This window comes from Ranitomeya imitator, chromosome 2 (assembly GCF_032444005.1).
Source record: "Ranitomeya imitator isolate aRanImi1 chromosome 2, aRanImi1.pri, whole genome shotgun sequence".
Classification (NCBI taxonomy): domain Eukaryota; kingdom Metazoa; phylum Chordata; class Amphibia; order Anura; family Dendrobatidae; genus Ranitomeya; species Ranitomeya imitator.
Window position 1 is genome coordinate 37,490,872 of NC_091283.1, and position 144,179 is coordinate 37,635,050.

The 144,179-nt window shown below is 47.2% G+C and overlaps 2 protein-coding genes across 3 annotated transcripts; both read left to right on the forward strand.

Annotated features, from left to right (window-relative positions):
• Positions 1-17,641: 17,641 nt before the first annotated feature.
• On the forward strand, positions 17,642-61,640 carry LOC138661657 (lymphocyte antigen 6D-like). Of its 2 annotated transcripts, none has more exons than XM_069746493.1 (4): positions 17,642-17,761; positions 26,875-26,959; positions 30,424-30,443; positions 32,536-32,782. In XM_069746493.1, exons 1-4 carry the CDS (start codon positions 17,704-17,706, stop codon positions 32,730-32,732), a joined length of 360 nt encoding a protein of 119 aa, XP_069602594.1. In that variant the 5' UTR covers positions 17,642-17,703; the 3' UTR covers positions 32,733-32,782. The 2 variants fall into 2 exon arrangements, 1 of the variants encoding a protein (XP_069602594.1); XR_011317956.1 differs by lacking the exons at positions 17,642-17,761; positions 26,875-26,959; positions 32,536-32,782 and adding exons at positions 54,022-54,388; positions 57,952-58,083; positions 58,922-61,640 and having other exon boundaries at positions 30,432-30,443.
• Positions 61,641-78,508: 16,868 nt separating this feature from the next.
• On the forward strand, positions 78,509-115,408 carry ABHD16A (abhydrolase domain containing 16A, phospholipase). Its single transcript, XM_069746495.1, has 20 exons — positions 78,509-78,890; positions 80,521-80,577; positions 80,700-80,766; positions 81,511-81,597; positions 81,784-81,869; positions 82,000-82,070; positions 82,393-82,518; positions 82,593-82,707; positions 82,787-82,888; positions 91,931-91,994; positions 92,530-92,579; positions 92,953-93,076; positions 93,171-93,275; positions 93,371-93,434; positions 94,756-94,812; positions 94,895-94,957; positions 95,288-95,364; positions 95,762-95,860; positions 114,510-114,556; positions 114,708-115,408. Exons 1-20 carry the CDS (start codon positions 78,726-78,728, stop codon positions 114,789-114,791), a joined length of 1,710 nt encoding a protein of 569 aa, XP_069602596.1. The 5' UTR covers positions 78,509-78,725; the 3' UTR covers positions 114,792-115,408.
• Positions 115,409-144,179: the final 28,771 nt, after the last annotated feature.

The following is a 144,179-nucleotide window of genomic DNA, read 5'->3' on the forward strand; positions in this document are numbered from 1 at the left end:
ATGTCATGGTGTAGTAATGTGAGGAGGAGATAACACTGCTGTGTGCACTGTGCTGTGTATACATGTCATGGTGTAGTGAGGAGGAGATGACACTGCTGTGTGCACTGTGCTGTGTATACATGTCATGGTGTAGTAGTGTGAGGAGGAGATGACACTGCTGTGTGCACTGTGCTGTGTATACATGTCATGGTGTAGTAGTGTGAGGAGGAGATGACACTACTGTGTGCACTGTGCTGTGTATACATGTCATGGTGTAGTAGTGTGAGGAGGAGATGACACTGCTGTGTGCACTGTGCTGTGTATACATGTCATGGTGTAGTACAGTAAGGAGGAGATGACACTGCTGTGTGCATTGTGCTGTGTATACATGTCATGGTGTAGTAGTGTGAGGAGGAGATGACACTACTGTGTGCACTGTGCTGTGTATACATGTCATGGTATAGTAGAGTAAGGAGGAGATGACACTGCTGTGTGCATTGTGCTGTGTATACATGTCATGGTGTAGTAGAGTAAGGAGGAGATGACACTGATGTGTGCATTGTGCTGTGTATACATGTCATGGTGTTGTAGTGTGAGGAGGAGATGACACTGCTGTGTGCACTGTGCTGTGTATACATCATAGTGAAGTAGTGTAAGAAGGAGATGACACTGCTGTGTGCACTGCTGTGTATATATGTCATGGTGTAGTAATGTGAGGAGGAGATGACACTGCTGTGTGCACTGTGCTGTGTATATATGTCATGGTATAGTAGTGTAAGGAGGAGATGACACTGCTGTGTGCACTGTGCTGTATATATATGTCATGGTGTAGTAATGTGAGGAGGAGATGACACTGCTGTGTGCACTGTGCTGCGTATACATGTCATGGTGTAGTAGTGTGAGGAGGAGCTGACACTGCTGTGTGCACTGTGCTGTGTATACATGTCATGGTGTAGTAGTGTGAAGAGGAGATGACACTGCTGTGTGCACTGTGCTGTGTATACATGTCATGGTGTAGTAGTGTGAGGAGGAGATGACACTGCTGTGTACACAGTGCTGTGTATACAGGTCATGGTGTAGTAGTGTGAGGAGGAGATGACGCTGCTGTGTGCACTGTGCTGTGTATACAGGTCATGGTGTAGTGGTGTGAGGAGATGACACTGCTGTGTGCACTGTGCTGCGTATACATGTCATGGTGTAGTAGTGTGAGGAGGAGTTGACACTGCTGTGTGTACTATGCTATATTTACATGTCATGGTGTAGTAGTGTGAGGAGGAGCTGACACTGCTGTGTGCACTGTGCTGTGTATACATGTCATGGTGTAGTAGTGTGAAGAGGAGATGACACTGCTGTGTGCACTGTGCTGCGTATACATGTCATGGTGTAGTACAGTAAGGAGGAGATGACACTGCTGTGTGCATTGTGCTGTGTATACATGTCATGGTGTAGTACAGTAAGGAGGAGATGACACTGCTGTGTGCATTGTGCTGTGTATACATGTCATGGTGTAGTAGTGTGAGGAGGAGATGACACTACTGTGTGCACTGTGCTGTGTATACATGTCATGGTATAGTAGAGTAAGGAGGAGATGACACTGCTGTGTGCATTGTGCTGTGTATACATGTCATGGTGTAGTAGAGTAAGGAGGAGATGACACTGATGTGTGCATTGTGCTGTGTATACATGTCATGGTGTTGTAGTGTGAGGAGGAGATGACACTGCTGTGTGCACTGTGCTGTGTATACATCATAGTGAAGTAGTGTAAGAAGGAGATGACACTGCTGTGTGCACTGCTGTGTATATATGTCATGGTGTACTAATGTGAGGAGGAGATGACACTGCTGTGTGCACTGTGCTGTGTATATATGTCATGGTATAGTAGTGTGAGGAGGAGATGACACTGCTGTGTGCACTGTGCTGTATATATATGTCATGGTGTAGTAATGTGAGGAGGAGATGACACTGCTGTGTGCACTGTGCTGCGTATACATGTCATGGTGTAGTAGTGTGAGGAGGAGCTGACACTGCTGTGTGCACTGTGCTGTGTATACATGTCATGGTGTAGTAGTGTGAAGAGGAGATGACACTGCTGTGTGCACTGTGCTGCGTATACATGTCATGGTGTAGTAGTGTGAGGAGGAGATGACACTGCTGTGTGCACAGTGCTGTGTATACAGGTCATGGTGTAGTAGTGTGAGGAGGAGATGACGCTGCTGTGTGCACTGTGCTGCGTATACATGTCATGGTGTAGTAGTGTGAGGAGGAGATGACACTGCTGTGTGTACTATGCTATATTTACATGTCATGGTGTAGTAGTGTGAGGAGGAGATGACACTGCTGTGTGTACTATGCTATATTTACATGTCATGGTGTAGTAGTGTGAGGAGGAGCTGACACTGCTGTGTGCACTGTCCTGTGTATACATGTCATGGTGTAGTAGTGTGAAGAGGAGATGACACTGCTGTGTGCACTGTGCTGCGTATACATGTCATGGTGTAGTAGTGTAAGGAGATGACACTGCTGTGTGCACTGTGCTGTGTATTACATGTCATGGTGTAGTAGAGTAAGGAGGAGATGACACTGATGTGTGCACTGTGCTGCGTATACATGTCATGGTGTAGTAGTGTGAGGAGGAGATGACCCTGCTGTGTGCACTGTGCTGTGTATACATGTCATGGTGTAGTAGTGTAAGGAGGAGATGACACTGCTGTGTGCACTGTGCTGTGTAAACATGTCATGTTGTAGTAGTGTGAGGAGGAGATGACACTGCTGTGTGCATTGTGCTTTGTCATGCCCCCCTGGCTTATTTGCCACCCTGTTTAAAAAATGTACACACTTTCTGCATTTTTTATGCAATAGTGCAACACAGCTATTATAAGTGGTGTCTCTAAATTCAGCAGTAATGTCACCTGTTAATACTACTGCAGTCTTAGAATTTTTCACCACATGAATGGAATCAGTTGTTGTCTCCAGCGACTCATATAATAATCAAGAGCTTTTTTGTTGCATCTAGTGAGCTTGAAACAAAACACCACAAATCAAACTGCAGAAAATATACTATATAAAGTGAAGTATTCCAGAAGCCAACTACTGTTTCTTCTTCCTGTTTCTCTCTTTCCACTTCTCTTTATTTCCTCTTTTCTTTATTTCTTTTGTCTTTCAACAAAAACCTGGACTGGCCAGGGGTTTTGGACCATGATGTTTTTTGTATGTTAGTTAGTTGTATGCTAGTTGTCCAAAACAGTAAGAGAAGAGATCACTTTCTTGTATGAAGCAAGAAAATTATATAAAAAGATAGAAAGGCAGTGAATGTTCCGAGAGATACAGTTACAATCAGAATTTGCAATACGCTACTTGGACATGGCAGAAAGAGGAAGATGTCACCGGCTGTCACCAGATTCTTGAGGAGACCTGTTGTTCAAAAACTGGAAGAGACTTGCACCAAAATTTGGTGGCAGCAGGTGCTGAGATTTCAGTTTGAACATTGAGGTGCACATTAAATGCTGAAGGTCTCCATGACCAAACTCCAAGATGTCACCTCTACTGATCCAAAAGCACAAGAAGAGTCACCTCCAATATTCTCAAAACGATAAAATTAACCACAGAAGTTTTGGGATTCTGTTCTTCAGAGATAGTAAATAAAACTGGAGCATTTTAAATCTATAGATCAGTGATATGTCAGGAGGAAGAATAATGAAGCATATGCTGAAAAGAAAACCCTGCCTACAGTGAAGTATGGTGTTAGCTTGGTGATGCCTACAGTAAAGCATGGTGGTAGCCTGGCGGTGCCTACAGTGAAGCATAGTGGTGGTTCGGTGATGGTGATGCCTATGGTAAAGCATGGTGGTGCCTGCAGTGAAGCATGGTGGTGGCTTGGTGATGGTAATGCCTATGGTATAGCATGGTGGTATCTTGGTGATGCCTACAGTAAAGCATGGAGAGTGATCAGTGCTGCTTTGGGACAGATTAATTTTCTTTGGCCCTGGAAATCTGTAGCATATGGAAGACAAGATAAAAATCAATCAAGTATAAGGAAATTGTCATACCTTCTGCGAAGTAGCTGAAGCTTTGGCGTCAATGGACCCTCCAACAGGACAATATAGTAACATAGTAACATAGTAACATAGTTAGTAAGGCCGAAAAAAGACATTTGTCCATCCAGTTCAGCCTATATTCCATCATAATAAATCCCCAGATCTACGTCCTTCTACAGAACCTAATAATTGTATGATACAATATTGTTCTGCTCCAGGAAGACATCCAGGCCTCTCTTGAACCCCTCGACTGAGTTCGCCATCACCACCTCCTCAGGCAAGCAATTCCAGATTCTCACTGCCCTAACAGTAAAGAATCCTCTTCTATGTTGGTGGAAAAACCTTCTCTCCTCCAGACGCAAAGAATGCCCCCTTGTGCCCGTCACCTTCCTTGGTATAAACAGATCCTCAGCGAGATATTTGTATTGTCCCCTTATATACTTATACATGGTTATTAGATCGCCCCTCAGTCGTCTTTTTTCTAGACTAAATAATCCTAATTTCACTAATCTATCTGGGTATTGTAGTTCTCCCATCCCCTTTATTAATTTTGTTGCCCTCCTTTGTACTCTCTCTAGTTCCATTATATCCTTCCTGAGCACCGGTGCCCAAAACTGGACACAGTACTCCATGTGCGGTCTAACTAGGGATTTGTACAGAGGCAGTATAATGCTCTCATCATGTGTATCCAGACCTCTTTTAATGCACCCCATGATCCTGTTCCAGGTAGTAATCTCAAGCATACCTCGTAGTCCATCAAGGCTTGATTATAGAACAAGACATGTATGATTCTGGAGCGGCCATCAGTCGCCTGACGTGAATCCCATAGATAATCTTTAATGGGATTTGAAGAAGGAGATTGCAGCGAGAATATTAGTGAACTGGAGGCCATTGCCCTTGAGGAATGAGCAAAAGATTCCTTTGCTCTGCAGCAAAAAGCTGGTGTTTGGCTACCCATCATGTCTGCGGCAGGTCATAACAGCCAGAGGTGCTCTACTATTATAGATGCTTGTCAGGAAAGAGGTAAATGAATCTGAAATTGCAGTTTATGTAGAATTTGGGGAGATCACTCGTTTTATTAGTTGTGTTATTTACATTGTTCTTGTCTGGTGGATTTATTACCAACAGCAGAAAGTTTGTACAATTTGGATCATTTTAATTGCAACAGTGAATATTGCCCACAAAGTACAGTATATGACTGCACAACAGCCGCCAACAGGCGTTGCACAGTCTCACTCCTGGTGAATATTTTATGGAATTGTGATTATATTTCTGGGATTTTCTCTTCCTTTTTAGTGACATCGCTGCAGTGCTACGCGTGTACGGATCTTAGCTGTAACAACAACCCATATAAAATGCCCTGTCCTGCAGGACATAGATGCTTATCAGTGTCCTTTACCTATGGTGAGTACATGTAACAACAGCCACTTGTCATATTTTATATTCCATATACCAGCTGTTTTATATTCCGTAATACCTTCATATTGCAATATGTAATAAAGTTACCAATCTTCTATGCTGAGCTTCATAGGAGCACCAAGATGGCACAGTAAAGACCTTCAGTAGGCTCACGACTACTGTGTACTGTGGCTCAGGAGCTCGCGCCTCTGTGTATGGTGCGGGCTCAGCTCCTGAGCCAGCCCCGTACATCCACATACGACGTCACTTGTCAGGAAGGGCATAAAGGGGTTGTCCCAAGTTTGCTGAACACTGGGCTTTTGGCCACAGGGACTACCATCAATGTTAAGATCCGGGAAATGGATGCCATGTTGCAATGGAGTAGTGGCCCGCACGTGAGTCATCCCTCCATTCATTGTCTATGGGACTATTGTTGATACCACTAACGCTGTTCTTTTCTATCTCTGAAGGTTCCATAGACAATGAATGCACAAATTCAGAGACATCATTCTCACCTCTTACATGACGTTGCTCCTCTATTGAGCATCTGGGTTGGTGCGACGTCTTCTTTTGGGAGACGCGCACACAATGTCGTGCCAGCACGGGTAATCAAAAGAGGAGCGACATGAGGTAAGAGGTGATTGGCAGCGCTCCCGTCCACTGGACATGGAATACTGACCTGGGAGCTTTGTCTATGCAATAGGCTTGCAGCTGTGTATATAAAAAATACACAGCACCAACCGTGGTCCTGATGGACGGTCTTACGGAAAGGAAATATCTCCCATAAATCTCATAAATCAGCATCTCACAATATGTTATTCTCTCTGTTGCAGATAATACTCACTTTGCAATAAAAAGTTGCTCTCCGCCGGCAATGTGCAGTTTGCCACCTTCTTCTGTACCATCGGGAGTTTCTTATAAACAGAGATGCTGTGATACGGATCTGTGCAATTCTGCCATCACTAACAAGATGTCCCTCGTCTCTGCCGGCGTCCTGGTCCTGATGTCTCTATATGTTTCCGGGTGTTGATCTGGTTCCTATCAGACCGATTGATCAAATAAAGCAAATTCTGTTTGGTATATTTTTGTACATATGGTGTCAAAATCTCCTCACTCCAGTCTCACAAGCCCACCAGGGCTCACAATCTGATTCCCGTCTAGTAGATATCGATGTAACCCATTTCTACAGAAAGCCGACTGTATGTGGATGTTGGCCTGGATGGCTTTAAACTAAAAATGAGAAAATCTGCCAAAATGTAAATTAAAACTCACACATTAGGACACAAACTCAATATATGGCGTAAATATACATCCTGGTGCAGGTAGGTGTCAATAAGAACGCTGATAGAGGGGTATTTCCATCTCCAAGATCCTATTTCAATATGTAGTAGGTGTAATAATAATAATATTAGCAAATATGTCCAATTAGAAATGAGGTATAGTTCTTCAGATTCGCTATGTCACTTACCACATGTGCGGGGCATTGCAGTAGCTTAGGTACCATGGTTACGACCACTCATATAGTGACAGTTGTTAGTGATCATAACCATGGATACCTAGGCTACTGCAATGCCCTGCACATGGGGTAAATGACTAAATCGCTAAAGTTTGCCCCCTATATGGTCCGTTTCCTGGTACTATTTCTTTTAAAAAATGGTACCGTTAGCCTGTATTACAGTACTAAAATGTCACAAAGCACTTGGGAACGCTGTCATTCATTTCAGTATTTAGTGGTTGTGGTGGATTAAAGTGAACCTGTCACCCCCCTCAGGCGTTTGTAAATAAGAGCCACCCTTGTGCAGCAGTAATGCTGCATTCTGACAAGGTGGCTCTTTTAGTTCAGGTCCCTGGCACTGCTGAAATAATAGTATCACGAGAAGCTTTGAAGAGAAAGGGAAAAAGGCACAAAAATTAATTTCCAATAAAATTGCAGACTGTACGTTCAATACATTTTTAGACATATTGTGTACATTTTTGGCTAAAAAAAAATTTTCTTGTTCATCTCTCTTGTACGTAATTTTACGCGCGCTTTGTGCAAAATCCATATGTGATTATTTTTTTAAATCAGTGCATAAGAAAACATACGAAGAATCAGTCATTGTATTTGTTTCAAACAATTTTATTGGATTTTCAATTGTAATAGGGTAATTATGAGGGGTGGGTAGGGGAGGGGGGGGGGGAAGGAAAGGGGAATGATGAGGGAAGGTAAGGGAAAAAATAACATTAACATTAACAGTCAGTATAATGTGCATCGGGTATCAAACATTTTGTTGACCTCAAAAAATCATGCAAACATTTAGAGAATCATTTGGTGTACATCTTGTAAATGAACATAATAACGTGTGAGAGTGTGAAACTTTTATTAACCTATGTCATTCTTTATAAAGTTGAAGTAGTTATGTTAATTGCTCTTGAGGTTCAAGCAGTCAGAGGGGGGAAAGACTTATCCCATTTGGACCATTTTTTTGTGAATTTGGTGAGTTGATTGTTTGCTATAGCAAACTGGAGCTCATGGGCTCTATGTTGAGTAAGTATTAACCTTATTTCACTTAATGATGGGGTATGTTGACTCTTCCAATGGTAGGCTATACTATTTTTTACTACTATGCAGATATGGATTATGATGAGTTTCACAGCATGGTCTATTTGTTCAAGTTCCAACGAGAGTAGGGCTGTCTGAGGCGAAAGGGTGAAAGGTGCATTAAGAAGTTTACTGAATATTTCTTTAGAGATCTGAGTCCAGAGGGAATTTATAGTTGGGCAATTCCAGAAGACATGAAGCATGTCTCCATTTTGTCCGCAACCTCTCCAGCATAGGGGGGAGTTAGTGGATCCTATATGAGCTAGCCTGTTTGGTGTGAAATACCAGCGTGACATGACCTTAAAATTAGTCTCCTGTAGGGACATAGATATGGTGGACTGGTAAGAGATAGAAATGGCCTCCTCCCAGTCCTCAGTACTAAATGTAGAGTTTAGGTCCTTTTCCCATTTTTTGATTGGAGGGCTTTTGGAGAAGTTATGATCATAATTAAAACAGTTGTAGATAAATCTGTGGCTCCAAAAAATGCGGTGACCAACATTACTCAGTATCTTAATCGAATCTTCAGAAAATTTGGTTTTTTTATCCAGGAATGTTTTGATGTTCTTTTTAAGAATCAAATAGTCCATGAAAAAAGAAGAGTGGATACTAAATTTGCTTTTTAATGTTTGGAAGTCTAAGAATTTTTGTCCAGTGAAAACATTTCCTATTTTAACTACCTTTGAGTTGGGCCATATGCTAGGTAAGGTCTCGTTGATTATGGAGTATGTGAGGGACAAAGGGACTTCTTTGATGATGTCTACATGGTTTGAGCCTCTTTTTGGTTGTGATATTTTGTACCATGCTTTAGCCACCGCTTGAAATACGGGATGGGCAACGGAGTTAGGTGGGTTGTCACATAAGGCCTTATAAATGATTAATTTAGGGTGAGAATTGTTGTTTATTGCGGTTTCCAGGTCAAACCATACTGGGGGATCTGTGTCCCTGAGCCAGTGCATGCTTTGTTTTAATAATAAGGAGTCATAATGGGCCTTGATATTAGGGATATTAATCCCTCCGTTGAGTCTCCTTTTAAAGAGGGTTTGTGTGGCTGTTCTCGGTCTTTTATAGTTCCACAGTCATTGTATTTGAATACATTTTCATGAACCCAAATTTTGCATACCTGTGTTATCACTGCTATAGGGTGCAATCACTGTAGGATAGTTGGAAGTTGCATCAAAGTTGCATCTAGGAACAACTTCTATACATTTTTAGCACTGAGACATAAGCAATTGTTATTGCCAGTTTGTTAAAGTTTTTACCATTTGTATTTGGCAAAAATAGTGCAGCCTGTAGTAATATCCGTGACATAAAAAGTAGCAGAAGAGACTAATGGACTCTATTATAGGTCTAAGTGATCAAAAGTGGCTTAGCTGTCAGCACAATTGCAATCACAATTATCCAGCCCCTTTTGCAGATTCGATACATTAGCAAAATTTACAAATTTTCTGCTGTTTCCAATAAAGTAATCAAAGAAGAACAAAGTGAAGAGCAAAATACAACTAATACAAGTGGTTTATCCAAATTCACCACAAAATGCAGCTAATACCGACAACTGAAGTCTCAAAATTATTCTCCCCCTTCATGACAAGCGTCTTTTGCACGTAGAAGAGCCCCTCTAGCTATTATGACCTGCTGCTAATGTGGTGCATAGCCAAACACCAGCTTCTGGCAGCGTTACAGAAGAATCTTAACTCATTCCACATGGCCAATGGTCTCCAAGTCAATAATATTCTTGGGTTTGGGTGTTATAACCGCCTTCCTCAAATCCAACAAAAACATTTTATTGGGTTCATGTCAATAGATGGTCGGCAAATCTAAAAATTTTCAAGATTTCTTCTGAAGTTAAGCCTTAGTAGACTATGGTGTGTGCTTGGGGTCAAGCCTTTGTTGAAAAGTCTAAAGTATCCCAAGATTGAACTTCCTCATAGAAGTCAAGACGATTTCTCCTAGGATTTCCTGATACTTGATTAAATTTATCTTTCCCACCACTCGCTGCAGGTCTCCAGTTCTAGAGGACTCAAACCAGCTCCAGCGTATCACAGAACCATCACCATGCTTCATTGTAGACATCGCCACCACTATACTTAATTTTAGGCATCACCAATCACCACTTAAATTCATTGCATGCATCACCGAGCGCCCACCATGCTCCAATGTTGGAATCACTAAGGCACTACAGTTCTTCATTGTAGGCATCACCAAGTCAACACCATGCACCAACTGTAGGCATCATCAATCCAATACCATGCTTCTCTGTAGACCTCACTGAGCCGCCACCATGCTTCACCATAGTCAGAGGGTTCTGATGAGCGTATCATTCATTCTTCCTTCTGAAGACATACCGTAGATCCGTAAGCCTGAACAATTCCACTTTAGTTTCATCATTCTGCCTAGACCAGGTACTGTAATGGAGTCAATATTCTTTTATCTTTGACCTTGTGAACTATGGCCCGCCTCTATCTCTAGGATCACTCAAGCCTTTTGCTATTTTTTTAGTATCCTTTTCTTTGCTTGTTCAACACAATGGTCTTTTTTCTAATGACTATATTTTAACCCCTTCACACCGAAGCCTGTTTTCACCTTCCTGACCGGGCCATTTTTTTAAAATTCTGACCACTGTCACTTTATGAGGTCATAACTCTGAAACGCTTCAACGGATCCTGGTGATTCTGAGAATGTTTTCTCATGACATATTGTACTTTTTGATAGTGGTAAAATTTCTTCGATATGACTTGTGTTTATTTGTGAAAAAAATGGAAATTTGGCAAAAATGTTGAAAATTTATTTATTTAAAATTTTGCAATTTTTAAACTTTTAGTTTTTATGCCCTTAAATTAGAGAGTCATAGCATACACAATAGTTAATAAATAACATTAGCCACATGTCTGCTTTACATTAGCACAATTTTGGAAACATCATTTTTTTTGTTAGGAAGTTATAAGAGAAAAAGGTTGACTAGCGATTTCTCATTTTTACAACAAAATTTGCAAAACCATTATTTTTAGGGACCACCTCACACTTGAAGTGACTTTGAGGGGCCTATATGACAGAAAATGCCCAAAAGTGACATCATTCTAAAAACTGTACCACTCAAGGTACTCAAAACCACATTCAAGAAGTTTATAAGTTTATTAACCTATTAACCCTTCAGGTGCTTCACAGGAATTTTTGTAATGTTTAAAAAAATTGAACATTTAACTTTTTTTCACAAAATTTTTACTTCAGATCCAATTTGTTTTATTTTACCAAGGGTAACAGGAGAACTTGGACCACAAAAGTCGTTGTACAATTTGTCCTGAGTACGCCAATACCCCATATGTGGGGGTAAACCACTGTTTGGGCACATGGCAGAACTCAGAGGGAAAGGAGCACCATTTGACTTTTCAATGCAAAATTTGCTGGAATTGAGATCGAACACCATGTCGCGTTTGGAGAGCCTCTGATATGCCTAAACAGTGGAAACTCCCCACATGTGACACCATTTTGGAAAGTAGACCCCCTAAGGAACTAATCTAGATTTGTAGTGAGCACTTTGAACCCCCCAAGTGCTTCACAGAAGTTTATAATGTAGAGCCATAAAAAAAAATCATATTGTTTTCACAAAAATGATCTTTTTGCCCCAAATTTTTTATTTTCCCAAGGGTAACAGGAGAAATTGTCCTGAGTACGCTGATATTCGATATGTGGGGGTAAACCACTGTTTGGGCGCATGGCAGAGCTTGGAAGGGAAGGAATGCCATTTGACTTTTCAATGCAAAACTGTCTGGAATTGAGATCGGACACCATGTCGCGTTTGGAGAGCCCCTGATGAGCCTAAACATTGAAACCCCCCACAAGTGACACAATTTTGGAAAGTAGATCCCCTATTGAACTTATCTAGATGTGTGGTGAGCACTTTGAACCCCCAATTATTTTACTAAAGTTTAGAATGTAGAGCCGTGAAAATTAAAAAAACATTTTTTTCCACAAAATGATATTTTAGCCCCCAAATTTTTATTTTCCCAAGGGTAACAGGAGAAATTGGACCTCAAAAGTTGTTGTCCAATTTGTCCTGAGTACACTGATACCCCATATGTGGGGGGAACCACCGTTTGGGTGCACGGCAGAGCTCGGAAGGAAAGGAGCACCATTTTACTTTTTCAACGCAGAATTGGCTGGAATTGAGATCAGGCGGCATGTCACGTTTGGAGAGCCCCTGACGTGCCTAAACAGTGGAAATCCCCCAATTCTAACTCCAACCCTAACCCCAATGCACCCATAAACCTAATCCCAACCATAACTCTAACCACACCCCTAACCCGAACACACCCTTAACCCTAATCCAAACCCTAACCATAACCCTGACCACTCCTCTAACCCAACACACCCCTAACCCTAATACTAGCCCTAATCTCAACCCTAACCATAACCCTAACCACACCTCGAAGCCTGACACACCCCTAACCCTAATCCCAACCCTAACCCCAACCGTAAACATAATCCAAACCCTAACTTTAGCCCCAACCCTAACCCTAACTTTAGCACCAACCCTAACCTTAGCCCCAGCCCTAACCCTAACTTTAGCCCCAACCCTAACCCTAACTTTAGTCCCAACCCTAACTTTAGCCCTAACCCAAACTGTAGCCCCAACCCTAACTGTAGCCCCAACCTTAACTCCAATGGGAAAATGGAAATAAATACATTTTTTTATTTTTATTATTTTTCTCTAACTAAGGGGGTGATGAAGGGGGGTTTGATTTACTATTTATAGTGGGTTTTTATAGCGGGTTTTTGTGTTTGGCAGCTGTCACACACTGAAAGATGCTTTTTATTGCAAAAAATAGTTTTTTGCATCACATTTTGAGAGCTATAATTTATCCATATTTTGGCCCACAGAGTCATGTGAGGTCTTGTTTTTTGCGGAACGAGTTGCCGTTTTTATTGGTACCATTTTCGGGCACATGACATTTCTTGACCGCTTTTTATTCCGGAGGAGGCAGAATGAACAAAAAACAGCAATTCCTGAATTTCTTTTAGGGGGGCGTTTATACTGTTCCGCGTGTGGTAAAATTGATAAGTTTTATTCTTCGGGTCAGTATGCTTACAGCGATACCTCATTTATATCATTTTTTTATGTTTTGACGCTTTTACACAATAAAAACTATTTTATGTAAAAAATAATTGTTTTTTGCATCGCTTTATTCTGAGAGCTAGTACACAAAAAAAAAAAAAAAAAAAAAGGTAGCGGGCACCACAGCTATAAATAAATGAGGGATCAACCATATGCATATAGAACAGTACATTCAAAGAAAGCCAAGAAAAAGGGATATGCATAACACTGGGATCAACCATCAAAATAAACAGCAACTTTATTAATACAAGGCATATCAAAACAAGACATACATTTAAAAACATTTCAAAAAACCCAAAGAACAGCATATGGCCAGTAAGCCACATGCTACCCCCCAGACAGATGGAAATAAATGGCAATAAGCACCACACAAAGTCTAATATCAAATACAGAACAATGCACATATATACAATTTCAGATATGCAAACTCAACCACTACCTGCTACACTCTATGGGCTTAAATTACAGCTTTTGTGCAACCTTATCAGCGCTTACAAAATGTGTATTGCACTGCCCAGGAGCCTGGGACTAGGATAACCCCATTCTAAATCAGGGAATACCACACAGAGGCAACCGTACACTTACGCTTTATTCTGAGAGCTATAACTTTTTTATTTTCAGGGGGACCATATCACAGGTGTGCAGTGGGGCCATGTCGCAGGTGTGCAGGGGGCCATATCACAGGTGTGCAGGGGGACCATATAACAGGTGTGCAATGGGGCCATATCGCAGGTGTGCAGGGGGGCCATATAACAGGTGTGCAAGGGGACCATATAACAGGTGTGCAAGGGGACCATATAACAGGTGTGCAATGGGGCCATATCGCAGGTGTGCAGGGGGGCCATATAACAGGTGTGCAAGGGGGCCATATAACAGGTGTGTGGATCGCCACCAAGGACTAGGGGACCTTGGTACGGGTCATTCGGTTCTCAAGGGGGATGTCACGTGGCTGACCCAGTCCGTGGCCCTCGGGAGGGCCCTATTAAAGGGAAAATTCTTTAAAGGGGAAATGTTCGTGACGTCACCTGTGGTATTCGGTCAGGGTGACCGACGCTGCTTTAAGGGGTCCAGGGCACCAGATCACAGGGTAGGCAGAGTCCGGCCGGTTTGAAGGCAAATCCAGAGTCCCCTTATCCAGGTGGAAATCAGTAGCCTTCCTCTAGTGCCGTGGTATTGTAGTACCTTATTGCTGAGCCTCTCATAAGGTCCTCACAACTATTGTAGATGTTCTAGATGTTATGTCTCTCTCTGTTCCCCTGATGGATAGGACAACCCGTATGACCTGAGGCTTTTTACAGGGACTCTATCATGCCTCGGCCTCTCGTGGGTGCCACCTTGCCTCCTGGGTATGGGGCAGATCAGTAACGTGAAATTAGCTGTACTGACGGTCTCTGGAGCAAGGCATAAAGTACTGTTGCTCCCTCAGTGTTCCGGCTACCGGATCCTGCGCCTCAGAAGGAGGCAGCCTGTGCAGGGCAGAACTCCTTCTGGTATCCACTCCTTTTGCTATGACTTCGTTTCTCACTCTCTACAATACAGTTCTCTGTTCATATCCTCTCTTAGGAACTGCCGCACGATGGGCAGGCACAGCTCCATGACCTTCTGTCTAGGCCTCTGACAGGATTCCACCCCTGTCAGGGACCAACTACCTGAGCCGAAGCTCAGCCAGCAACTGCCTAACTTCCTCTCCAGGCCAGCAGTTTTACCTAATTGTGAAGAGTTCCCTAATAAATAGGAGCATAGCTCCCCCTGGTGGATTGGAATATGAAATGTGTTGTATGTTTGTGATACCTGGTAAAGAGATCTCCTTTATTGCCTCCAAACGTAACATCACTCCCCCCTAGAGGAGAATGATATTACTGCAACGACCAGGACCCTGGGGCGCTGCATGTGCAGGGGGCCATATCGCAGGTGTGCAGGGGGCATATAACAGGTGTGCAGGGGGCCATATTGCAGGTGTGCAGGGGGACCATATAACAGGTGTGCAGTGGGACCATATAACAGATGTGCAGGGGCATATAACAGGCGTGCAGGGGGCATATAACAGGTGTGCAGGGGGCCATATTGCAGGTTTGCGTGGGGCCATACAGCAGGTGTGCAGGGGGCCATATAGCAACATCACATGGCACAATATCCAACAGGTCAGTGACTGCAATGTGCCAACTAGTGACATGGCAGCAGCCTTCACTGGTGGCTCCTGGGATGCAGGTTGTATGGAGACAGATAAATAGGTGATGGAGAAAGATACAGAGTAGAGAGAATAATATATAGAGTTGATATAAAAGACGACAGACTGGAGAGATGAACTCTCAGCAATGAGCTCATAGAAGCTGGTACCTACCCGGCCTCTCCTCCGCTCACCGGCCGGCTACTGGCAGGTCAGCTGGTGTGCAGGCAGTGCCGGCGGGCAGATACTCCGCTCCCGAGTGCGGCTCTCTGCACGCTTCCAACCGTCTTCATTGCCCTGGCGAGAGGGGAGAGGGGGGGGGGCCACTCACGCTGTCTGAGATACAGCTTGCTCAGACTACGCAGTGACCGTCCGCCGGACTGTGTGATGTCAGGTGGATCAGAGCGCTGAGGCTGGAGACACTGGTAAAAGGGCAGGAGGATCATGAACAGTGCCTGTGGGCAGACACTTCGCTCCCGAGTGCGGCTCTCTGCACGTTTCCAACCGTCTTTATGATCCTCCTGCCCTTTTCTCTGTGTCTCCAGCCTCAGCGTTCTCCTCCTCCACCTGACATCACACAGTCCGGCGGACGGTCACCGAGTAGTCTGAGCATGCTGTATCCCAGATAGCATGAGTGGGCCCCCCCCCCCCCCCCGTCTCGCCAGGGCCCCGGCATTTGCCCGGGTGCGCCGGGTGCTGACGCCGGCCCTGCCGGGAAGCCACTTCATTTCAGGACCCGAAAGGAGCCCCGTGGCCATTTTGGATCCGGGAAGTCCATGGAGAATACCGGAACAACGCGATCGCATCGAGTTGTTCCGGTGGGAGAGCGCAGGAAGCCCCCATCCCTGGACGATGCTCCTCTATGTCGCAGTCACTACTGACAGCGGCATCAGAGGGGTTAAATGCTCACGATCGTCGCTAGTGCCGATCGTGGGCATTGCTGTGGGGTGTCAGCTGTCACATATAGCTGACACCCACAAGCGATCGCCGCGGTGCTCACCGTAAGACTGGCCGATCGTGCCGCCGTACTAGTACTGCAGTTTGTGGGATCTCAGTTCCCGCAGAGAAGTACTAGTATGGCGCATGTCGGGAAGAGGTTAAAGTTACTTTTCAGAATAATCTGTCCTGTGTGTATATGAGAAATAACACTATTTTGAGATATTATATCAGTTATATTCTGCATCTTCACCAGTTTCCCTTCTTCAGTCGTAATTGTTTATCTGGCACTTGACTCTAAGCTGGTGGGAGGAAACTAGCTGCTATGATGTCTCCTATACAAGCACAACAAGCAGACGTATTCTTGCAATTCATCCTTTAGCACACAGACAGACAAGAAAACACCATGGAGACTGTTATTCAGCAAAATTCAGTGTAAATGTGAATCCACCTCTAGGTTGAGCTCGTTGGATAGCTCAGTTCTAAGATTGCATTAGTCATTAAAAGTAATAATTAGTGTTACATTTGGAGAAACCAGAAAAATATATTTAACACAAAAATCTGCTTCAAAGATGACCTTTCATGAGATTGTTGAAAAGTTTAAATTCTAATTTATGCTAAGACTAACAGGGTGTTAGGAGAGATTTGTCTCTGTGGGCGTGTACTTTTTCTCTTGTATGATGTTGACCAATCATAAGCAAGAGGAATAATATAGAGGGAATAAAGGAACACACCCCTAGGGAAGCAGACTCAGCTTTCTGTGTGTGAGGCCAGTAATGACACACCACCCTGCTCGCCTGTGTAGTCTCAGCATCTACAGTGTAGAAAAGAGCAGAACAGAGCTTTGTGTCATTAAAAACACTTCTTGCTGATTTCATATCACAGCGTTTAGCGTGGGGGAGGGAGAGCACAGCAGAGCGGACAGTGCCCTGAGATGAAAGTCACAAGTGTTTTTGTTTTAAACTTCAAAGCTTTGCACTTCTCTATACATTAGTTGCAGAGATCATGGAGGACAGCAGGGCGGTGTGTTATTGCATGCCTCACAGAGTAAGTTGGGTCTAGACTTTTCTGGGGGGTGTTCTTTTTTACCCCTGCATGATGCCTTCTGCTTATGATTGGTCAAAGTCACGCAGGAGAAAATAAGTACACTCTCCCAAAGAAGAATCTGCGCTAATGCTCCTAGTCTTGAAGACATCTTATTCAGTTCTGCAGCCACTATTCCACGATTTGGCCAGATTAGCATGCTAAAACTGGTGAATGGTCCTTATCATCAAAGACTGGTTTCTGATGACACAAGTCTTATGTAGCGGAGGCTAATATTTTATCATTACTGCCATTATTGAACCTTGCCTTTTATTAGGTGTACATTCTTTTTCCACCTCCTACACAGGTGATGCTGCAATAGCTAAGATTAACAAACCTATAAAAACAGTGCAGAGCAAGGTCGTAACTTAGCGGAAGCAGAAGGAGAAGCAGAATCCAGACCATCCTGAGCACGATGGAGGCTAAACACCTTCTATACCTTACTATCCTCATCTTATCCAGCTCTCAGACTGGTAAGTAAGGTTAGGTATACAGGTAAATACGACCGTATGTCTCTACCTAACTGCATAGGGTATGGCTGTCAAAGTGTGAGGAGGAAATGACACTGCTGTGTGCACTGTGCTGCGTATACATGTCATGGTGTAGTAGTGTAAGGAGGAGATGACACTGCTGTGTGCACTGTGCTGTGTATACATGTCATGGTGTAGTAGTGTGAGGAGGAGATGACACTGCTGTGTGCACTGTGCTGTGTATACATGTCATGGTGTAGTAGTGTAAGGAGGAGATGACACTGCTGTGTGCACTGTGCTGTGTATACATGTCATGGTGTAGTAGTGTGAGGAGGAGATGACACTGCTGTGTGCACTGTGCTGTGTATACATGTCATGGTGTAGTAGTGTAAGGAGGAGATGACACTGCTGTGTGCACTGTGCTGTGTATACATGTCATGGTGTAGTAGTGTGAGGAGGAGATGACACTGCTGTGTGCACTGTGCTGTGTATACATGTCATGGTGTAGTAGTGTAAGGAGGAGATGACACTGCTGTGTGCACTGTGCTGTGTATACATGTCATGGTGTAGTAGTGTAAGGAGGAGATGACACTGCTGTGTGCACTGTGCTGTGTATACATGTCATGGTGTAGTAGTGTGAGGAGGAGATGACACTGCTGTGTGCACTGTGCTGTGTATACATGTCATGGTGTAGTAGTGTAAGGAGGAGATGACACTGCTGTGTGCACTGTGCTGTGTATACATGTCATGGTGTAGTAGTGTGAGGAGGAGATGACACTGCTGTGTGCACTGTGCTGTGTATACATGTCATGGTGTAGTAGTGTGAGGAGGAGATGACACTGCTGTGTGCACTGTGCTGTGTATACATGTCATAGTGAAGTAGTGTGAGGAGGAGATGACACTGCTGTGTGCACTGTGCTATGTATACATGTCATGGTGTAGTAGTGTGAGGAGGAGATGACACTGCTGTGTGCACTGTGCTGTATATATGTCATGGTGTAGTAGTGTAAGGAGGAGATGACACTGCTGTGTGCACTGTGCTGCGTATACATGTCATGGTGTAATAGTGTAAGGAGGAGATGACACTGCTGTGTGCACTGTGCTGCGTATACATGTCATGGTGTAGCAGTGTAAGGAGGAGATGACACTGCTGTGTGCACTGTGCTGCATATACATGTCATGGTGTAGTAGTGTGAGGAGGAGATGACACTGCTGTGTGCACTGTGCTGTGTATACATTTCATGGTGTAGTAGTGTGAGGAGATGATACTGCTGTGTGTACTGTGCTGTGTATACATATCATGGTGTTGTAGTGTGAGGAGGAGATGACACTGCTGTGTGCACTGTGCTGTGTATACATATCATGGTGTAGTAGTGTCAGAAGATGACACTGCTGTGTGCACTGTGCTGTGTATACATGTCATGGTGTAGTAGTTACATAGTTACATAGTTATTAAGGTTGAAGGAAGACTATAAGTCCATCTAGTTCAACCCATATTTGAAAAAAAAGGGCAGCAACACTTACCTGCCCAGATCTTAGAACAAATGCACTGCAGGGTGCATCCAGCCCATAAAGCAAGATGTTAGCAGCACAGGTGCAAAATACCAGATCAACAGCCACTCTCCACATACCCACTCCTGGAGGGGGTGACTGCCCAGTATACAATTGCACAGTAAAGGCCCACATAGGGCATTGTTCACACAATGGTACTGCATAGTGTCTGGTTCATAGCCTATTAGTCACGCCCCTACTTTTCGATTAGGCGGGCTGGCCAGTACACTTTTTTTCTGCTGTTGAAAATTGAATTTTTGTAGACCTTGAGTCTCTAGTGGCTTTGCTATTTAGTTTAGTTCAACCCATAGCCTAACCTAACATGCCCTAACATGTAGTGTGAGGAGATGACACTGCTGTGTGCACTGTGCTGTGTATACATGTCATGGTGTAGTAGTGTGAGGAGGAGATGACTCTGCTGTGTGCACTGTGCTGTGTATACATGTCATGGTGTAGTAGTGTGAGATGACACTACTGTGTGCACTGTGCCGTGTATACATGACATGGTGTAGTAGTGTGAAGAGATGACACTGCTGTGTGCACTGTGCTGTGTATACATGTCATGGTGTAGTAGTGTGAGGAGGAGATGACAATGCTGTGTGCACTGTGCTGTGTATACATGTCATGGTGTAGTAGTGTAAGGAGGAGATGACACTGCTGTGTGCACTGTGCTGTGTATACATGTCATGGTGTAGTAGTGTGAGGAGGAGATGACAATGCTGTGTGCACTGTGCTGTGTATACATGTCATGGTGTAGCAGTGTAAGGAGGAGATGACACTGCTGTGTGCACTGTGCTGTGTATACATGTCATGGTGTAGTAGTGTGAGGAGGAGATGACACTGCTGTGTGCACTGTGCTGTGTATACATGTCATGGTGTAGTAGTGTAAGGAGGAGATGACACTGCTGTGTGCACTGTGCTGTGTATACATGTCATGGTGTAGTAGTGTGAGGAGGAGATGACACTGCTGTGTGCACTGTGCTGTGTATACATGTCATGGTGTAGTAGTGTGAGGAGGAGATGACACTGCTGTGTGCACTGTGCTGTGTATACATGTCATAGTGAAGTAGTGTGAGGAGGAGATGACACTGCTGTGTGCACTGTGCTATGTATACATGTCATGGTGTAGCAGTGTGAGGAGGAGATGACACTGCTGTGTGCACTGTGCTGTATATATGTCATGGTGTAGTAGTGTAAGGAGGAGATGACACTGCTGTGTGCACTGTGCTGCGTATACATGTCATGGTGTAATAGTGTAAGGAGGAGATGACACTGCTGTGTGCACTGTGCTGCGTATACATGTCATGGTGTAGTAGTGTAAGGAGGAGATGACACTGCTGTGTGCACTGTGCTGCATATACATGTCATGGTGTAGTAGTGTGAGGAGGAGATGACACTGCTGTGTGCACTGTGCCGTGTATACATGACATGGTGTAGTAGTGTGAAGAGATGACACTGCTGTGTGCACTGTGCTGTGTATACATGTCATGGTGTAGTAGTGTGAGGAGGAGATGACAATGCTGTGTGCACTGTGCTGTGTATACATGTCATGGTGTAGTAGTGTAAGGAGGAGATGACACTGCTGTGTGCACTGTGCTGTGTATACATGTCATGGTGTAGTAGTGTGAGGAGGAGATGACAATGCTGTGTGCACTGTGCTGTGTATACATGTCATGGTGTAGCAGTGTAAGGAGGAGATGACACTGCTGTGTGCACTGTGCTGTGTATACATGTCATGGTGTAGTAGTGTGAGGAGGAGATGACACTGCTGTGTGCACTGTGCTGTGTATACATGTCATGGTGTAGTAGTGTGAGGAGATGATACTGCTGTGTGTACTGTGCTGTGTATACATATCATGGTGTTGTAGTGTGAGGAGGAGATGACACTGCTGTGTGCACTGTGCTGTGTATACATGTCATGGTGTAGTAGTGTGAGAAGATGACACTGCTGTGTGCACTGTGCTGTGTATACATGTCATGGTGTAGTAGTTACATAGTTACATAGTTATTAAGGTTGAAGGAAGACTATAAGTCCATCTAGTTCAACCCATATTTGAAAAAAAAGTGCAGCAACACTTACCTGCCCAGATCTTAGAACAAATGCACTGCAGGGTGCATCCAGCCCATAAAGCAAGATGTTAGCAGCACAGGTGCAAAATACCAGATCAACAGCCACTCTCCACATACCCACTCCTGGAGGGGGTGACTGCCCAGTATACAATTGCACAGTAAAGGCCCACATAGGGCATTGTTCACACAATGGTACTGCATAGTGTCTGGTTCATAGCCTATTAGTCACGCCCCTACTTTTCGATTAGGCGGGCTGGCCAGTACACTTTTTTTCTGCTGTTGAAAATTGAATTTTTGTAGACCTTGAGTCTCTAGTGGCTTTGCTATTTAGTTTAGTTCAACCCATAGCCTAACCTAACATGCCCTAACATGTAGTGTGAGGAGATGACACTGCTGTGTGCACTGTGCTGTGTATACATGTCATGGTGTAGTAGTGTGAGATGACACTACTGTGTGCACTGTGCCGTGTATACATGACATGGTGTAGTAGTGTGAAGAGATGACACTGCTGTGTGCACTGTGCTGTGTATACATGTCATGGTGTAGTAGTGTGAGGAGGAGATGACGCTGCTGTGTGCACTGTGCTGTGTATACATGTCATGGTGTAGTAGTGTGAAGAGATGACACTGCTGTGTGCACTGTGCTGTGTATACATGTCATGGTGTAGTAGTGTGGAGATGACACTGCTGTGTGCACTGTGCTGTGTATACATGTCATGGTGTAGTAGTGTGAAGAGATGACACTGCTGTGTGCACTGTGCTATATATACAGTGGGGCAAAAAAGTATTTAGTCAGTCAGCAATAGTGCAAGTTCCACCACTTAAAAAGATGAGAGGCGTCTGTAATTTACATCATAGGTAGACCTCAACTATGGGAGACAAACTGAGAAAAAAAAATCCAGAAAATCACATTGTCTGTTTTTTAACATTTTATTTGCATATTATGGTGGAAAATAAGTATTTGGTCAGAAACAAAATTTCATCTCAATACTTTGTAATATATCCTTTGTTGGCAATGACAGAGGTCAAACGTTTTCTGTAAGTCTTCACAAGGTTGCCACACACTGTTGTTGGTATGTTGGCCCATTCCTCCATGCAGATCTCCTCTAGAGCAGTGATGTTTTTGGCTTTTCGCTTGGCAACACGGACTTTCAACTCCCTCCAAAGGTTTTCTATAGGGATGAGATCTGGAGACTGGCTAGGCCACTCCAGGACCTTGAAATGCTTCTTACGAAGCCACTCCTTCGTTGCCCTGGCGGTGTGCTTTGGATCATTGTCATGTTGAAAGACCCAGCCACGTTTCATCTTCAATGCCCTTGCTGATGGAAGGAGATTTGCACTCAAAATCTCACGATACATGGCCCCATTCATTCTTTCATGTACCCGGATCAGTCGTCCTGGCCTCTTTGCAGAGAAACAGCCCCAAAGCATGATGTTTCCACCACTATGCTTTACAGTAGGTATGGTGTTTGATGGATGCAACTCAGTATTCTTTTTCCTCCAAACACGACAAGTTGTGTTTCTACCAAACAGTTCCAGTTTGGTTTCATCAGACCATAGGACATTCTCCCAAAACTCCTCTGGATCATCCAAATGCCCTCTAGTAAACTTCAGACGGGCCCGGACATGTACTGGCTTAAGCAGTGGGACACATCTGGCACTGCAGGATCTGAGTCCATGGTGGCGTAGTGTGTTACTTATGGTAGGCCTTGTTACATTGGTCCCAGCTTTCTGCAGTTCATTCACTAGGTCCCCCCGCGTGGTTCTGGGATTTTTGCTCACCGTTCTTGTGATCATTCTGACCCAACGGGGTGGGATTTTGCGTGGAGCCCCAGATCGAGGGAGATTATCAGTGGTCTTGTATGTCTTCCATTTTCTAATTATTGCTCCCACTGTTGATTTCTTCACTCCAAGCTGGTTGGCTATTGCAGATTCAGTCTTCCCAGCCTGGTGCAGGGCTACAATTTTGTTTCTGGTGTCCTTTGACAGCTCTTTGGTCTTCACCATAGTGGAGTTTGGAGTCAGACTGTTTGAGGGTGTGCACAGGTGTCTTTTTATACTGATAACAAGTTTAAACAGGTGCCATTACTACAGGTAATGAGTGGAGGAAAGAGGAGCCTCTTAAAGAAGAAGTTACAGGTCTGTGAGAGCCAGAAATCTTGATTGTTTGTTTCTGACCAAATACTTATTTTCCACCATAATATGCAAATAAAATGTTAAAAAAACAGACAATGTGATTTTCTGGATTTTTTTTTCTCAGTTTGTCTCCCATAGTTGAGGTCTACCTATGATGTAAATTACAGACGCCTCTCATCTTTTTAAGTGGTGGAACTTGCACTATTGCTGACTGACTAAATACTTTTTTGCCCCACTGTATATATATATGTCATGGTGTAGTAGTGTAAGGAGCAGATGACACTGCTGTGTGCACTTTGCTGTGTATACATGTCATGGTGTAGTAGAGTGAGGAGGAGATGACACTGCTGTGTGCACTGTGCTATGTATGCATGTCATGGTGTTTTAGTGTGAGATTATACTGCTGTGTGCACTGTGCTGTGTATACATATCATGGTGTAGTAGTGTGAGGAGGAGATGACACTGCTGTGTGCACTGTGCTGTGTATACATGTCATGGTGTAGTAGTGTGAGGAGATGACACTGCTGTGTGCACTGTGCTGTGTATACATGTCATGGTGTAATAGTGTGAGGAAGAGATGACACTGCTGTGTGCACTGTGCTGTGTATACATGTCATGGTGTAGTAGTGTGGAGATGACACTGCTGTGTGCACTGTGCTGTGTATACATGTCATGGTGTATAGCACAATCGAGAAGCACCGAAGTATGATATATCTGAGAACGACAAAGTTCTGCTCTCCCCAAACACCAATAAGGTGTCCTATCACTGGGACCACTCCAAGCAAATATAAATACGAAAAAACAGAGTGATGAAGTCCACAAAGACATAATTAAAAATGTCAATCGTAATTTTATTATGAACAAAATGTATCAACAAACATATACAAAGATGAGTCAAATGCCGCAAAAATGTGCTGTGCATTTTGTTCATAATAAAATTACGATTGACATTTTTAATTATGTCTTTGTGGACTTCATCACTCTGTTTTTTCGTATTTACATGTCATGGTGTAGTAATGTGAAGAGATGACACTGCTGTGTGAACTGTGCTGTGTATACATGTCAAGGTGTAGTAGTGAAAGGAGGAGATGACACTGCTGTGTGCACTGTGCTGCGTATACATGTCATGGTGTAGTAATGTGAGAAGATGACACTGCTGTGTGCACTGTGCTGTGTATACATGTCATGGTGTAGTAATGTGAGGAGATGACACTGCTGTGTGCACTGTGCTGTGTATACATGTCATGGTGTAGTAGTGTGAGGAGGAGATGACACTGCTGTGTGCACTGTGCTGCGTATACATGTCATGGTGTAGTAATGTGAGATGACACTGCTGTGTGCACTGTGCTGCGTATACATGTCATGGTGTAGTAATGTGAGGAGATGACACTGCTGTGTGCACTGTGCTGTGTATACATGTCATGGTGTAGTAGTGTGAGGAGGAGATGACACTGCTGTGTGCACTGTGCTGTGTATACATGTCAAGGTGTAGTAGTGAAAGGAGGAGATGACACTGCTGTGTGCACTGTGCTGCGTATACATGTCATGGTGTAGTAATGTGAGATGACACTGCTGTGTGCACTGTGCTGCGTATACATGTCATGGTGTAGTAATGTGAGGAGATGACACTGCTGTGTGCACTGTGCTGTGTATACATATCATGGTGTAGTAGTGTGAGGAGGAGATGACACTGCTGTGTGCACTGTGCTGTGTATACATGTCATGGTGTAGTGTGAGGAGGAGATGACACTGCTGTGTGCACTGTGCTGTGTATACATATCATGGTGTAGTAGTGTGAGGAGGAGATGACACTGCTGTGTGCATTGCGCTTTGTCATGCCTCCCTGCCTTATTTGCCACCCTGTTTGAAAAATGTAAACACTTTCTGCATTTTTATGCAATAGTGCAACACAACTATTATAAAAGTGGTTTCTCCAAATTCAGCAGTAATGCCACCTGTTAATACTACTGCAGTCTTAGAATTTTTCACCACATGAATGGAATCAGTTGTTGTCTCCAGCGACTCATATAATAATCAAGAGCTTTTTTGTTGCATCAAGTGAGCTTGAAACAAAACACCACAAATCAAACTACAGAAAATATACTATATAAAGTGAAGTATTCCAGAAGCCAACTACTGTTTTTTTTCTTCCTTTTATCTTCCTTTTTCCCTCTTTCCACTTCTCTTTATTTCTTTTGTCTTTCAACAAATACCTGGACTTGTCGCAGTTTTTGGACCATGATGTTTTTTGTATGTTAGTTGTCCAAAAAGTAAGAGAAGAGATCATTTTCTTGCATGAACAAAGAAAATGATACAGCTCTAAGCAGAATTTTCAATACGCTACTTGGACATGGCAGAAAGAGGAAGATGTCACCGGCTGTCACCAGATTCTTGAGGAGACCTGTTGTTCAAAAACTGGAAGAGACTTGCACCAAAATTTGGTGGAAGCAGGTGCTGAGATTTCAGTTTGAACATTGAGGTGCACATTAAATGCTGAAGGTCTCCATGACCAAACTCCAAGATGTCACCTCTACTGATCCAAAAGCACAAGAAGAGTCACCTCCAATATTCTCAAAACGATAGAATTAACCACAGAAGTTTTGGGATTCTGTTCTTCAGAGAGAGTAAATAAAACTGGAGCATTTTGAATCTATAGATCAGTGATATGTCAGGAGGAAGAATAATGAAGCATATGCTGAAAAGAAAATCCTGCCTACAGTGAAGTATGGTGTTGGCATGGTGATGCCTACAGTAAAGCATGGTGGTGGATCGGTGATGGTGATGCCTACAGTATAGCATGGTTGCGCCTACAGTGAAGCATGGTTGTGGCTAAGTGATGGTGATGTCTATGGTATAGCATGGTGGTATCTTGGTGATGCCTACAGTGAAGCATGGAGGGAGATCAGTGCTGCTTTGGAACAGATTAATTTTCTTTGACCCTGGAAATCTGTAGCATATGGAAGACAAGATAAAACTGGAGGCCATTGCCCTTGAGGAATGAGCAAAGATTCCTTTGGTCTACAGCAAAAAGCTGGTGTTTGGCTACGCATCATGTCTGCAGCAGGTCATAACAGCCAGAGGTGCTCTACTATTAAAGATGCTTGTCAGGAAAGAGGTAAATGAATCTGAAATTGCAGTTTATGTAGAATTTGGGGAGATCACTCGTTTTATTAGTTGTGTTATTTACATTGTTCTTGTCTGATGGATTTATTACAAACAGCAGAGAGTTTGTACAATTTAGATCATTTTAATTGCAACAATGAATAACGGCCACAAAGTACAGGCGGTGCACAGTCTCACTCCTGGTGAATATTTTATGGAATTGTAATTATATTTCTGGGAATTTCTCTTCCTTTTCAGTGACTTCCCTGCAGTGCTATGTGTGTACGGATACTAGCTGTAACAGCCAACATACAATGCCATGTTCTGCAGGATATAGATGCTTACTACTGTCAGGGCCGTATTTGCCACTAGGCACTTGAGGGCACGTGCCTAGGGCGGCGGGATGCGGGGGGCGCCCTTGAGCTAGGTTTTTTCCTTTTTTTTTTTTTTTTTATTTTATAAAACTCCGGGGTCAAGTTTCCGCCCCCCCTCCTCCCTCCCCCCCTTCCCGCCCCCCCCTCCTCCCTCCTTCCCGCCCCCCTCCCTCCCTCCCTGAAGACGTAATACTCACCTTCCTCCAGCGGTGGCTGCAACTGCGTCTCAGCGCCGTCCTGTCTTCAGCGGTCACATGGTACCGATCATTAAGGGTGATGAATATGCGCATATTCATCACCCTTAATTAGCGCTACCATGTGACCGCTGAAGACAGGAAGGAAGACGCTGAGATGCCAGGAAGTTCTGTGCTGCGCGCCGGTGAGAGGTAAGTATGACAGGGAAAAAAGTGGGGTGCCGTGCACACAGGGGGGAAGGATGGGGAGCCGTGCACACAGGGGAGGAGGATGGGGAGCCATGCATACAGGGGAGAAGGATGGGGAGCCGTGCATACAGGGGAGAAGGATGGGGAGTCGTGCATACAGGGGAGAATGATGGGGAGCCGTGCACACAGGGGAGAAGGATGGGGAGCCGTGCATACAGGGGAGAAGGATGGGGAGCCGTGCATACAGGGGAGGATGGGGAGTCGTGCATACAGGGGAGAAGGATGGGGAGCCGTGCACACAGGGGAGAAGGATGGGGAGCCATGTACACAGGGGAGAAGGATGGGGAGCCGTGCACACAGGGGAGAAGGTTGGGGAGCCGTGCACACAGGGGAGAAGGATGGGGAGCCGTGCACACAGGGGAGAAGGATGGGGAGCCATGTACACAGGGGAGAAGGATGGGGAGCCGTGCACACAGGGGAGAAGGATGGGGAGCCGTGCACACAGGGGAGAAGGATGGGGAGCCGTGCATACAGGGGAGAAGGATGGGGAGCCGTGCATACAGGGGAGAAGGATGGGGAGCCGTGCATACAGGGGAGAAGGATGGGGAGCCATGAACGCAGGGGAGAAGGATGGGGAGCCATGAACGCAGAGTGGGAGGATGGGGGAGCCATGAACGCAGAGTGGGAGGATGGGGGAGCCATGAACACAGAGTGGGAGGATGGGGGAGCCATGAACGCAGGGGAGAAGGATGGGGGAGCCATGAACGCAGGGGAGAAGGATGGGGAGCCATGAACGCAGAGTGGGAGGATGGGGGAGCCATGCTTGCAGGGGAGAAGGATGGGGGAGCCATGAACGCAGGGTGGGAGGATGGGGGAGGCATGAACGCAGTGTGGGAGGATGGAGTATAAATATGGAGTATAAATACTGGGCCCTATAAGGGGGACACAGTGTGAGAGGACAGTGTGAAGAGGGGACTGGTATAGAAAGGAGAGGACAGTGTGAAGAGCATGTACCATAAGAGGGACAGTGTGGGGGTCATACTTTGTGCAGACAATATAGTGAGGGGCAATTTTTTATTTGGGAGCATTATAATGACACTTGTATCTTTAAGGGCGTCATGTGGAGACTTTCTGCAAAAGAGCGGCGAAGATGGAAGTCTGCAGAGACGGCTGTGGATGAGAAAACTCATCATGGGATCTGGACAAGATGAAGAAAAGGAGAACGGCTCCAGAGGCGACGTCATCTATCAGGTACCTGGATGTAAATGTTATTTGTGATGCTAACTCTCATGTTTTTATATATGTTAGGAGATTTAAAGGGACACTGTCACCTGAATTTGGAGGGAACAATTTTCAGCCATAGGGGTGGGGTTTTCGGGTGTTTGATTCACCCTTTCCATACCCGCTGGCTGCATGCTGGCTGCAATATTGGATTGAAGCTCATTCTCTGTCCTCCGTAGTACATACTGTACCTGCACAATCTGCAATCTTGCCTTGCGCAGGCGTGTACTATGGAGGACAGAGAATGAGCTTCAATCCAATATTGCAGCCAGCATGCAGCCAGCGGGTAAGGAAAGGGTGAATCAAACACCCGAAAGCCCCGCCCCTATGGCTGAAAATTGTTCCCTCCAAATTCAGGTGACAGAGTCCCTTTTAAAGGGGATGTCCAGGCTTGTGATGAGTCTGCAGTCATTCTTTGTGACTGCAGACTTCTGAATTCTCACAGTGCACACTGCACGCTGTCAGGATTCTCTCATGCTGGGGATTTACATTAATGCGATCACGTGCTGACTAGACATGCGTGACCTCCGTCAATGAAAATGAACTGAGCGAGGCCGGGCACATCTAGTCAGAATGTGGTCAGAAGTCTACAAATCACATACTTGTGCTGACATGACCGTCCACCGGCAAGGGAGAATCCTAAAAGTGCAGTGCATGCGTTGTGAGAATTCAGAAGCTGCGATGTCAGGATTCAGCTCTGCAAGTTCCAGTAGTCGTCACATGGACACGTCACTCATATGCGATTTTTCAGACTTAGGGTGTGTGTCCACGTTCAGGATTGCATCAGGATTTGGTCAGTATTTTACATCAGTATTTGTAGCCAAAACCAGGAGTGGGTGATAAATACAGAAGTGGAGCATATGGTTCTATTATAGTTTTCCTCTAATTGTTCCACTCCTGGTTTTGGCTACAAATACTGATGAAAAATCCTGACCAAATCCTGATGCAATCCTGAACGTGGACACATACTCTTATGGTCCTGTGACATCGAGCTTCTCTTCTGCTTCTCTTAGTTTTTCACTGAACATTGAGAGCATTAGGGAGAGGAGCTCGTGGGTACATGACTGAGTGTGCAAATCATATATGTCCTTGGCGGAGGGGGGGCACCAAAATGAATTCTTTCCCCGGGTGCCAGAAACCCTAGATACACCTCTGCTGGTATGCTACTGCGAGCGGTGATTACCGGGTGCGGTGGAGGGAGGTCTGTGCACAGGCAGTGAGGCAGGGACTGAGGGTGTGCACAGAGAGGATGGAGACCCGGAGACTGCCCGTCCCAGTCTACGCCGTAGCCTAGAGCCCTCATTATCATAGGAATATGGCAGTTAATAAATTGCTTTTCTGAAGCTTTATAGTGTAGTTTTAGGTCAGGGAGGGTTGGATAGGGATGAGCTAGCAAGGTGCAGGGACAGGTAATGATGGCTACTTGCGAACATGTGCGGCAATTGCGGTTTTGCACTTACGATGATACATAAAACACTGCTAGTAGTGTTTTTTCTCATTGCTGCAAGTACCGCATTTGCCGGATGGCGGCAAAACCGCAAGAGCCGCACATGTCTGTAAGTCCCATAGGGAATGAATGAGGCCGAACGCAGTGTTGCCCTAAGTGATCCATTACGCGGCAGATGCGGAAAAACTGTCGGATCTGCTGCAAAAGGCGACTTTCACATCAGCGATTTTTGCCAAAGTCACTGCCGATAGTGTCATACTCACCAAAGGGGGAGGCAGCACTAAAAGTGCCTAGGGCAGCAGAAACTCTAAATACGGCCCTGACTACTGTCCTTTACCTATGGTGAGTACATGTAACACCAGCCACTTGGCATATTTTATATTCCATATACCAGCTGTTTTATATTCCGTAATACCTTCATATTGCAATATGTAATAAGGTTACCAATCTTCTCTGCTGAGCTTCAGAGGAGCACCAAGATGGCACAGTAAAGACCTTCAGTAGGCTCACGACTACTGTGTACTGTGGCTCAGGAGCTCGCGCCTCTGTGCATGGTGCGGCCTCAGCTCCTGAGCCAGCCCCGTACATCCACATACGACGTCACTTGTCAGGAAGGGCATAAAGGGGTTGTCCAACATTTGCTGAACACTGGGCTTTTGACCACAGGGACTACCATCAATGTTAAGATCCAGGAAATGGATGCCATGTTGGAATGGAGTAGTGGCCTGCACATGAGTCATCCCTGAATTCATTGACTATGGGACTATTGTTGATACCACTAACGCTGTTCTTTTCTATAAGCTGAGTTGCAACAACCCCTTTAATTAGAGATGAAAGAATCAATTGACAGGGCCCCGATGTAGCAGGCAGGTCAGTACTCCATGACTGGTGGACGGGAGTCTTATCTGACGTTGCCCCTCTATTGAGTATCTGGGTTGGTGCGACGTCTTCTTTGTCGAGACGCACTTGGAGTGCCCCCAAGGGCTAGGGGAACTCGGTACCGGGCCCTTCTGTTCTCAAGGGGGATGTCATGGTGGCTGACCCAGTCCTTGTCCCTCGGTAGGTCCGTATTAAAGGGAAAGGTCTTTAAAGGGGAAATTTTCGTGACGCCACCTGTGGTATTCTGTCAGGGTGACCGACGCTGCTTTAAGGGGTCCACTGGGGTGATGTTATGGCAGCTAGATGGTATACCTTCCCAAAGGTGAAGTGTGTCCCCAGGGCTTCCTAGTGTGTAGATGGTGGATGGTGAGAGGCGCAGTGAAGAACGAGGACACAAGGTTGCAGTCTTTTTACCTTTTTACTGAAGACTTCAGCATCCACAGTCCAGGGCACCAGATCACAGGGTAGGCAGAGTCTGGCCGGTTTGGAGGCAAATCCAGAGTCCCCTTATCCAGGTGGAAATCAGTAGCCTTCCTCTAGCACCTGGGTGTTGTAGTACCTTACTGCTGAGCCTCTCATAAGGTCCTCACAACTATTGTAGATGTTTCAGATGTTATGTCTCTTTCTCTGTCCCCCGGATGGATAGGAACAACCCGTATGACTGATGGCCTGAGGCTTTTTACAGGGACTCTAGCATGCCCCGGCCTCTGAGAGGTGTCACCTTGCCTCCTGGGTATGGGGCGGATCAGTAACGTGAAATTAGCTGTCCTGCCAGTCTCTGGAGCAAGACATAAAGGACTGTTGCTCCCTCGGTGTTCCGGCTACTGGATCCTGCACCTCAGAAGGAGGCAGCCTGTGCAGGGCAGAACTCCTTCTGGTTTCCACTCCTTTTGCTATGACTTCGTTTCTCACCCTCTACAATACAGTTCTCTGTTCGTGTTCTTTCTTAGGAGCTGCCGCACGTTGGGCAGGCACAGCACCATGTCCTTCCGTCTAGTCCTCTGACAGGATCCCACCCCTGTCAGGGACCAACTACCTGAGCAGAGCTCAGCTAGCAGCTGCCTGGGTGAAGCTCAGCCAGCATCTGCCTAACTTCCTATCCAGGCCACCAGTTTTACCAAATTGTGAAGAGTGCCCTAATAAATAGGAGCATAACTCCCCCTGGTGGACTGGAGTATGAAATGTGTTGTATGTTTGTGATACCTGGTAAAGAGATCTTCTTTATCGCCTCCAAAAGTAACATAATTCGCCCCCTAGAGGAGAATAATATTACTGCAATGACCAGGACCCTGGGGCGCTGCACACGCACAATGTCGTGCCAGCACGGGTAATCAAAAGAGGAGCGACGTGAGGTAAGAGGTGATTGGAAGCGCTCCCGTCCCCTGGACATGGAATACTGACCTGGGAGCTTTGTCTATGCAATAGATTTGCAGCTGTGTATATAAAAAATACACAGCACCAACCGTGGTCCTGATGGACGATCTTACGGAAAGGAAATATCTCCCATAAATCTCATAAATCAGCATCTCACAATATGTTATTCTCTCTGTTGCAGAAAATATTCACTTTACAGTAAAAGGTTGCTCTCCGCCGTCAACGTGTAGTTTGCCACCTTCTTATGTACCATCGGGAGCTTCTTATACCCAGAGATGCTGTGATACGGATCTGTGCAATTCTGCCATCACTAACAAGATGTCCATCGTCTCTTCCGGCGTCCTGGTCCTGGTGTCTCTATATGTTTCCGGGTGTTGATCTGGTTCCTATCAGACCGATTGATCAAATAAAGCAAATTCTGTTTGGTATATTTTTGTATATATGGTATATACAGTGGGGCAAAAAAGTATTTAGTCAGTCAGCAATAGTGCAAGTTCCACCACTTAAAAAGATGAGAGGCGTCTGTAATTTACATCATAGGTAGACCTCAACTATGGGAGACAAACTGAGAAAAAAAAATCCAGAAAATCACATTGTCTGTTTTTTTAACATTTTATTTGCATATTATGGTGGAAAATAAGTATTTGGTCAGAAACAAACAATCAAGATTTCTGGCTCTCACAGACCTGTAACTTCTTCTTTAAGAGTCTCCTCTTTCCTCCACTCATTACCTGTAGTAATGGCACCTGTTTAAACTTGTTATCAGTATAAAAAGACACCTGTGCACACCCTCAAACAGTCTGACTCCAAACTCCACTATGGTGAAGACCAAAGAGCTGTCAAATGACACCAGAAACAAAATTGTAGCCCTGCACCAGGTTGGGAAGACTGAATCTGCAATAGCCAACCAGCTTGGAGTGAAGAAATCAACAGTGGGAGCAATAATTAGAAAATGGAAGACATACAAGACCACTGATAATCTCCCTCGATCTGGGGCTCCACGCAAAATCCCACCCCGTGGGGTCAGAATGATCACAAGAACGGTGAGCAAAAATCCCAGAACCACGCGGGGGGACCTAGTGAATGAACTGGAGAGAGCTGGGACCAATGTAACAAGGCCTACCATAAGTAACACACTACGCCACCATGGACTCAGATCCTGCAGTGCCAGACGTATCCCACTGCTTAAGCCAGTACATGTCTGGGCCCGTCTGAAGTTTGCTAGAGAGCATTTGGATGATCCAGAGGAGTTTGGGGAGAATGTCCTATGGTCTGATGAAACCAAACTGGAACTGTTTGGTAGAAACACAACTTGTCGTGTTTGGAGGAAAAAGAATACTGAGTTGCATCCATCAAACACCATACCTACTGTAAAGCATGGTGGTGGAAACATCATGCTTTGGGGCTGTTTCTCTGCAAAGGGGCCAGGACGACTGATCCGGGTACATGAAAGAATGAATGGGGCCATGTATCGTGAGATTTTGAGTGCAAACCTCCTTCCATCAGCAAGGGCATTGAAGATGAAACGTGGCTGGGTCTTTCAACATGACAATGATCCAAAGCACACCGCCAGAGCAAGGAAGGAGTGGCTTCGTAAGAAGCATATGAAGGTCCTGGAGTGGCCTAGCCAGTCTCCAGATCTCAACCCTATAGAAAACCTTTGGAGGGAGTTGAAAGTCCGTGTTGCCAAGCGAAAAGCCAAAAACATCACTGCTTTAGAGGAGATCTGCATGGAGGAATGGGCCAACATACCAACAACAGTGTGTGGCAACCTTGTGAAGACTTACAGAAAACGTTTGACCTCTGTCATTGCCAACAAAGGATATATTACAAAGTATTGAGATGAAATTTTGTTTCTGACCAAATACTTATTTTCCACCATAATATGCAAATAAAATGTTAAAAAAACAGACAATGTGATTTTCTGGATTTTTTTTTCTCAGTTTGTCTCCCATAGTTGAGGTCTACCTATGATGTAAATTACAGACACCTCTCATCTTTTTAAGTGGTGGAACTTGCACTATTGCTGACTGACTAAATACTTTTTTGCCCCACTGTATGTCAAAATCTCCTCACAGCAGTCTCACAAGCCCACCAGGGCTCACAATCTGATTCCTGTCTAGTAGATATCCATGTAACCCATTTCTATAGAAAGCCGACTGTATGTGGATGTTGGCCTGGATGGCTTTAAACTAAAGATGAGAAAATCTGCCAAAATGTAAATTAAAACTCACACATTACAACATGTCAGTTACCACATGTGCGGGGCATTGTAGTAGCTTAGGTATCCATGGTTACGACCACTCATATAGTGACAGTTAGTTGTTAGTGATCATAACCATGGATACCTAGGCTACTGCAATGCCCTGCACATGAGGTAAATGACTAAATCGCTAATGTTTGGCCCTATATGGTCCGTTTCCTGGTACTATTCCTTTAAAAAAAGGTACCGTTAGCATGTATTACAGTACTAAAATATCACAAAACACTTGGGAACTCTGTCACAAATTTTGGACTGGGGTTTATGACCATAAATCATTCTCACAGCTAAAAATTCCCTTTATCCAAAATGGCGTCCAAAAGAAAAACAAAGCTTCACCTCTCTCTAAATGAATAGAATAAAGTCAGCCGACTCCATCACAAAAAAAAAAACACTGCTATTCTATTTATGAACAAGTTTTAGTCATATGATCAAAATGGCTGCCAAAATACACAAACCCTGGTTACCTGCCTTCTTAATTACCGTACAAAACCGATATAACAAACAAAACCTGTGTCGTCATTCATTCCTATGTCCCCGTCTCCATAATACGCGGCTACACAAACACGGCCACCGGTGACTCACGTAGTGGGATTGTATAAGATGGGAAAAAGTGATGACAGTGGGAATGACAGGAAGATGGGTGCAAGGGGCAGTCAGTGTGGTCACCCTTGTGCTGTCACCTATACGTCATTGGAATTACGCAGTACCCACTCAGTATCGCAAATGTATGAGGTGGTGATAGCCGAGGGTGATGTGACCGGGACCGGCTCCAGGTTTTCGTGGGCCCCGGGTAAAAGAGTCTCAGTGGGCCCCTTTAACACATACCACAAAACATGGTGCACAGATAAGGCAGAGAAATATAGGTATAGTCAGCGTCCGTCTGGCCTGGCGCGTTATCGGAGAAATCCCTCCTGGGCCCTTGGCAATGGGAAGAAGGAGAGGAGGAGAAAAAAAAAGTCTGTGGTTTTAGGGGCATGGGCCCTTTAAAAGTGCAGACAGAGAATGTGCAGGGGCGCGTGCACGCAGTGTTCATTACCTGAACTGGCGGCGTCGCACGTCCCGATCGTATCTGTCAAGTGTACGCCCATCGTCACCTGCGTATGACGTCAGTGTCATGCGCCACATGCGATGGGCACACACATTCACCACCGGCCTCTGCTAGGTCGGCAGCCATTTTACTACATGCGCGCTGAACCTGCAGAGGAGGAGGACACCACCCGGTGCTGGGAGCACAGGAAGGTAAGAGGAATCTTCTGTCTGTCTGTGTCTGTCTGTCTCTCTCTCTGTCTGTCTCTCTCAGTCTCTCTGTCTTGGTCTCTCTGTCTCTCCATGAAGCCAGGAGAAGGGGCAGGATGGATAAATGGGGGGCAGGAAAAAAGGACCAGGATGGATATAAGGGGGGGCAGGAAAAAAGGACCAGGATGGATATAAGGGGGGCAGGAAAAAAGGACCAGGATGGATATAAGGGGGACAGGAAAAAAGGACCAGGATGGATATGAGGGGGTTGGCAGGATAGATATAAGGGGGCAGGAAAAAGGACCAGGATGGATATAAGGGGGACAGGAAAAAAGGACCAGGATGGATATGAGGGGGTTGGCAGGATAGATATAAGGGGGCAGGAAAAAGGACCAGGATGGATATAAGGGGGGCAGGAAAAAAGGACCAAGATGGATATAAGGGGGGCAAGAAAAAAGGACCAGGATGGATATAAGGGGGACAGGAAAAAAGGACCAGGATGGATATGAGGGGGTTGGCAGGATAGATATAAGGGGGCAGGAAAAAGGACCAGGATGGATATAAGGGGGCAGCAGGATGGATATATTGGGGGCAGGAAAAAAGGACCAGGATGTATATAATGGGGGTGGCAGGATGGATTTATGGGGGGCAGGAAAAAAGGACCAGGATGGATAAAAGGGGGCGGCAGGATGGATATATGGGGGGCAGGAAAAAAGGACCAGGATGTATATAATGGGGGTGGCAGGATCGATATAATGGGGCAGAAAGAAAGGACCAGGATGGAAATATGGTAATGCCAGGATGCATATACAGGTCCTTCTCAAAAAATTAGCATATAGTGTTAAATTTCATTATTTACCATAATGTAATGATTACAATTAAACTTTCATATATTATAGATTCATTATCCACCAACTGAAATTTGTCAGGTCTTTTATTGTTTTAATACTGATGATTTTGGCATACAACTCCTGATAACCCAAAAAACCTGTCTCAATAAATTAGCATATCAAGAAAAGGTTCTCTAAACGACCTATTACCCTAATCTTCTGAATCAACTAATTAACTCTAAACACATGCAAAAGATACCTGAGGCTTTTATAAACTCCCTGCCTGGTTCATTACTCAAAACCCCCATCATGGGTAAGACTAGCGACCTGACAGATGTCAAGAAGGCCATCACTGACACCCTCAAGCAAGAGGGTAAGACCCAGAAAGAAATTTCTCAACAAATAGGCTGTTCCCAGAGTGCTGTATCAAGGCACCTCAATGGTAAGTCTGTTGGAAGGAAACAATGTGCCAGAAAACGCTGTACAACGAGAAGAGGAGACCGGACCCTGAGGAAGATTGTGGAGAAGGACCGATTCCAGACCTTGGGGAACCTGAGGAAGCAGTGGACTGAGTCTGGTGTGGAAACATCCAGAGCCACCGTGCACAGGCGTGTGCAGGAAATGGGTTACAGGTGCCGCATTCCCCAGGTAAAGCCACTTTTGAGCTACAGAGAAGCAGCACTGGACTGTTGCTAAGTGGTCCCAAGTACTTTTTTCTGATGAAAGCAAATTTTGCATGTCATTCGGAAATCAAGGTGCCAGAGTCTGGAGGAAGACTGGGGAGAAGGAAATGCCAAAATGCCTGAAGTCCAGTGTCAAGTACCCACAGTCAGTGATGGTGTGGGGTGCCATGTCAGCTGCTGGTGTTGGTCCACTGTGTTTCATCAAGGGCAGGGTCAATGCAGCTAGCTATCAGGAGATTTTGGAGCACTTCATGCTTCCATCGGCTGAAATGCTTTATGGAGATGAAGATTTCATTTTTCAGCACGACCTGGCACCTGCTCACAGTGCCAAAACCACTGGTAAATGGTTTACTGACCATGGTATTACTGTGCTCAATTGGCCTGCCAACTCTCCTGACCTGAACCCCATAGAGAATCTGTGGGATATTGTGAAGAGAAAGTTGAGAGACGCAAGACCCAACACTCTGGATGAGCTTAAGGCCGCTATTGAAGCATCCTGGGCCTCCATAACATCTCAGCAGTGTCACAGGCTGATTGCCTCCATGCCACGCCGCATTGAAGCAGTCATTTCTGCCAAAGGATTCCCGACCAAGTATTGAGTGCATAACTGAACATTATTATTTGATGGTTTTTTTGTTTGTTATTAAAAAACACTTTTATTTGATTGGATGGGTGAAATATGCTAATTTATTGAGACAGGTTTTTTGGGTTATCAGGAGTTGTATGCCAAAATCATCAGTATTAAAACAATAAAAGACCTGACAAATTTCAGTTGGTGGATAATGAATCTATAATATATGAAAGTTTAATTGTAATCATTACATTATGGTAAATAATGAAATTTAACACTATATGCTAATTTTTTGAGAAGGACCTGTATATGGGGGGCCAGGATGGATTTATGAGGGGAAGGACAAGGGAACAGGATGCATATATATGGGGGGCCAGGTTGCAGCTATATGGGGGAGCCAGTATGGATATATAGTAGAGCCAGGAAGCATATATATGGGGGGGGGGGGGGCAGGATCGATATATGGGGGACCAGAGTGGATTTATGGGGGAGGCAGGACAAGAGGGCAGGATGCATATATATGGGGGGCCAGAATGGATATATATGAAGTGCCAGTAGGATATATGGGGGCAGGACAAGGATGGATATATATGGTGGAGCCAGGATGCATATATATGGGGGGCCAGGATGGATATATGGTAGAGCCAATATGCATATATATGGAGGGGCCAGGATCGATATATGGGGGAGCAGAATGGATTTATGGGGGGGGGGGCAGGACAAGGGACCAAGATGCATATATATATGGGGGGCAAGGATATATATATATATATAATCTATATATATAATTGTCTAAGGGTTTTTCCGTCTGTCTGTCTGTCTGTCTGTCCTGGAAATCCCGGCTCTCTGATCAGCGACGAGCACAGCGACGATGATGTCATAAAGGACGTAGATATCCCGCGTCTCTGATTGGTCGAGGCCGCCAGGGTTTTTCCGTCTGTCTGTCTGTCTGTCTGTCTGTCTGTCCTGGAAATCCCAGCTCTCTGATCAGCGACGGGCACAGCGACGATGATGTCATAAAGGACGTAGAAATCCACATTTCTGATTCAGCGACGGGCACAGTATCGACGTAGATGTCATAATGGTTGCCATGGCGACGATGATGTCATAAAGGTTGCCTCGACCAATCAGCGACGGGCACAGTCTGCCGCGAATTCTGGAATCATCATTGTCCATATACTATGGGGACATGCATATTCTAGAATACCCGATGCGTTAGAATCGGGCCACAATCGTCGATGCTGTGCCGGTCTCTGATTGGTCGAGGCCGCCAGGCCTCGACCAATCAGAGACCGGCACAGCATCGACGTAGAAATCCCGCGTCTCTGATTGGTCGAGGCCGCTGATGATGATGTCATAAAGGACGTAGACATCCCGTGTCTCTGATTGGTCGAGGCCGCCAGGCCTCGACCAATCAGCGACGGGCACAGTATCGACGTAGATGTCATAATGGTTGCCATGGCGACGATGATGTCATAAAGATTGCCTTGACCAATCAGCGACGGGCACAGTCTGCCGCGAATTCTGGAATCATCGTTGTCCATATACTACGGGGACATGCATATTCTAGAATACCCAATGCGTTAGAATCGGGCCACAATCTAGTATATATATATATTTATATAGGGGGTCCAGGATGCATATATGGGGGACCAGGATGCATATATATGGGGGGCAATAATAATATTGCATGCCCCCCTTTTCAGTTTTTGAATTTCCACAAGAATTTAAAATAATCAAAAAATTTAATCCAACTTCACAATTGTGTTCCACTTGCTGTTTATTCTTCACCCAAAATTTACATTTGGTATCTTTATGTTTGAAACATGATATGTGGGAAAAGGTTGAAAAGTTCCAGGGGGCCGAATACTTTCGCAAGGCACTGTATTTTAGAACGGACAGCATAGTCCCCCATACGGTATAATGAGCCCCATTTAGTGCTCCATACATCATAATGAGCCCTATATATTGCTCCATACAATATAGTGAACGCCACATAGTCCCCAATACAGTATAATGGGCCCCATATATTGCTCCATATAGTATGATAAGCCCCATATAGTGCTCCATACAGTATAATGAGCCCCATATATTGCTCCATACAGTATAATGAGCCCCATATAGTGCTCCATACAGTATAATGAGCCCCATATACTGCTACATACAGCATTATCAGCACCAAATAGTCCTCCATACAGTATAATGGGCCTCATATATTGCTTCATTCAGTATTATGAGCGCCATATATTGCTCCATACAGTATAATGAGCCCCATATTGTGCTCTATAAAGTATAATGAGCCCCATATAATGCTCCATTCAGTATAATGGACCCCATATATTGCTCCATACAGTATAATGAGCCCCATATAGTGCTCCATACAGTATAATGAGCCCCATGAAATGCTCCATACAGTATAATGACCCCTATATAATTCTCCATTCAGAATAATGGACCCCATATAAAGCTCCATGCAGAATAGGCCCCATGAAATGTTCTATACAGAATAATGTGCTCCATATAATAATCTATACAGGATGGGCCCCAATGCCCCATATAATGCTACATACAGTATAATGGGCAACATATAATGATCCATACATACAGAAAAAAACAATCACATACTCACCTCTCCTCGTTCCATGCTGGCTGCAGCTCTGGTCTCTTCAACATCTTCTGACCCTCTGCACTGCTCAGCGAAGAGGGCGTGCTGTAGTGACGTCATCTCACCTTCTGCTCTGAGATGTCACAGAGTCAGAAGATGCGAACGAGACCGGAGCTGTGGAGGAACAGGGAGAGGTAAGTATTTCAAGCAGTTTAAAGCACAATGGGGTGGAACAATGGCAGCCCCGCTTGCTCAGGGCCCCGGCACTTGCCTGGGTGCGCTGGGTGGTGACGCTGGCCCTGGATGTGACCACGGTTTGAGCCTGGCGGGATTGTTTCACGGCCTTCCAGATCATTTGACTGTAACATATAAGTGATTGCCCCATCTGTTAAATTTGCTGGGACAATCTTGGCAAATCTGAGATGTCCTGGGTCGAAAAGAAAATGTTTGTTTGCAAGTGAGAATGGGACAGTTCTGTAAGGGACAGGACTAAAGTTCCTGTAAAATGCTAAAACCAATCTTGGCAACTAAAAATTAAAGTGTAAGTAAGTTTTCGTGCAATTTTTTAGTTTATTAACCTCTTACCGACATCGGGCGTAATAGTACGCCGATGTCGGACTCCCTCCCTTTGATGTGGGCTCCGGCGGTGAGCCCACATCTTTCTGGGGACATCTCAGCTGTTTTAAAATGCAATAACGGGCGATCAAAAGATCATATCTGCACCAAAATGGTATCATTAAAAAGTCAGCTCGGCACTCAAAAAATAAGGCCTCACCCAACCCAAGATCACGAAAAATGGAGACGTTACGGGTATCAGAAAATGGCACAATTTTTATTTTTTTTAACAAAGTTTGGAATTTTTTTTCACCACTTAGATAAAAAAGAACCTAGACATGTTTGGTGTCCATCAACTCGTAATGACCTAGAGAATCATAATGTCAGTATTAGCATTCAGTGAACCTAGCAAAAAAAGCCAAACAAAAAAAAAGTGTGGGATTGTACTTTTGTTGCAATTTCACAGCAATTTTTTTTCCTGTTTCCTAATACACGACATGGTAAAACCAATGGGGTCATTCAAAAGTACAACTCGTCCAGCAAAAAAACAAGCCCTTACATGGCCATATTGACAGAAAAATAAAAAAGTTATGGCTCTGGAAAGAAGGGGAGCGAAAAAAGCAAAACCGAAAAAAGCTACGGGGGTTAAGGGGTTACCTTGCAGATCGGTGGGCATCTGGCTCCTAAGACCCCAATCGATCACACAGACAAAAAAAATAAACAGGCAGAAGCAGAATACGAATCCAACATACAGTGCCTTGCGAAAGTATTCGGCCCCCTGGAACTTTTCATCCTTTTCCCACATATCGTGCTTCAAACGTAAAGCTACCAAATGTAAATTTTTGGCGAAGAATCAAAAACAAGTGGAACACAATTGTGAAGCTGAACGAAATGTATTGATTATTTAAAATTTTTGTGGAAATTCAAAAACTGAAAAGTGGGGCGTGCAATATTATTCGGCCTCTTTAACTTAATTCTTTGTTGCACCACCTTTTGCTGCGATTACAGCTGCAAGTTGCTTGGGGTATGTCTCTATGAGTTTTGTACATCGAGAGACTGAAATTCTTGCCCATTCTTCCTTGGCAAACAGCTCGAGCTCAGTGAGGTTTGATGGAGATCGTTTGTGAACAGCAGTTTTCAGCTCTTTCCACAGATTCTCGATTGGATTGAGGTCTGGACTTTGACTTGGCCATTCTAACACCTGGATACGTTTATTTGTGAACCATTCCATTGTAGATTTTGCTTTATGTTTGGGATCATTGTCTTGTTGGAAGACAAATCTCCATCCCAGTCTCAGGTCTTTTGCAGACTCCAACAGGTTTTCTTCAAGAATGGTCCTGTATTTGGCTCCATCCATCTTCCCATCAATTTTAACCATCTTCCCTGTCCCTGCTGAAGAAAAGCAGGCCCAAACCATGATGCTGCCACCACCATGTTGTGCAGTGGGGATGGTGTGTTCAGGGTGATGAGCTGTGTTGCCTTTACCGTTTGGCATTGTTGCCAAAAAATTTGATTTTGGTTTCATCTGACCAGAGCACCTTCTTCCACACGTTTGGTGTGTCTCCCAGGTGGCTTGTTACAAACTTTAAACAACACTTTTTATGGATATCTTTGAGAAACGGCATTCTTCTTGCCACTCTTCCATAAAGGCCAGATTTGTGCAATGTACGACTGATTGTTGTCCTATGGACAGACTGTCCCACCTCAGCTGTAGATATCTGCAGTTCATGCAGAGTGATCATGGGCCTCTTGGCTGCATCTCTCATCAGTCTTCTCCTTGTTTGAGATGAAAGTTTAGAGGGACGGCCGGGTCTTGGTAGATTTGCAGTGGTATGATACTCCTTCCATTTTAATATGATCGCTTGTACAGTGCTCCTTGGGATGTTTAAAGTTTTGGAAATCATTTTGTATCCAAATCCAGCTATAAACTTCTCCACAACAGTATCACGGACCTGCCTGTTGTGTTCCTTGGTCTTCATGATGCTCTCTGTGTTTCAAACAGAACCCTGAGACTATCACAGAGCAGGTGCATTTATACGGAGACTTGATTACACACAGGTGGATTATATTTATCATCATTAGGCATTTAGGACAACACTGGATCATTCAGAGATCCACAATGAACTTCTGGAGTGAGTTTGCTGCACTAAAAGTAAAGGGGCCGAGTAATATTGCACGCCCAATTTTCAATTTTTGAATTTCCACAAAAATTTAAAATAACCAATAAATTTCATTCAACTACACAATTATGTTCCACTTGTTGATTCTTCACCAAAAATTCCACTTGTTGATTCTTCACCAAAAATTTACATTTGGTATCTTTATGTTTGAAGCATGGTATGTGGGAAAAGGTTGAAAAGTTCCAGGGGGCCGAATACTTTCGCAAGGCACTGTAAAACCTATATACACGAGCTAAGCCTGCTCCATACCAGGCAGGTGTACATTGTGTCATACAGCCGGCACCGGCCTCTTGTAACAGCGAGTGGAACAAGCGCTGATCGCTGCTGGTCAACTTTTGTGAATTCCGCTCTTGGGCTCCCTCCGGTGGTTGTAAGTAGCATTTTTGTGAGTTCTGCTCTTGGGCTCCCTCCTGTGGTTTTGAGTGGTATGGCTGCTTCTTGGATTTAGCTTCAGCAGCTGTTTTCACTGATCATCTTTCTGGCTCGGCTATATTAGTCTGGCCTTAACCCTCATTCAATGCCAGTTGTCAATTGTTCCTGCCTGGAGTCAATGCTCCTAGGATTTTCCTAACACTCTGACCAGTTCAGCAAAAGCTAAGTCCTTGCTTGTCCTTTTGCAGTTCACTTGTTGTGGACTTTGTTGTTCTGCACTTTCTATGTTTTGTTCATTTGTCCAGCTTATCAGTATGGATCTATTCAGCTAGGCTGGAAGCTCTGGGCAGCAGAGTTGCCCTCCACACCTTTAGTCAGGTGTGGAGATTTTTGCATTCCTCTGCGGTGGACTTTTTCTAGTTTTTATTACTGACTGCACAGCGTTCTGTCCTGTACTATTTCTATCTAGCTAGAAGTGGCCTCCTGTGCTTAATCTTGTTTCATACTACGTATGTCATTTCCTTCTCCTCTCACAGTCATTACATGTGGGGGGCTAATCTATCCTTTGGGGATTTTCTCTGAGGCAAGATAGTTTTCCTGCTTCTATGTTTAGGGGTAGTTAGCTCTTAGGCTGTGACGAGATGCCTAGGCAGAGTTAGGAGCATTCCACGGCTACTTCTAGTGTTGTGTCGAGCTTAGGGACTGCGGTCAGTATAGTTACCACCTGCTCAGAGCTAGCCGCATGTCGCTCCTTAATCACCAGATCATAACAGTACAACTGGCCAAAAATGAGCTGAATTCATCTCAAAAGAAGGAAAAGAAAAAGAGTTCTGAGCCATTTTTTTTCTCTTTAGTTTGTTTTGTCTTTTTCCTTCCTCATATCTCTGGGTGATTCAGGATTTGGATGCAGGCATGGATGTTCAGGGGTTGTTTTCTCGTGTGGATCAGCTTGCTGCAAGAGTACAGAGTATTCAAGATTATGTTGTTCAGACTCCGGCCTTAGAGCCTAGAATTCCTACTCCGGATTTGTTTTATGGGGATAGATCTCAGTTTTTGAACTTTAAAAATAACTGCAAATTGTTTTTTGCTCTGAAACCCCGTTCCTCTGGTGACCCCATTCAGCAAGTAAAGATAGTTATTTCTCTGCTGCGTGGCGACCCTCAGGACTGGGCATTCTCTCTTGAGTCAGGGGATCCGGCATTGCTCAATATAGATGCATTCCTTCAATCGCTCGGATTATTGTATGACAAACCTAACTCTGTAGAGCATGCTGAGAAAACACTATTGGCCCTGTGTCAGGGTCAGGAAGCGGCAGAATTGTACTGCCAGAAATTTAGAAAATGGTCTGTGCTCACTAAATGGAATGAGGACGCTCTGGCAGCAATTTTCAGAAAGGGTCTTTCTGAAGCCCTTAAAGATGTTATGGTGGGTTTTCCCACGCCTGTTGGTTTGAGCGAATCTATGTCTCTGGCCATTCAGATTGATCGGCGCCTGCGCGAACGCAAAGTGGTGCACCATATGGCAGTGTCCTCTGAGTAGAGTCCTGAACCTATGCAATGTGATAGGATTTTGACTAGAGCAGAACAGAGGGGATACAGACGTCAGAATGGGCTGTGTTTTTACTGTGGCGATTCTGCTCATGCTATTTCTGATTGCCCTAAGCGTATTAAGAGGGTCGCTAGGTCTGTTACCATTAGTACTGTGCAGCCTAAGTTTCTTCTGTCTGTGACCCTGATTTGCTCATTGTCATCTTTTTATGTCATGGCATTTGTGGATTCGGGCGCTGCCCTCAACTTAATGGACTTAGAATTCGCCAGGCGCTGTGGTTTTTCCTTGGAACCTTTGCAGAGTCCCATACCCTTGAGGGGTATTGATGCTACACCATTGGCCAAGAATAAACCTCAGTATTGGACTCAGCTGACTATGTGCATGGCTCCTGCACATCAGGAAGATTGCCGTTTTCTGGTGTTGCATAATTTACATGATGTTGTTGTACTGGGTTTTCCATGGTTACAAGTACACAATCCAGTGCTGGATTGGAAATCAATGTCTGTGACTAGTTGGGGTTGTCAAGGGGTACATAGTGACGCTCCTTTGATGTCAATTTCCTCTTCCCCCTCTTCTGATGTTCCTGAATTTTTGTCAGATTTCCAGGATGTATTCGATGAGCCCAAGTCCAGTTCCCTTCCTCCACATAGGGACTGTGATTGTGCTATTGACTTGATTCCTGGCTGTAAGTTCCCTAAGGGCCGACTTTTCAATCTGTCTGTGCCGGAGCATGCCGCCATGCGGAGCTATGTTAAGGAGTCTTTGGAGAAGGGGCATATTCGGCCGTCTTCGTCACCATTGGGAGCGGGATTCTTTTTTGTTGCCAAGAAGGATGGCTCCTTAAGACCCTGTATTGATTATCGCCTTCTTAATAAGATCACGGTCAAATTCCAATACCCTTTACCTTTGCTCTCTGATTTGTTTGCTAGGATTAAGGGGGCTAGTTGGTTTACCAAGATTGACCTTCAAGGGGCATATAATCTTGTTCGTATTAAACAGGGTGACGAATGGAAAACTGCATTTAACACGCCCGAAGGCCATTTTGAATACCTGGTGATGCCTTTCGGGCTTTCTAATGCTCCTTCTGTATTTCAGTCCTTTATGCATGATATTTTCCGCAATTATCTTGACAAATTCTTGATTGTGTATTTGGATGATATTTTGATTTTTTCCAATGATTGGGAGTCTCATGCGAAGCAGGTCAGGATGGTATTCCAGATCCTTCGTGATAATGCTCTATTTGTGAAGGGGTCTAAGTGCCTATTTGGAGTTCAGAAGGTCTCTTTTTTGGGTTTTATTTTTTCCCCTTCGTCTATAGAAATGGATCCTGTTAAGGTCCAAGCCATTCATGACTGGATTCAACCCACATCTGTGAAGAGCCTTCAGAAATTTTTGGGCTTTGCTAATTTTTATCGCCGTTTCATTGCCAACTTCTCTAGTGTGGTTAAACCCCTGACCGATTTGACGAAGAAAGGCGCTGATGTGACTAATTGGTCCTCTGAGGCTGTTGAGGCCTTTCAGGAGCTTAAACGCCGATTTACTTCTGCCCCTGTCTTGCGTCAGCCGGATGTTTCTCTTCCCTTTCAGGTTGAGGTTGACGCTTCTGAGATTGGGGCAGGGGCCGTTTTGTCACAGAGGAATTCTGATGGTTACTTGATGAAGCCATGTGCCTTCTTTTCCCGAAAGTTTTCGCCTGCGGAATGCAATTATGATGTTGGCAATCGGGAGTTGTTGGCTGTGAAGTGGGCATTTGAGGAGTGGCGACATTGGCTTGAGGGAGCCAAGCATCGCATTGTGGTCTTGACCGATCATAAGAATCTGATTTACCTTGAGTCGGCCAAGCGGCTGAACCCTAGACAGGCTCGGTGGTCCCTGTTTTTCTCCCGTTTTGATTTTGTGGTCTCGTATCTTCCAGGATCTAAGAATGTTAAAGCGGATGCCCTCACTAGGAGTTTTTTGCCGGATTCTCCTGGAGTCCTTGAGCCGGTTGGCATTCTTAGGGAAGGGGTGATTCTGTCTGCCATCTCCCCTGATTTGCGGTGGGCGCTTCGGGAGTTTCAGGCTGATAAACCTGACCACTGTCCTGTGGGGAAGTTGTTTGTTCCTGATAGATGGACAAGTAAGGTAATTTCTGAGGTCCATTGTTCTGTGTTGGCCGGTCATCCTGGGATTTTTGGTACCAGAGATTTGGTTGCTAGGTCCTTTTGGTGGCCTTCCTTGTCGCGGGATGTGCGTTCTTTTGTGCAGTCCTGTGGGACTTGTGCCCGGGCTAAGCCTTGCTGTTCCCGCGCTAGTGGGTTGCTTTTGCCTTTGCCCATCCCGGAGAGGCCTTGGACGCATATTTCCATGGATTTTATTTCGGATCTTCCTGTGTCCCAGAGGATGTCTGTTATCTGGGTGGTTTGTGACCGGTTCTCTAAAATGGTCCATTTGGTACCTTTGCCTAAATTGCCTTCCTCCTCTAATTTGGTTCCATTGTTTTTTCAACATGTGGTTCGTTTGCATGGCATTCCGGAGAATATTGTGTCTGACAGAGGTTCCCAGTTTGTTTCCAGGTTTTGGCGGGTCTTTTGTGCTAGGATGGGTATTGATTTGTCTTTTTCTTCGGCGTTCCATCCTCAGACAAATGGTCAAACTGAGCGAACTAATCAAACCTTGGAGACCTATTTGAGATGCTTTGTGTCTGCTGATCAGGATGATTGGGTGACTTTCTTGCCGTTGGCCGAGTTTGCCCTTAATAATCGGGCCAGTTCGGCTACTTTGGTTTCGCCTTTCTTTTGTAATTTTGGTTTCCATCCTCGTTTTTCTTCAGGGCAGGTTGAGCCTTCTGATTGTCCCGGTGTAGATTCTGTGATGGACAGGTTGCAGCAGATTTGGACTCATGTGGTGGACAATTTGACGTTGTCCCAGGAAAAGGCTCAGCGTTTTGTTAACCGCCGTCGGTGTGTTGGTCCTCGGCTTCGTGTGGGGGATTTGGTATGGTTGTCCTCTCGTCATGTTCCTATGAAGGTTTCTTCCCCTAAGTTCAAGCCTCGGTTTATTGGTCCTTATAAGATTTCTGAGATTATCAATCCTGTGTCTTTTCGTTTGGCCCTTCCAGCCTCTTTTGCCATCCACAATGTTTTCCATAGATCTTTGTTGCGGAGATATGTGGTGCCCGTTGTTCCATCTGTTGATCCTCCTGCCCCGGTGTTGGTTGAGGGGGAGTTGGAATATGTGGTTGAGAAAATTTTGGATTCTCGTTTTTCGAGGCGGAAGCTTCAGTATCTTGTCAAGTGGAAGGGTTATGGCCAGGAGGATAATTCTTGGGTTGTTGCCTCCGATGTTCATGCCGCCGATTTGGTTCGTGCTTTTCATTTGGCTCGTCCTGATCGGCCTGGGGACTCTGGTGAGGGTTCGGTGACCCCTCCTCAAGGGGGGGTACTGTTGTGAATTCCGCTCTTGGGCTCCCTCCAGGGGTTGTAAGTAGCATTTTTGTGAGTTCTGCTCTTGGGCTCCCTCCTGTGGTTTGAGTGGTATGGCTGCTTCTTGGATTTAGCTTCAGCAGCTGTTTTCACTGATCGTCTTTCTGGCTCGGCTATATTAGTCTGGCCTTATCCCTCATTCAATGCCAGTTGTCAATTGTTCCTGCCTGGAGTCATTGCTCTTAGGATTTTCCTGACACTCTGACCAGTTCAGCAAAAGCTAAGTCCTTGCTTGTCCTTTTGCAGTTCACTTGTTGTGGACTTTGTTGTTCTGGACTTTCTATGTTTTGTTCATTTGTCCAGCTTATCAGTATGGATCTATTCAGCTAGGCTGGAAGCTCTGGGCAGCAGAGTTGCCCTCCACACCTTTAGTCAGGTGTGGAGATTTTTGCATTCCTCTGCGGTGGACTTTTTCTAGTTTTTATTACTGACCGCACAGCGTTCTGTCCTGTACTATTTCTATCTAGCTAGAAGTGGCCTCCTGTGCTTAATCTTGTTTCATACTACGTATGTCATTTCCTTCTCCTCTCACAGTCATTACTTGTGGGGGGCTAATCTATCCTTTGGGGATTTTCTCTGAGGCAAGATAGTTTTCCTGCTTCTATCTTTAGGGGTAGTTAGCTCTTAGGCTGTGACGAGATGCCTAGGCAGAGTTAGGAGCATTCCACAGCTACTTCTAGTGTTGTGTCGAGCTTAGGGACTGCGGTCAGTATAGTTACCACCTGCCCAGAGCTAGTCGCATGTCGCCCCTTAATCACCAGATCATAACAGTCAAGCACCCACATGCACTTAAGTAACAAAATCCCGGTGTTATGTCAACTTGAGCAACCATTGACACCCCCCGTCTGCAAACCTCCAAATTTTGGGGTACCAGTGGATGGCCATGGCTTCTGGGGGCCTGCTGTAAGTCCTTCATTGCCGCCATCTTGGGCCTCCTAGAAAGCCCAGCAGAGGAGGTTAGTATTTGAAGTGTAAATTGCAAGTTCAGAAAAGGTTCCAAAAAATAGGGTAGCAAAAAGTATTAAAAATATTTTAAAAATTAAAAATAAAAAAACACATACAGGCTTTAATTATCCCTCTTCCTTTTTTCAATACTAAGAAATAAAAATAAATATATATATGCAGCGCCCCAGAGTCCTGGTGGTTGCAGTAATGTCGCTCTGCCACTAAGGGGAGTGATGTTATGTCTGATTGCACTAAAGGAGTTCACCTGACCAGGTATCACAGTCACACATTACACTTCACAGTTCGGCCACCAGGGGGAGCATAAGGCACTATGTATTAGGCCACTCCTCACACTCTGGTAAAACTGGGGGTTGGACAGGAAGTTAGGGAGAACGCAGCCTGGGAGAGCTCCAGGGAGGACCTGTCAGGGGTGGGTTCCTGGCAGGTACCTAGCAGAGAGGACAGATCATTACGGAGCCGCGCCTGCACTACCTTGCGGCGGCATCCTAAGGAAGGACAAGAAGCGAAGGATATTGTGGAGAAGTGAGAAACGAAATCGCAGCACAAGGAGATAAACTGGTAGGAGTCGTGCTCCGAGATCGGCAACATCCTACTGAGGCGCGTAGCCGGTGGCCGGAACGCCGAGGAAGTAATAGACTTCAAGCATTACTTCAAACAGCGGCAGGACAGTTGATTATAGGTTGGCTATAGACATAGGGGGCAAGCATGGAGAGGGGCGTCTCTAGGGTCCCAGAATAGTTCCGAGCCTACCCGTCATACGGGTGCGTCCTAGCCAGATAAACTTGGGGGACGGAGAAGAGAAAGAACGAATACGAAAGTTGTGAGGACTATCCTGAATGCTCAGCAGGGAAGGACTACAACACACAGGCGCTAGTTGGTAGGCACTGATTTCCACCTGCAAAAAGAACTCTGGATGTGCCTTCGGACCGGCCAGACTCAGCTAGCCCTGTTAGCAGTGCTCTGGATTGCGGATCCCGAAGTCTTCAGTAAAAAAGGTAAAGAGACTGCAACCCTGTATCCTCGTTATTAACTGCGCCTCACATCATCACCACCTACACTACTGGGAAGCCCTGGGGATATATTTCACCTGTGGGAAGGTATACCATCTAGCTGCCATTCCATCACCCCAGCGGACCCCTAAGCAGCGTCAGTCACCCTGACCGAATACCACAGGTGGCGTCACGAACCCTTGACAAACTTTCATCACCCCTTTTATTGGACGCTCCTTAGCAGGGTCACGGACCGGGTCCAGCCACCGTGACAACCCCAGTACCGAGACAGAGAGGAGCGGTACCGAGTACTCCGCGGCCCTGTGTCTGGAGGCACTCTATATATATTTGCTATTGCCCAATTCTTAGCAATATAACATTATTTGGCATGTAGGGTTAGCGCCATGAAAACATTTTTTTCTTCACTTAAAAAATAAAATAAAACAAGATAAATAAAATTTGGTATCGATGTCATCGTGCTGATCTGGAGAATTATATCATCTGGTCATTTTTACTCTTCAATCAATTCCATAAAAATGAAGCCCAAAAAACAATGGGGGAACTGCACTTTTTTTTCTCCACCGTGTCATCTCACTTGGAATTGTTTTTCTTGTCTTCCAGAACATTACATAGTAAAGTGAAAGGTGTCATTCAAAACCACAGCCGTCCAGTAAAAAAGCAAGAACTCATATGGCTATATCAACAGAAAAATAAATAAGTTATGGCTCTTGTAGGGAAGGAAAAAAAGTGAAACAATTTATATTCATTCTGTTAGGAAGTGGTTAATGTTGATAAGTCTGACCTATCCTACGGCACCCTCGTGATAAACTGATTGAAGATACCACTGTTGTGAATGGGAGGCGGCACAGCTCTGTACATTGTGTTGTGGCCATGAATGGTACTGCAAATTGGACCTCCACCAATCTCATAGTGATTTTGATATGATGACCTAACGTAAAGACCCCATACACATTAGAATAAGGTTGACCAAACCTGCCAATATCAACTAGTTTGACAGACACTCCAATGGGTATGGAGGCACTGACTATCGAGGGAGACGTCGATTGGACATGTTCGATTTCGTACTGCTGATCTCCCTGTCCTCCTGGAGATAAGCTGCTGGCAGAGTTATCTGATGGTATATTTTTCATAGAAAACGCAGGAGCACTGATTCAGCCAACTATGGCAGAGTTGGCTGAGATGTCTGTCAGTTGAACGATTGGCCAGAGCATTGTTTGGTTGACAGCCATCTAATGTGTATGGCCGGGTTAAGGATAGATGAAAACAGCCAATACTTTCAAAGGAGTTGTCCGAAAAATAACAAATATTATCTATCCAAAGGGTATATGATAAATGACACATATGATCTCTGGAGGACTGACTGCTGGGACCCTTGTAAGGCTATGTGCACACGTAGGAAAAGAGGTGCAGAATTTTTTGCTCAAAATCCGCATCTCCTGGCAGAATCCGCAGCTGCGGATTTGCAACGGATTTTGTGCAGTTTTTATGCGGAATTGATGGGGATTTTGTCTGGTTTTTCTGCGGTTTTTGCCACTGTGGATTTTTAACATGGAGGGGTGCAGAAACGCTGCAGATCCGCACAAAAGAAGTGACATGCACTTCTTTGAAATCCGCAGCAATTCCGCACTGATTTTTCTGCACCATCTGCACAGCTTTTTTTTAATCCCATTGAATAACATTGTACTATACATCACAGTGCGTGGAAAAATCCACTGCAGATCTGCAGCAAATCCGCATCGTGTCCACATAGCCTTAGAGGGTAGAAAGCGGAAGATGTAATTAATTAACGTTCCCCAGCCTTCACAACCAAATGTTGCCATCTGCCGGTCAAACCGAGCAGACAGAAACTGTAAGATGGTGGAAGCATTCCTGGTGGGAAGAACTTGAAAGGTGAGAAGACAGCTGGGGTGCAATTGTTAAATATAAAAGGTCGGGATGGCGAAGTAGAAACTCTGTTGGTGCCAGGATGTGAGAAGGAGAACTTGTGTTCATCCACGAAGCATCGATACAGAAGAGTAGCTTGATACTGAAGCAGGTGAGACATCGTTGGTCAAGCACAAATGACAGACTTCGTTGGTCAAGACCCAAAGTTCAGACTTCGCAGGTCAAGACTCAGAGCCCAGACTTTGCAGGACAAGGCCCAATGTCCAGACTCGGCAGGTCAAACACCAAATGTCGGGTGCTGATATTTGGACAGGAGGGAACGTCTGTCATGCTGATTACAAGTTCTGAGTGAATCAGTGCTTTACTTCCAGCTTAGACATACAGTACAGGGTGTGGTCGTGGGTTGCGCTTGAGGGAGCGAAGGTGGTCAGTAAGACAAACCCATTGAGTGCCAAGCGACTCATCTATTGAGGACTTGCTGCCTAGCGAGAAGTACCGGTGACCCCTGTTAGGGCCAGTGTAACAATCAAGAGCACCTGAAAAGAGTACAACAGTGATGGGCCCAGCATTGAGAGTGACGCCCGTCAAGTTAAGACATAAAGGCATCAATAGATGTTCAACTGTTAGATAATAACGACGGTGCATATAAACAGAACATTGAGTAAAATATTACATTCAGCTTAATAAGTATCGCAACATACTGTGCTACCCTTATTGTTATTACTTCCAATATTGCATCTATCTATCTATCTATCTATCTATCTATCTATCTATCTATCTATCTATCTATATCCTTATGTCTAGATCCCATCTGTGTTAAAGTGTTGGTTGACTACCTCTACCTTCCCCTTGTCTGCATTGTTACATCCAAGTAATCTGCTTACACCCTCATCACGAGAACAAGAATCGAGCAGTAGCGAGTCACTCCATTCACCACTGCTCCATTCTCTGTTGATAGGAGCGGTGGTCGCACATGCTCACTACTGCTCCATTCAAACAGCAGACCTCTTCTGTTTTTGAGATCGATGAGGTCTCAAGCAACAGAACCCTGAGCAATCATACCATTATCATCTATCCTTTGGGAAATTGGTGTTTTTTTTTACGGACCAATCCATTTAAGCCTCTATATCTACAATCCACCAGTGATTCTGAACCATGATTACCACTAGCTCAGTCACTTATGGGTTATCTTATAGACAGTAGATGCTTTGAAGGTGACATCGAGCTAATGCTACTGGTTCCCAGTGCATCAACTCAAGTCACCCATATGCTACGTTAGCCCCTTGAAAAATCCTTGGAAAGTCAGGCCATACATCCTAGGCAGAAGGCACCAGGGTTCTTTGATGTACGAATGAAAGTAGAGGTTCCTCAAGGTGATACCGTAGGCAGAAGACCTAAGAGAGATCTTTCTACAGGTAAATCAAGGTAAGTAGATGTTTTAGGGTTTGTAAAGACATCACGTAATGTAATCCTGAAAATATGTTTTATTTTTATGTACAGTACAGGGATAATGAGCATCAGTGACGCTTGACCATCAAGTCAACAAAAAGATGTAATTAGCACTTCATACCACACCTCGCCTCCACTGCCACAAATATGTACATCCTGAATTCTCTTCCTCCCACTCCTTGTATTTACCACTGAAACCAAAGCCCCACCTTGAAACTCCCAAGGGTGAAGAGAGCCCCCATATAGAGCACCTTAATAAACCGGCAACCAGTGTATTCCCAACTCCCGAAGAGCCAAGCTACACCTAAGCTCCTCGATATACGGCTTACTTCCCAATACAGGAATTTGTGACTACTTCAATATAAGAGGATGGTCTCCTACTTGCTGCTGTGTCTTCTAGCCATTTGTGCAATTCCAGGTATGTACTTATATATATTTATTGAAGTTCTTATATTGCTTCTCCAAAGTGCAAGGACTACCAATGGTGCCACCAGCTTCAGCCTATGTTGCTCAGGGGAGGATAAACCAATGTGCTCATGTTGCAACCTATATTACAGTCCAAAGCTGTAGTCACAATTCTGCAGACTTAAAAGTTAAGATCTTCTATCATTTCCTGAGTAGATAATGTTTGCACAAAGCTTGTTTAGGTATCAAGTATAGTCTTAACCCCAAGTACAGGTGCACTAAAACTAATTGCTCCTCCTTGGAATCTAGAAGCTCAGATAAGCTACTTGGGATATGCTTACACACAAGATTGATGAGGGTTTCTAGTAATAACCACCTTAATTATGAATGCAGCCCTGAGGTATAAAACAAGATGTAGATTAGGTTCAATAATTAAATATAATTTACTGAAATTTTTCATACATGTATCTGAACTGTTAATTGGTGGTCATAAAAGCACTATTAGTACATTTCCTATTGATATCCAAAGCTTATTCAAAAAGTAATTGAAGTAGAATTTTATCTGAAGCAGAATCCACTCCAAAAAAAACTCTTTGTGAACAAACTAGATGAGAACACAAAGTTTTGTGAGTAGTTTTTGTATCAGAATCTAAGTGGAACCTGAGCAGAAACTCTCCGAATCCTCCTCAAAATCTCAAATGTCTTCCAAAACTTGGAGTTTTTATTCAATGTTGGCTTAGAAAACTCTACAAAAAGACTCAGTGTGCACTAAGTCAATATGTCATTTCTTGAGATGTTTCTGCTTGAAAAAAAACATTCTCTGAATTGGCTTCTGAATTAACTAAAGCAGAAAAAAAAAAATTCAATAGGTAACAACGGCATCAAAAAGCACACCAAAAAAATTACTATTTTGAAGCTTTTTAATGAGAATTTTTCAGCCTGAGAAATCCACGTCAAGAAAACTCTGCTTGAAGATATCCTAAGACTATGGTATATTTAAACTTGGTAAATCTGGAACACATATTACCTAACAAAATGAGGTTAATCTACAGCAAAATGCAAATTCTGTGAGGATGAATTTCAGGATATGCTAGGATGGTCAACAAAATAAATGACCGGGAGGTCGGGGTGCCAACTGTTGGTAAAGCCAGCTACTCCTGACTTCATTCCTCCAGAGTAGATGGCCTCATATGTGTAGGGCTTTTTCCATCCAACCGTGGTGGTGTTGCTCATTAATCTGAGAAAGCTTTATATGCCACAGATATGCAAGTTTATTTTTTACCCTTAGGGAGAATCTGGTCAAACAAGTTTCCATATCTCAACTTCCTGGACCCCTGTGTGACACAGAGGAAGAGAAGTGAGATAATGGGTCTATAGTTGCTCCTGAATTCTGAGGTTTTGGGAGGCATCTGGGGAAGCTGTATCAGGCCATTGTTATAGAAGGAGCTGCTGATAATAACAAAAACATATTTCTGTCCACCACCAAAAAACAACGGGTGACATGTTTGTAACCTCAGAAAACAAGCCCATTATCCTCTTGTTATCCGCCCTGATATTTTCCATCAACGACGAGTCTTCTGTTGGCTAAGACCATCATTAGTGGTAATGACTTGATCAGAATCATGAATCACAGACTGTGTATGATCTCAAAAAAACAAACCACAATACAGGAGCCGCTACAATAAAGGGTCCGCTTGTGCTCATGATACACAAAGTGGCTTCATGAGAAATGCACATGAAAGAAGATCGGCTGCTGGATTACACCTCCTTACAGTCCCATGACTTGGACTCTCCAGATATCGACACTAGTTATGGCCATAGTTGGCTAAAATTAAAACAAATATTTTGACCATTAGGTACAAATCTTTGACTTACCTTGGTTATTTTAAGTCCCCCATAAATATTAAATACTTCTTAGCCGAATGATCATTCAGCTGGCAGCTGTGTCTCCCGAATCCTCCATATGGAGGAGCAATCGATTCAGCAGAGCTCTCTTTTGTTCTCCATGAGAGAACTGCTGCCAGACCCCTTTGTCACCTCCAGACCCTTCTGTCACCTCCAGACTCCTCTACCCCCTAGGTCCTTCTTTCACCTCCAGACCCCTCTATCCTCCCAGACTCTTCTGTCATCTTCAACCTACTCTATCCCATCCAGAATCTTGTCCACCTCCAGACCACTTTGTCCCCTCCAGATCTCTCAATCACCTCCAGACCCTTTTGTCATCTCCAGACCCTTTTATCGCTTCCAGACTTCTCTATCCCCTCCAGACTCTTGCCCTCCTTCATACCCCCTGCCCCTCCAGACCCCTTCTACCCTTCCAGATTCCTCTATCCCTTCCAGACCCCTATGCCCTCCAGACTCTTGTCCCCCTCCAGACTGCTCTATCACTTGAAGAATTCTCTATCCCCCCAAGTCTCCTGTCACTCCCAGACCCCCAAGTCACCTCCAGACTCCCTCTATTCCCTCGAGACCCTTCTGTCGCCTTCAGACTCCTCTATTGCCTTAAGTCCCCTCTGTCACCCTCCAGACCCCTCAGTCTTCTCCAGACTCCTCTGGCACCTCCAGACTCCTCTATCTCCTACAGGCCCCCTTGTCCTCTCAAGAACCCTCAGTCCTCTCCAGACTCGTCAGTCCCCTACAGACCTCTCAATCCCTTCCAGACTCCTGTGTCACCTCCAGACTTCTCTACCCCCTCCAGACTCCTCTATTACCTCCACAACCTGTCACCTCCAGACCCTTCGTTTACCTCCAGACCATTCTGTCACCTCCAGACTCCTCCATATCCTCCAGATTCGTCTATGTCCTTCAGGCTATTATTCCCCTCCAAATCCTTCTGTCCCCTCCAGACTCCTCTAACACCTCTATACCTCTCTGTCACCTCCAGACTTATCTGTCCCCTCCAGACCACTCAGTCCCTTCAAGACCCCTCAGTCACCTCCAGACTTCTTTATTCCCTTCAGAATTTCTGACCCCTCCCACATTTAAAAAAAAAATGGCGAGAGCATCAGAAAAAGGTGCCAAGTAGCAAATTTTAGAACCATCACAATTGTGATTCATGGCCCTTTATAAATGTCTTCTGTAACAATCACAGTTACTGTTTTAGCCAATACCCATCAACACTTAGAGGGAGCTTAGGAGCAGTCTTAAGGCATACAGTTAAAGGGGTTGTCCAAGATTTAGAAAGTAAAAATCCAGGTGTCAAAAAAAAGTACTCAGCTTTTAAAACCTCATCAATTCATTGAGATGTTCTGGTGGCAACTCATCAGTATATCATGTGATTGGTGAGCGTTTTCTCTCCATTCTGGGTTATATGGGGGTCCTGAGCGTTAAGGACTCCCATTCCTGGTGTTTACGTGCTATAAGCCTTGCCATGTTGAGACCAGCCTAATATATAGTTTCCTCTAAATCAGTGGTGGGCACCTCGTTACCCTCCTGACTCGACCACCCCATTTTTCTAGGCATGCTTCATAATTACGTTACAACATCTCAAGTATGACCACAACCACTGTGCCCAGAGTAGTTACAGCACCGCTAATATAATTAATTTCTAATTGTTCTATATGTTGTTTCTTTTAGGACAAGGCCAGACAACAGTAAGAGAGTGTAATGCCTGTAATTTTAGGTTTTTATCCACTTGTTTTTTAACCACGTCCTACAGAGCTCAATGTCAAGAAAATTCATTCTGTGGAGTCACTAACTACAACTTAGGTAAGTGTTCATTATGACTATTAAGTGTGACTACAAAATAATGGTTTACCCATGAATTCCTCCTGTAAGATCAGACCATACTAACTGCACATAGTTATACATCCCATATAAATCACAGATATGATGGTGATGAAATAAATGGGGCCATGAATAGGATAAGGCGGCATATGGAGATTTCATGTATCATCTGATGCCATCTAGTTGACCAAGTAAAACGTTCTTGAGATGGTATCCACATGAGATGGTAGCTGACCGGTCATTCCATTGACAGCTATTATTCCAGAACCTCAACCCCACCACCCCTCCCAACACAAATTCGTGTCCCCCATTGTCTTCTAAAGTACTTCTCTGCCAGAGACTTTTGGTGGTGGATTGTCTCTTCTAGGAACAAAGGGCTTATGTGATGAGATCCAAGAACTGATCTTTCTCTTCCTCAATATCAGCCATTGGGATTAAGTCAAGAGGCCTCCATACCCATTAGATGGTTGTCCAGTCTTGCCAAAATCGATAGGTGTGGTTGACACTGACCTACAGTATCTGGCCAGCTTTAGAGTTAAACCAAGCATAGCTAAAAATAAAGCTCAACTAGATTACAGTTAGACTGGTGGTCCGTCTACGCCCATCCTACGTACAACCTGGTTTGACCTATGTTCCATAAAAGACGTCTATGAAAAATAATTCTATGTTTTACCACGTCCTACTGTATGTCATATATTGAATTGATATGGAGACTTCCAATTGGGACACAAAATGCTCCCGAAGTGCATATTGATCTTTCATGGCTCTGTATTACTAAAGTGTCATCTTGATTTCTTTTTTTTTTTTCTCCGAAAAACAGCAAACATTGCTTTTTTTGCTAAAACTGGATGCTTTGAGTCAACAATCTGCAATCAGAGCCTACAAGGTACAGGTGTCCTCAAATTTGTGTTCGGCAATACCACCTGCTGTATATCGAATCTGTGCAATGGAAGCTTCACAGCTCAAGCTCCTCACCTGGCTGTTCTAGGACTGCTCAGCGTTTTCCTGATCTATATCATGTCTTGAAGACATCCATGTTTCTCCGAAGGCTTTTATGAACAAACCATATGGTTAATAATGTCCTCAGCCGATGCTCCTACACTTACCCTGGATGGACCTAACTTGGAAGACTTATTTTTCTCTGCACATTCCAGAGATGATCGTAAAATCACCGGCTAAAACATAATTATGTCCTTAATATTCTCCCCTCTTATTCTATCATTAGCACTTCCAAGTTTCGGGTGATATTCTGATTTTATGTATTAAAAGAATAATCATTTTATAATTAAAACTTCTGTCCTTTCTTCTACTTTACTCGATTCATCTCTATTTTTAAGATCTTTGCTCGAAAGTCCATCTATGAGCTATTTGATTGCATTTTTGTATGTAATACTACATTTCTCCAGTAGTGGCCACTATAAGGACAAGTAGATCTTTAGTCTAGTGGGCGGCCCCAATTACTGAATGACTGTGCATAAGTAGGACCGCCCACTGGACTCCTAACCATATCAAACAATAAAAGACACAATTCATACTGAATCTTTTCCCACAAAACTATATATAAATTTGCTTCTCTTGATCTGCCCACAGATATTACTACATGTATGACATCCCAGGAAATTGATAATACCATAGCCCCCTTTAAATAAACTAAATATACTTTATTAGCATGATGTTTTGTGCCTAGTTTAGAGATATAATGGAAAATATGTACAGGTTTCTAATCTTCGGACTTGTGTCCTCCTGGGATAAATTTGGCAGGCCTATATTTCGACATTCTGGAAACGGATGGAAATGCCTTCTCGGCCAATACCTGGATGAAGCGGGCCATGACTGCGGACACTGAGCGCTGGAGCGTGCATTTTCAGTCCTTTCCACTGTGTTGAAATGGGCAAGCGGGAACTAGGTGGGCATCCGAACAGGAGCTGCGGGGAATCGTTAAGCATGAGTATCCCCTTTTAACCAAAAACAGAAAATTATTTAAGCTTTTCAACAGATATCCCGATGTGAAAGGGCATAGGAACCTCTCTGGTCATGTTTTTAAACCTAAATATTGGCGATGAGCGAACGTGCTGGGATAAGGTGATATCTGAGCATGATCAGGAGCATAACACCTTCTCCGAGCATGTTTGCTCATCACTAATAAATATACATAAATTTGGCTAAAAAAAATTGAAAAGGGGTTTTATTACATATTTTAGACTGATTGACTTCTACAGCCTCTATGTATCACTGTACAGACGCAGAATGAGTGAATTGTTAGTGAGCTCCTTTGACGGCAGGACCCTTTCCCTCTTCTACTAAATCGTTTAGTACCATGACTCAACTTTGATTTGGCCATAAATCAGTCTAGCTCAGGCTTCAAAAGAAGACAGGGGGAGGTCTAAGGGAAAGGATCAACATTGACTAGTAGGATTGTTACATCAATAAGCGGTACTAGAGTTCAAGTCCTCTTTCCCTTTGCATAGGAAAATACACATAAAAGTTGCAAATTCCCTATTGTGAGAATGAGGACACTGCTAACACATTCTGCAATCTGCTATGTACAATGATACATAGAGGCTGTAGAAGCAAAATATCCAAAATTTGTAATTAAACTCTACAGCAGATATGCTTTTTAGCCAAAAATACATGCATTTTAATTGAAAAAAAAAAGAAATATCTTTTAAATTGTACATTTATCAAAAAAATTACAGGATTATTATTTTTTTTCCCCAACCTTTAGATGTAGCCCCTAAATTGTGCCGGAATTGGGTGTTTCTAACATGAAGATATCTAATATTTCTGTCTGTTTGACAAACAAGAAGTAACTGAGGCTTTTTGAGTGAGCCGAGGTGGAGATCTCCATTGTGCTCCAATCCCATACCATAAATTCTATGTCTTAAAATGAGCAAACAGCTTTCTCCCTGTGTCACATTCAGTCCAGAAATTATTATTTTCTTTCCAGGCCACTTATACTAATCGTCACCGAAAAATGAAAAATTGTAATTTAGAATCAGGAGAATCTAAAACATTGCAAGCCGCTGACCCTTATCTACTCATTAATTACATATTATTAATTATAGGACAATATTATATATTTTACTTGATATTTGTACTGCATCTTAGAGCTACAAATAAGCCTCTTTGCAGAAACTCAGTCTAGATGCATGCACGCTAAATGAGAGGTAAAATGAAAAAAAACCCGATAAAGCTGTTTGCTGAAGGACTTTGAGGGTCACAAGGAACCAGTCATGTCTTAAAGGCGCTGTACGAAACTGCATAAAAACAAGGGTCTGATCTCTGTCCAGAAACAGCGCCACTTTAATCCAGAGGCTGTGTCTGGTACTGCAACAATTACGCAAATTGGACAGAGCTACAATACCAGACAAAACTGTGGTTTCTGACCGCCTGAGAATATAACTTGTAAAACTGGTGACAACTGTGATTCTCTCTGTGGATAATAGAGGCAGCCGTTCTGCACGATGGCCATACTAATGTCACATTTATAAATGCCGATGCAATTATAACCATTATTAAAGTTTGTTTTAATTATTAAATGTCTGGTGTCGTGATGTACAAAGTGAGTGGCCTTTTTATTGTGAATGATTATGGATAGTTCATAGCCAGGGGCATAACGACCGCCGTCACAGAGGCCTGTGAGAGTGGGAACCCGCTGACGTCAGCACAAACTTCAACTGGATGTCGACCCCTGTCGGGTCCGTGCGCGGCAATACATGTTGACGACGGTGGTGAGGCGGCAGCTCGGGTGGTGGTGAGGAGGCAGCGGCTCGGGTGGTTGGTGAAGTGGCAGCGGCTTGGGTGGTTGGTGAGGCGGTAGCTCGGGTGGTTGGTGACGTGGCAGCGGCTCAGGTGGTTGGTGAAGTGGCAGCGGCTCGGGTGGTTGGTGAGGCGGTAACTCGGGTGGTTGGTGACGTGGCAGCGGCTCGGGTGGTTGGTGAGGCGGCAGCTCGGGTGGTGGTGAGGCGGCAGCTCAGTTATTTCAGGCTGCAGGCTTTCCTGAAGAGATGGGTTTTCAGGTTCAGTCTAAAGGATCCGAGAGTGGTGGATAATCGGACGTGTTGAGGCGCTGAATTCCAGAGGATGGGGGATATTCGGGAGAAATCTTGGAGGCGGTTGTGTGAGGAACGACTAAGGGTACCGTCACACAGTGCCATTTTGATCGCTACAACGGTACGATTCGTGACGTTCCAGCGATATCCATACGATATCGCTGTGTCTGACACGCAGCAGCGATCAGGGACCCTGCTGAGAATCGTACGTCGTAGCAGATCGTTTGGAACATTCTTTCGTCGCTGGATCTCCCGCTGTCATCACTGGATCGGTGTGTGTGACACCGATCCAGCGATGCGTTCGCTTGTAACCAGGGTAAACATCGGGTTACTAAGCGCAGGGCCGCGCTTAGTAACCCGATGTTTATCCTGGTTACCAGCGTAAATGTAAAAAAAACCAAACAGTACATACTTACATTCCGGTGTCCGTCAGGTCCCTTGCCGTCTGCTTCCCGCACTGACTGACTGCCGGCCGTAAAGTGAAAGCAGAGCACAGCGCGCTGTGCTGTGCTTTCACTTTACGGCCGGCAGTCAGTCAGTGCGGGAAGCAGACGGCAAGGGACAGACACCGGAATGTAAGTATGTACTGTTTGGTTTTTTTTTACGCTGGTAACCAGGGTAAACATTGGGTTACTAAGCGCGGCCCTGCGCTTAGTAACCCGATGTTTACCCTGGTTACCCGGGGACTTCGGCATCGTTGGTCGCTGGAGAGCTGTCTGTGTGACAGCTCTCCAGCGACCACACAACGACTTACCAACGATCACGGCCAGGTCGTATCGCTGGTCGTGATCGTTGGTAAATCGTATAGTGTAACGGTACCCTAAGTGTGGAGGAGAGTAGGAGGTCTTGGGAGGATCGGAGATTACATGAGGGAAGATATTGGGAGATTACTTCAGAGATATAGGGAGGGGACAGGTTGTGGATGGCTTTGTAGATCAGTGTTAGTAGTTTGAACTGGATTCGTTGGGGAATTGGGAGCCAATGAAGGGATTTGCAGAGGGGAGAAGCAGGGGAGTAGCGAGGAGAGAGGTGGATTAGCCGGGCAGCAGAGTTAAGGACAGACTGGAGTGGTGCAAGCGAGTTAGCAGGGAGGCCACAGAGGAGGGTGTTGCAGTAATTGAGGCGGGAGATGATGAGGGCATGCACAAGAGTTTTGGTAGATTGAGGGCTGGATGGATTCTGGCAACAGGAGGTGGCAAGAGTTTGGACGTGCGGTTTGAAGGACAGGGCTGCAGGAGACAGGTGCGGGACAGGGACAGGTGCGGGAGAGAGCGTGATACTGTTTACCATAATAGATAGATCAGGTAGGGGGGATACGCAAGATGGGGGAGTTTTAGGAAGTGAGAGGTGAAGAAGGAGGATATGGCTGACAGACACTCTGGGATTCTGGACATGTGACATCTGGGCCAGAGAGGTAGAGTGTCGTCTGCATACAGGTGGTACTGGAAGCCATGGGACTTTATGAGTTGTCCTAGGCCAAGGGTATAGTTGGAAAAAAGTAGGGACCCCAGGACAGAGCCTTGAGGGACTCTAACAGAGAGAGGGCAGGATGAGGAGGTAGTGTGGGAGTGGGAGACGCTAAATGTGCGGTCAGAAAGGTATGAGGAGATCCAGGACAGGGCAAGGTCTTTGATGCCAAGCGAAGAAAGAATCTGTAGCAGTAGGCAGTGGTCGACTGTGTCGAAGGCAGAGGACAGGTCGAGGAGGAGGAGGATGGAAAACTGTCTGTTAGCTTTGGCTGTGAGTAAGTCATTAGTAATTTTTGTCAGGGCAGTTTCGGTGGAGTGGTGGGGGCAGAATCCAGATTGGAGGCTGTCAAGGAGAAAGTTAGATGAGAGGTGGGAGGAAAGATGAGCATGGACATGCTGCTCAAGGAGTTTTGAAGCAGTGATATGGGGCAATAGCTGGGCATAGCAGATGACATTATATATATATATTTATATATACACACATCTACTATATAATTGTCTAAGGGTCACTTCCGTCTGTCTGTCTTTCTGTCACAGATATTCATTGGTCGCGGCCTCTGTCTGTCATGGAATCCAAGTCGCTGATTGGTCGCGGCAAAACAGCCACGACCAATCAGCGACCGGCACAGTCCGGCGGCAATATGGCCGCTCTTTCCTCCCTGCAGTCAGTGCTCCATACTCCCCTCTGGTCATCCAGTTAGCCCTCACACAGGGTTAACGCCAGCGTTACCGGAGCGCGGTGTAACGCACTCCGGTTACACAGCTATTAACCCTGTGTGACCAAGTTTTTACTATTGATGCTGCGTATGCAGCATCAATAGTAAAACGATCTAATGTTACAAATAATAATAATAAAAAAAACAACGTTATTCTCACCCTCCGACGTCGAGTCCTGTCCGTCGGTAGGTTCTAAGGATGCTATGGGAGAAGGACCTGCCATGACATCACGGTCATGTGACTGCGACGTCATCACAGGTCCTGCGCGCCTACGTGAGAAGGACCTGCCATGACGTCATGGTCATGTGACCGCGACTTCATCACAGGTCCTGCGCGCCTGCGCGAGAAGGACCTGCCATGATGTCACGGTCATGTGACAGTGACGTCATCACAGGTCCTGTGCTCATAGTCATGGGACCGGAAGCTGCCGTGTGCACCGTACACAGGAGCCAGGACTAAGGTGAGTATATGTTTATTTTTTATTTTAAGTCACTGGCCAATATACTACATTACTGGGCAACATACTACGTGGCTGACCAATATACTACATACTACGTGGCTGTGCAATATACTACGTGGCTGGGCAATATACTACGTAGCTGGGCAATATACTACGTGACTGGCCAATATACTACGTGACTGGCCAATATACTACGTGACTGGGCAATATATTACGTAGCTGTGCAATATACTACGTGACTGGCCAATATACTACGTGACTGGCCAATATACTATGTGACTGGCCAATATACTACGTAGCTGGGCAATAAACTATGTGGCTGGGCAATATACTACGTGGCTGGGCAATATACTACATCGCTGGGCAATATACTACGTGACTGGGCAATATACTACGTCGCTGGGCAATATACAACGTCGCTGGGCAATATACTACATGACTGGGCAATATACTACGTGGACATGCATATTCTAGAATACCCGATGCGTTAGAATCGGGCCACCATCTAGTCTACTATATAATTGTCTAAGGGTCACTTCCGTCTGTCTGTCTTTCTGTCTGTCTTTCTGTCACGGATATTCATTGGTCGCGGCCTCTGTCTGTCATGGAAATCCAAGTCGCTGATTGGTCGTGGCAAAACGCCCACGACCAATCAGCGATGGGCATAGTCCGGCCGCAAAATGGCCGCTCCTTCCTCCCCGCAGTCAGCGCCCGCTCCGTACTCCCGTCCAGTCAGTCCTCACACAGGGTTAATGGCTGCGTTACACCGCGTTATGCCGCGGTGTAACGCACTCCGTTAGCGCTGCTATTAACCCTGTGTGACCAACTTTTTTACTATTGATGCTGCCTATGCAGCATCAATAGTAAAAATATCTAATGTTAAAAATAATAAAAAAAATAAAAAATCGTTATATACTCACCGTCCGTCGGCCCCTCGGATCCACAACAGGCCTTTACCGCTACTCGCGACGTTCCGGTGACCGCTCCATGCATTGTGATCTCGCGAGATGATGACATAGCGGTCTCGCGAGACCGCTACGTCATCATCTCGCGAGACCGCAATGCACTCTTGAGACCGGAGCACGTGAGGAGCGTCGGTAACCGCTTCGCCATGATCCGTGGGCCAATGGAAGGTGAGTATATAACTATTTTTTATTTGAATTATTTTTTTAACAGGGATATGATGCCCACATTGCTATATACTGCGTGGGCTGTGCAATATACTACGTGGGCTGTGCAATATACTACGTGGGCTGTGCAATGTACTGCGTGGGCTGTGCAATATACTACGTGGGCTGTGCAATATACTACATGGGCTGTGCAATGTACTGCGTGGGCTGTGCAATATATTACGTGGGCTGTGCAATAGGCTCTGCAATATACTATGTGGGCTGTGCAATATACTACGTGGGCAGTGCAATATACTACGTGGGCTGTGCAATAGGCTGTGCAATATACTGCGTGGGCTGTGCAATATACTGCATGGGCTGTGCAATATTCTTCGTGGCTGGGCAATATACTACGTGGGCTGTGCAATAGCCTGTGCAATATACTACGTGGGCTGTGCAATATAATATGTGGGCTGTGCAATAGGCTGTGCAATATACTACGTGGCCTGTGCAATATACTACGTGGGCTGTGCAATATACTACGTGGCCTGTGTAATATACTACGTGGGCTGTGCAATATACTACGTGGGCTGTGCAATATACTACGTGGGCTGTGCAATAGGCTGTGCAATATACTGCGTGGGCTGTGCAATATACTGCATGGGCTGTGCAATATTCTTCGTGGCTGGGCAATATACTACGTGGGCTGTGCAATAGGCTGTGCAATATACTACGTGGGCTGTGCAATATAATACGTGGGCTGTGCAATAGGCTGTGCAATATACTATGTGGCCTGTGCAATATACTACGTGGGCTGTGCAATATACTACGTGGGCTGTGCAATATTCTACGTGGCCTGTGCAATATACTACGTGGGCTGTGCAATGTACTGCGTGGGCTGTGCAATATACTACGTGGGCTGTGCAATATACTACATGGGCTGTGCAATGTACTGCGTGGGCTGTGCAATATATTACGTGGGCTGTGCAATAGGCTCTGCAATATACTATGTGGGCTGTGCAATATACTACGTGGGCTGTGCAATATACTACGTGGGCTGTGCAATAGGCTGTGCAATATACTGCGTGGGCTGTGCAATATACTGCATGGGCTGTGCAATATTCTTCGTGGCTGGGCAATATACTACGTGGGCTGTGCAATAGCCTGTGCAATATACTACGTGGGCTGTGCAATATAATATGTGGGCTGTGCAATAGGCTGTGCAATATACTACGTGGCCTGTGCAATATACTACGTGGGCTGTGCAATATACTACGTGGCCTGTGTAATATACTACGTGGGCTGTGCAATATACTACGTGGGCTGTGCAATATACTACGTGGGCTGTGCAATAGGCTGTGCAATATACTGCGTGGGCTGTGCAATATACTGCATGGGCTGTGCAATATTCTTCGTGGCTGGGCAATATACTACGTGGGCTGTGCAATAGGCTGTGCAATATACTACGTGGGCTGTGCAATATAATACGTGGGCTGTGCAATAGGCTGTGCAATATACTATGTGGCCTGTGCAATATACTACGTGGGCTGTGCAATATACTACGTGGGCTGTGCAATATTCTACGTGGCCTGTGCAATATACTACGTGGGCTGTGCAATATACTATGTGGGCTGTGCAATAGGCTGTGCAATATACTGCGTGGGCTGTGCAATATACTACGTGGGCTGTGCAATAGGCTGCGCTATATACTCCATGGGCTGTGCAATATACTACATGGCCTGTGCAATATACTACGTGGGCTGTGCAATATACTACGTGGGCTGTGCAATATACTATGTGGCTGTGCAATATACTATGTGGCTGTGCTATATACTACGTGGCCGGCCACGAACAATCAGTGACAGGCGCAGTCCGGCCGCGAATTGGCACGGGATTTGAACCTCGCTTCGCTAATTGGTCACGGCCAGCCGAATCCTGTGTATTCAATGTATTATTCTAAAATCTTCAGAAATAAACTATATACATATTCTAGAATACCCGATGCGTTATAATCGGGCTACCATCTAGTTATATATATACACACACACACCAGGATTGGGCCCAGGATAAGAGACATATATACAACGGTGGGGACTATATATATCAGGATAAGGGACATATATACCAGGATGAGGAGATATACAGTGCCTTGCGAAAGTGTTCGGCCCCCTGGAACTTTTCAATTTTATCCTGCTTTATCAATTTTACCAAACGTGGAATGGTATAAATGCCTCCCCCAAAAGAAATTCACGAATTGCTGGTTTTAGTTCATTCTGCCTCACAAAAATCGGAATGAAAAGCGATCAAAAAATGTCATGCGCCTGAAAATGTTACCAATAAAACGTCAACTCGTCCCGCAAAAAACAAGACCTCACATGACTCAGTGGACCAAAATATAGAAAAATTATAGTTCTCAAAATGTGGTAACGCAAAAACTATTTTTTGTAATAAAAAGCGTCTTAAAGTGTGTGACGGCTGCCAATCATAAAAATCCGCTAAAAAACCCGCTATAAAAGTAAATCAAACCCCCCTTCATCACCCCCTTAGTTAGGTAAATATAATAAAATTTAAAAAATGTATTTAATTCCATTTTCCCATTAGGGTTAGGGTTGCGACTAAAGTTAGGGTTGGAGCTAAAGTTAGGGCCACAGTTAGGGTCAGAGCTACAGTTAGGGTTGGGGCTAAAGTTAGAATTAGAGTTGGGGCTAAGGTTAGGGTTTGGATTACATTTACGGTTAGGATTAGGGTTAGGGGTGTGTCAGGGTTAGGGGTGTGGTTAGGGTTATGGTTGGGATTAGGGTTAGGGGTGTGTTGGAGTTAGGGGTGTGGTTAGGGTTGGGATTAGGGGTGTGTTGGGGTTAGGGGTGTGGTAGGGATTAGGGTTAGGGGCACGTTCGGGTTAGGGGTGTGGTTAGGGTTATGGTTGGGATTAGGGGTCTGTTTGGGTTAGGGTTTCAGTTAGAATTGGGGGGTTTCCACTGTTTAGGCACATCAGAGGCTCTCCAAAGGCGACATGGTGTCCGATCTCAATTCCAACCAATTCTGCGTTGAAAAAGTAAAACAGTGCTCCTTCCCTTCCGAGCTATCCCGTGCGCCAAAACAGGGGTTTACCTGTTGTGAATTCAGCTTTTGGGCTCCCTCCGGTGGTTGTAGAGGGTAATGCAGTTCTGCTTGGACTTCAGGATTGGACAGGTGTATCTTATAATTGCAAAACTGACTGGGGTATATAGCCTTGCAGGACTCTTTAGTCCCTGCCAGTTGTCCATTGTTTATGGACGATTCACATCCCTTCTGGTGTCTCCTGTTCGCTGTGCTTTTCTTCAAAGATAAGTCCTGGCTTTGTTTTTGCTGTCCACCTGCTGTGGACCTTATAGTTCTGTGCATATTCATGTTTTTTGTCTTGTTCAGCTTTGTCTGTGAAGGATTTTTTGCAGCCAAGCTGTGTCTCTGGAGATGCAGATATACCCCCCATGTCTTTAGTCAGATGTGGTGATTCGTATTTTCTGTGGTGGATATTTTCTAGTGTTTTTATACTGACCGCATAGTACTCTGTTCTATTCTTTCTTTTTAGCTAGTATGGCCTCCTATGCTAAAATCTGATTTCATATCTGCGTATGTTATTTCCCTCTCCTCTCAAAGTCAATATTTGTGGGGGGCTATCTATCCTTTGGGGATTTTCTCTGAGGCAAGATAGTTTTCCTGTTTCTGTCTTTAGGGGTAGTTAGATCTTAGGCTGTGCCGAGAGGTCTAGGGAGTGTTAGGTACCCCCCACAGCTACTTCTAGTTGCGCTGCTAGGTTCAGGGTTTGCGGTCAGGACAGGGACCACCTTCTCCAGAGTCCGTCTCATGCTGCTCCTAGGCCACCAGATCATAATAGTACAACTGGCCAACAATGAGTTAATTGCATCTCAGAAGGGAGGGAAGATTTTGAGCCATTTTTTTTCCTTGGCCTGTTTGGTCTGTTCCTCCCTCTTTATCTCTGGGTGGCTACGGAATCTAGGATTAACATGAATGTTCAGGAGTTAGTTTCTCAGGTGGATCAGCTTGCTGCTAGGGTACAGGGTATTTCAGATTTTATTGTTCAGACTCCTGCCTTAGAACCTAGGATTCCCACTCCTGATTTATTCTTTGGTGACAGATCCAAATTTTTGAGTTTCAAAAGTAACTGCAAACTGTTTTTTGCATTAAGACCCCGGTCTTCTGGTGATCCTATTCAGCAGGTTAAAATCATCATATCTCTGCTGCGTGGTGACCCACAGGATTGGGCATTTTCCCTGGAAACTGGCAATCCTGCTTTGCTTAATGTTGATTCGTTCTTTCAGGTATTGGGGTTGTTGTATGATGAGCCTAATTCTGTGGCTCAGGCTGAGAAAATCTTGCTGGACCTGTGTCAAGGTCAAGAAGCGGCAGAATCGTATTGCCAGAAATTTAGAAAATGGTCTGTACTGACTAAATGGAATGAGGATGCCTTGGCGGCAATTTTCAGAAAGGGTCTTTCTGAATCCGTTAAAGATGTTATGGTGGGGTTCCCCACGCCTGCTGGTCTGAGTGATTCTATGTCTCTGGCCATTCAGATTGATCGGCGCTTGCGCGAGCGCAGAGTTGTGCACACTGTGGCTTTATCCTCTGAGCGGAGCCCTGAGCCTATGCAGTGTGATAGGATTTTGTCTGGAGCTGAACGTCAAACATTCAGGCGTCAGAATGGGTTGTGTTTTTACTGCGGCGATTCTGCTCATATTATTTCTGATTGCCCTAAGCGTACAAAGAGAATCACTAGTTCTGTTGCCATCAGTACTATACAACCTAAATTTCTGTTATCTGTGACCTTGATCTGCTCATTATCATCATTTTCTGTCATGGCATTTGTGGATTCAGGCGCCGTTCTGAACTTAATGGACTTAGAATTTGCCAGACATTGTGGTTTTCCCTTGCAGCCTTTGCAGAACCCTATTCCTTTAAGGGGCATTGATGCTACACCGTTGGTTAAAAATAAACCTCAGTTTTGGACACAGCTGACCATGCGCATGGCGCCAGCCCATCAGGAAGATTGTCGTTTTCTGGTGTTGCATAATTTGCATGATGATATTGTGCTGGGTTTTCCATGGTTGCAGCTACATAATCCGGTGTTAGATTGGAAATCCATGTCTGTGACTAGTTGGGGTTGTCAGGGGGTTCATGATCAGGTTCCTTTGATGTCAATTTCCTCTTCCCCCTCTTCTGAAATTCCTGAGTTTTTGTCAGACTTCCAGGATGTATTCGATGAGCCCAAATCCAGTTCCCTTCCACCGCATAGGGACTGTGATTGTGCTATTAACTTGATTCCAGGTTGTAAGTTCCCTAAGGGCCGACTTTTCAACCTGTCTGTGCCAGAACATACCGCCATACGGAGCTATATTAAGGAGTCTTTGGAGAAGGGGCATATTCGGCTATCTTCTTCACCGTTGGGAGCGGGGTTCTTTTTTGTTGCCAAGAAGGATGGCTCCTTGAGACCCTGTATTGATTATCGCCTCTTGAATAAGATCACGGTCAAATTTCAATACCCCTTGCCTTTGCTTACTGATTTGTTTGCTAGGATTAAGGGGGCTAGCTGGTTTACTAAGATTGACCTTCGAGGGGCATATAATCTTATTCGTATTAAGCAGGGTGACGAATGGAAAACTGCATTTAATACGCCCGAAGGCCATTTTGAATACCTTGTGATGCCATTCAGACTCTCTAATGCCCCATCTGTGTTCCAATCCTTCATGCATGATATCTTTCGGAGTCTCATGTGAAACAGGTCAGGATGGTATTTCAGATCCTCCGTAATAATGCTTTATTTGTGAAGGGGTCAAAGTGCCTCTTTGGAGTGCAGAAGGTTTCTTTTTTGGGTTTCATTTTTTCTCCCTCATCTATAGAAATGGATCCGGTTAAGGTTCAGGCCATTCATGATTGGATTCAGCCCACATCTGTGAAGAGCCTTCAGAAATTCTTGGGCTTTGCTAATTTTTATCGTCGTTTCATTGCCAACTTCTCCAGTGTGGTTAAACCTCTGACCGATTTGACCAAGAAAGGCGCTGATGTGACGAATTGGTCCTCCGCGGCTGTTTCTGCCTTTCAGGAGCTTAAACGCCGATTTACTTCTGCCCCTGTGTTGCGTCAGCCAGATGTTTCTCTTCCATTTCAGGTTGAGGTTGATGCGTCTGAGATTGGGGCAGGGGCCGTTTTGTCTCAGAGGAATTCTGATGGTTCCTTGATGAAACCGTGTGCCTTCTTTTCTCGGACGTTTTCGCCTGCGGAACGCAATTATGATGTCGGCAATTGGGAGTTGTTGGCTATGAAGTGGGCATTTGAGGAGTGGCGACATTGGCTTGAGGGGGCCAAGCACCGTATTGTGGTCCTGACCGATCATAAGAATCTGATTTACCTCGAGTCTGCCAAACGGCTCAATCCTAGACAGGCTCGATGGTCCCTGTTTTTCTCCCGTTTTGATTTTGTGGTCTCGTACATTCCTGGTACTAAGAATGTTAAGGCGGATGCCTTCTCTAGGAGTTTTTTTCCTGATTTCCCTGGGGTTCTTGAGCTGGTTGGCATTTTGAAGGAAGGGGTGATTCTTTCTGCCATCTCCCCTGATTTGCGACGGGTTCTTCAGGAATTTCAGGCTAATAAACCTGACCGCTGTCCTGTGGGGAAACTGTTTGTTCCTGATAGATGGACTAGTAAAGTGATTTCTGAGGTTCATTGTTCTGTGTTGGCTGGCCATCCTGGGATTTTTGGTACCAGAGATTTGGTTAGTAGGTCCTTTTGGTGGCCTTCTTTGTCACGGGATGTGCGTTCTTTTGTGCAGTCCTGTGGGATTTGTGCGCGGGCTGAGCCTTGCTGTTCCCGCGCTAGTGGGTTGCTTTTGCCATTGCTGGTCCCTGAGAGACCTTGGACGCATATTTCTATGGATTTTATTTCCGATCTTCCTGTTTCCCAAAGAATGTCGGTTATCTGGGTTGTCTGTGACCGATTTTCTAAGATGGTTCATTTGGTGCCTTTGCCTAAATTGCCTTCTTCTTCTGATTTGGTTCCGTTGTTTTTTCAGTATGTGGTACGTTTGCATGGTATTCCGGAGAATATTGTGTCCGACAGAGGTTCCCAGTTTGTTTCTCGGTTTTGGCGGGCCTTTTGTGCCAAGCTGGGCATTGATTTGTCTTTTTCCTCTGCATTTCATCCTCAGACAAATGGCCAGACTGAGCGAACTAATCAGACCTTGGAGACCTATTTGAGATGCTTTGTGTCTGATGATCAGGATGATTGGGTGGCTTTTTTGCCATTGGCCGAGTTTGCCCTTAATAATCGGGCTAGTTCGGTACTTTGATTTCGCCTTTTTTTTGTAATTTTGGTTTTCATCCTCGTTTTTCTTCTGGGCAGGTTGAGCCTTCTGACCTTCCTGGTGTGGATTCTGTGGTCGACAGGTTGCAGCAGATTTGGGCTCATGTGGTGGACAATTTGGTGTTGTCTCAGGAGGAGGCTCAACGTTTTGCTAACCGTCGTCGGTGTGTTGGTTCCCGGCTTCGGGTTGGGGATCTGGTTTGGTTATCTTCCCGTCATGTTCCTATGAAGGTTTCTTCCTCTAAGTTTAAGCCTCGATTTATTGGTCCTTATAGGATTTCTGACATTATTAATCCGGTGTCCTTTCGCCTGGCACTTCCGGCCTCTTTTGCTATTCATAATGTCTTCCATAGATCTTTGTTGCGGAAATATGTGGAGCCCGTTGTTCCCTCTGTTGATCCTCCGGCCCCTGTGTTGGTCGATGGTGAGTTGGAATATGTGGTTGAGAAGATTTTGGATTCTCGTTTTTCGAGGCGGAAGCTTCAGTACCTTGTCAAATGGAAGGGTTATGGCCAGGAGGATAATTCTTGGGTTTCTGCCTCTGATGTCCAGGCCGCTGATTTGGTTCGTACCTTTCATCGGGCTCATCCTGATGGGCCTGGGGGCTCTGGTGAGGGTTCGGTGACCCCTCCTCAAGGGGGGGGGGGGTCCTGTTGTGAATTCAGCTTTTGGGCTCCCTCCGGTGGTTGTAGAGGGTAATGCAGTTGTGCCTGGACTTCAGGATTGGACAGGTGCATCTACTAATTGCAAAACTGACTGGGGTATATAGCCTTGCAGGACTCTTTAGTCCCTGCCAGTTGTCCATTGTTTATGGAGGATTCACATCCCTTCTGGTCTCTCCTGTTCGCTGTGCTTTTCTTCAAAGATAAGTCCTGGCTTTGTTTTTGCTGTCCGCTGTGGACCTTATAGTTCTGTGCATATTCATGTTTTTTGTCTTGTCCAGCTTTGTCTGTGAAGGATTTTTTGCAGCCAAGCTGTGTCTCTGGAGATGCAGATATACCCCCCATGTCTTTAGTCAGATGTGGTGATTCGTATTTTCTGTGGTGGATATTTTCTAGTGTTTTTATACTGACCGCATAGTACTCTGTTCTATTCTTTCTTTTTAGCTAGTATGGCCTCCTATGCTAAAATCTGATTTCATATCTGCATATGTTATTTCCCTCTTCTCTCAAAGTCAATATTTGTGGGGGGCTATCTATCCTTTGGGGATTTTCTCTGAGGCAAGATAGGTTTCCTGTTTCTGTCTTTAGGGGTAGTTAAATCTTAGGCTGTGCCGAGGGGTCTAGGGGGTGTTAGGTACCCCCCACGGCTACTTCTAGTTGCGCTGCTAGGTTCAGGGTTTGCGGTCAGTACAGGGACCACCTTCTCCAGAGTCCGTCTCATGCTGCTCCTAGGCCACCAGATCATAACATTTACCCCAACATATGGGGTGTCAGCGTACTCAGGACAAATTGGACAACAACTTTTGGGGTCCAATTTATCCTTTTACCATTGGGAAAATAAAAATTTGGGGGCTAAAAAATCATTTTTGTGGGAAAAAATGATTTTTTATTTTCACAGCCCTGTGTTATAAACTGTAGTGAACACTTGGGGGTTCAAAGTACTCACAACAAATCTAGATAAGTTCCTTGGGGGGTGTAATTTCCAATATGGGGTCACTTGTGGGAGGTTTCTACTGTTTAGGTACATCAGGGGCTCTGCAAACGCAATGTGATGCCTGCAGACCATTCCATCTAAGTCTGCATTCCAAACGGTGCTCCTTCCCTTCCGAGATCTGCCATGAGCACAAACAGTAGTTTTCTCCAACATATGGGTATCAACATACTCAGGACAAATTGGATAACAACTTTTGGGATCCAATTTCCTGTTACCCTTGGGAAAATACAAAACTGGGGGCTAAAAATAATTTTTGTGGAAAAAAAAAAGAATTTTTATTTTCACGGCTCTGCGTTATAAACTGTAATGAAACACTTGGGGGTTCAAAGTGCTCACCACACATCTAGATAAGTTCCTTAGGGGGTCTACTTTCCAAAATGGTGACACTTGTGGGGGGTTTCAATGTTTAGGCACATCAGGGGCTCTCCAAATGCGACATGGCGTCCCATCTCAATTCCAGTCAATTTTGCATTGAAAAGTCAAATGGCGCTCCTTCCCTTCCGAGCTCTGCCATGCGCCCAAACAGTGGTTTACCCCCACATATGGGGTAACAGCGTACTCAGGACAAATTGCACAACAACTTTTGGGGTCCAATTTCTTCTGTTACCGTTGGGAAAATAAAAAATTGGGGCGAAAAGATCATTTTTGTGAAAAAATATTTTTTATTTTTACAGCTCTACATTATAAACTTCTGTGAAGCACTTGGTGGGTCAAATTGCTCACCACACATCTAGATAAGTTCCTTACGGGGTCTACTTTCCAAAATGGTGTCATTTGTGGGGGGTTTCACTGTTTAGGCACATCAGGGGCTCTCTAAACGCGACATGGCTTCCTATCTCAATTCCAGTCAATTTTGCATTGAAAAGTCAAATGGTGCTCCTCCCCTTCTGAGCTCTGCCATGTGCCAAAACAGTGGTTTACCCCCACATATGGGGTATCAGCATACTCAGTAAATTTTTTGTGAAAAAAAGTTAAATGTTCATTTTTTTAAAACATTCTAAAAATTCATGTGAAATACCTGAAGGGTTAATTATATTGATGAGCGAATATACTCGTTACTCAAGATTTCTCGAGCACGCTCCGGTGTCCTTCAAGTATTTTTTAGTGCTCGGAGATTTAGTTTTTCTTGCCGCAGCTGAATGATTTACATCTGTTAGCCAGCATAAGTACATGTGGGGTTGCCTAGCAGTGACTTCAAATGTGATGTGGTCCCTAAAAAAAAATGGTGTTGTAAAAATGAGAAATCGCTGGTCGACTTTTAACCCTTTTAACTCCCTAACAAAAAAAATTTTTGTTTTCAAAATTGTGCTGATGTAAAGTAGACATGTGGGAAATGTTATTTATTAAGTATTTTGTGTGACATATCTCTGTGATTTAAGGGCATAAAAATTCAAAGTTGGAAAATTGTGAAATTTTCAAAATGTTCGCCAAATTTCCATTTTTTTCACAATTAAACGCAAGTAATATCAAAGAAATTTTACCACTATCATGAAGTACAATATGTCACGAGAAAACAATGTGAGAATCACCGGGATCCGTTGAAGCGTTCCAGAGTTATAACCTCATAAAGGGACAGTGGTCAGAATTGTAAAAATTGGCCTCGTCTTTAATGTGCAAACCACCCTCGGGGGGTAAAGGGGTTAAACAATTCTTAGAGTTGTAGAAGAGGAGGAAGAACGGACAGCTTGTTGATGTTTTGCCAATACATCTGGACGCTTCTCTGCCGGCTTTAAGTTGTCGGCAATGGTGGGGATCCCAAAACCTACCCTACTCTATCCCGTAATATGTCTCCATCCTTGTTCCTATAGTACTGTTCTAGCCTTCTTTGGCCCAATTCAGACTGCCGTATATTATGATCTGAGTACTCATGGACCGGTCACGGGTCTCCTAACCCAAACCTGACCGCCATGTGCAGCGGGTGAAATAAGTATTGAACACGTCACCAATTCTCTAAGTAAATCGATTTCTAAAGGTGCTATTGACATGAAATTCTCACCAGATGTCGATAACAACCCGTCCAATCCACACAGGCAAAGAAATCAAACCATAGATGTCCATAAATTATGTGTAATAATGAGAAATTAAACAAAATGTATTAATCACATTAAGAGAGCTGCAAAAATCAGTGGAAAGTCCTGACACCAGATGAAATCAATCAGTAATTACAAAGCAATCCTGCCACTTACTGAAAAAATAATATCAGGTGGTTCACCTGATGGCCTATAAAATGGTGATCCATTATCAAGATGCCACACAAGAAATGTCGCATGATGGATAAAACCAGTGAGATTATTATTATTAATTTATATAGCACCATTAATTCCATGGTGCTGTACATCAGAAGGGGTTACATACAGGGTTATAGATATCGTGTACAGTAAACAAATTTACAATGACAGACCGGTACAGAGGGGAGAGGACCCAGTCCTTGTGGACTTACATTCTACGGGATAATGGAGAAAAGAGAGAAGGTCAGGGGTCTCAAGACCTTCACAACCTTATTGTTGCAAAACATCCTGATGGCCTTGGTTACATAAGAATTTCTAAATTACTGAAGGTTCCAGTGAGCACTGTCAGGTCCATAATCCAGACGTGAAAAAGGACATAATTTCAGGATAAACCGGCCACGACCAGGCGCTCCCCGCAAGATTTAAGATGCATAAAAATGGGGCAAAAATACACGAATTTTACTCCATGTTTTTGGTGCAGAATTTCTTTTGCAAGTACTCAATATGTGAACACGCACCGTAATGCAGCCAGCTCCGATCGCTGCTGTGCAAAAAAAAACAAATGTCATAAAGTAAAAAAAAATGCAATTACGTCTCATCCCCATCCGAAAAATGAGCTAAAAATATCGTCTGTACCCAAATGATAGCAATGGGCATCCAGCTCGCCCTCACGCAGCCATCAGCTGACAGAGGATGCGGTTCTTAAAAAAAAAATAGCAAAACAAAACAAAATTATTTTTTATTACAAAGCTGTGAGTTTTAAGCAAATGAAATCACAAAAAAAAATAATAAACGACAGAATTTGGGATCGCTGTAATCGCGCTGACATGAAGTAACGAGTCGCCGGGGCACAAATAAAGGGGCGATAAGAAATAAAATTAAAAAAAAAAAATTAAAAAAAATTCTTATCTCCATTTCTCAACACTTGGACTTTTTTTCCCCCGCAGAAAACAAGCCGTCCTTCCCCTGTGGAAAAATAATAAATGCAAATTGCAGCAGGAATTTAAAGGGGATGTACAGGAATAGAACACATGGCTGCTTTCTGCCGTAGACTAGCACTGGGCAGTGCACTGGTTGTGTGAGAACTGCTCACTCCCCGTTCCTAAGACGACAGTGACGGCAAAAAAAGCAGGTACTGGTAGAAAAAAAAAAAGGAAAAAAAATGGCGTCCAAATAAAGCGACTTCCGGTCATGTGACCGTCTGTTATCAGGGTTGCTAAGACATGAAACGGAAATGAGAGCGCGCTCTCCTCCGCCCCGCCCTGCGCACTGTCCAATCAGACGCTTACTTCCCTATTTATGTAGCTCGTGATAAGCTCTGCTGTTGCTCAGCGACTTGTCTGAAGGTAACGCCCTCATTAGACCACGCCCATTGTCTCCTTTATCCAGTCAGCTGTCCGATATGACAGTTTAGACTCCTCCCTTCTGTCACTGTGCGCCCCGCCCCTTCTTTTGTTGCTGTCCTGTGATTGGTGGAGTCAGTTGTCAGTCACGTCCTGGCTGCCGCTTCTTCTTCTTCTTGTCTCCGCTTTCCTCCTAACGGTCCGGTGTGATCCGGGCCTGTGAGAGGGGGGAACATGGAAGCCGGAGGCGAGGGCCTCATGCGGAGGTGGATCCGGGGCTTCGGGCTGCTCTACCTGTGCATCCGGGGACCGCGGCTCTATCGGGTGTACCGGGTGAACGGGCGGGCGGCGATCGGGAGAGGCCGGCCCCTGCAGGAAGGAGACTCGGAGAGCTCCTGGGTAAGAGGCCGGCGCCCCGGGGGGCTGGGGGGTGACACGGCGGGGGCTGCTCCCGGTGCGGGCACGTTCTCACCCACTTTCCCTTTCGCTTCTCCCCCGGCTCCTCCTCCGCCGCCATCAGTGACTGGAGCCGGATCATCGGTCTGCTGAGAGCAATGGAGGGGGCAGCATGGTGGTCCATACGTGTCTGGGGGTCCCGGGCTCCATCTTAAAGGGATGGTACCGAGACGGAAGTTCCCTCCTGTCCATGGGCCAAGGAATAATGTAATAATGGCCCCTTTAACTATAGTGGGAGCAGCTCGCTCCATTCACAGGGGTCCTTCTCCAGATCGATGGGGGTCCCAGTGGTCGGAACGTCCCCCCCATTCATGGACTAGGGGATAACATCCTGATTACTGGGACCCCCAGGATCTGCAGAGACCCCTCTAACTATACAGTGGGAGCAGCTCGCTCCATTCACAGGGGTCCTCCTCCAGATCGATGGGGGTCACAGTGGTTGGAACGTCCCCCCCATTCATGGACTAGGGTATAACATCCTGATTACTGGGACCCCCAGGATCTGCAGAGACCCCTCTAACTATACAGTGGGAGCAGCTCGCTCCATTCACAGGGGTCCTCCTCCAGATCGATGGGGGTCACAGTGGTCGGAACGTCCCCCCCATTCATGGACTAGGGGATAACATCCTGATTACTGGGACCCCCAGGATCTGCAGAGACCCCTCTAACTATACAGTGGGAGCAGCTCGCTCCATTCACAGGGGTCCTCCTCCAGATCGATGGGGGTCACAGTGGTCGGAACGTCCCCCCCCATTCATGGACTAGGGGATAACATCCTGATTACTGGGACCCCCAGGATCTGCAGAGACCCCTCTGATTATAGCGGACTCCCAGCTTTAGCATCTCTCTCCATTCCCGGTAGCGGTGGGCGTCCCAGCCATCGGGCAGTTCCCCTGATTCCATGGATCTTCCTGTATGAGCCTTTTTGGGGGGCATCCTAATGTTTCCAGATAGATGTGTAATACGTGGGGGTCCGACTGCTCCCGTCCGTAGACAGTAGGGTGGTCACACACGGACACCACCGCCCCGGTCACAAGGGGACATGTTCCCGATGCTGATGTGATGGACGATTCCTGCGATTGATGTCGGACGCTTGTCTTCCATCAGGAGCGCGCCGCTCCTCTTCCTCCCGGCTGCCCGGGGGCGGTGCGCTCCTGATGATTGGCGGATCGGATCAGTGACTAAGCTGCCGACCCGGGCTGTGCGCCCTCCGGTGCCGCCGACCCGGGCTGTGCGCCCTCCGGTGCCGCCGACCCGGACAGTGCGCCCTCCGGTGCCGCCATATGTGGCAGCTTTTTCTCTGCGGCATCGGAGGACGCTGGATCCGGCCATCTCCACGTTCTATAGCAGAGAGCTTGTGAGCGCTGCGCCCCATGTCCACCGCTGATGGACTGCAGAGGTGGTCGGTCACTAGTAGTAAACTATAGAGAACTTCTTGAGAAGAGTTTAACAACTTTCAAAGTTGAACTTTGTCAATTTCACCCACATAAGAAGGCGGGATTAACCCCTTTAAGATCTCCGGCCGCCGCCGATGTCATGCATCCCAAAAATTCCTTATTTGTCTATTTTTCAGGCATCGTTTTATCAACCAAAAGCTTTGGAGAAACACACAGACAGCATCCTGGCATGGGTAAGTGCCGTCCCCCCGCAGGGCATAGGGGGGTCCGCAGCTCTGGGGGGCTCAGTGCGGCTTCGTCCGATTTGGTGCCCGGCTGATGTAATGCTTTACCTTGCCGCTGCTCTCTCCCCCAGGTCTCCGTCCTGTGGACCATTTCTTACTATTCCTCGCCCCTTGTTGCCTTCTATATGTACAGAAAAGGTAGGTAGCGCCGGGATCTCCCGGACCCCCGACAATGTCACCTCCAAGGTCATATCTCTGTGGTGGGTTTCTCTTTTTATGGCATCATACACTGTTTTTTTTTTTTTTGCACAATTTTACCAAGTCTGTCCCTAACCTGAATAGCCCTGGACTAAGAGCATCACCTTCACTAATCGCCGCCGGCGCCTTAAGAGATTGGCGCCTTTTGGGCAAAAATGAATTGCTCCAAAATCTGCCGTTGTGAATTATTTTATTTTTTTTACTATAAGGGCGCAGTATAAATCAGAACAAGATGGGAACGCGTTGCTCGGACTGGCCGGCGGCTCTACCCACCCGGCGAGGCTGATGCATAGAAACACATTCTGTAAGGCTTGGGTGGGGAGAGCCGCCGGCCAGTCCGAGCAACACGTTCCCATCTTGTTCTGATTTGTAGCCCCGTCTGCCTGCCTTCTTTTTCCAATCTAAAACAAAGAAATTGTTAAACCTCCCCCCCAATACATTTGGCTTTAAAGGGGTGAGTCACCATGACCGAGGCCTCCAGCCTCACTGTCCTATGGGGGCGCTGTTGAGCTCATGCAGTGCTGCTCTGCCGCCATGTTTGCGCCCGGTCATCCTTGCAGCGTGTCATGGATCTGGCGGATGGAGCGTCCCCGTGTTACGGACGTGCCGTTATTTTCCGACCATAGAATGTTGCGTGGTCCGGACCTGTACGGTCATGGCTGACTCTCTCCTTCTGCTCCGCAGGGTATGTGACTCCGGGCCGCCTGATACCTCTCGCACAGTACGGCCTGACCCTCATGTTCCTGCTGGCGGGAATTGCGTGTTTAAGAGGTGAGACCCTTCTTCTCTAGATGCTGTGGGGTCCTTAGGGTCCGGCACTGCTGGTGGGAGCGAACGTTTACACTGAGCCCTGTAGACAGAACATGACCCTGAGTATCTAGCATGGCGGCATTGTGGGGGGCTGCACGCCCTTTATGGAGGGGTCTTGCTCCTGACTTGTGCGGTTTCTCTCTCCAGGGTTGGGCAGATGGAGCAATCCTCAGTATATCCAGTTTATTAGCATTTTACAGAGAACCAAAATGGATGATTGTCCTGAGAACAAGGTAACGCCGGCTCCGTTATGTGCTGGGGGCGCGGGGGGACCACTCACAATCGGGGGTCTGTCTCACTAGTCTAGGAGGTGTTTTTGTGTCCATTTTACAATCCATCATTTTTTTTTTTCCCAACGCACAGAAAATGTTGTCCAATTTCAACTTTGACTTCCGCAGTTGGCCGGTGGATTTCCGATGGGATGAAGCTAGCAGGTACGTCCCCCAACTAGCAGCAAATAACGGGGGTAATTCCAGGCTCCATAGATGGATATTAATGGATCTTGGAAAAACAAGCAATTTTGCATTTTACTGCTTATTAAAATTTGCAGCCGTTCTTGAGATATTAACGATTTTCTTCTGTTTGCAGCTCGTTGCCTAGGAGACCGACCACCTAGGAAACTAACGGCAACGAGCTGTAAACAAAAGAAAAGTGTTAATATCTCAAGAACGACTGAAAATTTTAATAAGCAGTAAATGGCAAAAGTGCTTGTAGTTCCAGGAACTGTCCGACTGTGTCCTTCTTGTCTCATATTAGCAAAGATCCCAAGAGTTTAGGCCTGGCTGGAGGAGGTGTACCGTTACTTAAGGCCGAGCCCCGGACTCGAGGCGCAGCTGACGGTTTCTTCCAGCGGGTGCAGAAGCTGCCGTGTCAGATCATCAGGTGGGCAACGTCGCAGGTTGTGGCTGTGGGTGGAAAGGCGAGGACTTGTGTAGTAATGTGAGGGTCTCCCGCAGTTACGTTGTGGCGCACTCGTTCGGCAGACGGATGCTGTACCCCGGCTCGGTCTATCTCCTCCAGAAGGCTCTCATGCCCATGTTATTGCAGGGACAGGCTCGTCTGGTAGAGGAGGTGAGTGTTCGGTGTCGGCCGCTGTCCGTACGCCTGTGATGACGGCGGTCCCTCCTCATGTCCGTTCCTTTTCTCCTAGTATAATGGGAAGCGAGCCAAGCTGCTGGCGTGTGACGGAAACGAAATCGACACCATGTTTGTAGATCGTAGGAGCTCCGGAGAACACACCGGGGCAAAGCTGGTGAGAAGCCCATCGTTTCCTTTATCACAATCTACACAACGGCCCTCCAGCAGAGACCGGTCAGCTCTGTGCTCCTCCTGGAAGGTCCCCTCTATAGCTATAGGAAGCCGTCCGAGATGGAGGGGGGGAATCCATTGCCGGTGAGGCTGCTGAGGTGTTGGGGAGGGGGACCATCACTGCCGAGGTGCTGGGGGAGGAGCATTGCTGGGGAGGGGGACCATCACTGCCGAGGTGCTGGGGGAGGAACATTGCTGGGGAGGGGGACCATCACTGCCGAGGTGCTGGGGGAGGAGCATTGCTGGGGAGGGGGACCATCACTGCCGAGGTGCTGGGGGAGGAACATTGCTGGGGAGGGGGACCATCACTGCCGAGGTGCTGGGGAAGGAACATTGCTGGGGAGGGGGACCATCACTGCCGAGGTGCTGGGGGAGGAACATTGCTGGGGAGGGTGACCATCACTGCCGAGGTGCTGGGGGAGGAACATTGCTGGGGAGGGGGACCATCACTGCCGAGGTGCTGGGGAAGGAACATTGCTGGGGAGGGGGACCATCACTGCCGAGGTGCTGGGGAAGGAACATTGCTAGGGAGGGGGACCATCACTGCCGAGGTGCTGGGGGAGGAACATTGCTGGGGAGGGGGACCATCACTGCCGAGGTGCTGGGGAAGGAACATTGCTGGGGAGGGGGACCATCACTGCCGAGGTGCTGGGGGAGGAACATTGCCGTTGAGGCTGCCGAGGTGTTGGGGAGGGGGACTATCACTGCCGAGGTGCTGGGGGAGGAACATTGCTGGGGAGGGGGACCATCACTGCCGAGGTGCTGGGGAAGGAACATTGCTGGGGAGGGGGACCATCACTGCCGAGGTGCTGGTGGAGAAACATTGCTGGGGAGGGGGACCATCACTGCCGAGGTGCTGGGGAAGGAACATTGCTGGGGAGGGGGACCATCACTGCCGAGGTGCTGGGGAAGGAACATTGCTGGGGAGGGGGACCATCACTGCCGAGGTGCTGGGGAAGGAACATTGCTAGGGAGGGGGACCATCACTGCCGAGGTGCTGGGGGAGGAACATTGCTGGGGAGGGGGACCATCACTGCCGAGGTGCTGGGGAAGGAACATTGCTGGGGAGGGGGACCATCACTGCCGAGGTGCTGGAGGAGGAACATTGCTGGGGAGGGGGACCATCACTGCCGAGGTGCTGGTGGAGGAACATTGCTGGGGAGGGGGACCATCACTGCCGAGGTGCTGGGGAAGGAACATTGCTGGGGAGGGGGACCATCACTGCCGAGGTGCTGGTGGAGGAACATTGCTGGGGAGGGGGACCATCACTGCCGAGGTGCTGGGGAAGGAACATTGCTGGGGAGGGGGACCATCACTGCCGAGGTGCTGGGGGAGGAACATTGCCGTTGATGCTGCCGAGGTGTTGGGGAGGGGGACTATCACTGCCGAGGTGCTGGGGGAGGAACATTGCTGGGGAGGGGGACCATCACTGCCGAGGTGCTGGGGAAGGAACATTGCTGGGGAGGGGGACCATCACTGCCGAGGTGCTGGAGGAGGAACATTGCTGGGGAGGGGGACCATCACTGCCGAGGTGCTGGGGAAGGAACATTGCTGGGGAGGGGGACCATCACTGCCGAGGTGCTGGGGAAGGAACATTGCTGGGGAGGGGGACCATCACTGCCGAGGTGCTGGAGGAGGAACATTGCTGGGGAGGGGGACCATCACTGCCGAGGTGCTGGGGAAGGAACATTGCTGGGGAGGGGGACCATCACTGCCGAGGTGCTGGGGAAGGAACCTTGCTGGGGAGGGGGACCATCGGTGCTGGGGAAGGAACATTGCTGGGGAGGGGGACCATCATGTGACGCCCAGGAGACCGGGATACCCAGCACCGGACCAATGGGGTCTGTCTCTTGAGGGGGGTGTCACGGGTGGCTTGACCCGGTGCTGTGGCCTCAGGCAATGCACAGTGTAAGGGGTATCGTGAGGGAACAGGCACTTACTTGATCAGCAGCAGGTTCTCTCAGCGGTGACGATCCCGATCCTGGATAGATGGCTATTATCCAGATGACAGTCTGAGGCACTGAAACGTTTAACCAGTTTACTTCAACATAAAAGGATTTACAACCAGTCCTGTCACCGGAGTCTGCATGGGAACTCTGAGTTACTTTGACCCTGCCGGGGTCTTCGCCTCTTATTGTACGCAATATCTGTGTGGCCCTGCTGCTGTATGTGAACTGGCTGCCGGCCCAATCTGTCCCCTCCGGGTCCTGGTTCGACGGGCAACCCGAGTCCTTTTATCGGCTTACCCCCTCCAGGAGTATCGCTGAACTCTGTGTCTGTTGCTGCGTCCGGCCCTAGTGAAGCTGATATCACCTCACGTTTTTCCGGTTGCTGTATTATATGTAATGAATACAGCCACGGATCCGGTATCCGTCTTTGCGCCTGTTCTGGGTAGTGATTAATGCTACCCGGTTCTCACAATGTCCTTTTTCTCTATCCCTCTTCTCCTCAGGCCGGTGATTTAGGCCTGGTAACAGTCACAGGGCTGTTAGAGATTCAACTGTATGACCTCTCACTATCAGCTCCTTGGCCCAACTGCCATTTCTTCTCTCAGACCAGAATGGATCAAGGGGAGTCTCTGGAGCTCCCCCTTCTGGCCGGAGGTGGTAGTGCAGTCTTGCTATTTTAGTATTTGCATTTACTGTCAGTAACTATTTTTGTGGCAAATACCCCTAGGGGTGCCACAATCACTGCTGAGGTGCTGGGGAAGGAACATTGCTGGGGAGGGGGACCATCACTGCCGAGGTGCTGGGGGAGGAACATTGCTGGGGAGGGGGACCATCACTGCCGAGGTGCTGGGGAAGGAACATTGCTGGGGAGGGGGACCATCACTGCCGAGGTGCTGGAGGAGGAACATTGCTGGGGAGGGGGACCATCACTGCCGAGGTGCTGGGGAAGGAACATTGCTGGGGAGGGGGACCATCACTGCCGAGGTGCTGGGGAAGGAACATTGCTGGGGAGGGGGACCATCACTTCCGAGGTGCTGGGGAAGGAACGTTGCTGGGGAGGGGGACCATCACTACTGACGTGCTGGGGGAGGAACATTGCTGGGGAGGGGGACCATGACTGCTGAGGTGCTGGGGGAGGAACATTGCTGGGGAGGGGGACCATCACTGCTGAGGTGCTGGGGAAGGAACATTGCTGGGGAGGGGGACCATGACTGCTGAGGTGCTGGGGGAGGAACATTTCTGGGGAGGGGGCCCATCACTTCCGAGGTGCTGGGGAAGGAACATTGCTGGGGAGGGGGACCATCACTGCTGAGGTGCTGGGGAAGGAACATTGCTGGGGAGGGGGACCATCACTGCCGAGGTGCTGGGGGAGGAACATTTCTGGGGAGGGGGCCCATCACTTCCGAGGTGCTGGGGAAGGAACATTGCTGGGGAGGGGGACCATCACTGCTGAGGTGCTGGGGAAGGAACATTGCTGGGGAGGGGGACCATCACTGCCGAGGTGCTGGGGGAGGAACATTGCTGGGGAGGGGGACCATCACTGCCGAGGTGCTGGGGGAGGAACATTGCTGGGGAGGGGGACCATCACTGCCGAGGTGCTGGAGGAGGAACATTGCTGGGGAGGGGGACCATCACTGCCGAGGTGCTGGGGAAGGAACATTGCTGGGGAGGGGGACCATCACTGCCGAGGTGCTGGGGAAGGAACATTGCTGGGGAGGGGGACCATCACTGCCGAGGTGCTGGGGAAGGAACATTGCTGGGGAGGGGGACCATCACTGCCGAGGTGCTGGGGAAGGAACATTGCTGGGGAGGGGGACCATCACTGCCGAGGTGCTGGGGGAGGAACATTGCTGGGGAGGGGGACCATCACTGCCGAGGTGCTGGGGAAGGAACCTTGCTGGGGAGGGGGACCATCGGTGCTGGGGAAGGAACATTGCTGGGGAGGGGGACCATCATGTGACGCCCAGGAGACCGGGATACCCAGCACCGGACCAATGGGGTCTGTCTCTTGAGGGGGGTGTCACGGGTGGCTTGACCCGGTGCTGTGGCCTCAGGCAATGCACAGTGTAAGGGGTATCGTGAGGGAACAGGCACTTACTTGATCAGCAGCAGGTTCTCTCAGCGGTGACGATCCCGATCCTGGATAGATGGCTATTATCCAGATGACAGTCTGAGGCACTGAAACGTTTAACCAGTTTACTTCAACATAAAAGGATTTACAACCAGTCCTGTCACCGGAGTCTGCATGGGAACTCTGAGTTACTTTGACCCTGCCGGGGTCTTCGCCTCTTATTGTACGCAATATCTGTGTGGCCCTGCTGCTGTATGTGAACTGGCTGCCGGCCCAATCTGTCCCCTCCGGGTCCTGGTTCGACGGGCAACCCGAGTCCTTTTATCGGCTTACCCCCTCCAGGAGTATCGCTGAACTCTGTGTCTGTTGCTGCGTCCGGCCCTAGTGAAGCTGATATCACCTCACGTTTTTCCGGTTGCTGTATTATATGTAATGAATACAGCCACGGATCCGGTCTCCGTCTTTGCGCCTGTTCTGGGTAGTGATTAATGCTACCCGGTTCTCACAATGTCCTTTTTCTCTATCCCTCTTCTCCTCAGGCCGGTGATTTAGGCCTGGTAACAGTCACAGGGCTGTTAGAGATTCAACTGTATGACCTCTCACTATCAGCTCCTTGGCCCAACTGCCATTTCTTCTCTCAGACCAGAATGGATCAAGGGGAGTCTCTGGAGCTCCCCCTTCTGGCCGGAGGTGGTAGTGCAGTCTTGCTATTTTAGTATTTGCATTTACTGTCAGTAACTATTTTTGTGGCAAATACCCCTAGGGGTGCCACAATCACTGCTGAGGTGCTGGGGAAGGAACATTGCTGGGGAGGGGGACCATCACTGCCGAGGTGCTGGGGGAGGAACATTGCTGGGGAGGGGGACCATCACTGCCGAGGTGCTGGGGAAGGAACATTGCTGGGGAGGGGGACCATCACTGCCGAGGTGCTGGAGGAGGAACATTGCTGGGGAGGGGGACCATCACTGCCGAGGTGCTGGGGAAGGAACATTGCTGGGGAGGGGGACCATCACTGCCGAGGTGCTGGGGAAGGAACATTGCTGGGGAGGGGGACCATCACTTCCGAGGTGCTGGGGAAGGAACGTTGCTGGGGAGGGGGACCATCACTACTGACGTGCTGGGGGAGGAACATTGCTGGGGAGGGGGACCATGACTGCTGAGGTGCTGGGGGAGGAACATTGCTGGGGAGGGGGACCATCACTGCTGAGGTGCTGGGGAAGGAACATTGCTGGGGAGGGGGACCATGACTGCTGAGGTGCTGGGGGAGGAACATTTCTGGGGAGGGGGCCCATCACTTCCGAGGTGCTGGGGAAGGAACATTGCTGGGGAGGGGGACCATCACTGCTGAGGTGCTGGGGAAGGAACATTGCTGGGGAGGGGGACCATCACTGCCGAGGTGCTGGGGGAGGAACATTTCTGGGGAGGGGGCCCATCACTTCCGAGGTGCTGGGGAAGGAACATTGCTGGGGAGGGGGACCATCACTGCTGAGGTGCTGGGGAAGGAACATTGCTGGGGAGGGGGACCATCACTGCCGAGGTGCTGGGGGAGGAACATTGCTGGGGAGGGGGACCATCACTGCCGAGGTGCTGGGGGAGGAACATTGCTGGGGAGGGGGACCATCACTGCCGAGGTGCTGGAGGAGGAACATTGCTGGGGAGGGGGACCATCACTGCCGAGGTGCTGGGGAAGGAACATTGCTGGGGAGGGGGACCATCACTGCCGAGGTGCTGGGGAAGGAACATTGCTGGGGAGGGGGACCATCACTGCCGAGGTGCTGGGGAAGGAACATTGCTGGGGAGGGGGACCATCACTGCCGAGGTGCTGGGGAAGGAACATTGCTGGGGAGGGGGACCATCACTGCCGAGGTGCTGGGGGAGGAACATTGCTGGGGAGGGGGACCATCACTGCCGAGGTGCTGGGGAAGGAACATTGCTGGGGAGGGGGACCATCACTGCCGAGGTGCTGGAGGAGGAACATTGCTGGGGAGGGGGACCATCACTTCCGAGGTGCTGGGGGAGAAACATTGCTGGGGAGGGGGACCATCACTGCCGAGGTGCTGGGGAAGGAACATTGCTGGGGAGGGGGACCATCACTACTGACGTGCTGGGGAAGGAACATTGCTGGGGAGGGGGACCATCACTTCCGAGGTGCTGGGGGAGAAACATTGCTGGGGAGGGGGACCATCACTGCCGAGGTGCTGGGGAAGGAACATTGCTGGGGAGGGGGACCATCACTACTGACGTGCTGGGGAAGGAACATTGCTGGGGAGGGGGACCATCACTGCCGAGGTGCTGGGGAAGGAACATTGCCGGTGAGGCTGCCAAGGTGCCGGGGAGGGGGACCATCACTGCTGAGGTGCTGGGGGAGGAACATTGCTGGGGAGGGGGACCATCACTTCCGAGGTGCTGGGGGAGGAACATTGCTGGGGAGGGGGACCATCACTTCCGAGGTGCTGGGGGAGGAACATTGCTGGGGAGGGGGACCATCACTTCCGAGGTGCTGGGGGAGGAACATTGCTGGGGAGGGGGACCATCACTTCCGAGGTGCTGGGGGAGGAACATTGCTGGGGAGGGGGACCATCACTGCCGAGGTGCTGGGGGAGGAACATTGCTGGGGAGGGGGACCATCACTGCCGAGGTGCTGGGGAAGGAACATTGCTGGGGAGGGGGACCATCACTGCCGAGGTGCTGGGGAAGGAACATTGCTGGGGAGGGGGACCATCACTGCTGAGGTGCTGGGGGAGGAACATTGCCAGTGAAGCTGCCGAGGTACTGCTCGAGGAACATTGCTGAGGAAGGGGGCCATTGCCAGCGAAGGTTGCCAGGGGCTGAACCAGAACCATAGACATGATATCCCCTCTTTTTTGGCAAAGGCATCACTAGACAGAAGGGAGAACACCTCGCGTGCAGAGTCGGGCAGGCGCCATATTTCGTGGCTGGTGGCACAGAAGAGCAGTTAGTGAAGCACACGGTGGTGGCGCTGGTCTGTCGCGGAGGATCGGTGCACGACCCGGGGTCCGACCCGCCACTTGTAGTCTCATTTACATAAATATAGCTTTTCTTTGCTCCAAAAATGAGTTTCCAGCCAGGAAGGTGAATGGACGTTACTTTTACCCAAATCGGCGCTGTAACAGTCTCCTCTCCCGACAGCTTCGCCCTTCATTTAGTGAGTGGGTGACGGCGTCCGGTGTGGAGGGTCTCTGTGACCGTTGCTGCCGGTCACGCTGCCTCTATATGAGCGCACATTTCTGTCCTCCACATCACAGTTGTGCTGAACATTATTGGCGCCATGGAAGCACCGTATATGTGACGGACGCGGGTACAGACCTCCTTCCCGAGTCCGCGCTCTTTGGACAATTTTGCAAAACTCGTACAGACTTTAATTCCTGCATTACTCGGCGCTGGTGGGACTACAACTTCCAGCATACGCACGATAGGAGCGTTAGTTCTGCGGCAGCTGGAGGACAGTACCTTACCGGTATCTGCCATACGCTGTGTATTGGTGACTGGCGCCCGATGTCACTGCACCACCTGGCGATCAGTGCCTGGCTCAGCAGGACATGGACGGGGGCTGCACTCGCCGGCAGGGACGGCGTCGTCTCTCTGCTCCATGTCACATACAGAGGCAGCGCCGCCCTCCGTACCGCCGGGGTTACAGGAATCGGGAAGGTCCCGTCTAATCTTTATTACTGTACTGCTAACATCAGGTAATAAAGATTAGGAGCGACTTTTCCCATTCACCCTGTGGTACCTGAGCTGGGTGCGGAAATTGCTCTGAATTGCCCATTTGTAGTCTCAAAGGGCCGCAAAGCAGCCCCGCAACGTATGGAGCCTCCACCATGTGTCACTGTAGGTGGGGGGCACTTTCCTTTCATAGGTTTCACTTCGTCATTCATAGACTTGACTTTAGTTTGCATTGTACAGAGCTGTCAGTTGGTTTCATCAGTTGTCTACAGGAATCTGACAGAGGGAGAGGGCTCCTCCAGTCAACCCAATGCTATCAACTTAGTGCGACCGTAGGGGGCTGAGGGGTTTCTACCACATACTGTAGCCTATCGGATCCTACCGCGGAGGCGCCTGATAGGATAAGGATAATGCCCTGTAGTACTACGTATGTAGCACAGTGTTTTACCTATCCCATCGTATGATCACATGTTCAACTAGTTAGTGGTAGTACCAACTTTTGTAGGGTTTCTCATATTTAGTTTTTTTTTTGTTTTCTTTCTATTGTTTACTGGAAAGTTTTGAGTGTTCCCTGAGTAGAAACTTCTTGATATCCACTTGAATTTTCGCTTACAGGATGCCAAAGTGTTTGGACTTTATCTTGTACCCTCTAGACTGCTTGTGCTTGGTGATAATAGCATACCCTCTAGACTGCTTGTGCTTGGTGATAATAGCATACCCTCTAGACTGCTTGTGCTTGGTGATAATAGCATACCCTCTAGACTGCTTGTGCTTGGTGATAATAGCATACCCTCTAGACTGCTTGTGCTTGGTGATAATAGCATACCCTCTAGACTGCTTGTGCTTGGTGATAATAGCATACCCTCTAGACTGCTTGTGCTTGGTGATAATGGCATACCCTCTAGACTGCTTGTGCTTGGTGATAGCATACCCTCTAGACTGCTTGTGCTTGGTGATAATAGCATGTGTGGAAAAAGCTTATGTCGATTTGGGGGGTGGGGGGAGTTATGGCTCTGGGAGTAAAGGGGGGGGGGGGGGGGAAGAAAGGTTAAAAAATAGAAATCTGAAAAATCTCCCAACTGTAAGGTCGTTATCCACACTGCATTGTTTTCCATTGCGCCCCTTTTCCTGCTGAGCTTTGTGTTTCTGCAGATATTTCCCGTGTTGTACTGAATACTCCGCGGTGCCAGTAACGTGGACCACGGCTTCAGATCTCCCGCTCCGCCTCTAGTCCTCGGCTCCTGCATAGAGAGTCATGTGTGTCGTATCTTTCTCCGGACAGGTCATCTGCTGCGAGGGCAACGCCGGATTCTACGAGGTCGGCTGCATTTCCACTCCTCTCGATGGTCAGTAAACGCTTCCTCCACGCGTCCTCCTCTGTTCTTCACATCTATTCGTCTGCGTCCAATTGAGGATTTGTAAAGTGCACGCTCCGCAATTCTGAGTTTTGGTTAAAAAAAAAAAAAAAAAATTTTCCCGCACCTCAGAAGCGCTATTCTATCATTGGTGGGAGCAGGCAGAATCGGGGGAGCGGATGAGCTGCTCTCTGTAGGGCTCCTGCTCGTTCAGCGGACGGCTATCCCTTTCTAGTACATGTATGCTCCGCTGGGGAGAGGGGAGGACGCCCCTTCCACTTCAGGCAGCTGCTTATCTCCTCTCCGGACACAAGGATCAGACATGTTCAAAATGAGCTACCCGATCCTTCAGGAGATTCCATGAGGCCAGTCACACCAGGATCGGACACCATGGATGCCTACGGGCAGCTAAGAATGACTGTCTAGGCTCTGAGGGAGTAACACTAAAGTTGCTGTATTTGGCTTATTACTTTTTTTGTGTGTGTTTTGGTCCATTGTTTAATTTTCCCTTTATTTTGTGTTGCAGCTGGTTACTCCGTCCTCGGCTGGAATCATCCTGGATTTGCCGGCAGTACGGTAAGCTGCGGGTCAGTGGTTCGGGCAATGTTTGCTACTTTCTCCATGAACTGTTGGGGGCTTGTATAGGATCTGCTCTCCAGCGCCCGGCAGCGGCCACTACACAGCTCTGATCAATGCAGCCGGCAGAGGTGCTTCCATCTAACAGATGATGGTGGCGGACCCTCGCCGATCTTAAATCGATGACCTGTCCTCTGGAGTATGTTCTGGACGGACACCCCCTTTAATAAGTTGCCATAAACCTGAATTTCAGTCACACCTTCCTGTCCGGGACGAGCCCCCAATTAGAACCTCGAAAAGGGGCTCTCGCAACCGGCCTGTGATTTGGAAATCTGTGAAATGCCTCCTATAAGACTTGTTTTTTTCTCCTCAGGGAGTGCCTTTTCCTCAGAATGAAGCGAACGCCATGGACGCCGTGGTGCAGTACGCCGTGTACCAGCTCGGCTTCAAGCTGCAAGACATCATTGTGTACGCCTGGTCCATTGGGGGCTTCACAGGTGCGAGAGGGGGGCGCCAGCACATAGAACAGACATGTTATGAAGGAGGCGGCGTATATCGGACACATAAACACGAAGTGATTGTCTGTTACAGCCACGTGGGCCGCCATGTCCTATCCCGACATCAGCGCCGTCGTCCTCGATGCCTCCTTCGATGACATCGTCCCTCTTGCCTTGAAAGTGATGCCCGAAAGTTGGAGTAAGAAATATTTCCTACATCTGTATGACGTGTTCACACTAGGATCCATTCTGTGTGAGATTAATCCTCGCCCTTTTTTTTTTTTTCCTGAACAGGAGGACTGGTGACCAGAACTGTCCGAAAGTATCTAAACCTCAATAACGCGGAGCAGCTCTGCAGGTAACCGGCCAGATCTTCTGTACCAGGAGGAGGTGCGATACCTGACCGTAGTGCAGGCGTTCGCCCCCGAGGCGGCAGCGAGCGACATAAGGTATAAGGCTATGTGCACACGTTCAGGATTTCTTGCAGAAATTTCCTGACAAAAAACGGACATTTCTGCCAGAAATCCGCATGCGTGTTTTTTTTTTTGTTTTTTTTTGCGCGTTTTTTTACGCGTTTTTTTTCGGAGCTTTCCCAATGCATTAAATGGCGGGAAAAACACGAAAAATCTGCAAAATTAATGAACATACTGTGTTTTTTTTATTTTTTTTTACCGCAATGCATTTTTTCGTGGAAAAAAACACATCATGTGCACAAATTGAGGAATGCATTCTAAATGATAGGATGCATATGTCTGCGTTTTTTAATGCGTTTTTATCGCGTTTTTTGTAGCAAAAAAAACCGCGAAAAATCTTGAACATGTGCACACAGCCTAAAGGTTACATTCTCCGTAAAGGGTACAACCTAAATAGTTGGTGTATAATCGCTCGCTTCAGCTGTAGAGCCCATGGAGTCATTGGTTAGAAAATGTTGTCCTGGATTTAAGGAAAAAATAAGTCTGCTTTATTCCAAAAACTAATGGGATGTGATCATGAAGCTCAGCCCCATTCCATGGGAGTGGAGACCAACGAGACACCATGCTGCTCCTTTTAAATTTGCTGCCCATCTTAGTACATGATGGTGTATCGCTAAGATATGTTAAAACGCATTGGGGCTGTGCGCGGTTGGGCTGGGGCTGTGCGCGGTTGGGCTGGGGCTGTGCGCGGTTGGGTTGGGGCTGTGCGCGGTTGGGCTGGGGCTGTGCGCGGTTGGGTTGGGGCTGTGCGCGGTTGGGTTGGGGCTGTGCGCGGTTGGGTTGGGGCTGTGCGCGGTTGGGTTGGGGCTGTGCGCGGTTGGGTTGGGGCTGTGCGCGGTTGGGTTGGGGCTGTGCGCGGTTGGGTTGGGGCTGTGCGCGGTTGGGTTGGGGCTGTGCGCGGTTGGGTTGGGGCTGTGCGCGGTTGGGCTGGGGCCGGTCGCGGTTACTCTGTGACATTCCAGGTCGCCCCTTTTGCAGCTTGGATCTATAATGGTGAGCAGGGCCTTCAGTCTCTGGATCAGTGGGACTCTGCATAACCCAGAAATGTCATCACTGACTAGGATGGGAATAGCCCTGTAAATCATGTAAAGGAACAGATCTAGTTTTTCCTCATTCTCTCTTTTTGACCTATTGCTGATTTGTGGTCGCGCCCTCTGTGGGTCTGAGGCTCCTAGCTAACAAAAAAAAAATCTCTGTTTTTCCAAGGTATCAGGGTCCTGTATTACTAATAAGAAGAACAAAGGATGAAATCATTACAACCACGTAAGTCTATGGGATCGGGTTGTAATAAGGGCTTGACATAAACATGGCCGTCTTCATTGGTCCTTTCTTTTTATTTTTGCAGAAACCCAGAGGACGTCGCATCAAACCGAGGCAACGATCTCCTCCTCATCGTCCTGCAGCAGCGGTGAGTGTTAGGATAGGTGATCACGTTATATGGCTGGGACCCCGGACCCCCAAGACCCCAGTCAGGACGAACATGGAAGGAGCGGCCTATAGGACTGATGATGATGACGGCTGAGCAGGACACTCTGCTTCTTCTCATCAGCCCATAGACGCCACATGCTGAACCTCTCCGCCATTCAGTGTCGGGGCTGGGACCCCTGTTCTAGTGATGAATGGGACCCCCAGAGACGTTTAGCTCCTATTCTGTAGGTGATAAATGTCCATCTGGGGTTAAGACATATCGCATAGTCGATGACCAGGGTTTTTGTTTGTTTTGTTTTTTTTCCTGCAGTTTCCCAAATGTGATGACAGAAGATGGCCGGCATGCGGTGAGAGTGTGGCTGTCCACCTCCACTCCAGAGGATGCGGGTGAGCCCCTCCTATAATGTCCCGGTGTGATCTCTCGTGCCTGGATCCTCGCTACATGCTTCCTATACTTTTTGTGCTTAAAAATAACTTGGAAAAGTAGAGTGTGAACCAATAGACTTTCTACTGAGACCAAACACTGCTGTTGCGCGGCTGTTCGGCTGCTGTTGCGCGGCTGTTCGGCTGCTGTTGCGCGGCTGTTCGGCTGCTGTTGCGCGGCTGTTCGGCTGCTGTTGCGCGGCTGTTCGGCTGCTGTTGCGCGGCTGTTCGGCTGCTGTTGCGCTTCTGCACAGTATTTTGAGCAATCACTGGTGATCTCAGGATCTGGAGCAATACTATTTACAGGAGGCTTTGTAAAGGTTTAGTTCTACTTTGTTTTTCTTTGTCCTATGTTATGCAGATTCTGTACTGAGTCAGTATGGGGTAGAGGAGGACTGGTGTCTGTCTGTCCTAAAGTCCTATAAAGCAGAGAACTTGGAACAATATCCGTGGAGTGTAGGTAAGTGCTGCAACCATCCTGACACCTGGCGAGGAAGGCTGATTGGAGACAGGAGAGAATTGACTCGGCTTTTTTTTTTTTATATTCGAGGAACGTTTGCTCATATTGGGTAGTTGCACTGTGAGCAGTTTTCCCAACTAAATCCGTGAATATTGGTTCAAGTCTGCTAAAGAGGTGAAAAAAGAAGTAAAAAATAAATAAAAAAAATAAAATAAAGTTTGTATCGTCCTACTTTTCCCTAACCAAAAGGAAAAAAAAATTGTCCCATGTGTAAAAGTTTGATCTATAAAAATAAGATTAGTAAATAACAAAAAAATAAAAAAAAGACAGGGGGGGGGGGGTTAAGAAAAAAGCTGTCCCACAGCCCCATCGATAGAAAAATTAACAAAACCTCAAGTTTGGGATTGCCGTAATACTGACTCTGAATAATCGTGTTGTCGGGCCATTTTTTTTCCCACCATAAAAACAAAAGCCATTAAAAACAATATTTAAACTGTGGATTTTTCACCCTATTTGGAATATTTTTATTTTTCCGTTTTTTTTTATCACACTATGGTGCAGTGAGTGGGGTCATTCACAGCTAATAACTCATTATTCTCATTATTCGTTGTGAATGACCCCACTCACTGCACCACATACAACTTGTCCCACAAAAATACAAGTCCTTATACTTGGAGCGGTGGAGTCTGTAAGCCGGACCCCCGACTCCTCAATTTCCATGACTCCACCAAAGGGACACAGAATCTGACTCTGCGACTGACTCCACAGCCCTCCTTATCCTGCAATGGAGGGGGGAGTTGTGGCTCATAGAACAAAAGGAGGACAAAATAGTGCAAAAATGAAAATTTGCCTGTTTGGGAAGGGGTAACTGAAGCTACACCTGTATCCCCGCAGTTCTGCCGAGCCCTATAGGGTGTGAGGAGTCTGGTCCGTGTAGTGCGGCTGTATGTACGGCAGACATTACCTATAGGGTGTGAGGAGTCTGGTCCGTGTAGTGCGGCTGTATGTATGGCAGACATTACCTATAGGGTGTGAGGAGTCTGGTCCGTGTAGTGCGGCTGTATGTATGGCAGACATTACCTATAGGGTGTGAGGAGTCTGGTCCGTGTAGTGCGGCTGTATGTACGGCAGACATTACCTATAGGGTGTGAGGAGTCTGGTCCGTGTAGTGCGGCTGTATGTATGGCAGACATTACCTATAGGGTGTGAGGAGTCTGGTCCGTGTAGTGCGGCTGTATGTACGGCAGACATTACCTATAGGGTGTGAGGAGTCTGGTCCGTGTAGTTCGCCTGTATCTACGGCAGACATTACCTATAGGGTGTGAGGAGTCTGGTCCGTGTAGTGCGGCTGTATGTACGGCAGACATTACCTATAGGGTGTGAGGAGTCTGGTCCGTGTAGTGCGGCTGTATGTACGGCAGACATTACCTATAGGGTGTGAGGAGTCTGGTCCGTGTAGTGCGGCTGTATGTACGGCAGACATTACCTATAGGGTGTGAGGAGTCTGGTCCGTGTATGTATGGCAGACATTACCTATAGGGTGTGAGGAGTCTGGTCCGTGTAGTGCGGCTGTATGTACGGCAGACATTACCTATAGGGTGTGAGGAGTCTGGTCCGTGTAGTGCGGCTGTATGTACGGCAGGCATTACCTATAGGGTGTGAGGAGTCTGGTCCGTGTATGTATGGCAGACATTACCTATAGGGTGTGAGGAGTCTGGTCCGTGTAGTGCGGCTGTATGTACGGCAGACATTACCTATAGGGTGTGAGGAGTCTGGTCCGTGTAGTGCGGCTGTATGTACGGCAGGCATTACCTATAGGGTGTGAGGAGTCTGGTCCGTGTAGTGCGGCTGTATCTACGGCAGACATTACCTATAGGGTGTGAGGAGTCTGGTCCGTGTAGTGCGGCTGTATGTACGGCAGACATTACCTATAGGGTGTGAGGAGTCTGGTCCGTGTAGTGCGGCTGTATGTACGGCAGACATTACCTATAGGGTGTGAGGAGTCTGGTCCGTGTAGTGCGGCTGTATGTACGGCAGACATTACCTATAGGGTGTGAGGAGTCTGGTCCGTGTAGTGCGGCTGTATGTACCGCAGACATTACCTATAGGGTGTGAGGAGTCTGGTCCGTGTATGTACGGCAGACATTACCTATAGGGTGTGAGGAGTCTGGTCCGTGTAGTGCGGCTGTATGTACGGCAGACATTACCTATAGGGTGTGAGGAGTCTGGTCCGTGTAGTGCGGCTGTATGTACGGCAGACATTACCTATAGGGTGTGAGGAGTCTGGTCCGTGTAGTGCGGCTGTATGTACGGCAGACATTACCTATAGGGTGTGAGGAGTCTGGTCCGTGTAGTTCGCCTGTATCTACGGCAGACATTACCTATAGGGTGTGAGGAGTCTGGTCCGTGTAGTGCGGCTGTATGTACGGCAGACATTACCTATAGGGTGTGAGGAGTCTGGTCCGTGTAGTGCGGCTGTATGTACGGCAGACATTACCTATAGGGTGTGAGGAGTCTGGTCCGTGTAGTGCGGCTGTATGTACGGCAGACATTACCTATAGGGTGTGAGGAGTCTGGTCCGTGTAGTGCGGCTGTATGTACGGCAGGCATTACCTATAGGGTGTGAGGAGTCTGGTCCGTGTATGTATGGCAGACATTACCTATAGGGTGTGAGGAGTCTGGTCCGTGTAGTGCGGCTGTATGTACGGCAGACATTACCTATAGGGTGTGAGGAGTCTGGTCCGTGTAGTGCGGTTGTATGTACGGCAGACATTACCTATAGGGTGTGAGGAGTCTGGTCCGTGTAGTGCGGCTGTATGTACGGCAGACATTACCTATAGGGTGTGAGGAGTCTGGTCCGTGTAGTGCGGCTGTATGTACGGCAGACATTACCTATAGGGTGTGAGGAGTCTGGTCCGTGTATGTATGGCAGACATTACCTATAGGGTGTGAGGAGTCTGGTCCATGTATGTATGGCAGACATTACCTATAGGGTGTGAGGAGTCTGGTCTGGGTAGTGCGGCTGTATGTACGGCAGACATTACCTATAGGGTGTGAGGAGTCTGGTCCGTGTAGTGCGGCTGTATGTACGGCAGACATTACCTATAGGGTGTGAGGAGTCTGGTCCGTGTAGTGCGGCTGTATGTACGGCAGACATTACCTATAGGGTGTGAGGAGTCTGGTCCGTGTAGTGCGGCTGTATGTATGGCAGACATTACCTATAGGGTGTGAGGAGTCTGGTCCGTGTAGTGCGGCTGTATGTACGGCAGACATTACCTATAGGGTGTGAGGAGTCTGGTCCGTGTAGTGCGGCTGTATGTACGGCAGACATTACCTATAGGGTGTGAGGAGTCTGGTCCGTGTAGTGCGGCTGTATGTACGGCAGACATTACCTATAGGGTGTGAGGAGTCTGGTCCGTGTAGTGCGGCTGTATGTACGGCAGACATTACCTATAGGGTGTGAGGAGTCTGGTCCGTGTAGTGCGGCTGTATGTACGGCAGACATTACCTATAGGGTGTGAGGAGTCTGGTCCGTGTATGTATGGCAGACATTACCTATAGGGTGTGAGGAGTCTGGTCTGGGTAGTGCGGCTGTATGTACGGCAGACATTACCTATAGGGTGTGAGGAGTCTGGTCCATGTATGTATGGCAGACATTACCTATAGGGTGTGAGGAGTCTGGTCCGTGTAGTGCGGCTGTATGTACGGCAGACATTACCTATAGGGTGTGAGGAGTCTGGTCCGTGTATGTATGGCAGACATTACCTATAGGGTGTGAGGAGTCTGGTCCGTGTAGTGCGGCTGTATGTACGGCAGACATTACCTATAGGGTGTGAGGAGTCTGGTCCGTGTAGTGCGGCTGTATGTACGGCAGGCATTACCTATAGGGTGTGAGGAGTCTGGTCCGTGTATGTATGGCAGACATTACCTATAGGGTGTGAGGAGTCTGGTCCGTGTAGTGCGGCTGTATGTACGGCAGACATTACCTATAGGGTGTGAGGAGTCTGGTCCTTGTAGTGCGGCTGTATGTACGGCAGACATTACCTATAGGGTGTGAGGAGTCTGGTCCGTGTAGTGCGGCTGTATGTACGGCAGACATTACCTATAGGGTGTGAGGAGTCTGGTCCGTGTAGTGCGGCTGTATGTACGGCAGACATTACCTATAGGGTGTGAGGAGTCTGGTCCGTGTAGTGCGGCTGTATGTACGGCAGACATTACCTATAGGGTGTGAGGAGTCTGGTCCGTGTAGTGCGGCTGTATGTACGGCAGACATTACCTATAGGGTGTGAGGAGTCTGGTCCGTGTAGTGCGGCTGTATGTACGGCAGACATTACCTATAGGGTGTGAGGAGTCTGGTCCGTGTAGTGCGGCTCTATGTACGGCAGACATTACCTATAGGGTGTGAGGAGTCTGGTCCGTGTAGTGCGGCTGTATGTACGGCAGACATTACCTATAGGGTGTGAGGAGTCTGGTCCGTGTAGTGCGGCTCTATGTACGGCAGACATTACCTATAGGGTGTGAGGAGTCTGGTCCGTGTATGTATGGCAGACATTACCTATAGGGTGTGAGGAGTCTGGTCTGGGTAGTGCGGCTGTATGTACGGCAGACATTACCTATAGGGTGTGAGGAGTCTGGTCCGTGTATGTATGGCAGACATTACCTATAGGGTGTGAGGAGTCTGGTCCATGTATGTATGGCAGACATTACCTATAGGGTGTGAGGAGTCTGGTCCGTGTAGTGCGGCTGTATGTACGGCAGACATTACCTATAGGGTGTGAGGAGTCTGGTCCGTGTAGTGCGGCTGTATGTACGGCAGACATTACCTATAGGGTGTGAGGAGTCTGGTCCGTGTAGTGCGGCTGTATGTACGGCAGACATTACCTATAGGGTGTGAGGAGTCTGGTCCGTGTAGTGCGGCTGTATGTACGGCAGACATTACCTATAGGGTGTGAGGAGTCTGGTCCGTGTAGTGCGGCTGTATGTACGGCAGACATTACCTATAGGGTGTGAGGAGTCTGGTCCGTGTAGTGCGGCTGTATGTACGGCAGACATTACCTATAGGGTGTGAGGAGTCTGGTCCGTGTAGTGCGGCTGTATGTACGGCAGACATTACCTATAGGGTGTGAGGAGTCTGGTCCGTGTAGTGCGGCTGTATGTACGGCAGACATTACCTATAGGGTGTGAGGAGTCTGGTCCGTGTAGTGCGGCTGTATGTACGGCAGACATTACCTATAGGGTGTGAGGAGTCTGGTCCGTGTAGTGCGGCTGTATGTACGGCAGACATTACCTATAGGGTGTGAGGAGTCTGGTCCGTGTATGTATGGCAGACATTACCTATAGGGTGTGAGGAGTCTGGTCCATGTATGTATGGCAGACATTACCTATAGGGTGTGAGGAGTCTGGTCTGGGTAGTGCGGCTGTATGTACGGCAGACATTACCTATAGGGTGTGAGGAGTCTGGTCCGTGTAGTGCGGCTGTATGTACGGCAGGCATTACCTATAGGGTGTGAGGAGTCTGGTCCGTGTATGTATGGCAGACATTACCTATAGGGTGTGAGGAGTCTGGTCCGTGTAGTGCGGCTGTATGTACGGCAGACATTACCTATAGGGTGTGAGGAGTCTGGTCCGTGTAGTGCGGCTGTATGTACGGCAGACATTACCTATAGGGTGTGAGGAGTCTGGTCCGTGTATGTACGGCAGACATTACCTATAGCGTGTGAGGAGTCTGGTCCGTGTAGTGCGGCTGTATGTACGGCAGACATTACCTATAGGGTGTGAGGAGTCTGGTCCGTGTAGTGCGGCTGTATGTACGGCAGACATTACCTATAGGGTGTGAGGAGTCTGGTCCGTGTAGTGCGGCTGTATGTACGGCAGACATTACCTATAGGGTGTGAGGAGTCTGGTCCGTGTAGTGCGGCTGTATGTACGGCAGACATTACCTATAGGGTGTGAGGAGTCTGGTCCGTGTAGTGCGGCTGTATGTACGGCAGACATTACCTATAGGGTGTGAGGAGTCTGGTCCGTGTAGTGCGGCTGTATGTACGGCAGACATTACCTATAGGGTGTGAGGAGTCTGGTCCGTGTAGTGCGGCTGTATCTACGGCAGACATTACCTATAGGGTGTGAGGAGTCTGGTCCGTGTAGTGCGGCTGTATGTACGGCAGACATTACCTATAGGGTGTGAGGAGTCTGGTCCGTGTAGTGCGGCTGTATGTACGGCAGACATTACCTATAGGGTGTGAGGAGTCTGGTCCGTGTAGTGCGGCTGTATGTACGGCAGGCATTACCTATAGGGTGTGAGGAGTCTGGTCCGTGTATGTATGGCAGACAGTACCTATAGGGTGTGAGGAGTCTGGTCCGTGTAGTGCGGCTGTATGTACGGCAGACATTACCTATAGGGTGTGAGGAGTCTGGTCCGTGTAGTGCGGCTGTATGTACGGCAGACATTACCTATAGGGTGTGAGGAGTCTGGTCCGTGTAGTGCGGCTGTATCTACGGCAGACATTACCTATAGGGTGTGAGGAGTCTGGTCCGTGTAGTGCGGCTGTATGTACGGCAGACATTACCTATAGGGTGTGAGGAGTCTGGTCCGTGTAGTGCGGCTGTATGTACGGCAGACATTACCTATAGGGTGTGAGGAGTCTGGTCCGTGTAGTGCGGCTGTATGTACGGCAGACATTACCTATAGGGTGTGAGGAGTCTGGTCCGTGTAGTGCGGCTGTATGTACGGCAGACATTACCTATAGGGTGTGAGGAGTCTGGTCCGTGTATGTATGGCAGACATTACCTATAGGGTGTGAGGAGTCTGGTCCATGTATGTATGGCAGACATTACCTATAGGGTGTGAGGAGTCTGGTCTGGGTAGTGCGGCTGTATGTACGGCAGACATTACCTATAGGGTGTGAGGAGTCTGGTCCGTGTAGTGCGGCTGTATGTACGGCAGGCATTACCTATAGGGTGTGAGGAGTCTGGTCCGTGTATGTATGGCAGACATTACCTATAGGGTGTGAGGAGTCTGGTCCGTGTAGTGCGGCTGTATGTACGGCAGACATTACCTATAGGGTGTGAGGAGTCTGGTCCGTGTAGTGCGGCTGTATGTACGGCAGACATTACCTATAGGGTGTGAGGAGTCTGGTCCGTGTAGTGCGGCTGTATGTATGGCAGACATTACCTATAGGGTGTGAGGAGTCTGGTCCGTGTAGTGCGGCTGTATGTACGGCAGACATTACCTATAGGGTGTGAGGAGTCTGGTCCGTGTAGTGCGGCTGTATGTACGGCAGACATTACCTATAGGGTGTGAGGAGTCTGGTCCGTGTAGTGCGGCTGTATGTACGGCAGACATTACCTATAGGGTGTGAGGAGTCTGGTCCGTGTAGTGCGGCTGTATGTACGGCAGACATTACCTATAGGGTGTGAGGAGTCTGGTCCGTGTAGTGCGGCTGTATGTACGGCAGACATTACCTATAGGGTGTGAGGAGTCTGGTCCGTGTATGTATGGCAGACATTACCTATAGGGTGTGAGGAGTCTGGTCTGGGTAGTGCGGCTGTATGTACGGCAGACATTACCTATAGGGTGTGAGGAGTCTGGTCCATGTATGTATGGCAGACATTACCTATAGGGTGTGAGGAGTCTGGTCCGTGTAGTGCGGCTGTATGTACGGCAGACATTACCTATAGGGTGTGAGGAGTCTGGTCCGTGTATGTATGGCAGACATTACCTATAGGGTGTGAGGAGTCTGGTCCGTGTAGTGCGGCTGTATGTACGGCAGACATTACCTATAGGGTGTGAGGAGTCTGGTCCGTGTAGTGCGGCTGTATGTACGGCAGGCATTACCTATAGGGTGTGAGGAGTCTGGTCCGTGTATGTATGGCAGACATTACCTATAGGGTGTGAGGAGTCTGGTCCGTGTAGTGCGGCTGTATGTACGGCAGACATTACCTATAGGGTGTGAGGAGTCTGGTCCTTGTAGTGCGGCTGTATGTACGGCAGACATTACCTATAGGGTGTGAGGAGTCTGGTCCGTGTAGTGCGGCTGTATGTACGGCAGACATTACCTATAGGGTGTGAGGAGTCTGGTCCGTGTAGTGCGGCTGTATGTACGGCAGACATTACCTATAGGGTGTGAGGAGTCTGGTCCGTGTAGTGCGGCTGTATGTACGGCAGACATTACCTATAGGGTGTGAGGAGTCTGGTCCGTGTAGTGCGGCTGTATGTACGGCAGACATTACCTATAGGGTGTGAGGAGTCTGGTCCGTGTAGTGCGGCTGTATGTACGGCAGACATTACCTATAGGGTGTGAGGAGTCTGGTCCGTGTAGTGCGGCTCTATGTACGGCAGACATTACCTATAGGGTGTGAGGAGTCTGGTCCGTGTAGTGCGGCTGTATGTACGGCAGACATTACCTATAGGGTGTGAGGAGTCTGGTCCGTGTAGTGCGGCTCTATGTACGGCAGACATTACCTATAGGGTGTGAGGAGTCTGGTCCGTGTATGTATGGCAGACATTACCTATAGGGTGTGAGGAGTCTGGTCTGGGTAGTGCGGCTGTATGTACGGCAGACATTACCTATAGGGTGTGAGGAGTCTGGTCCGTGTATGTATGGCAGACATTACCTATAGGGTGTGAGGAGTCTGGTCCATGTATGTATGGCAGACATTACCTATAGGGTGTGAGGAGTCTGGTCCGTGTAGTGCGGCTGTATGTACGGCAGACATTACCTATAGGGTGTGAGGAGTCTGGTCCGTGTAGTGCGGCTGTATGTACGGCAGACATTACCTATAGGGTGTGAGGAGTCTGGTCCGTGTAGTGCGGCTGTATGTACGGCAGACATTACCTATAGGGTGTGAGGAGTCTGGTCCGTGTAGTGCGGCTGTATGTACGGCAGACATTACCTATAGGGTGTGAGGAGTCTGGTCCGTGTAGTGCGGCTGTATGTACGGCAGACATTACCTATAGGGTGTGAGGAGTCTGGTCCGTGTAGTGCGGCTGTATGTACGGCAGACATTACCTATAGGGTGTGAGGAGTCTGGTCCGTGTAGTGCGGCTGTATGTACGGCAGACATTACCTATAGGGTGTGAGGAGTCTGGTCCGTGTAGTGCGGCTGTATGTACGGCAGACATTACCTATAGGGTGTGAGGAGTCTGGTCCGTGTAGTGCGGCTGTATGTACGGCAGACATTACCTATAGGGTGTGAGGAGTCTGGTCCGTGTAGTGCGGCTGTATGTACGGCAGACATTACCTATAGGGTGTGAGGAGTCTGGTCCGTGTATGTATGGCAGACATTACCTATAGGGTGTGAGGAGTCTGGTCCATGTATGTATGGCAGACATTACCTATAGGGTGTGAGGAGTCTGGTCTGGGTAGTGCGGCTGTATGTACGGCAGACATTACCTATAGGGTGTGAGGAGTCTGGTCCGTGTAGTGCGGCTGTATGTACGGCAGGCATTACCTATAGGGTGTGAGGAGTCTGGTCCGTGTATGTATGGCAGACATTACCTATAGGGTGTGAGGAGTCTGGTCCGTGTAGTGCGGCTGTATGTACGGCAGACATTACCTATAGGGTGTGAGGAGTCTGGTCCGTGTAGTGCGGCTGTATGTACGGCAGACATTACCTATAGGGTGTGAGGAGTCTGGTCCGTGTATGTACGGCAGACATTACCTATAGCGTGTGAGGAGTCTGGTCCGTGTAGTGCGGCTGTATGTACGGCAGACATTACCTATAGGGTGTGAGGAGTCTGGTCCGTGTAGTGCGGCTGTATGTACGGCAGACATTACCTATAGGGTGTGAGGAGTCTGGTCCGTGTAGTGCGGCTGTATGTACGGCAGACATTACCTATAGGGTGTGAGGAGTCTGGTCCGTGTAGTGCGGCTGTATGTACGGCAGACATTACCTATAGGGTGTGAGGAGTCTGGTCCGTGTAGTGCGGCTGTATGTACGGCAGACATTACCTATAGGGTGTGAGGAGTCTGGTCCGTGTAGTGCGGCTGTATGTACGGCAGACATTACCTATAGGGTGTGAGGAGTCTGGTCCGTGTAGTGCGGCTGTATCTACGGCAGACATTACCTATAGGGTGTGAGGAGTCTGGTCCGTGTAGTGCGGCTGTATGTACGGCAGACATTACCTATAGGGTGTGAGGAGTCTGGTCCGTGTAGTGCGGCTGTATGTACGGCAGACATTACCTATAGGGTGTGAGGAGTCTGGTCCGTGTAGTGCGGCTGTATGTACGGCAGGCATTACCTATAGGGTGTGAGGAGTCTGGTCCGTGTATGTATGGCAGACAGTACCTATAGGGTGTGAGGAGTCTGGTCCGTGTAGTGCGGCTGTATGTACGGCAGACATTACCTATAGGGTGTGAGGAGTCTGGTCCGTGTAGTGCGGCTGTATGTACGGCAGACATTACCTATAGGGTGTGAGGAGTCTGGTCCGTGTAGTGCGGCTGTATCTACGGCAGACATTACCTATAGGGTGTGAGGAGTCTGGTCCGTGTAGTGCGGCTGTATGTACGGCAGACATTACCTATAGGGTGTGAGGAGTCTGGTCCGTGTAGTGCGGCTGTATGTACGGCAGACATTACCTATAGGGTGTGAGGAGTCTGGTCCGTGTAGTGCGGCTGTATGTACGGCAGACATTACCTATAGGGTGTGAGGAGTCTGGTCCGTGTAGTGCGGCTGTATGTACGGCAGACATTACCTATAGGGTGTGAGGAGTCTGGTCCGTGTATGTATGGCAGACATTACCTATAGGGTGTGAGGAGTCTGGTCCATGTATGTATGGCAGACATTACCTATAGGGTGTGAGGAGTCTGGTCTGGGTAGTGCGGCTGTATGTACGGCAGACATTACCTATAGGGTGTGAGGAGTCTGGTCCGTGTAGTGCGGCTGTATGTACGGCAGGCATTACCTATAGGGTGTGAGGAGTCTGGTCCGTGTATGTATGGCAGACATTACCTATAGGGTGTGAGGAGTCTGGTCCGTGTAGTGCGGCTGTATGTACGGCAGACATTACCTATAGGGTGTGAGGAGTCTGGTCCGTGTAGTGCGGCTGTATGTACGGCAGACATTACCTATAGGGTGTGAGGAGTCTGGTCCGTGTATGTACGGCAGACATTACCTATAGCGTGTGAGGAGTCTGGTCCGTGTAGTGCGGCTGTATGTACGGCAGACATTACCTATAGGGTGTGAGGAGTCTGGTCCGTGTAGTGCGGCTGTATGTACGGCAGACATTACCTATAGGGTGTGAGGAGTCTGGTCCGTGTAGTGCGGCTGTATGTACGGCAGACATTACCTATAGGGTGTGAGGAGTCTGGTCCGTGTAGTGCGGCTGTATGTACGGCAGACATTACCTATAGGGTGTGAGGAGTCTGGTCCGTGTAGTGCGGCTGTATGTACGGCAGACATTACCTATAGGGTGTGAGGAGTCTGGTCCGTGTAGTGCGGCTGTATCTACGGCAGACATTACCTATAGGGTGTGAGGAGTCTGGTCCGTGTAGTGCGGCTGTATGTACGGCAGACATTACCTATAGGGTGTGAGGAGTCTGGTCCGTGTAGTGCGGCTGTATGTACGGCAGACATTACCTATAGGGTGTGAGGAGTCTGGTCCGTGTAGTGCGGCTGTATGTACGGCAGACATTACCTATAGGGTGTGAGGAGTCTGGTCCGTGTAGTGCGGCTGTATGTACGGCAGGCATTACCTATAGGGTGTGAGGAGTCTGGTCCGTGTATGTATGGCAGACAGTACCTATAGGGTGTGAGGAGTCTGGTCCGTGTAGTGCGGCTGTATGTACGGCAGACATTACCTATAGGGTGTGAGGAGTCTGGTCCGTGTAGTGCGGCTGTATGTACGGCAGACATTACCTATAGGGTGTGAGGAGTCTGGTCCGTGTAGTGCGGCTGTATCTACGGCAGACATTACCTATAGGGTGTGAGGAGTCTGGTCCGTGTAGTTCGCCTGTATCTACGGCAGACATTACCTATAGGGTGTGAGGAGTCTGGTCCGTGTAGTGCGGCTGTATGTACGGCAGACATTACCTATAGGGTGTGAGGAGTCTGGTCCGTGTAGTGCGGCTGTATGTACGGCAGACATTACCTATAGGGTGTGAGGAGTCTGGTCCGTGTAGTGCGGCTGTATGTACGGCAGACATTACCTATAGGGTGTGAGGAGTCTGGTCCGTGTAGTGCGGCTGTATGTACGGCAGGCATTACCTATAGGGTGTGAGGAGTCTGGTCCGTGTATGTATGGCAGACATTACCTATAGGGTGTGAGGAGTCTGGTCCGTGTAGTGCGGCTGTATGTACGGCAGACATTACCTATAGGGTGTGAGGAGTCTGGTCCGTGTAGTGCGGCTGTATGTACGGCAGACATTACCTATAGGGTGTGAGGAGTCTGGTCCGTGTAGTGCGGTTGTATGTACGGCAGACATTACCTATAGGGTGTGAGGAGTCTGGTCCGTGTAGTGCGGCTGTATGTACGGCAGACATTACCTATAGGGTGTGAGGAGTCTGGTCCGTGTAGTGCGGCTGTATGTACGGCAGACATTACCTATAGGGTGTGAGGAGTCTGGTCCGTGTAGTGCGGCTGTATGTACGGCAGACATTACCTATAGGGTGTGAGGAGTCTGGTCCGTGTAGTGCGGCTGTATGTACGGCAGGCATTACCTATAGGGTGTGAGGAGTCTGGTCCGTGTATGTATGGCAGACATTACCTATAGGGTGTGAGGAGTCTGGTCCGTGTAGTGCGGCTGTATGTACGGCAGACATTACCTATAGGGTGTGAGGAGTCTGGTCCGTGTAGTGCGGCTGTATGTACGGCAGACATTACCTATAGGGTGTGAGGAGTCTGGTCCGTGTATGTATGGCAGACATTACCTATAGGGTGTGAGGAGTCTGGTCCATGTATGTATGGCAGACATTACCTATAGGGTGTGAGGAGTCTGGTCTGGGTAGTGCGGCTGTATGTACGGCAGACATTACCTATAGGGTGTGAGGAGTCTGGTCCGTGTAGTGCGGCTGTATGTACGGCAGGCATTACCTATAGGGTGTGAGGAGTCTGGTCCGTGTATGTACGGCAGACATTACCTATAGGGTGTGAGGAGTCTGGTCCGTGTAGTGCGGCTGTATGTACGGCAGACATTACCTATAGGGTGTGAGGAGTCTGGTCCGTGTAGTGCGGCTGTATGTACGGCAGACATTACCTATAGGGTGTGAGGAGTCTGGTCCGTGTAGTGCGGCTGTATGTACGGCAGACATTACCTATAGGGTGTGAGGAGTCTGGTCCGTGTAGTGCGGCTGTATGTACGGCAGACATTACCTATAGGGTGTGAGGAGTCTGGTCCGTGTAGTGCGGCTGTATGTACGGCAGACATTACCTATAGGGTGTGAGGAGTCTGGTCCGTGTAGTGCGGCTGTATGTACGGCAGACATTACCTATAGGGTGTGAGGAGTCTGGTCCGTGTAGTGCGGCTGTATGTACGGCAGACATTACCTATAGGGTGTGAGGAGTCTGGTCCGTGTAGTGCGGCTGTATGTACGGCAGACATTACCTATAGGGTGTGAGGAGTCTGGTCCGTGTAGTGTGGCTGTATGTATGGCAGACATTACCTATAGGGTGTGAGGAGTCTGGTCCGTGTAGTGCGGCTGTATGTACGGCAGACATTACCTATAGGGTGTGAGGAGTCTGGTCCGTGTAGTGCGGCTGTATGTACGGCAGACATTACCTATAGGGTGTGAGGAGTCTGGTCCGTGTATGTATGGCAGACATTACCTATAGGGTGTGAGGAGTCTGGTCCGTGTAGTGCGGCTGTATCTACGGCAGACATTACCTATAGGGTGTGAGGAGTCTGGTCCGTGTAGTGCGGCTGTATCTACGGCAGACATTACCTATAGGGTGTGAGGAGTCTGGTCCGTGTAGTGCGGCTGTATGTACGGCAGACATTACCTATAGGGTGTGAGGAGTCTGGTCCGTGTAGTGCGGCTGTATGTACGGCAGACATTACCTATAGGGTGTGAGGAGTCTGGTCCATGTAGTGCGGCTGTATGTACGGCAGACATTACCTATAGGGTGTGAGGAGTCTGGTCCGTGTATGTATGGCAGACATTACCTATAGGGTGTGAGGAATCTGGTCTGGGTAGTGCGGCTGTATGTACGGCAGACATTACCTATAGGGTGTGAGGAGTCTGGTCCGTGTATGTATGGCAGACATTACCTATAGGGTGTGAGGAGTCTGGTCTGGGTAGTGCGGCTGTATGTACGGCAGACATTACCTATAGGGTGTGAGGAGTCTGGTCCGTGTAGTGCGGCTGTATGTACGGCAGGCATTACCTATAGGGTGTGAGGAGTCTGGTCCGTGTATGTATGGCAGACATTACCTATAGGGTGTGAGGAGTCTGGTCCGTGTAGTGCGGCTGTATGTACGGCAGACATTACCTATAGGGTGTGAGGAGTCTGGTCCGTGTAGTGCGGCTGTATGTACGGCAGACATTACCTATAGGGTGTGAGGAGTCTGGTCCGTGTATGTACGGCAGACATTACCTATAGGGTGTGAGGAGTCTGGTCCGTGTAGTGCGGCTGTATGTACGGCAGACATTACCTATAGGGTGTGAGGAGTCTGGTCCGTGTAGTGCGGCTGTATGTACGGCAGACATTACCTATAGGGTGTGAGGAGTCTGGTCCGTGTAGTGCGGCTGTATGTACGGCAGACATTACCTATAGGGTGTGAGGAGTCTGGTCCGTGTAGTGCGGCTGTATGTACGGCAGACATTACCTATAGGGTGTGAGGAGTCTGGTCCGTGTAGTGCGGCTGTATGTACGGCAGACATTACCTATAGGGTGTGAGGAGTCTGGTCCGTGTAGTGCGGCTGTATGTACGGCAGACATTACCTATAGGGTGTGAGGAGTCTGGTCCGTGTAGTGCGGCTGTATGTACGGCAGACATTACCTATAGGGTGTGAGGAGTCTGGTCCGTGTAGTGCGGCTGTATGTACGGCAGACATTACCTATAGGGTGTGAGGAGTCTGGTCCGTGTAGTGCGGCTGTATGTACGGCAGGCATTACCTATAGGGTGTGAGGAGTCTGGTCCGTGTATGTATGGCAGACATTACCTATAGGGTGTGAGGAGTCTGGTCCGTGTAGTGCGGCTGTATGTACGGCAGACATTACCTATAGGGTGTGAGGAGTCTGGTCCGTGTAGTGCGGCTGTATGTACGGCAGACATTACCTATAGGGTGTGAGGAGTCTGGTCCGTGTAGTGCGGTTGTATGTACGGCAGACATTACCTATAGGGTGTGAGGAGTCTGGTCCGTGTAGTGCGGCTGTATGTACGGCAGACATTACCTATAGGGTGTGAGGAGTCTGGTCCGTGTAGTGCGGCTGTATGTACGGCAGACATTACCTATAGGGTGTGAGGAGTCTGGTCCGTGTATGTATGGCAGACATTACCTATAGGGTGTGAGGAGTCTGGTCTGGGTAGTGCGGCTGTATGTACGGCAGACATTACCTATAGGGTGTGAGGAGTCTGGTCCGTGTATGTATGGCAGACATTACCTATAGGGTGTGAGGAGTCTGGTCCATGTATGTATGGCAGACATTACCTATAGGGTGTGAGGAGTCTGGTCTGGGTAGTGCGGCTGTATGTACGGCAGACATTACCTATAGGGTGTGAGGAGTCTGGTCCGTGTAGTGCGGCTGTATGTACGGCAGACATTACCTATAGGGTGTGAGGAGTCTGGTCCGTGTAGTGCGGCTGTATGTACGGCAGACATTACCTATAGGGTGTGAGGAGTCTGGTCCGTGTAGTGCGGCTGTATGTACGGCAGACATTACCTATAGGGTGTGAGGAGTCTGGTCCGTGTAGTGCGGCTGTATGTACGGCAGACATTACCTATAGGGTGTGAGGAGTCTGGTCCGTGTAGTGCGGCTGTATGTACGGCAGACATTACCTATAGGGTGTGAGGAGTCTGGTCCGTGTAGTGCGGCTGTATGTACGGCAGACATTACCTATAGGGTGTGAGGAGTCTGGTCCGTGTAGTGCGGCTGTATGTACGGCAGGCATTACCTATAGGGTGTGAGGAGTCTGGTCCGTGTATGTATGGCAGACATTACCTATAGGGTGTGAGGAGTCTGGTCCGTGTAGTGCGGCTGTATGTACGGCAGACATTACCTATAGGGTGTGAGGAGTCTGGTCCGTGTAGTGCGGCTGTATGTACGGCAGACATTACCTATAGGGTGTGAGGAGTCTGGTCCGTGTAGTGCGGTTGTATGTACGGCAGACATTACCTATAGGGTGTGAGGAGTCTGGTCCGTGTAGTGCGGCTGTATGTACGGCAGACATTACCTATAGGGTGTGAGAAGTCTGGTCCGTGTAGTGCGGCTGTATGTACGGCAGACATTACCTATAGGGTGTGAGGAGTCTGGTCCGTGTATGTATGGCAGACATTACCTATAGGGTGTGAGGAGTCTGGTCTGGGTAGTGCGGCTGTATGTACGGCAGACATTACCTATAGGGTGTGAGGAGTCTGGTCCGTGTATGTATGGCAGACATTACCTATAGGGTGTGAGGAGTCTGGTCCATGTATGTATGGCAGACATTACCTATAGGGTGTGAGGAGTCTGGTCTGGGTAGTGCGGCTGTATGTACGGCAGACATTACCTATAGGGTGTGAGGAGTCTGGTCCGTGTAGTGCGGCTGTATGTACGGCAGACATTACCTATAGGGTGTGAGGAGTCTGGTCCGTGTAGTGCGGCTGTATGTACGGCAGACATTACCTATAGGGTGTGAGGAGTCTGGTCCGTGTAGTGCGGCTGTATGTACGGCAGACATTACCTATAGGGTGTGAGGAGTCTGGTCCGTGTAGTGCGGCTGTATGTACGGCAGACATTACCTATAGGGTGTGAGGAGTCTGGTCCGTGTAGTGCGGCTGTATGTACGGCAGACATTACCTATAGGGTGTGAGGAGTCTGGTCCGTGTAGTGCGGCTGTATGTACGGCAGACATTACCTATAGGGTGTGAGGAGTCTGGTCCGTGTAGTGCGGCTGTATGTACGGCAGACATTACCTATAGGGTGTGAGGAGTCTGGTCCGTGTAGTGCGGCTGTATGTACGGCAGACATTACCTATAGGGTGTGAGGAGTCTGGTCCGTGTAGTGCGGCTGTATGTATGGCAGACATTACCTATAGGGTGTGAGGAGTCTGGTCCGTGTAGTGCGGCTGTATGTACGGCAGACATTACCTATAGGGTGTGAGGAGTCTGGTCCGTGTAGTGCGGCTGTATGTACGGCAGACATTACCTATAGGGTGTGAGGAGTCTGGTCCGTGTATGTATGGCAGACATTACCTATAGGGTGTGAGGAGTCTGGTCCGTGTAGTGCGGCTGTATCTACGGCAGACATTACCTATAGGGTGTGAGGAGTCTGGTCCGTGTAGTGCGGCTGTATGTACGGCAGACATTACCTATAGGGTGTGAGGAGTCTGGTCCGTGTAGTGCGGCTGTATGTACGGCAGACATTACCTATAGGGTGTGAGGAGTCTGGTCCATGTAGTGCGGCTGTATGTACGGCAGACATTACCTATAGGGTGTGAGGAGTCTGGTCCGTGTATGTATGGCAGACATTACCTATAGGGTGTGAGGAGTCTGGTCTGGGTAGTGCGGCTGTATGTACGGCAGACATTACCTATAGGGTGTGAGGAGTCTGGTCCGTGTATGTATGGCAGACATTACCTATAGGGTGTGAGGAGTCTGGTCTGGGTAGTGCGGCTGTATGTACGGCAGACATTACCTATAGGGTGTGAGGAGTCTGGTCCGTGTATGTATGGCAGACATTACCTATAGGGTGTGAGGAGTCTGGTCCGTGTAGTGCGGCTGTATGTACGGCAGACATTACCTATAGGGTGTGAGGAGTCTGGTCCGTGTATGTATGGCAGACATTACCTATAGGGTGTGAGGAGTCTGGTCCGTGTAGTGCGGCTGTATCTACGGCAGACATTACCTATAGGGTGTGAGGAGTCTGGTCCGTGTAGTGCGGCTGTATCTACGGCAGACATTACCTATAGGGTGTGAGGAGTCTGGTCCGTGTAGTGCGGCTGTATGTACGGCAGACATTACCTATAGGGTGTGAGGAGTCTGGTCCGTGTAGTGCGGCTGTATGTACGGCAGACATTACCTATAGGGTGTGAGGAGTCTGGTCCGTGTAGTGCGGCTGTATGTACGGCAGACATTACCTATAGGGTGTGAGGAGTCTGGTCCGTGTAGTGCGGCTGTATGTACGGCAGACATTACCTATAGGGTGTGAGGAGTCTGGTCCGTGTAGTGCGGCTGTATGTACGGCAGACATTACCTATAGGGTGTGAGGAGTCTGGTCTGGGTAGTGCGGCTGTATGTACGGCAGACATTACCTATAGGGTGTGAGGAGTCTGGTCCGTGTATGTATGGCAGACATTACCTATAGGGTGTGAGGAGTCTGGTCTGGGTAGTGCGGCTGTATGTACGGCAGACATTACCTATAGGGTGTGAGGAGTCTGGTCCGTGTAGTGCGGCTGTATGTACGGCAGACATTACCTATAGGGTGTGAGGAGTCTGGTCCGTGTAGTGCGGCTGTATGTACGGCAGACATTACTGTGCACAGGAGACTGAGCTGATTGTCTTCTTTCATTAGGGGAAGAGATGAGCACAGAAGAACGGCAGCAGCTCGCTCTATACCTGGTAGGTATGGCATCATGTCACCTCGCCTCCTCCATGTTCCTCGGAGCTCTTACACACCTGTGGTTCTGTCCCCACCCTGCCTCCCCTTCCCACAAATGTATGTATGTATGTCTGTCTTCTGCAGGCTTGTAACCCGCTCTGCTCTCCACAGGCACAGAAGTATCTGAGCAGCTTTGAAGCCACACACTGTACCCCCCTGCCAGCCAGCTTCTTCCAGATGCCCTGGAGTATCTAGTCCCAGACTGTGGCCCTTGGACGTAGCACCGCTGCCTCTGGCCGGATCTACCTGCTGTAACCTTCTTCCATCCCGTGACTGGCAGCTATCGCAGACGAGGGAGAGACGCCGCCGCCTGCCCTGCACCTCTCGTACCTCTCTGGACTACTGTTTTTATAATAAATGGATTGAGAACGAGCTTGAATTGGATGAAGTGATGAGCATTTCAAACGCCGCTATTAAAATGTGAACCATTCTTGTACAATATGTCTGTCCCTGTCCTACCACTGACCATCTCTACAGTTTCTCTACCTTTCCGGGGTTCGTTGGCCCATCAGAGGCCATTTTTAGATTTTTGTCTCACAATCATGTACTGTCTGTGTCCATTTAACCACTGAGCCACCGTTGCCAGAGACGGTGAAATTACTGGGAACGACCCTGGAGACTCCATACTGTAACGTGATAGAGAAATGTTTTTAGCCACCATGGTGGACAAGTATAAATGTGTTGTGTCCTCTAGAACTTCATAAAGGTCAAATATTTCATACATTCCACCACTGTCCATAAAAGACCTTCACCATCACTCATCTGACATCATCCATTAGGACCTCAATAAATTCATGTGCATGTCTCCATAATGTGGTGTTACTCTCTGATTCTAGGCTTTAAGGGAAGCAGTTTTCAAGAAGTAAGATTAGTATGCGAATGGAAAGCAGGTCTTCAGATTGTTTGTGAGCTTTACCTCGGCTAGAGTAGTGGGGTCTCATAAACATTTGAGGTACTTGAGAGCATTGGGCTCTTGAAGATCCTGGGGTCCATGGAACAGAAATTCCTAATGTCCCTGGAATTTAGTGATTTCTGAAGTTCCTGAGATCCCCGAGACTAGATTCCTCAGGTTCCTAAGATGTCCCCAAGACTTGGTGATTCATAAAGTTGCTGAAGTGTCTCGAGACGTGGTAATTCCAGAGCCTCTTAATTCCTGAGGTCCCCAAGACTAGATTCCTCAGGTTCCTAAGATGTCCCCGAGACTTGGTGATTCATAAAGTTACTGAAGTGTCTTGAGACGTGGTCATTCCAGAGCCTCTTAATTCCTGAGGTCCCCAAGACTTTCTTTCCTGAGATGTGATTTCTAAAGTTCCATATTCTTTGTGACTCTATTCCTACAGTCCCTGAGCCTTGGTCATTCCTGAGGCCCCGAGAGTTGGTAATTCCTAAAATTCCTGAGGTCTCAAAAACTTGCGATTCATGAGGTCCCTAAGACTTGGTCATTCCAGAACCTCTTGATTCCGGAGATCCCTGAGACTTGATTTCTAAATTTCCTGAAGTCTGAGACTCTCGATTCCTGAGGTTCCCGAGGTTTTGGCACATTCCTGACGCTGTTGATTCCAAAAGTCCCCAAGACTTGGCGATTCCTAAAGTTCTATAGGTCTCAAAAACTTGTGATTCCTGAAAACCCTAAGACTTAGTCATTATTAAGGTTACTGCTGAGGTCTCAGAAACTTGCGATTCCAGAGGTGATGCTTGATGACTCCTAAAGTTCCTACAATCCTCAAAACTGGTGATTCCTGAGGTGTCCAAAACTTGGTGATTCTTGAAGCTCTCTGGTATTTGATAGGTCCCGGACTCTTGACGATTTCCGAGGTTCCTGAGACTATTGATTCCTAAGATCCTCATCCACTCTGGATAAAAATCCGCAGCAGAAATTGACCTGTGGTGTGAAATGTGTGGTCTGTACAGGATCCTGCTCACTGGGCCGGATTTTCCAGCCGGTACAAAGTTCATCTCTCGCTCTGCAGTATCCAGATGCAAAAAAAAAGTCTTCAAACCTTCCAGCAAGTAGCTCTCTGTTCATTAGAATCCAAGATGGCGCCTGTAGCGCATGTTACATTTATTTTTCCCTGCACATTTTCTTAACGGTTGTCAATTCTTTGTTGCATTTTCGGAGCATAAATCGCGTCACCTTTTTGTCGCTGTTTTTATAGCCATTTTGATGCTTTTTTTTTTTTTTTTTGGTGAGTTTTTTTGCAGCGGAAATGAACTAAAACATGCCCTATCATAACGCTTGGTCCATTCAGTGGTTTTTCTGGTGGAGTGATCGGCTTCAAAACACTCTTTGGTGTGAACTTCAAAGCAAAAGCCACTCAAAAAAAAAGGATCAAAACAGCGCAAAAAACCACACACATGTATGTTAGAAGCAGTTTTTGGATGTGAACAAACCTCCAAACAGAAGCATCCAAGCGCTTTTTTGGTCACATGACCCAGTGATTTGATTGAGTGATTTTGACCTGTGACCTTGAATTAAAAAAAAAAAAGGACATGCAGTGTGAATACGGTTTTAGGAGCGTTGCTACTTTTCATCAGTATTACATTAGCACGATTACAATAGAACATTATTATGGCGTCTACAGACCCAATACGGTGACATCCTATGGGCCTGATTGTCTTTTTTTTTTTTTAGTTGAATTTTCCAATCGATGAAGAAAAAAAAATCGTGTTCCCGGATCACACGCGGCGTCCTGGAATCTCGGGCACATGAATATTATATACGACATTCCGGATGGAACGGTCCCAGCCGGGTCGCCGCATGCGGTCAATCAGGTCGTGCGAGTGGTAACCACATGAAGATTACACGCTCCTGAGAATGGGTGTGAGCGCTAAATCAGCTCAATTAGTGACCTCGTTAAGGTAACGACCCCAGCCTAGAAATCCTGAGCCGCTTCCTGGGGGCCTGGGACAACAATACTGACCTGGAAGGTGGGTGCTGTGTGGGATCCACCAGGGCTAGAAAAGCACTACTATACCCATCATCCCCTGACACTTGCTATTGGACAGTAAACCTGCTTAGCCGCTCCACTAATGCTACGATTTAAAGGGGAATGTTCCATGTCCTGTTGCAATTTTTGTTGTTCTTTAGTGAAAGGTTTTGTCTTTTCTTAGGCGTTTTGCTCCCACGTACATGGTATGTGCACACGTTGCGGATTTTGCTGCTGATCCGCAGCGGATTGGCCGCTGCGGATCTGCAGCTGTTTTCCATGAGTTTACAGTACCATGCAAACCTATGGAAAACAAAATCCGCAGTGCACATGCTGCTGAAAAAAAATGCGCGAAAATGCAGCGTTATTTATTCCGCAGCATGTCAATTTTGTGCGGATTCCGCAGCAGTTTACACCTGCTCCATAATAGGAATCCGCACAAAAATTGTGGTAATTCCGCAGTGCGGATTTACCAAAATCTGTGCGGAAAAATCCGCAGAGTAATCCACAACGTGTGCACGTGGCCTCAAGTAGAACTTTTTTTTTTCTTTTAAGCCTCTTGCATTACCACTTTTGACCACTTAAATATCACCTGTTATCTTATATAGATTCTAATGCAACAGCGCCACCAGCTATCAACTATGATTCTGCATCACCCAAAAAACTGCCCCCCCCCAAAAAAAAAAATGACTTCACATCTTCATTTATTTTGTTTTGTCCATGTCTGTTCTTAAAATTTTTGCTGCATTTATTTTTATTTTTTTCTAAAAATGATGGCTTGCACATCTTCCCAAAAAAAACTGTGTGAAGGTGCCCTTAGTAAGAAATATATATGTATATGTTTGCAAATTTAATAATGTAGATTAAGTATGCTTGTATCAATATATATTGTGAATATTTGGTGTTCAGTGATTTTTTTTTTTTTTTTTTTTTTTTCTGCACCGTTTTCCAGATGGAAATTCCGGATTGGGAAATGGAGGCTGCAGAGAACTCGGACAATGAGGTGGAGTCTCGGCTATTTATTTCTTCACATTCATTGTGCTGTACATGGCATTGCTGTGTCCACGGAATATAACAGCGTGGACATATTAATGCTGTGGGGTGTTTTTTTTTTTTTTTTGTGAGCACGCCCACCCATGGATTCATTGATCTATTAATCCATATACACATCGGTTTTAAAACCAGATCCATGTATCCGCTCCGGTAAGATTCAGAGCACGTCCGGTCCTATTCTCGTCATTGTGGGGGTCCGTATATAAAATGGATGACAGATTTGTTGTTTCAGTAAACCGTTGCTGGCAGTTCAAGGGGTATTCCCGTTTCCAAAATCCTATCCCAATATTTAGTAGCTATAATATTAGCAAATACCTCCAATTAAAAATATAGTATAGTTCTCCTGATTCTCTGTCACTTACCCCATGTGCAGGGCATTGCAGTAGCTTAGGTATCCATGGTTACCACCACTAACACTATGTTTGTCACCATGGATATCTAAGATACTGCAATGCCCTGCACCTGAGGTAAGTGACATAGTGAATCAGGAGAACTATACTACGTTTCTAATTGGAGGTATTTGCTGCTATTATGATTACACCTTCTACATATTGGGATAGGATCTTGGAGACGGGAATATCCCCTTTAATGGATTTATAAAAGCTAAGATGTTCTGTTTTTTTGGAAAATGTATGAGGAAAAAGAGGAAACAAAGGGACATCTGTGTGAATGTAGTCAACTTGTCTGCAGAATTGGGGTAGATAAATGGAGAGGTGGCCTCGCACATCTGTGGCGCTGTCCCTTTATTTCTATGGGAGTCACGCAGCGGCTGTTTCAATGGCTTCCATGAAAATGGAGCGTGTCGTGGCCACCGCGATAGTCCTCTCCTGGATCACCAGGTGGGACAAGGGTCAGAGGACCACCATTCTGGAGACGGGTGTGGGTCATCAGAGGTGGGCTCCACATCCATTAGCCCTTTATGGCATATGTCATAATTGTCTACATTTAGAATATCCTTTTGTAAAGTGGCAAATTATCCCCCGACTACCTCCATAATGTGGACCGTGCCCATTCTAAGGGTATGTGCACGCGTCAGGAGTTTTTCCTGGTAAAATCCTGAGAATTCTGCCAGAAATCCGCGTTCTTTTTTGCGCGGATTTTTTGTGGAATTTTTACACCATGTCCGGATTTTTTGCGGAATGCGTTTTTTGTGTGGAAAAAAACGCTAACATCTGCACAAAAAATGCGGAATGCATTCTAAATGATAGGATGCATAATGTTAGCGTTTTTGTACCGGATTTATAGCGTTTTTATAGCGAAATTCCGCAAAAAAAAAAAAAACGCTAAAAATCCTGACGTGTGCACATACCCTTAGAGTAACCATGAGGAAAAAAAATCTCCGGAAACTCCGACCTACAACCTGAGGTGCTCTGTAGGCCTGTAGACTTCCATGGGTGGATAACGTAGATGTATACTGTCGCCATGTTTCAGCCCTGCCGCTTCGCTAAGATTTGTACGCTCCCCTCTCCTAGCCCAGGCCCTCACAGGACCCGCCGGCTCCTCCGGTCACTTTGGTTCTCCCGGCACTAGGCCTCATTCAGTCATGTAGGACATAATGCACGTTGCCCCAGGTAACCAGGTGAGGCCTAGTGCCAGAAGATCCACAGAGAAGCCTGCGGGCCTGTGAGGGCCTGACCAGTGTAGGCTTTTATTACAGTAGTGCTCCTCCTGCCATATATCAAGTCCAGCACAATGGTGGCAGACTGGCAGTATTGGCGTGACTGGAATCTTCAAAAGTTCCGGAAAATTCAGAAGAAATTCAGTTTTGTTACTGATGAATTGTCTTTGTAGATTCACCATTCATTCCTCTTTCAAGGTGTCTGTAGATAAGAGCCGCCATTATCGCCTGGGCCCTGATAATCTCGACGACACCCTAGAATATGAGCCCACGCCCTGCGCCCCTGCTGCCCCGGCTCCTGAAGAAGAAGACGGTCCTCCGGCCGCTTCCGAATAAAGGCTCCTCTGACACCCTGAGAATCGGCACCATGGCCAGACCCCACTGGTGACGGCAATATGGCCGCTGCTGCTAGCAATGGAAGGTCTCACAGAACGCTCTGTTACGAAGAATAAAACCAAAAGATATTATCTTATGCTGAAAAAGGCTGAAAAAGCTACATACTGTGACTGTAATGCCCCCCCCACCCCAAAAAAAATGAAATAAAAAAAAATCACCAACTTTTAATTCCAGTCCTTGTAAATGTTTTGTTTTTTTATGTACATAAAATGCAATAAAAAGTCCAGATTTTTCTAAAAAAAAATAAAAATCAAATCCATAAAACTTTTGAGGTGTTCAAAAATGAGCTTTTCAGACAGAAACCACTTCAGAAAATTCTCCTTTTTGAGGTTATTTTTTTTATTTATTTTTTTTTTTATCCCCTTCCTGAACTGTTATTTGTAGCCTTTTGGCCAAATGTCTTCTTTGGAGCAGACTTAATCAAGGTTTGCATGAAAGTCGTACCATGCACTTTTCTTTTATTCCACCAGAAGTATTTCAAAATCTCTTCAAGTTTTAAGAAATAAATAAATGAAAATAAAAATAATTCAAGAAATTCCCCCCCCCCCCTTTCAAGTGGATTCCCCAGATAAATCAAAAGGAAATGTTTCCCAATAATGTTTGGAGAGGATATGCTTAAAAAAAAAATCCTCAAACTGCGAGATGAAAAATAAGGGCATTAAACTTAATACTAACTGACCGTGCCAAGAGCCATACACAGGACATATAGGGAATAATCCGCATGCGATCTTGAGATTGCAGTACCATCAATACACCACAAGGTGACAGTGTGGTACATAACTGAAAGGCAGTGAGGACACATACAATTATCGCTTTGGCGTTTTTTTATTTTTTATTTTTTTTCCTCTTCTTCCTCCAAGAGCCGTAACTGTTAATTTTTCCAACAACATCGCCATATGAGGGCTCGTTTTTGGAGGACGAGTTCTAGTTTTGAATTACACAAATCATTTGCCATATAATATACTGAAATATGAGAGGGAAAAAATCCATGTGCAGCGAAATGATGGGAAAAAAAACGGAACGCCGATATTGTTTTAGGGGTTTTTTTTTTTTATGACATTCATGGAGTGTTAAAAATGACCTGGTGACAATTCTACAGGTCAATATGAATGCGGCAATACCAAACTCGTATAGTTTTTTTTTAAATTGTCCATATTTTTATTTATTTTTTTACATTTTTCCCTAGCACCCGTTGCTGTACTTTTCCATCATGGAGTGAGAAGGACTCAATGTGGAAATCCAGAATATTTTGGAAATGGGATTTGTCTGATATGTTATTAAACTGCAATACCAAAGACAACCAGATGACAAGTGCGGTGCTGTGTCCAATCCAGGGTGATGAATTCCAAATAAGTCAATTTTTATTCTGCTATCAAACAACGTTTCGACCTATCAAGCGTATATATATATATACATATAAACACACAGGGCCGTTTTTTTATGGTGTGGATAACGCGCATGCATCAATCGCTGCAGAGGCCAAACGAACTTTTGTTACATTCATTAGTTATTTAATCCAAATATTAATGCATATTATACTCGTCTGACTGCATGCTTGTTGACGGTTTCCAATAAGAACCTCCCTCCTAATTCACACCCCTCTTCCCTTTATCTGTCTGCAGACGTTATTAGATATGAGACCCAGTGTATTCATATAACCTCCAACGCCTAGAGACCGCGGTCAACAAAATTCCGCATGGTCGCCATTCACATTAAAGGGGTTGTCCACAATTGGACAGTCCCTTAGTTATGGGCCATTGAGGGGGGTAGATTGGGGGGGGGGGGGGGGGCGGGAATGATTGGCTGCAGATTAATATTTTACGTTTTGGTAAAGTAAATCATGTGGCAGATTTCAGCTCTCAGAACCAGAAAGGCCGCACAGAGCAGGGCTAACAGACTCTAACAATCAGCATAAGCCTGCAGCCTTTGTATATTCCTACAAAGGTGCGATGAGGTAGGTGTACGGGGAAGGATCTAATTATCGGCCTGGACCTATACCTCATATATGAGGTTTGGACTACTGCACAAACTCCTAACACATAAATTATTCTACCAAAAAGATCTTTGTATGGTACTAATATATAGGAGGTATATGGCAGAACTGTGTACTGTATGGTACTATTCTATAGGCGGTATATTTTCATATTTCATGTTTGCATGCTGTAGTGCTACAGAGTGCTACTTTATTTGCTGGTTATATATGGAGATAGCTACTTTTGGCACCTGTTCACACCTGGTTTCTGTTTGGAAGTGATGGTCAGTCTTTTGATAATGGCATATCTTGTTAAACCTACACTGCTCAAAAAAAATAAAGGGAACACTTAAACAACAGAACATAACTCCAAGTAAATCAAACTTCGGTGAAATCAAACTGTCCACTCAGGAAGCAACACTGTTTGACAATCAATTTCACATGCTGTTGTGCAAATGGAACAGACAACAGATGGAAATTATTGGCAATTATCAGGACCCCCTCAATAAAGGAGTGGTTCTGCAGGTGGGGACCACAGACCACATCTCAGTACCAATTCTTTCTGGCTGATGTTTTGGTCACTTTTGAATGTTGGTTGTGCTTTCACACTCGTGGTAGCATGAGACGGACTCTACAACCCACACAAGTGGCTCAGGTAGAGCAGCTCATCCAGGATGGCACATCAATGCAAGCTGTGGCAAGAAGGTTTGCTGTGTCTGTCAGCGTAGTGTCCAGAGGCTGGAGGTGCTACCAGGAGACAGGTCAGTACACCAGGAGACGTGGAGGGGGCTGTAGGAGGGCAACAACCCAGCAGCAGGACCGCTACCTCAGCCTTTGTGCAAGGAGCACTGCCAGAGCCCTGCAAAATGACCTCCAGCAGGCCACAAATGTGCATGTGTCTGCACAAACGGTTAGAAACCGACTCCATGAGGATGGTCTGAGTGCCCGTCGTCCACAGATGGATTGTGCTCACAGCCCAACACCATGCAGGACACTTGGCATTTGCCACAGAACACCAGGATTGGCAAATTCACCACTGGCACCCTGTGCTCTTCACAGATGAAAGCAGGTTCACACTGAGAACATGTGGCAGGCGTGACAGAGTCTGGATACGCCGTGGAGAGCGATCTGCTGCCTGCAACATCCTTCAGCATGACCGGTTTGGCAGTGGGTCAGTAATGGTGTGGGGTGGCATTTCTTTGGAGGGCCGCACAGCCCTCCATGTCCTCTCCAGAGGTAGCTTGACTGCCATTAGATACCGAGATGAGATCCTCAGACCCCTTGTAAGACCATATGCTGGTGCAGTTGGCCCTAGGTTCCTCCTAATGCAGGACAATGCCAGACCTCATGTGGCTGGAGTGTGTCAGCAGTTCCTGCAAGATGAAGGCATTGAGGCTATGGACTGGCCCGCCCGTTCCCCAGACCTGAATCTGATTGAACACATCTGGGACATCATGTCTCATTCCATCCACCAACGTCACGTTGCACCACAGACTGTCCAGGAGTTGGCGGATACTTTAGTCCAGGTCTGGGAGGAAATCCCTCAGGAGACCATCTGCCACCTCATCAGGAGCATGCCCAGGCATTGTAGGGAGATCATACATTTACGTGGAGGCCACACACACTACTGAGCATCATTTCCTTGTCTTGAGGTATTTCCACTGAAGCTGGATCAGCCTGTAACTTCATTTTCCACTATGATTTTGAGCATCATTCCAACTCCAGACCTCCGTGGGATATTAGTTGTGATTTACGTTGATCGTTTTTAGGTTTTAATGTTCTCAACACATTCCACTATGTAAAGAATAAAGATTTACAACTGGAAAATTTCATTCAGTGATGTCTAGGATGCGGGATTTTAGTGTTCCCCTTCTTTTTTTGAGCAGTGTATTTAGTTTGTTAGTAAATCCATCATGAATATCCGAAGAATGAAGCCTCCAGGGGGCGCTTGTGCTACTATTATATGGCTATTACAAACCGTGAGCACAGCTCCCACATGGCCACAGCCCAGCAGCAGCTGTTACTTCTCAGAAATGTGCCTGTGTCTTGTCTCTGCACGATAGGACCAATTATGGAGGGATAAGAAATATCTGCCATTTAACTTTCTCAATCGCAAATAAATAAAAGGACTTTGGTTGCCCCCTGCACAATCGTAGCTGCTCACAGAGATCATCGGAGGGGTGTGGGTGCGTCCACAATCCTATGCACTCCCTATAATTACTCTGAAATCTGAGCTGGACTATAGGAAGAGTAAACCTGGAGCCTTCACTTTTGCCAACAATTTTCATAAAAAAATAGTAATCTTGAAATTCCCACTGTCCACTGTTTTTTTTTTTTTTTTTTTTTTTTTTAGACCCATACTCCCTATTCTTTCAGGAACAGTTCTCAGCAGCCTCATTATCATTACAGGTAAGATTGCAATAACAGGTAAATCCGCAATATTCCAGTAGAGTGTCCACCATTCACAATAGGTGAGGTCAAAGCTCACCTCCTCCTCCCTTCACAATGACCTTTGCACACGCTCATTAGATGCTTCAATACAAAAGGTGTTGTAGGATCAGAGCCTGTTCATTGTGGCTAATGTACATGTAACAAAGGAAGTCTAAAAAAAGCCCCAGCAGCCTGTGTGTAAAGTGCAAGAGTTTATTGTTAATGCAGAATGTGAGACATGTGTATGTGGAGCGCTCGCTAGCACTCTGTACCGGGTCCGGCGGTACTTAAAGGGGTGGTCACAGTGGCAGTGACCCGGTCCCTGGCCCTGGGCGTCCAGTAAAAGGGGAACTTGGGGAATAAAGTTTATGGGATAAGTGTTCGTGACGCCACCTGTGGATACGGGCCCCATGGGTGGCCTCCGCACTTCCCGTGTCCCTTGAACCCCTTCTAGCTTCCTGGGAGCTTCTTGCTTTCCTTCTCATTTCAGCCTGTCAGGAGCTGCAGACCCCAACGTCTGCTCAGCTCCACTTCCCTTCTCCAACCCCTTCTGTCTCTAACTCTCTGTGTGTGTGTGTGTGTGTGTGTGTGTGTGTGTAGCTCCCCCTTTTTCCTACCTTCCTCCACCCACACCCTCTACCTATTAACCCTCTCCAGCCTGGAATGAGGCCATCCTCCCTTAGGGTACGCCCAGGTGCCCTGGCTGGAGAAGTGTGGTGTTGGACGCAGGTGTTAGAGTTCAGTACAATGTTCCTTTCTTACCAGAGAGTTGGGATACCACACCTCTGGCTGAGATGCAGTACCTCTGTGGCGTCTGGACCATCAGGGTGCCACATATGTATGTTCTCTGTATACATGAGTGTATGTGCTCTGTGTATACTTATGTGTGTGTGTGTGTGATTGGATTGTTTATAGTGGAACAAAAATCCTTGTTCCCGGCAGCACATCGCCCGGTGTAAACTGCAGATCTGCTACTGATAACATGATACTGTATGGGGACAGATTGGTGATCATTACATCCCCATCATTCTTGTCATCCGGTGTAAAAAGTCGGGTAAACAAGCGTCGAATGACTTCAATAATGTCAATCACGCTCATTTACCGGTCTGAACTCCATGCATGTAAGTGCAACCGAATTGTGTGATGGTGCAATATGTGAGCATTTGGGGCCCAACTTTAAACTTTTGGCCACTCCCAGGGCCCCACTGTGTCTAAAACCGGCCCTGCATGTCTCCAAACACTAGTAACCTACACATAAAGGATTAATAGTGTTTTGAAGGTGCCCGGCAGCTGTAGTGAAAGTGCAACAACCGGGAGAAAATTAAGCTGATTTCTTCCAGGAGCCGCCATCTTTCAGTCATGCAGGTGTAAAGTGGCTGAGAGCGGTAGTCGTAGCCAAACTGCTGTCTCCCGTTTGCGCTCTAACACTTTACAGACAAGGGGTGTCCCAGTATGCTGTAGGGTGTGGGGTGCATCACACTCACTTGTAGGCCACAGGCCTCCGCTGCCTCCAGGCTTGTGTCCTCAGGAGCCACCACACACAACTCAGGAGACACCAAGTTCTTTGTTAACAGTCAAATAGAACTCCCGCCAGGGCCATTGGGTACCCGGCAATGGGTCCGGTATTCACAGGGGGATGGCACGGTGGCGGCGACCCAGTCCGTGGCCCTGGGCACCCATGTTAGAGAATGTCCTTAAAGGGGTTTTGAATAAAGTTTGTGTTCGTGATGCCACCTGTGGTATTCAGTCAGTGGAGACCAACGCTGCTTTAAGGGGTCCTCTGGGTTGATGTTATGGCAGCTGAGATGGTATAACTTCCCACAGGTGAAGTATATCCCCAGGGCTCCAGGTATATGGATGAGGATGGTGAGTGGTGCAGTAAAGAATGGAGGACACAGGTTTGCAGTCTCTTTACCTGGTTTACTGAAGACTTCAGGCAGCCACAGTCCAGGGCACCAGATCACAGGTACAGGCAGGGTCCGGCCGGCTTGGAAGCAAATTCAGAGGTTCCTCTTACCAAGTGGAGTTAAAAGCCTTCCTCATAGCGCGGTTGTGTTGTAGTCCCTTACTGCCTATGGCTTCTGGCAAGGTCCTCACAGTTCTCTCTGTCCCCCATAAAGGTGGGACACAAACCCGTATGACAGGTGGCTCGAGCCTTTTACAGGGTCTCTATCATGACTCAGGCTCTATGTGCCACTGTGCCTCCTGGGTATTAGGGCAGACAGGTGATGTGTAATCCAGCTGTCCTGCCGGTTTCTGCTGTAAGTCTTAGAGTCCCTCACAATCTCGGTCTTCCGGCTACCGGTAATCTGTGCTGTGTAAGGAGATAGCTCAATCGCAGCTGTCCTCCCCAAATGTCACTCTCCTGTGCTTTGCTCTCCTGCACGCTCACTAAACAATATTCTTCCTTTTAGTATTCTCTCTCTTTCTCCAGGAGCTGCAGCAACTCCAGCTACACGGTTCCTTCGGTCCTTCCGACACTCAATGTCTGACTGCTCTCTTCCCTGTCTTCTGACAGACTGACCAACTTCCTTTCCCTCCAGAACAAAATATAGGGAAGTTCCCCTTAATCCGGGTTCAGAGCTCCCCCTTCTGGCCTGGAGTATGAACATGTTGTATGTATTGTGTTTACCTGATAAAAGAGATCTTTCATCACTTCCAAGTGTGACATCACTCTCTCCGTGAGGAAAGCAATGTCACTGTGACAACCAGGACCCTGGGGCGTCACACAAACATTTACTATATAGTCCAAATTCATCAGGTGGGTACAAGTGGGATTGGGCACAGCAATTTACACTTCCTTCCTCCTCAGTACAACTCCCCTTCAGTCCTGCCACCCGTTCGTCCTGGACTACCCCAAGGCACACTGACTCCATCAGCCTAGATTTCTTGTCCACTCGAGCAGTGCATCCCGGACCGGCCCCCCACTCCCCACATGGTAATTCCATTTCTACAGACTTTGTGATGTCAGAAGACCAGCCCTGCTCCATGGTACCTGGCCCGAACCCTAGGCACTGGAGGAATGTCCATCAGGGACCTCTATTTGGCCTCCCACTGCCTTGAATGGTTGGCCCATGAGCCCCTAGTGAACCACCACACCTGAACCTGAACTTCACTAACTGACTCTAAACTCTCTCTAGCCAGGAAGTACCTCCTTTTACTGATGCTAGTCCCCAGCCACTGGGCTAGTTCTATCCTTAACCATTTCTTATCTTACATGCTAGACCTATTGTCCTTCTTCTATATCCTATCCGGTCCTAAGCTTACCCTTATTCTATGCTCACATTACATATTAACCCCTTATATACTGTACAACACCATATTACTTTACTTTTACATATAATACTGCGTTGCTGTATTCCATTGTCTTCACAGGTTGGAAGAAGGTAAGACAGTCCATATTTCTACACAGGTGTGGTGCCCGGAGCAATTACTGTCATCGGTCACAACACGGTCAGTGGTGATCATCTAAATAGATGGCCGTCTCCTCAGAGCTGGGTCTGTGACGACCTGTCCTGCCTGGATAAGCGGCGCTCCCGCGCCTTGCTGGATGCACTGGCCAGTGACCAGGAAAATCTATCTCAAATGCGGATACCCCCCTTTTTCCTAGAATAAGAATATAAACTTTGCACATCATCCTAGACCCTGTTACGGTGAATCTATATTTTGGAATACTGCCATACTTCAAGTGCCTGGAGTTGTATTAAGGATGCTGTCCTTCTCCTCTACCTTGCCACTAGTACATACTCACTTGGATCGAAGTAACCCCATGAGTAAGACCCGGGAGGGTCGAAACGTTGGGTTTTGGTCTGTCTATACTCCTGCGTAGCACCATTTGTGGCAAAATAACCCACCCTTTTTTCTTTTTTGTGATTCCGAATAAAATTGTGAACTATTTTTGCATTATCCCATTTTGAGCCTGCGGTGATTTACAATATGTGTTTACTTGGGCTACAGAGTCTGTTTCACGTCCAGCACCTCTCTCTTTATGATCTGAGTGCACACCATTTTCTCTTTTGTATTGATGCTTGTATTGAAAGCAATTTATTTTCCAGCCTTATGTTATTAGATTTTAGGCTAATGCAGTATTTCCCATCTCCAGTCCTCATGGCCCGGCCACCAACAGATCATGTCTTCAGGATTTCCTTAGTGTTGCACAGGCAATGGAATCCTGGGACAGAAGATCATCTGTGCAAAACTAAGGAAATCCTGAAAATACGAGGACTGGAGATGAGGAACACTGGGCTAATAGGCCGATTTTTGCCCACAAGCAAGAGCTGATCGTCGTCAAACTTATACATAGGCAGAACAATCATTATTGGGTATGTTCCGACCCCGTACAGATGACAAGTTGTCAGCTGCAATGTGCTACCGACCACAATGATTTTTATGCCATTTGCTCCTTTGGCGGCAGATCAGCAGCATGAGTACTTGGCCAGTGATAGTAAACAAGTTGTAATGGATGCTCGCTTGCCAATTATTGGCCTGTGTAAATGAACTTTAAAGGGAATCGGTCATGAGGATTTTATATCTCAAACTAATGGCAGCTGTGTACAGGCTCTTTCATAATGATTAAATCCATACCATGATTGTAGAGGTCAGTTGTTACCTTTTCTGGGTATCCTGTGCTCCACTTCCTTCCCCATTGTCTGCTGCCCTCTGCTGTGCTCCACGTTCGGTTTTGCAGAATGCTCGGTGTGGATCGATTACATAATTTCCCAAGGTCTATTTAAGGCCCAGTAAGACACGCACCTGTGTCTTGGGATTGAGTCTCTAGACCCTTATGTTTGGTGTACACCACACCACGATGGACGCAATGACCTTGGAGGTCCCTTTCAGCTCTAACATTAATAATAATAATAATAATAATTTTATTTATATAGCGCCAACATATTCCGCAGCGCTTTACAAATTATAGAGGGGACTTGTACAGACAATAGACATTACAGCATAACAGAAATACAGTTCAAAACAGATACCAGGAGGAGTGAGGGCCCTGCTCGCAAGCTTACAAACTATGGGGAAAAGGGGAGACACGAGAGGTGGATGGTAACAATTGCTTTAGTTATTCGGACCAGCTATAGTGTAAGGCTCAGGTGTTCATGTAAAGCTGCATGAACCAGTTACCTGCCTAAGTATGTAGCAGTACAGACACAGAGGGCCAATACTGCATAAAGTGTATGAGAACATGATGCGAGGAACCTTTTTTTTTTTTTATTATAAATAGGCCACACAGGGATCGTTAGGTTAATGCATTGAGGCGGTAGGCCAGTCTGAACAAATGAGTTTTTAGGGCACGCTTAAAACTGTGGGGATTGGGGATTAATCGTATTAACCTAGGTAGTGCATTCCAAAGAATCGGCGCAGCACGTGTAAAGTCTTGGAGACGGGAGTGGGAGGTTCTGATTATTGAGGATGCTAACCTGAGGTCATTAGCGGAGCGGAGGGCACGGAGGGCACATTACAGGATTCTATGATTTTAGTGTTGATTACTTTGTATCGTGGTCCATCATACTGACCCAACAAAGCCAACTTCCATGTTTTGGGTCTCGTATCTCCAAAAGATATGTAACTGGCGCACCACCAATCTCTTAATCCATAATATAGGGGTGCAAACAAGTGGTTTGGATAATAATGAGTAAGGGGAAGAAGGAAAAGAACCACTTATGATGAATGCACACCACCAATGTAAATGTAACAAAGGCAAACTTTATTAACAACAATGATTAAAACATGCTAAAAACAGTGGAAACAATCACCTGTGGCCACCCTGCTTTTTCGCAAATGAACATATACCCTTCCATACAAATACAATACAAAGCACCATAGTTAAATAACGAGTGTATACTAATAAAGCATATAGTAACATCTGAATATAATGGCACCTGGGTACAAACACATACGGTAATATAAATGGCCTTGAATAACCAGTCAAATATGTAAATCAACATAGGTCACAAGGAAAGTAAGCAATCCTGTTGTGTATATATACACCTGTATAGCTAATTAACATATGCGAAAAGACAACCTATGCAATGGATAAAGTAGTAGATATTGCTCACATGTGGGGCAAAACAGCACTGAGTGGAAAAGTGCTGGATAAATAATGGCAAGGTGAGAATTGCAATAAGCCACAGGATAGCCCCAATAGTCAAACTTGACACTGAAAATGCCAAAAGATGAAACCGCACAGGCTGATTGCTGAATCGGGTATCACAAATGCTCAGGTGTGACACGGTCATCCAGTAAATATCCATGCTGTATGGTCAAAGGGAGAAAAGCAGTGTGAGACGTAGGGAGGACCCAATGCGTGTCACCGTTACACGGACGGCTTCGTCAGGGAAAATGTAAGGTAAGTTGTCAATAAGGCGTTTAAATACCTTTGCTGTGTGTGGTCAGAACCGCCGTGTACAAGCGCATCCAGGATCGGAAGCTGAAGCGGCGAGGAGGAGCATAAAGTGAGGGCAGACGTCTCAGGAAAGTTCAGCGTTGACATGCTGCTCCAGGAGTTTGGAAGCGAATGGGAGCAGCGATATTGGGCGATAGCTGGACATAGCAGTTGGATCGAGGGTTGGCTTTTTAAGGATAGGCGTGATTGTGGCATGTTTGAAAGCAGAAGGGAAGGTGCCAGAAGTTAGTGATAGGTTGAAGAGGTGGGTTGGGGATGGAATAAGAGTAGCGGTGAGGTTGGGGAGGAGGTGGGATGGGGTCGAGCGCACAGGTGGTGAGGTGCGATTTGGAGAGGAGACAATTAAGCCCCCAGTGATGTTGGTTAGGGAGGTTATGCGGTTTGGGCATTAGTCTGGTATACAAAGGGGTTGTGGTGGTTGAACAATGAAGACTTACCTCGTTTGGTTGATCTTATTTTTAAAGTGTGTGGCAAAGTCCTCAGCAGAGATGAGGGAGGATGGAGGGGCAGTGGGGGGCGGAGGAGGGAGTTAAAGGTTTTGAATAACTGTTCGGGGTTGTAGGATAGGGAGGATACGAGGGTTGTGAAGTAGGCCTGTTTAGCAGAGGTGAGAGCTGATTTGAAAGTGACTGTTGCCTATTTGAATGCAGTGAAGTCGTCTTGCGAATGTGTTTTCTTCCAATGCCGCTCTGCATCCCTGGTCACTTGCCGAAACTTTTTAGTGATGTTATAATGCCAGGGTTGTCTATTGATATGTCGCACGCTGCCATGAACAAGAGGGGCAACTATGTCAATAGCTGATGCGAGAGTGGCATTGTAGAAAGCAGTGGCACTGTCTGTGTCGTGGAGTGAGGATATGGATGCCAGTGGTAGGATAGAGTCAGAGAGTGTGTGGGTGTCTAGGTGTGCAAGGTTTCTGCGGGGGTGCGCATGTTGCTGGACATGGGTGACTGGTGAGGAGGACCGGGATGAGAAAGTGAGCAGATGGTGGTCGGATAGAGGGGAGGTGGTAAAGTTAGATAGTGAGCAGAGACGGATGAAGACCAGGTCTAATGTATGTCCGTCTGTGTGGGTGGCTACGGAGGACCACTGAGTAAGTCCAAAAGATGAAGTAAGGGACAGGAGTTTGAAGGCTGTTGACTGAAGGATATCAGTGGGGATCTTGAAGTCACCCATGATGATGGTGGGAATGTCAGCAGTGAGGAAGTGAAGAATCCAGGTGGAGAATTGGTCAATAAAGGCAGTATCTGGGCCCTGAGGTCGGTATATGACGGCCACTTGGAGGTTGGAGGGAGAGTAGATGCGGACAGAGTGGACTTCAAAAGAGGGGAGGATAAGGGAGGGTAGATGTGGGATTGGGTTAAAGGTTCAGTTTGAAGAAAGGAGAAGACCCACTCCTCCACCATGTCTGTTGCCGGGGCGAGGAGTGTGGGTGAAGTGAAGGCTGCCGTAACACAGCGCAGCAGGGGAGGCGGTGTCAGAGGGTGTTAGCCATGTTTCTGTGAGGCAAAGGAAGGCAAGATTGTGAGCGAGAAAAAGGTCATGAATCACATGAAGCTTATTTCAGATTGAGCAGGCATTCCAGAGTGCTCCAGAGAGAGGGGGGGGCTGGGCACGGGTTTTATGTTGGAAAGATTGCGGTAGTTCATATTAGATAGGGAGTGGTAGGAGGGGGTAGTAATGGGAGGTATGAGCTGTGGGAGTCCAGGGTTGGGAGATACGTTGCCATCAGTGAGGAGAAAGGGAGAGCAGGTGGGAGAAGGAGAGTGGGCGGCTTGTTTTATGTTTTATTAGGACAGATTTGAGGTTATGGAACAGGTCAGCAGAGGAGCACAGGTGGGGACGAAAGAGGGAAGGGGAGATGATTATTTGGTTAGAGGGTGCTGGGGTTTGTGGATAGCGAAGGAGAGTGAGGAATAGTGGAGTGTTATGAAAGGCAATTCAGAATCACAATGGACATGGAGGTCAGAGCACATACAGTGAACTGACAATAACCCAAAATAATAGAACGAGCTCTGAGACGTGGGAACTCTGCAGACCGCAATCCCTAAGCCTATCAAACCACACTAAAGGTAGCCGTGGAGCGCTCCTGACCAGAACCTAGGCGCCTCGTCACAGCCTGAGAAACTAGCTAATCCTGAAAATAGAAAAATAAGCCTACCTTGCCTCAGAGAAATTCCCCAAAGGAAAAGGCAGCCCCCCACATATAATGACTGTGAGTAAGATGAAAACACAAACATAGAGATGAAACAGATTTAGCAAAGTGAGGCCCGACTAGCTGAACAGAACGAGGATAGGGAAGATAACTTTGCGGTCAGCACAAAAACCTATAAAAAACCACGCAGAGGGGACAAAAAGACCCTCCGCACCGACTAACGGTACGGAGGTGGTCCCTCTGCGTCTCAGAGATTACAGCAGGCGAGAAAAACCAATAAAGCAAGCTGGACAGAAAAATAGCAACAAAATAACATAAGCAAAACTTAGCTTTGCAGAGCAGCAGGCCACAGGAATGATCCAGGGAAAAAACAAGTCCCACACTGAAACATTGACAGGAAGCATAGATCAAAGCATCAGGTGGAGTTAAGTAGAGAAGAAGCTAACGAGCTCACCAGATCACCTGAGGGAGGAAACTCAGAAGCTGTAGTACCACTTTCCTCCACAAACGGAAGATCCCAGAGAGAATCAGCCGAAGTACCACTTGTGACCACAGGAGTGAACTCTGCCACAGAATTCACAACAGTACCCCCCCTTGAGGAGGGGTCACCGAACCCTCACCAGAGCCCCCAGGCCGACCAGGATGAGCCACATGAAAGGCACGAACAAGATCGGGAGCATGGACATCAGAGGCAAAAACCCAGGAATTATCCTCCTGAGCATAACCCTTCCATTTAACCAGATACTGGAGTTTCCGTCTTGAAACACGAGAATCCAAAATCTTCTCCACAATATACTCCAATTCCCCCTCCACCAAAACCGGGGCAGGAGGTTCAACAGATGGAACCATAGGTGCCACGTATCTCCGCAACAATGACCTATGGAATACGTTATGTATGGAAAAAGAATCTGGAAGGGTCAGACGAAAAGACACAGGATTAAGAACCTCAGAAATCCTATACGGACCAATAAAACGAGGTTTAAACTTAGGAGAGGAAACCTTCATAGGAATATGACGAGAAGATAGCCAAACCAGATCCCCAACACGAAGTCGGGGACCCACATGGCGTCTGCGATTAGCGAAAAGTTGAGCCTTCTCCTGGGACAAGGTCAAATTGTCCACTACCTGAGTCCAAATCTGCTGCAACCTGTCCACCACAGTATCCACACCAGGACAGTCCGAAGACTCAACCTGTCCAGAAGAGAAACGAGGATGGAACCCACAATTGCAGAAAAACGGTGAAACCAAGGTAGCGGAGCTGGCCCGATTATTAAGGGAGAACTCAGCCAAAGGCAAAAAGGACACCCAGTCATCCTGATCAGCAGAAACAAAGCACCTCAGATATGTTTCCAAGGTCTGATTGGTTCGCTCGGTCTGGCCATTAGTCTGAGGATGGAAAGCCGAGGAAAAAGACAAGTCAATGCCCATCCTACCACAAAAGGCTCGCCAAAACCTCGAAACAAACTGGGAACCTCTGTCAGAAACAATATTCTCTGGAATGCCATGCAAACGAATCACATGCTGGAAGAACAAAGGCACCAAATCAGAGGAGGAAGGCAATTTAGACAAGGGTACCAGATGGACCATCTTAGAAAAGCGATCACAGACCACCCAAATGACTCACATCTTTTGAGAAACGGGAAGGTCAGAAATAAAATCCATAGAGATATGTGTCCAAGGCCTCTTCGGGACCGGCAAGGGCAAAAGCAACCCACTGGCACGAGAACAGCAGGGCTTAGCCCGAGCACAAATCCCACAGGACTGCACAAAAGCACGCACATCCCGCGACAGAGAGGGCCACCAAAAGGATCTAGCCACTAACTCTCTGGTACCAAAGATTCCAGGATGACCAGCCAACACCGAACAATGAAGTTCAGAGATAACTCTATTCGTCCACCTATCAGGGACAAACAGTTTCTCCGCTGGGCAACGATCAGGTTTATTAGCCTGAAATTTTTGCAGCACACGCCGCAAATCAGGCGAGATGGCAGACACAATTACTCCTTCCTTGAGGATACCCGCCGGCTCAGATAAACCCGGAGAGTCGGGTACAAAACTCCTAGACAGAGCATCCGCCTTCACATTTTTAGAGCCCGGAAGGTACGAAATCACAAAGTCAAAATGGGCAAAAAACAACGACCAACGAGCTTGTCTAGGATTCAAGCGCTTGGCAGACTCGAGAAGTCAAGTTCTTATGATCAGTCAATACCACCACGCGATGCTTAGCTCCTTCAAGCCAATGACGCCACTCCTCGAATGCCCACTTCATGGCCAGCAACTCTCGGTTGCCCACATCATAATTACGCTCAGCAGGCGAAAACTTCCTGGAAAAGAAAGCGCATGGTTTCATCACTGAGCAACCAGAACCTCTCTGCGACAAAACAGCCCCTGCTCCAATCTCAGAAGCATCAACCTCGACCTGAAACGGAAGAGAAACATCTGGTTGACACAACACAGGGGCAGAAGAAAAACGACGCTTCAACTCTTGAAAAGCTTCCACAGCAGCAGAAGACCAATTGACCACATCAGCACCCTTCTTGGTCAAATCGGTCAATGGTTTAGCAATACTAGAAAAATTGCAGATGAAGCGACGATAAAAATTAGCAAAGCCCAGGAACTTTTGCAGACTTTTCAGAGATGTCGGCTGAGTCCAATCATGGATGGCTTGGACCTTAACAGGATCCATCTCGATAGTAGAAGGGGAAAAGATGAACCCCAAAAATGAAACCTTCTGCACACCAAAGAGACACTTTGATCCCTTCACAAACAAAGAATTAGCACGCAGGACCTGAAAAACCGTTCTGACTTGCTTCACATGAGACTCCCAATCATCCGAGAAGATCAAAATGTCATCCAAGTACACAATCAGGAATTTATCCAGGTACTCTCGGAAGATGTCATGCATAAAGGACTGAAACACTGATGGAGCATTGGCAAGTCCGAACGGCATCACGAGATACTCAAAATGACCCTCGGGCGTATTAAATGCAGTTTTCCATTCATCACCTTGCTTAATTCGCACCAGATTATACGCACCACGAAGATCTATCTTTGTGAACCAACTAGCCCCCTTAATCCGAGCAAACAGATCAGATAACAATGGCAAGGGGTACTGAAATTTAACCGTGATCTTATTAAGAAGGCGGTAATCTATACAAGGTCTCAGCGAACCATCCTTCTTGGCTACAAAAAAGAACCCTGCTCCTAATGGCGACGATGACAGGCGAATATGCCCCTTCTCCAGGGATTCCTTCACATAACTGCGCATAGCGGTGTGCTCAGGCACGGACAAATTAAACAATCGACCTTTTGGGAATTTACTACCAGGAATCAAATTGATAGCACAATCACAATCCCTATGCGGAGGTAGGGTATTGGACTTGGGCTCATCAAATACATCCCGGTAATCAGACAAGAATTCTGGGCCCTCAGAAGGAGTGGATGACGAAATTGACAGAAATGGAACATCACCATGTACCCCCTGACAACCCCAGCTGGACACCGACATGGATTTCCAATCTAATACTGGATTATGGGCTTGTAGCCATGGCAACCCCAACACGACCACATCATGCAGATTATGCAACACCAGAAAGCGAATAACCTCCTGATGTGCAGGAGCCATGCACATGGTCAGCTGGGTCCAGTACTGAGGCTTATTCTTGGCCAAAGGCGTAGCATCAATTCCTCTCAATGGAATAGGACACTGCAAGGGCTCCAAGAAAAACCCACAACGCTTAGCATATTCCAAGTCCATCAAATTCAGGGCAGCGCCTGAATCCACAAATGCCATGACAGAATATGATGACAAAGAACAGATCAAGGTAACGGACAGAAGAAATTTTGACTGTACAGTACCAATGGTGGCAAACCTAGCGAACCGCTTAGTGCGCTTAGGACAATCAGAGATAGCATGAGTGGAATCACCACAGTAGAAACACAGACCATTCAGACGTTTATGTTCTTGCCGTTCAACTCTGGTCAAGGTCCTATCACACTGCATAGGCTCAGGTTTAAGCTCAGGTAATACCGCCAAATGGTGCACAGGTTTACGCTCACGCAAGCGTCGACCGATCTGAATGGCCAAAGACATAGACTCATTCAAACCAGCAGGCATAGGAAATCCCACCATGACATCCTTAAGGGCTTCAGAGAGACCCTTTCTGAATATTGCTGCCAGCGCAGATTCATTCCATTGAGTGAGCACTGACCACTTTCTAAATTTCTGACAATATACCTCTATCTCATCCTGAGCCTGACAAAGAGCCAGCAAATTTTTTTCTGCCTGATCCACTGAATTAGGCTCATCGTACAGCAACCCAAGCGCCAGGAAAAACGCATCGATATTACTCAATGCAGGATCTCCTGACGCAAGAGAAAACGCCCAGTCCTGAGGGTCGCCGCGCAAAAAAGAAATGACGATCCTAACCTGTTGAATTGGGTCACCAGAAGAGCGAGGTTTCAAAGCCAGAAATAGTTTACAATTATTTTTGAAACTCAGAAATTTAGTTCTATCTCCAAAAACAAATCTGGAATAGGAATTCTCGGTTCAAGCAAAGAATTCTGGACCACAAAATCTTGAATATTTTGAACTCTTGCCGTGAGCTGATCCACACATGAAGACAGACCTTTAATGTCCATTGCTACACCTGTGTCCTGAACCACCCAAATGTCTAGGGGAAAAAAAAGACAAAACACAGTACAAAGAAAAAAAAATGGTCTCAGAACTTCTTTTTTCCCTCTATTGAGAATCATTAGCACCTTTGGCTTCCTGTACTGTTATGAAAGGCAATTCAGAATCACAATGGACATGGAGGTCCGAGCACATACAGTGACCTGACAATAACCCAAAATAATAGAACGAGCTCTGAGACGTGGGAACTCTGCAGACCGCAATCCCTAAGCCTATCAAACCACACTAAAGGTAGCTGTGGAGCGCTCCTGACCAGAACCTAGGCGCCTCGTCACAGCCTGAGAAACTAGCTAATCCTGAAAATAGAAAAATAAGCCTACCTTGCCTCAGAGAAATTCCCCAAAGGAAAAGGCAGCCCCCCACATATAATGACTGTGAGTAAGATGAAAACACAAACATAGAGATGAAACAGATTTAGCAAAGTGAGGCCCGACTAGCTGAACAGAACGAGGATAGGGAAGATAACTTTGCGGTCAGCACAAAAACCTATAAAAAACCACGCAGAGGGGACAAAAAGACCCTCCGCACCGACTAACGGTACGGAGGTGGTCCCTCTGCGTCTCAGAGCTTCCAGCAGGCGAGAAAAACCAATAAAGCAAGCTGGACAGAAAAATAGCAACAAAATAACATAAGCAAAACTTAGCTTTGCAGAGCAGCAGGCCACAGGAATGATCCAGGGAAAAAACAAGTCTCACACTGAAACATTGACAGGAAGCATAGATCAAAGCATCAGGTGGAGTTAAGTAGAGAAGAAGCTAACTAGCTCACCAGATCACCTGAGGGAGGAAACTCAGAAGCTGCATTACCACTTTCCTCCACAAACGGAAGATCCCAGAGAGAATCAGCCGAAGTACCACTTGTGACCACAGGAGTGAACTCTGCCACAGAATTCACAACAGTGGAGCAAACACTGTAAGGGCATATGTAAATGGAGTAAGGCAGTAGGGTACTCGGTACCGGGTCCTTCAGTTCTCAAGGGGGATGTCACGGTGACTGACCCGGTCCGTGGCCCTCGGGAGGTCCGTTGAAAATGGGGGAAAGGTCTTTAAAGGGAAAATGTGACGCCACCTGTGGTATTCGGTCAGGATGACCGATGCAGCTTAGGGGTCCGCTGGGGTGATGTTATGGCAGTTAGATGGTATACCTTCCCACAGGTGAAGTGTGTCCCCAGGGCTTCCCAGAGTGTGGATGGTGGATGGTGTGAGGCGCAGTGAAGAACGAGGACACAAGGTTGCAGTTTCTTTACCTTTTACTGAAGACTTCAGCATCCACAATCCAGAGCACCTGATCACAGGGCAGGCAGAGTCCGGCCGGTTTGGAGGCAAATCCAGAGTCCCCTTATCCAGGTGGAAATCAGTAGCCCTCCTCTAGCACCTGGATGTTATAGTACCTTACTGCTGAGCCTCTCATAAGGTCCTCACAACTGTTGTAGATGTTCTAGATGTTATGTCTCTCTCTGTCCCCCAGATAGATAGGAACAAACCCGTATGACTGATGGCCTGAGGCTTTTTACAGGGACTCTAGCACGCCCCGATCCCCACAAGATGCCACCGTGCCTCCTGGGTAGAGGGCGGATCAGTAACTTGGAATTAGCTGTCATGGCGGTCTCTGACATTGCTCCCTCGGTGTTCCGGCTACCGGATCCTGCGCCTCAGAAGGAGGCAGCCTTTGCAGGGCAGAACTCCTTCTGGTTTCCTCTCCTTTTGCTATTGGAGCGCCCCCAGACATAGGGCCACGAGTTCTCGGTACTGGGCCTCTCTGGTTCGGTTCTGAGGCTGTCACGGTGGCTAGACCCGGTCCGCGACCCTGCTGAGGGGCGTCCAATAAAGGTGGTACAGTCTATCAGGGATTCGTGACGCCACCTGTGGTGTTCGGTCAGGGTGACCGACGCTGCTGTGGGGTCCGCTGGGGTGATGGAATGGCAGCTGGATGTATAATAATAATAATCTTTATTTTTATATAGCGCTAACATATTCCGCAGCGCTTTACAGTTTTGCACACATTATCATCACTGTCCCCGTTGGGGCTCACAATCTAGAATCCCTATCAGTATGTCTTTGGAATGTGGGGGGAAACTGGAGAACCCGGAGGAAACCCACGCAAACACGGAGAGAACATACAAACTCTTTGCAGATGTTGTCCTGGATGGGATTAGAACCCAGGACTCCAGCGCTGCAAGGCTGCTGTGCTAACCACTGTGCCACCGTGCTGCCCGCATATAACTTCCCACAGGTGAAGTATGTCCCCAGGGCTTCCCAGTAAGGTGGATGGTGATGGTGTGAGGTGCAGTCAATAACGAGGACACAAGGTTGCAGTCTCTTTACCTCTTTACTGAAGACTTCAGGATCCTCAATCCAGAGCACGCTTAACAGGGCTATCGGAGACCGGCCGGTCCGATGGGCACTTCCAGAGTTCCCTTTTCAGGTGGAAATCAGTGCCTACCACTAGCGCCTGTGTGTTGTAGTGCTACGGTGGCACGGTGGTGCAGTGGTTAGCACTGCAGCCTTGCAGCGCTGGAGTCCGGGGTTCAAAGCCCACCAAGGACAACATCTGCAAAGAGTTTGTATGTTCTCTCCGTGTTTGCGTGGGTTTCCTCAGGGTTCTCCGGTTTCCTCCCACATTCCAAAGACATACTGATAGGGAATTTAGATTGTGAGCCCCATCGGGGACAGTGATGATAATGTGCGCAAAATGTAAAGCGCTACGGAATATGTTAGCGCTATATATAAAAAAAAAAAAAGATGATAAAAATAAAGATTATAAAGATTACCCTGCTGAGCATTCGGAATAGTCCTCACAACTGCTGTTCTCTACAGCTCTCTCTCTTTAGTTCCAGATGTTACTAGTTTCTCATCCCCCAGGTATCTTATGGCTAGGACGCACCCATATGACGGGAAGGCTCTAGAGACGCCCCTCTCCACGCGTTGCCCCCTATAATTAACTGTCCTGCGGAGTTCGAAGTAAGGCCTAGAGTCAGTTACTCCCGCGGTGTTCCGGCCACCGGCTACGCGCCTCAGAAGGATGTTGCCTCAGTCTCATGGCACGACTCCTACTGGCTCTCCTTTGTGCTTGATCTTGTTTCTCACTGTTCCACAATATCCTTCCCTTCGTGTCTCTCTCTTAGGATACCGCCGCGGGGTGTGCAGGCGCGGTTCCGTTACGTTCTGCTCTGTTCGCTAGGCACCTGCCAGGTTCCCACGCCTGACAGGGACCCCCCTGTGTCTTCTCCCTGCAACACCCCTGCCACGGGATGTTGCCTGAATCCAACCCAGTCAGCTTCTGACTAACTTCCTATCCAACCCCTAGTTTTACCAGTGTGAGGAGTGGCCCAATAAATAAAGCCTTTTGCTCCCCCTAGTGGCCGGAGTGTGAAGTGTAATGTGTGCTGGTGATACCTGGTCAGTAGAATTCCTTCAGTGCCATCAGACGTACCATCACTCCCCTTAGCGGCAGAGTGTCATACTGCAACGACCAGATCTCTGGGGCGCTGCACTATGACTTCGTTTCTCACCCTCTACAATACAATTCGCTGTTCGTGTCTCTTTATTAGGATGCTGCCGCACATGGGGCAGGCGCAGCTCCGTGGCCTTCTGTCTAGGCCTCTGACAGGATCCCACCCGTCAGGGACCAACTCTGTCAGCAGCTACTCGATGTTCCTCCTTCCTCTCTGTCTGCATGACAGGAACTGCCTAACTTCCTATCCAGACCACCAGTTTTACCTAATTGTGAAGAATGCCCTAATAAATAGAAGCATAGCTCCCCCTGGTGGACTGGAGTGTGAAGTGTGTTGCATGGTTTGTGATACCTGGTAAAGAGATCTCCTTTATTTACTTCAAACGTAACATCACTCCCCCCTAGAGGAGAATGACATTACTGCAATGACCAGTACCCTGGGGCGCGGAATAAACATGATGGAGTAAGATGGGTTAATAGAAAAGCTAGGTCCAAGTAATAAGAAGTGCTTACTCAGCAGACATACCCAAAAGAGACAGATACATAGAGTGGGGTCCTGAGTCCCGCTGTGACTAACTGCCGGTGAAATAACTGCACTTCATGATACTTTAGCTGCTGGGATACTATTGTCTGATACCTCCAATTTTATTTCATCTGGTAATTTTTTACATTATCTGTGTGAACAGGAGAACTTTCCAAATGATAACATGTGAATCAGCAGAGAATGACTGTGCTGTGACGTATAAATATTTGCGTCAAGGGCGTCCGTGAATCAGATAAGATTTCATGTTTGTGGAAAATGAGCCAACTATTGCCCGGGGTTATTTCATGATCTGTACAGGGTGAGGCCGATGTGGGAAACATTATCTGGATCTAATGAATCATCTGTATCCAAGACTTATCTGAAATAACAGACACTACCTTAAATTGGAGAAACTGAGTTTGACCTTCACATAACTGCACATTAGCTGACCTTAAAATGTTCTCCTCTACAGAATGAAGCACCAGGAAGATGAGATTTTGTAAAGTCGGAGCTAGGATACATATCATAGTATAACTCCTACCTCTGAGGCATCAGTGATACTACCCGTGAGGAGGTTAACGTCCTACTCGTCAACTTTTTAACCCCTTCATGACCCAGCCTATTTTGACCTTAAAGACCTTGCCGTTTTTTGCAATTCTGACCAGTGTCCCTTTATGAGGTAATAACTCAGGAATGCTTCAATGGATCCTAGCGGTTCTGAGATTGTTTTTTTCGTGACATATTGGGCTTCATGTTAGTGGTAAATTTAGGTCAATAAATTCTGCGTTTATTTGTGATAAAAACGGAAATTTGGCGAAAATTTTGAAAATTTCGCAATTTTCACATTTTGAATTTTTATTCTGTTAAACCAGAGAGATATGTGACACAAAATAGTTCATAAATAACATTTCCCACATGTTTACTTTACATCAGCACAATTTTGGAAACAAAATTTTTTTTTGCTAGGAAGTTATAAGGGTTAAAATTTATATATATAAATAAGCATCAGTCAAGAATAACAACAAAAAATTGGCGACTCAACCATACATAACAAAAATAGGAGAACCATGAGCCAAAAAGAAGCCAAAAGAGTATACCCAAATTATAAACTTTATTGAAAAACACTAAATACCAGAAACATAGTATTACCATATACATAAAAGTGACAAGTTCGTGACTAAATCCGTTGGCAAAAAGAGTAACCATGAATCACAGACCAGGACAATAGCACAGTGAATTGCTGACTCATAAGCATGCAGCAAACGTGCTGCCAGTAGGTGCACACAAAAGCATATGTAAATGTTCAAACAGCCAGGCTGAGAAATATCAGCGCATAGATAAGTGCTATAGTAATGGCCGTAGGCTAATGTGCACACATTACATATAAAAGAGTTCTAATTACCCATGTGGAGTGGAGTGGAGTACAGGTCCCGTCTGGATCCCGGTTACAAACCCCAACGCGCGTTTCGCGATCAAAAGTTGCCGCTTCCTCAGGGGGCGTCAAGGGTTAAAATTTGACCAGCGATTTCTCATTTTTGCAACGAAATTTACAAAACCATTTTTTTTAGGGACCACCTCACATTTGAAGTCAGTTTGAGGGGTCTATATGGCTGAAAATACCCAAAAGTGACACCATTCTAAAAACTGCACCCCTCAAGGTACTCAAAACCACATTCAAGAAGTTTATTAACCCTTCAGGTGCTTCACAGCAGCAGAAGCAACATGGAAGGAAAAAATGAACATTTAACTTTTTAGTCACAAAAATTATCTTTTAGCAACAATTTTTTTATTTTCCCAATGGTAAAAGGAGAAACTGAACCACGAAAGTTGTTGTCCAATTTGTCCTGAGTACGCTGATACCTCATATGTGGGGGTAAACCACTGTTTGGGCGCACGGCAGGGCTTGGAAGGGAAGGAGCGCCACTTGACTTTTTGAATCAAAAATTGGCTCCAC

Excerpts from the sequence above, each read along its gene's own strand:
- LOC138661657 (XM_069746493.1), top strand. The coding sequence starts at position 17,704 with ATGGAGGCTAAACACCTTCTATACCTTACTATCCTCATCTTATCCAGC. Across the intron at positions 26,960-30,423 it reads TCTGCAGGATATAGATGCTT|ACTACTGTCCTTTACCTATG; the intron begins ACTACTGTCAGG and ends AATACGGCCCTG. Across the intron at positions 30,444-32,535 it reads ACTACTGTCCTTTACCTATG|AAAATATTCACTTTACAGTA; the intron begins GTGAGTACATGT and ends TCTCTGTTGCAG.
- ABHD16A (XM_069746495.1), top strand. The coding sequence starts at position 78,726 with ATGGAAGCCGGAGGCGAGGGCCTCATGCGGAGGTGGATCCGGGGCTTC. Across the intron at positions 78,891-80,520 it reads GAGACTCGGAGAGCTCCTGG|GCATCGTTTTATCAACCAAA; the intron begins GTAAGAGGCCGG and ends TCTATTTTTCAG. Across the intron at positions 94,813-94,894 it reads GATGAAATCATTACAACCAC|AAACCCAGAGGACGTCGCAT; the intron begins GTAAGTCTATGG and ends TTATTTTTGCAG.